Raw genomic sequence first — 137,234 nt, forward strand, 5'->3', positions numbered from 1 at the left:
TCATCACTGTTCAGGCAAAAGTCATGACCTTGTCCATCTCCTGTGCTGCATTCTTCTCTTGGGGGCAGTTGTGTGCTCTCCTGACCCCTAGTGGTTTTGAGGGGCACATCCATGGCAGCCCAGGGCCCAAGAAGAGCTGAAAAGAACAAGGCGGGGGGAAGGGGCACGGACGGGCCCTCCATGGTGTGCCGTGCCTCCTGCTGCTCAGGATCTACGGGCGTAGAAGCGTCCTCCTTCAGGACAGTCACTTCTGTGTCTTTGCGTCTTACCATACCTGATGAAAACGAATCCTGGGTACCCTTAAAACACCTGGGATGCCGCTCAGTGCAAATATGGTAACTAGTTGGCTCTTGCGGAGCCTTGGCTAGTAGGGTCCATTCAGTGCCTGTTTCAACATGCTCTCAGCTAGTTTGCCTTCATCTCCAAAGGGGCACAGCACACTCTGACCTTGTTACCCAAAGGGTACCTAAACAGCTCTGCTAGCACACACAGTCTTTGCAGACAGGATCTTAACCGCACCCACCTCTCTCCAGGAGTCCAGGTATGACATTACCTTTACAACACCCTCCCTTGCGGACATTTGTTTGACGCACTTGTTATGGATACATGAGTCCGCCGTCTTTTAGTCCTTTGGGGGTTCTGGACGCAACATACTCCTTATTTACAAATTTTACTTAAGCCCATTTGTGCCGTTACTTTGAAAGGAGCCCACCTTGAGTGGAGGCCCCTCCAACGACAGGCTCTAGAATCTGTCTAAGTTAAAAGCAACAGGCACTCCCCTTAGTGCCCTCCGAGACGCCTTCAGCGAAGAGGCTTTAGCAGCTTCTGCTCCTGCTTCCTGGAGTCTCTGGACTGCCCATGATGCCCATAAGTTGTCCTGGGGCTTCTGATGCAAGCACCTGCCCTCCTTGGCCCTGCATCACATCCATCCGAGCAGGAACTGCTGGCCACGCACTGGGCTCTTCTGGAAATAGAGTCTCTCCCAAACGGCAAGCTTCCATACCAAGCTGCCCATTATTCCTTGAGTCATGGAAGCAACACTCGCGCAAGCTCAGTATGGTTATCAAGGCCTCCTTGCTACAGGGTGGAGCCAAACCTGGGGCCTCTGGCACATCCTGCCTGTGGGTCAATGTGGCCTCCTGTCATCAGTCCCTTGCCAGATGCCATGGAGCTGGAAGGTGTCATCCCTCCCCCAGACCCTTTGGGATCAACTAAGTGACCATCAATGAGTTCATATACTTTATGTTGTTGAGGACCACCTCTCTCTGCTGCTCACGTGCCTACTTCACTGCCTAGGGAAGGACTTCACCTACTGCCTAAAAGTCTCAGTCATCACCAAGGTTGACATTGATGTCACGGGGACTCTTTAGAGTCAATTGTGGTATAAAAGCCCTGAAATCAAGGTTCACTATTAAGTGCTGCCGTGATATCTGGTAAAATTGGAGGGCTTCAAATAGCCCCACTTGAAACTCCCCTCTGCTTCAGCTCCCACAGGTGCGGTCCCCTAGCCAAACCACCCTCCTTATCACACGGACCAGGCAGAGTTTATCTCCAAGGAGCAGCCTCCACTTCCCTGCCAGCTGGTGAAGTTATGCAAACAGCCCTCCTGGGGGAACTAGAGAGCCCTCCACCCTCTCCTTGCTCCAGAGTCTTCCCCCCAGAGCCCGTTTGTTGACTCTGTTCCCAAGTGCAGCTTCCGTGTGGCCCTGCGAGGTGTCACCAGGTCCTCCTTCCCCGGGCTATGAGCACACGGGACGAAGAAACTGCTGTGGGGCCCACGTGCGCAGCGTTGGGCCCTCCCCATACCTTCCGGGTGGGAATGCCCTTCCCAACAATGGGGGAAGTGGAGGCAAATCAAACGCTTCTGATCTGCACATTTTGGAAGGCATTCTCCTGCTACCGTTAGGCTTATGGGCTTGAAATTATTCAGGTAATAGTCTGCTCAGGTTTGCAAGAAGTCACACGTGGCAGGAGGGTGGCCTCCGTGTGGGTGACAAGCAGGAAGTATGGCTTCAAAGGGAAGGCCTTGGTTCCTCTGTTAAAGTTTGGCTCCAGGCAGCGGGGACCCCTCAAGTAATTTAAAGCGGGAAAGTAACATCAGATCTTCATCTTAGAAAGGTCACCCTTCACAGCAATGGGCAAAATGGAGTCAAGGAAGCCCAAGAGTGGTACCAGCAAGACGAGTGTGGAGGCCACTGTAGTAGTCTGTGGAAGAGACAGGAAGGGAAGGAATTAGGGTCTATTTGGTGGTTGATTGGATATGGAGAGGGGGAGATACATCAGTCATGACTCTGAGGCCTCTCGCTTGGGTGGCAAGGTGGACAGAGGTTTTTAGGAGATGATAAAAGGAAAGAAGGAGAAGAAGGGTTCTGAGGGAAGATGCGGAGTTCCCTTTTGGACACGTGGATTTTGAGACGCCTATGGACATCCTGATAGAGATATCCGCAGACAATTAGATAAGTCAGTGGGGAGTCAGAAGGGGGAGGTCAGATATAGGTATTCAGAAGTCATCAGCATCCAGGGGAATGTCAAGTGGATGGGCTTTCCCTGAGACCACAGGGAGAGTGAGAAGATGCAGTCAGCTGACCATGGTACCTTAGAGAACATATCCATCCAGAAGTGGGCCAAAGAAGAAGTCACAGAGGATGCCGAGAAAGAAGAGTCTGATGTTAGGAAGGGAACCCAAGGAGAGTGGCATCCTCAAAAGAAAGAGGGTGGAGAGAATTTTAAAGAATGAAGATGGGGATAACATTGATCACTACAGAGAGTTTAAGTAGATGAAAAAGACCACTTTCTAAGGCATTCCAAACTGCCTGGGACATTAATGAGACAAGATTTTGTGCCGCTTTCAAAAAGAAGTCAGTGCGGACTTCCCAGGTGGAGCAGTGCTTAAGAATCTGCCTGCCAATGCAGGGGACATGGGTTCGATCCCTGGTCCGGGAAGATTCCACATGCCACGGAGCAACTAAGCCTGTGCGCTACAACTAATGAAGCCCACGCGCGCACCTAGAGCCTGTGCTCCGCAACAAGAGAAGCCATGGCACTGAGAAGACCGCACATGGCAAGGAAGAGTAGCCCCTGCTCGCCACAACTAGAGAAAGCCCTCGCTCAGCAACGAAGACCCACTGCAGCCAAAAATAAAAAATAAATTGATTTAAAAAAAAGAAGTCAGTGAGAAATGAGCTGGTGACAAGAAGTAAAGAATTTTTTTTTTCTCAGAAGTTTAGCTGTGAAAGGTAGAGAGAGAAGACGGTATCTGAAGGAGCAGAAAAGACAGGATTGTCAGAAAGGAGAGGATGGTTTGCTGGGAGAGACTTGGACAGGCTCTGAAGCCTAGGGCAAGAGACAGGCTGAAGATAAAGCGGGAAGGGAAAGTAATGCAAAGAGGTCTTGGAAAAAGTCTGAGTGAGCAGTTTCCGGGGTACCATGGAGCAATTAGCCTTCAGCTGCAAAGCTGGGTCCCTTTTCCTGTAAAACAAAAGGGAAAGGGAGAGAGTAGAGGTGGGTGGAGGGAAATGGGCAGACGGTTAAATCTAGCAAGGGGGTGTGGGAAATTGAGAGTTCTTGACGCTGGCCTCAGATATCTTTAGGAGGGCACAGGCGTGATCATGCTTCAGGAAAGCGGGGAAGATTTGGAGCAGCTCTTAAGGAAATGGACAAGAGAGTTGGCCAAGGCCATTAGATCGTTCTGGGGCTCGAAACGGCTTGAAGCCTGATTAATTGACGCTAGTTAAAAGAATTAGCGTACATCCACACAGCAAACTAACTGCTGCTTTTAAAAAGAGGAAGCTGGAACTCATTCCCATTTGGAAAGATCTCTAAGGTGCAGTGATTTTTTTCAGCAAGTCAGAGAATAATATATTCCGATATACACAAATATGCATATAGTTCTCAGGGGCCTCAAAGAATACAGATTACCAATAGCGTGGTTTCCCAGGCAATGAACAGAGGAGTGGGACTTAGCCAGGAAAAGTGAACTTTCACTCTTAAAAATTCTATGCATCTTGTACGTTTGGACTGTTCACCTTTCTTCTTACACAAGGAGTGTGCACTTGTGTATTCTATGATTTTGAACATTAACGCAAGTTAATGTTTTAATTCTCCAAGATCTGCATAAGTACCTGCTCCTTGTAAAACATGAAAGCATCACAAACAGTATCTGACGTGTGTGCCTTGACCACAGCCTCCAACCCCACCCATGCCCTTTCTCACAAGAAGCGCCACTGTTTGAAGTCGGGTGAATATCTCTGAAGCCCTTACAACACATTATTTGTAAAGAAAAATGTATTCATATGTTTCGTAAGCAACATCAAAATACATAGCTTTGTCAGTGACTTGGTTTCTTCAAAGAACATCTTGTCTCTGGCTGAAGAATCACCCCTGGCTGTGACAGGCCTTTCAGCATGACTCCCGCCCCCTTGCCAGGGGAGAGCAGCAAGGGTGTGTGTGGGGGCAAAGCATCAGTAACGGCGTCTAAAAGAAGATGCCGAGATCCATCTGGTTCAGGTCCAGGTGGGTTAATCAGAGAGATACCTGTGGGACATCGGTTCACATGTTTTTTTGAGTGTGGATCCGAGGTCGTTTTAAGACGTGGCACAGTTTCATCTAGTGTTTTCTTTCCTGGTGAACTGAGAGGTTTTGGATCCCGAGCAGTGGGTTTTGGTGGTGGGAGAGTGAGACGAGATTCTGTTTTGAGGAATTTAACAAAGCATTCTGAAAAAGAATTCTTCGGCGTTGACTGTTGATTTGGTCGCACAGGTGTGTTGGGGACACTTTTTGATCCAAGCCGGCCAGTCATCCACATGGCACCACCGCCTTGCTCTTGCTTAAAAACCAGATCCATCTCTTCCTCTCGGATTCCCAGAGTGTTGCCAATTGTGGAGAGCACTTCATGCCGAAGTTGTTTTGGTGTCTGAAAATACTCCACGAAGAGGTTCCTCATGAGGCTCTTGTCAATTTTTCCTTCTGCGTTACTCAGTACGTGCAGCAATTTCTTCTGTACATCATCCAGCATTTCCTGTTGGACCTCATTTTGTGTTTTCAAATCTTTAATTTTTTCTTCCTTCAGTTTCAAGGCAGCATTCGCTTCCTCCTGCTGTCCTTGTGCCGACATTAGTTTTCCCTTGAGATCATTTGCCTTTTCCATCCATCCTGCGACCACCGTCCTCAGGTTAACTAGTGCTTCTGCACACTGCTTTTCTTTGTCTTGGGAAATAGAAAGCTGTCGCGAAATGTCCTCTCTCTGCTTCTCCACGACATTCAGTTGTTCCTTCAACGCCTCTATCTGCAAACGGGCTTGCTGATGTTTCATTGCATTGGAAGATAGTAGGAGCTTCTCCTCCAAGGTGGTGACTTTGGTTCTTAGTTTAGCCTGTCTGTCTTGTGCAGCCAGAGCTTCTTGGCTATGAAACTCAGACGATTCTATCCCCCGCTGATGTGATATCTCCAGCTCCTGCTTTAAGGGTAGTTCTTTGTTGTGTAAATGTTGAACCTCACTCTGGAGGGCACGGTTTTCCATGTGTTTCCGTTTCAGTGCCAACATGGCTTCCTTTCTCTCCTGTTGACACATAACCTTTGCTTCTTGTATGGATGTGACTGCATTTAAAAGCTGATTTAATTCCCCTGTCTTGCCTAGTTCTGTTTGTTCCAAAAGATACACAAAAGTAAGTGCCTTCTCCTTCATTGCAACACATTCTAATTCTTTCTCGGTCTGCATCATAGAAATTCGTGTATTTGTCTCTTGTAGTGCTTGGTTTTCTCGTTCCTTTTCCCGATATGTTTCTACTATTTTTTCATTTTCCTCTTTTAGTGTACACATATCGAGTTCAAAGTTGACGACTCTCTCCTTCAGGTTTTTTACTGCCTGCCTCAAAAGTTCATTTTCACTCACTTCATTAGTCAAAGTTTCACTTAAAGAAAGTACTTCATCACTTTTTGCTTTGATTAAAAGCTCCTTTTCCTTAAGCAGGTTTTGCAAGTCATCTTGTTTCTCCCGTAGCTGCTTCATTTCTGGACCCATTTGCTCACATCGTTTTCTTTCTAGTTCCGAACTCTCTGCGATGGAATCAGATAATCTCTGATTATCTTCCTGGAGGGTTCTAATGGTTGCATCTTTTTCCTCCATGAGTTTTCTTAACTCTTCTATCTCTTCTCCGAGCAATGTAGACGATTCGCTCGGTACCTCAGGTTTCATTGCCTTCCGAGAGTCTGCTGACTCGGATGGAAGTGATTCATTGGAGGGGTGTGGTACACTAAGGTCAGACATCCCCAACAGGATATCTTTGGTATTGCAAAGCTGCTCTAGGCTCAACTGAACTTCCTCTCTTTGTGCCTTCAAGTTTCTGAGTTTGATTTCATTCCCTTCATAAATTTTGATCAGGTCAGTACAGGTCATCTGTCGTTTAGAACGATCATCATCAACTACAACCCGTGCCTGAAGTTGTTGAAGCACCTTCTGAAGATGGGTTGACCCACGCTGCATATTTTGTACTGTGGTCATCACCTGCACTTTCCACTCTTCCAGTATCTTCACTTGCTGTTCTAATCGATCACGTTGCTGTAGAAGCTCCTCAAACTGATCCATACAAACACCTCTCACCTCATCATCATTGCTGGACATTTGCAGTATTGTCAGTAAAGTCTGACACTTCTGAGTTAAAGCATCCATTTCCATGTATTTTTCTCGAGTGATGTGGGAGAAATTCTGAATTGTTTCTTTAAACATATCCGCACTGCTTTCAAATCTGGTGGAGAGTTCTGTATTTGCATCTTTGAGTTTCACGATGTCTGCTTCTTTGGCAACGATGGTATCCATCATTCTCAAGTTTTCCCAAGCCTTCGCATCTAAAGCAGCTAATATTTGTTCTCTTTCCAAAGCATACGCTGGCAATTGTTGTTGGCCCTGTCCATTATCTTGGTCACTGGAGGAAGCTGAAGATACTTTTATGTGAACAGACTGTATCTCCAAATCTTTTTGCTGGAGAAGCTGAGTTAGTTTACTAGTCTCACCCTTGGACAGCTGAGCAACCTGTTCAGTTAAACAGGTATTCTTCTCAGTTAGACGTTTAGTCTCCAATTTGTGTTCTTTTATTTCTTGTACGGATCTTTCAGTTTCGGCTTTAGATAAGTCATGCTTTTCACTTCCGTTGTCTGTATTAAGACTCTGAGCGTTTGTTACTTGGAATGTATCGGAATGCTCTGTTGGTGTGGGCTGGGATTTTCCGGGCAACTGGGTTTTGGGTTGCTCTATTGCATTTTGCAAAGTCTCGATTTCCTCCTCTTTGGCTGAATAGAGCGGATTGTGTTTAATAGTCGTCTGCTCGTGTTGGTACTTGGGATTTTTCTGTGTCTGCTCTTGTAAAGATCGAAGTAGCTGCATTTCACTCTGGTTTTGATCGTCACGTATCTTTGGATGAGGTTTAATCTCCAGATTACCTTCAGTTGTGCTCTGTTGAGATCCCTCAGATTCTAGTTCTACAATACTGTCTAGAGTTTTAGGGTCCATCATAGGTGGGGTTTGACTGTGTTCTTCCCTCAGTCGTTCCAATTCTTCTTTCAGGTGACTATTTTCTTCTTTCATGGATGCAAGACTTGTGTCTTTGTCCTCTATGGTTTGCTGCAAAATTTCCATTTTTCTTGAGGCTTGAGTATACGGCTCTAACTCCTCCTGAAGCTGTGAACTTCCTTGAAGGTTTTCAATAAAAATTTCTTTCTCTCTTATGAGTTGTTTCAGTTGCTGCTGCTCTTCTAAAGTAGATGACAAAATTTCCTTAGTTTCTTTGTGCTCAGCAATCATCTGCTCAATATTGTTTTTGAGTTCTGATATTTCATAGTCTTTCTCTTGACTGAGTTTAATTAAACACTCGCGCTCCAGCTGTAAGGCACAGCTGTCTGGGTTATCTGTATCTGACAGTTCTTTGAAAGCTTGCTCCTGCTTCCTTTTTTCCTCCAACAGGCTCTGTTCAGCCCAACACAATTCTGCCTCTAACTGTCCCTTTTCCATTTCTAAAGGAATTAAATTTTCTTTTTGCCCATGCAACTCTTCAGTAGTATTCATTGTATCATCTTCAAGTTGACGGACTCTCTTGTTTTCATATTCTAGATCTTGTTTTAGTTTCCTGATGATGCTGTCTCCTTCATTGGGTTGTTCTGCTTGCTCATCTTTCACCAAAACCACAGGCATTGTAGTTTTTTGTTTCTGCCTGTCTGACTCTTCTAACTCAGGGATGAGTATTTCCTTTTCAGTAGGACTCTCATCGAGTTTTCCTTCTTTGAGTTCCACATCACACCTTAAATGATGTACTTCTGAATCCGAATTCATGTCTCCTGTAGCTGTTCTTTTAAGGAGTTCATAGTCATTGCTCAATTTGACAAGTGATAGTTGAAGTTCTTCCTTTTCCTTATTTAACAATGAATTTTCTTTTTCTAAAACTTGGACTCGTTTTTGAAGTTTCAGGTTCTCTTCCATCAGATTTTTGTCCCGCTTTAAGCTATTCAAGCTCATTTCATTTTCAGCATCAGACAGTGGCTGTTGCTGTCCAGGCACTTCTTCCAGGGATGGACTCTGCAGAAGAACTTTTCCCTTTTCTGCCCCAGCATCACTCTGCCTCCTAATAGAAGGCTGCAACTCACCTTTTTCAGTGCTTGCATTCCTTTCCTTTACCTGGTCTTGTTCCCCAATTAAAGCATCCCTCTCCTTTTCTACAGAAGATAGTTTTCTTTCAAGGTCTTTTACTCTAATCTCAAGTCCTTGGAGTGTTTGGATTTTCTTGGCGGACTCTAGTTTTTCAGCTTCTAGGACTTGCATAGCTTCCTGCATGTCATGAATCCTTTCCTCGTAGTCCTTTGATTGCTTTTGATGCCTGTGACTTATTTCTGCCAGTTTCTGTTGGTGAATGTCCTGCAGTACCGTCACTTCAAGTTGATGGTCATCAATGTCCTTATTTCGATTCTCTTCAAGTTGCTTGATGGTATTTCTCAGTTTGTAGATTTCCTTTAGATCAACGCTATCTGCTCCTTGTGGTGTAAAATTCTGAGCAAAATGTCTCCAATAGCTGACATCAGCCTCAAGTTTTACGACGTGTTTTGACAATCTATTGATTTCTTGTTGTGACGAAATTAGGTCCGCCAAGTCCATATCATCATCCTGCAAGGCTAAAGCATGCTGACTGATATCATAACCTAGGGAAGAGCGTACACTCTTTGAGGGCACAAGGCCATCCTCAAGATTTACTTCCTGGATGACCGACTGCAGCTTTAGCAACTGATCCTGTAGCTCTATCTGTCTTGCTGTAAGAAGTTTGATTTCTCCATCTTTCTGCTGTAATTGATGCCTGTAACTAGTAGTTTGCTGCCTTAGTTGAAGTTCTGAGGCTTCACACTTCCCTTTCAGATCACTATAAAGAAATCTAAGTCTCTCAACCTCTGAGGTGAAGACCAGCTGAGAGTTTTCAACCTCCTCTGTTGTAGAGTCAGGTACTTCTTCTACCACTTCAGCTCCCTCCCTCGGCACATCTTCTGGGACACCAGAAATATGGTGTCTGAAAGATGCCACTGTACCACCCACATGCCCCAGGAAATGGCCTAAGCTGCCGTCCAGGCCACCCAACCAGGAGAACATTGTAGCGGGTCATAGAACTGACCTGGTCCTCTCACCGAAAAGCGCCCAGCCCAGTCGGACAATTCCGCCCACTGTCGCTGCGCTGCTGCCAGCGCGAGGTTAAGAATCAAAGCACAATAAGAGGTTTCTAGACAACAGGGGATTCCAAGGCTCCTGATTGGCCACACCCGCCTGGCAAGGCCCAGGCCTGGCCTGGCCCCTAACAAAGCACCTGCCTCCCCTCGGGCCTCTGCTGCTCCTCACGCCTTTGCAGCGCCGGGGTGGGCCTGTCTCCTCTGCTTCCGTGATTCTCCCAGTGCCCCCACCACCCCGGCCCCCCGGACGCGGCCGCCATCGCAGCCGCTCTGAAGGGTCCATCTCTGAGCGCCTCTTCGCAGAAAACACACCTTGCTTCTGACTTGTTTTTTGATATGGAATGATATTCAAGGTAGAGTTTCATTAATAAAAGCAAAGCGGTACTAGAGTAATACTATTCAAATAGAAGTAAAATATATTTAATTGCCTTTGACTTTTTTGACTCAGCGGCATCACACAGCACACACTGTCCTGCAGCTTGTGAGTTTCCGGCAACCATCTTTTTTTTTCTTAAAAAAAATCGAGGCAAGGGCTTCCCTGGCGGCGCAGTGGTTAAGACTCCACCTGCCAAGGCAGGGGACACGGGTTCAAGCCCTGTGCAGGGAAGATGCCACTTGCGCAGGAACAATGAAGCCCGGTGCCACAATGACTGAGCCTGCGCTCTAGAGCCCCCCGAGCCACAACTACTGAGCTCACAGTGCCACAGCTACTGAAGCCTGCCCGCCTGGAGCCCGTGCTCAGCAAGAAGAGAAGCCACCGCAATGAGAAACTCTTGCCCTGCAACAAAGAGTAGCCCCGCTCACCGCAACTAGGGAAAGCCTGTGCACAGCAGTGAAGACCCAACATAACGAAGCCAAAACAAAGAAATACATAAATACATAAATACATACATAAATATCTTCAGAAGAAAATGGAGGCAAAATGTACACATGTTGACACGCATCCCTCTTGATCCACGCATTTTGACAACTGTCTACACCTGCACATAAGCACAGCCCTGATAAAGGCTTGGACCATTTCCATTGTCCCACAGCTCCTTTCCCGGTCCACCCCGGCCCTCCGCCCCCAGCGAGCCCTGCCTGGCTGTCTAGTCCCGAGGATGAGTCCTGGCGGTTCGTGGACGGGGTGTCGCTCCGTCTACACTCTTTGTGTCTGCTTTGTCCACCGCGTGTGTGAGATCTAGTCTGGGAAGTGAGCTCACTATCCCTCGAGCGGGCGATCGCAGAGCGAAAGCACGCGGAGGTCCCAGTGGAGCGCGGGGCCCTCGGCGGCCGCACGTCGCCAGGCCCGGGGACCCCTGGGGGCGGAGGCGGAGGCCTGGCCGCGCGCTGCCCCGGGGCCTGGCTCTCCTCGCCCGCCCCGCCCCGGCCGGCCCGGCGGGCGGCGCCGCTGGAAGGGACGCGGCGAGGGCGGGGCCGCGGGCCTGAGCCGCCGCCGCCTCGGCCGGGAAGCGATGTAGGAGCCGCCAGGCCGTCCCCGTCCTGCCCTGCCCGAGCCCCGCGGCCGCCGCCGACGCCGCCACCATGAAGAAGCAGTTCAACCGCATGAAGCAGCTGGCCAACCAGACCGTGGGCAGGTGAGAGCGCGGGGCCGGGCAGCCCCGGGATGGGGGTGGGGGGCCGGGGGTTGCGGACTCCCGGGGGGGGGGGGGGGTGGTGGTTGCGGGGGGGACGCGCCGGCTCCTCCGCGGGGCCTGGCCGCTTCGGCTCCGGCCTCCGCCCCGCCCGATGCCGGCGGGGCCCTGGGCCGGGGGGCTGCGCCACGCTGCGGCCTGGCGGCCGGGGTCTGGGCCTCCGCCTGCCCCCCCGGAGACCGCCCGGGCGGGCCGCGCCTCCCTGCTCCCCTCCCCCCGCCCCCGGATGCTACGGGGGTGCTGCACTTGGCCCCCCGGTCCTCCCCTCCCTCCCGAGATTAAGCCGTTCCGGGCCGCCCCCCGCGACTGGAACTCCGATCGGTCCTGTGTCCCAGGTTGCGGGGCTTGGGGGGCGGCATTCTCAGCCTTTCCGGGGTGGCCCCCCTGCCGCAGAGCCTTCACGTTTGCACAAGTGCATGGGGGCCAGTAAAGCAGCAGAGGGTCTTGAAAGCCCAGCGGGTCTGCCTCCGGAGTCTCAGGACGCCCTTTGAGGGAACTTAGAGGGGATGCCGTCTCCAGACCAGGGGCGCATATGTGCTGGACAGCTTGACATTGAAAAAAGCTGGAATCAGGAGAAAGGGATTCTGGAAGCGCCTAGCGCCCATTAAAAAAGACATTACTATTTTTTTTTTTTTTTTTTTGAAACGTCTTCCTCACTTTGGATTTGGAAGCAGATCCTCCCCCATGGTGCTTTGGATTCCTTGACTGCTGGACAAGCATAGGTTCTGAAATGACAGAATAGCCCAGAGTTTGTAGATGATCAGGCAGTCGGAACAGGACTGGTTTGCGGGTTTGCGAGCTTCTGGAGGTGATTGTCATGTGCTGTGTTATCTGGGGTAGATATTTCAAGGTCTTCCAGGGCAGCTGAGCTGTATGGTAGCGATTTTGCTGTTTGTTCTGTGAAGAGATATGAAAGTGGGAATGTTTCGCAGCTTTTCTTCTTTTTTTCAGGAGCTGAGTCAGAGAGGGAGGTTGGTTGGGCCAAAGCACATGGGACACTTCTTTTTTCTGTGTGTGTGTGAAAATACTTTTACTTCCTCTTGAGTTTTCTAAATTTGCTCTTCGCTGTTTCGTTTCCCTCAACTTTTTGCTTGGTTTTGTTGTTTCATTCGTTTTGGTATCCCACCCTGTTAAATCGTTGTGTATTTATCCTATTGCCGGAGTTAATTTCTGTCCAGGCTGCAGGCTAGATGTGCCTCCTTTTCTGTTGTTTGTGGGAAGATGACAGCAGTAATGCTGAGAGGAAGGCAGACAGAGTATGAGGGAGAGCTCATGTTTCAACCAAGAATCTGTAGATGAATTACAAGGTCACTTCTGTGAGTTTTCTGTCCCTCTCAGTGTTCCTAGTAACATGCATCGTGGAGTCAATATTTAATGCGTGTCAAGATGCATTTATCAGAGAGTCATTTTGGCCCGTTTGTCCACTGTATCAGGCAAGTGATTTTTTTTGTTTAAACAAAGTTCTGAGGCTTTAAAAGCTACAAAGTTGTTCAGGGAAGCTGTTTAGGGTGTCTTTGGCCTCTGCTTCCTCCAGAGCAGCTTCTCTCTCTACACTTTTAAATTCCAGCCATCCTTGCCTACTTTCAGTTTTCAGAGGAGGCTATGCTTTCTTATGTAGTAGCCCCTACCTGGAACTCTCGGAAGCTTCTTTCATCACACCTGCCGTAGGCCACCTCCTACTCTTCCTTCAGGTCTCCTTGTAAAGGTCTCTGCCTCTAAAAGGCCTTCCCTGATGCTCCAACATAGATTGGATGTCCCTCCTTGGCCCTTTCATAATTCCATGGAGCACCTGTTTTTCCATAATGTAATTGCCTCTTTACTTGCCGGGTTCTCCATGAGACTAAACACTTTACGAGTTTGTGCTCTTTCTTCTTTGATTCCCAGGGTCTGCTGTGGTTCTGTCACATGGTAGATGCTCAATAAATATTGGTACGCGGATGTAAATCCAGTCCTCACTCGACTGCCCTGGTGATATTGGCCCAAGTCTGGGAAAATGAGAATTGGATAGAGTAAGTGATGTGACTCATCCTAGGACTATAATTCGGGCCCTGACCTTTGACTCTGTTTGAAAATCTTTATCGCTGGATGCGGTGGAAGCTGCAGCTATTACAGAGCTATTAAGGGTGTGGCAATTATGTACCTAAAGTCAGAAGTGTTTTAACCGGGGACCCTGTTGCTTTACTGCTGTCGATTTCCTAGATATACTTGTAGTTTTTTTTCCCACTTAAGTAATTGTAAAGGACTAAGGAGGAAAAATGGAGGCAGGAGTAAACCCAGAATCGTTATTGGGTAGAAGCAAATGGTTGGTGGGCACCAGAATCAGGCTTCTGAATGTATTTGGGTCAAAACAAAGACTAGAAAGCACACGTGAACTAATGAATGAAGTCACTTGTGTGAATGGCTTGCCCATAGCGTGTACTGTCAGTTTCTAGAGTTCTAAGTGCTGTCTTGGGATGCAGTATTCTCTTTGCAGAATGATGCCCTTGTGAGTGACCCCACAGTGAGGTTCCACCTGATGGACATGTGGGAGAATTAGGAATGGCTGGAAGGAGTGAGTTCTCATGATGCAGTTTGTTTACAGTGGGTGGATGAGTCTGTTTCAGAAGCTGGTTTGTGTACCACAGGGGCAAGGCTCATGAGGTGGTCTCCTGATTTGGGTGTCCCAAAGGAGAGAATGAGGATGGTTCCTTTTGTCCCCCTGCCTTTTGTTGATTCATCCATTCAACAGACACTTCTTTGGCCTAAACTGTGTCCCAGTGCATGGGGTATTAAAGAGTCAAAAGTGAATACGACTCAGTTTCTGCCCTGAAGGAGCTCAGTAGATTTGTGGAAGAGACAGGCAAGCAAAAAAATAATTCTATACCCTGAGATGAGTGCTTATACAGGGGTAGCTAATGCCAGTTCTTGTTGGATGGAGAGAAGTAAGCAAAACACAGGAGGAAGTCTGAGCAAAGCCTTTTGGCTTTGCTTCCATCTTCAAGCACTTCTTTCAAATTTCTCTTGTATTGATGTCTCTCTTGGTTGTAAGAAAACCCAATTCAAACTGCCATAAGCGAAGATGGGAATTAATTGGCTTATATGTGACCTCCAGAATCCAAAAGCAGGATGGCTGCAGCTTGGGCTGGATCCAGGGGTTCCACTCTTTAGACAAGCTATGTCCACAAGGAGAACCCCCACCCCCATCCCCCTCTTCCATCACCCTCAGTTCCAGTCCCAGAGGGACAGAGAATACTTTCCTCCCAGTCACTGTCGCCAAAGGCCCAAGACTGACTCTGAGTGCTTCTGACCGGGTCATGCTTTTCCCTGGTAATGGGTACAGCGTCAACCCCATCTAAACCACGGGGACTAAGAGTAGGGGAGTGCTGGCTCCCCAAGGGAAACTGGCATGCTAGTCAGGAAACAAGAGACACCACCTTGTGTCTTTTGTAGTCTTGCTAAGAAGAGAGATACTTCGTTGTTAGAAAATCCTCGATGCAGATGATCCAGTGGACGCAGATGGTGATTTTGGGGAGGTGATGCCCTGCGTGGAGGAAGGTGGACACAGGATGAGGAGCTTGAGGAACGTTTAGTTATGAGATTGAAGTGTCCAGGAGAAAAGGAATCTGAAGGACTAACCAGGAGAGTTATTGCCTGGGTGAGGCTCTGGCAGGGAGTGTCTGCTTGGGTGTGGGTTTCTGCCTTGACTGAAGTACTCCCTGGAGGTTCAAATGCTTTCCCAGATAGTTCACTGCAGATAAGCCAAGGTTATAGACTCAAATGCCTAGAGGGACCAGACTGGTAAAATAAATGAGTGACTGAGGCCAGGGAAGGGTTGGGGGCATGCCCAACCCCCCCCCCCCCAATGGTCTCACCAAAGGGCCATGTGGGAATATGGGCCCAGAGCGACTCAACCTTTGCAGCTTTCCAGAAAAGCCTGAAGTCTGGATTTTAATGAAAGTTAGATGGCATTCAATGTAAACGAAACAATCACTGTGGTACTGCGTGGGGCTCAACAAACTATATCGGTGGCCAGATTTGGCCTGTGGGTCACCAGTTGGCAGTTGCTTGTCAAGAAGGACCTGGGGATTCAGGATTCCTGTTATTATTTTTCTTTTGTTCCCTGTACGTTACCCTGATATTACTGCATTCTCAGTTCTTTGGATGTGTTGAAAGGCTCGTTCTTTCCTCTACAGAAACCTTTAAAAGATTTGATAGTACTAATCATCAACTTTTCTCTAGTTGGTTTAGTTTCCCCAGTGCTGTAGCAAAGCACCTGGCTTGGTTCTCACCTACTGGCAATGATCATTTCTCTTTCAGAAAGAGGGAGAATGACTTGCCAGGTTCGCACATCTGCCAAGTGGCGGAGGGATTCTGACTCTGGACCCCATGTGCTTCCGACTATAGCATCTGGGTTGCCTCATCACAAGGGAAGAATGAATGTTTATTAAACATTTTTGGTGCCTATTAAGCTGCTGGGCTCGGTGCTTTGCATAAATTCTCGCACCACATTGTTGCAGCAACTCTGAGAGGCAGTGTTATCTGTTCCTGATTTAATGATGAAGAAGCTGGAACTCAGAGAGGTCATCAAGCTCGTAAATGATGGAGCTGTGGATTCACACCCAAGTGTCTCATTCCAGAGCAGGTATAAGTCCTTACTTTGTGTGGGCAACTCTTACATGAGAAACCTGTTGTTTGAGTCGTGAGTGATGCTTTCTTAAACTCCTGGAGGCTCAGAGTTGGATGTTGCTCTAGTCCAATGGCTCTTACCAGGCACGGTTTTGCTCCCCCGGGGGACATTTGGCAATGTCCGCAGTCATTGTTTTGATTGTCGTGACTTGACTGGGGGAGGGGTAGACAGAGGCCCGGGAGGCTGCTGCTTGTGCTACAGTTGCACCCGACCTCCTCCTGGTCCAGACATAGCTGGTCCCACATGCCAAGACTGCTGAGGTTGACAAACCCTATTCTAGCCCTTCCAGGGTCTGGATGTTTGAATTATGCAAACCAGAGCTCCACACTGTTGCCTGCAGGCCAGAGATGTGTTCTCTTTGGCCTATGCTGTATTGATTGATTTTCTACACTCATTGGCTCATATTTAAAAATGAGACGTTTTCACATGAAAACCTGGACTTCCAGTTGCTTCCAAAATCTTGGAGGACCTGGCAGTGCCCGGCATCCCTTCCGAGTGCAGGTGGCAGGAGCTGAGCAGCCGTTGTCCCATCTGGGTGAGGCATGAGCCGTCCAGTTCGCCCCAGTCCCTACCCAGCCTGTCTTATTCCGTTCTGTTCTTTGCCGACCCTCCCTGAAGGTCACAGATATCTAATGACCTCCTCCCACTCCAGGCAGGCGGTGCTGATTCTCCAGATGAGCCAGACACCCCTCTCCCCGCACACCCCCGAGTCGTGCTCTGGAGCCACAGGGACTCCGTCTTGTCTCTCTTCCGTGAGACAGCCCTACCTATGTTTGACATCACAGACTGTATCCTTACTTTTGCCGGCATCACGTTCTGCATCCCTCACCTCCTCTGCTGCCTCATTTTACCACACTGATTTCCTCCGAACAGGAATTCTGAGAAAGGGGAGCTGGCTGTGCTCTGCTTCCATCTGAGCGGATTCCATCCAGCCTCTGCATGGAGTAGGGGTGGAAAGGAATTTGGTATCTTTGCAGCTTCTTCTGAATCTGATCTTCTGTGGCCTCGTTATGTGCTTTACAGATTGTGAAATCCTAGACTATCAAAGAGGGTCTTTATAGGTGAGTGAAAACTCATTGTTCACTGAAAAAAAAAACAAACCCAAAAAACCCCTAAAAGAACGTGGACGATAGCATCATGTTCAAATATCATATCGTGTATGTGAAGGCAGCATGTTATTCTACTATGGAATTACCTTCTTGCCAGTGATTCCCCGTGTGTACACTGCAGACCGGGCCCCCCCCAATATAGGGTCCTAGAGTCCGCATGTGCACTACACATTCTTGTCTGACTGCAGACGGTTTTGCATATATCATTCTGTTTCTCAAAGTCGGTAGATGCCATTATAATTAATCAAGCATAAATCCTTTTAAAAATATCATTACACTCCTATCTGCTTCATGTGTGTGTGTGTGTGTGTGTGTGTGTGTGTGTGGTTTCTTAAACATAGATCGTAAAAGTATAACAGGCCCACGGTCCTTTATCCAAAACCCCTGGCGTCAGATGAGTTTCAGAATTCAGAATTTTTCAGATTTTAAAGAAAAGTAATCACATATGCTGTTATAAAATATCTCCAGTAGGGTCTGGGGCAGCAGCCTGTAATCGTCATACATGTTATTATTTCTATAGCAAAATATATGAATGTATTTCACACTAAATGTAATCCTTAAAGATTATAAATAACTTCATGTTAGCTTAGGCCAAGTTATGTTGCCAAATGAGTTACAGAAAAATCTTTTTTTTTTTTTGGTTTCAAAGTGATAGATAAGGGATTATGGGCCTGTAATGTTCCTGGTTGAGGGAGTCTGAAATTTTACTTTACATAATGTCTCTCATATTCCAAAAAGTTGGAAACCACAGTTATACTCTGTAAGCAGGGGTAACAAAGTCGAGTGCCAGAGCAAGTAAAAGTAATAAGTGATGTGGGAGATAGGTGTAAGGAAATAGGGGATGGTGAGGACCGCAGGGAACCAGTGAGTACATGTTCATTTACAGGGCTTAGTTGCTCTCAGCTCCAGCCACTTGTTGCCATGGTGAAATGTGGGTACATTGTAGTCACATCTCCCCTTTTTTAATGATATTCCGGAAGCTGATTTCTTGATATTTAAATGTCGGCAACTAAAAAGAAAAAGAAAACCAAAACAAACCAAAACAAAACACTGTTTAGGCCAAAGAAAATATATCTTCAACTTTTATCCGGTCTTGGGCTGCCTCTTTTGACCTCTAGTTTAGAGACTAATTCTTATGGTATGAAAATTGGACCGCGGTGTTTTGGTAATGAACTTCTTCCCTTCTTCTTAAGGTGGAGACCAAATACTTGTTCTGTCATCATTCCTCATACTTTACACACATTACACATGTTTTGAGTGTATAATTATAATAAAACATAAAAAGTTGATAGGCATTTTATTTGATTATTTATTCATTTATTCATTTCTTTATTTATTTATTTGCTGCATTGGGTCTTTGTTGCTGTGCGCGGGCTTTCTCTAGTTGCAGCGGGTCAGGGCTACTCTCCGTTGCAGTGCGCGGGCTTCTCAGTGTGATGGCTTCTCGTTGCAGAGCATGGGCTCTAGGTGTGTGAGCTTCAGTAGTTGTGGCATGTGGGCTCCGTAGTTGTGGCTCACGGGCTCTAGAGTGCAGGTTCAGTCGTTGTGCCGCACGGGCTTAGTTGCTTCACGTCATGTGGGATCTTCCTGGACCATGGATCGAACCCGTGTCCCCTGCATTGGCAGGTGGATACTTAACCACTGTGTCACCAGGGAAGTCTGACATTTTATTTTAGAATTGCCTTTTTTTCCAGCCAGTAGGAAGTTTTCTTTTTCATCTATGAATTTGAAACCTTAAAAGTTATTAATCTTGGAAAAGGGGATGAAAGCCCCGAGTTAAAATAGGAGCCTCTTTTTAAGTTAGGGAGTTAAGGGAGATTAGGTCCCAATGCCTCTACCTTTCCAGGGCTGTAGTGACCTGAAGTGACATTGCCCATCTGCCCTTGTATTCGGACAAGGACGTGTTCTTTGTGTCCTCTCTTCTGAGACCATCCCTTCCCCCCAGTGATACCAGCCCCATAACTGCTACCACGTGGCTGACAGCTCTCCGTTTTATGCCTCTGGCCCTGGCATCTCTTCATCCCTAGACTGAACGTCTCCACTTAAATGTCCTGCTAACACTGAACTCATGAACTTCGTCCTCAAATTAGCCTGCTTTCCCTGGATTCCCTCGTCTACGAGGCGGCAAACTTTGGCCTGCAGGGCAAATCCTGCCTACCTCCCGCTTTGTAAAAAAGGTTTATAGGAACATAGCCATGCACCGCCGCAACAGAACTAAGTAGTTTTAACAGTGACGGTATGGTCCGCAGAGCCTGTGCTATTTACCGTCTGTTCCTTTTACAGAAGAGTTTGCTGGCACTTGCTCTAGTGCACGGAATGCCACCACACCTACTCAGTCACCTGTCAGTCCCCCATCTCTCTTCCACGTTTTTTTTTTTTTAATGTTTTTTAAGGACTTTTATTGAGATATAATTGACATACAATAAACTGCATATAAAGTATACAATTTGATTTTTTTTTCTTATTAGTAATGTATATATGGCAATCCCAATCTCCCAATTCATCCCACCCCAACTCCCCCCTCACCCCCCGCCGCTTTACCCCCTTGGTGTCCATATGTTTGTTCTCTACATCTGTGTCTCTATTTCTGCCTTGCAAACCGGTTGATCTGTACCATTTTTCTAGATTCCGCATATATGCGTTAATAGATGATATTTGTTTTTCTCTTTCTGACTTACTTCACTGTGTATGACAGTCTCTAGGTCCATACATGTCTCTACAAATGTCCCAGTTTCGGTCCTTTTTATGGCTCAGTCATGTTCCATTGTATAGATGTGCCACATCTTCTTTATCCATTCATCTGTTGATGGCTGTTTAGCTTGCTTCCATGTCCTGGCTATTGTAAATAGTGCTGCAGTGAACATTGGGGTGCATGTGTCTTTTTGAATTATGGCATTCTCTGGGTATAAGCCCAGTAGTGGGATTACTGGGTCATATGGTAATCCCATTTTTAGTTTTTTGAGGAACCTCCATACTGTTCTCCATAGTGGCTGTATCACTTTACATTCCCACTAACAGTGCAAGAGGTCTCTTCCACGTTCTTTATTTTCCAGGCTCTCACCACCCTCTGGCAATTCTGCCTCCTGAGTATCTTTTGACTTGGTCTCTGCCTCTCAGTGGCCATTTCCCCAATTAGCTTAGTTCAAGCTTTCATTTTTTTTTTTTTCACCTGGACTCACAGTTGTCTTCCAACTGGCTTTGCTGGCTTGAGCTGGTTGTTAACCCTTTTGAGGAACATCTAGTTCTCCCCTTACTTTTGACATAGCCAGTCACTGTTTTAATGATCAGAGCTGTTCCCCTCTAATTAATTTTTTTTCTGATGAATTCTCTGGAGTTTAGAGTCAGTACATTTGTAGGAAACTAGTATTTATGTAGTCAGTGTACTGCCACATTGCCTTCTAACATGACAGTGCTATCTTTTTTTAAAATTTATTATTTATTATTTTTTAAATTTATTGGCTGTGTTTGGTCTTCATTTCTGCGCGAGGGCTTTCTCTGATTGCGGCGAGCAGGGTCCACTCTCCGTTGTGGTGTGCAGGCTTCTCATTGCCGTGGCTTCTTTTGTTGTGGAGCATGGGCTCTAGGCTCACTAGCTTCAGTAGTTGCAGCACGTGGGCTCATTCGTTGTGGCTCACAGTCTCTAGAACACAGGCTCAGCAGTTGTGGCACACGGTCTTAGTTGCTCTGTGACAGGTGGGATCTTCCCGGACCGGGGATCGAACCCGTGTCCCCTGCATTGGCAGGCAGATTCTTAACCCCTGTGCTACCAGGGAAGCCCCAGCACTATCAGTTGTTTGCAGTACCTTTACAGCAAGTAGTGTTGCTTAGCAGCACACATCACTCTGCATGACATGATGAATACCACGTCTCACCATCACCCTAGTGTCGCTAGACGTTCTTTTCTACATTCGCTATTTATTTTAATTTTTTCCCCTAAGGTTGAAATGACCATTGACCCTATATTCAGATTTCCTTGTAGGTTCAAGTTTTCTGTATGTATCATTTGTTTATTTACTTGCTGTGGAATTAATGTTCAGTTGTCAATTTCATCATGCAGTTACCAATTCAGCTCAACCCATGTCAGATGCTAGGGGCTGGGGTTAAATATATAACCAATTCCTAGGAACCTGAGTGGGAAGAAGGGCATACAAGCAGATAACTCGAATATAGCCAGATGTACCTATTCCAGCAGATTTCAGGTGTTAATAATGAAATAGTAATGCCACATCTTGATTTATTCATGTATTTTAATATAAACAAGTCGATATTCTTGTTCTCAGATGCATTACTTAATGAAAGTAGTGCTGGAATCTCGAGAGAGCATGTCTATGACGAGGTGCATGTTTGATATGTTTCAGAAGATAAAGCAGACTCTGTTGAAGATCTGACCCTGTGAGTCAAAAATTATCCGCACCTCAGTGAGTCAAAAATTACCCGCACCCAGGCTGAGTGAGTGAGTCAAAAATTATCCGCACCCAGGCTGTGGAATTTATAGAAGTTTGTGAGTCAAAAATTATCTGCAGGTGAGTCAAAAATTATCCTCACCCAGGCTGTGGAATTTATAGAAGTTTGTGTATAACCAGAGTGCGGATAATTTTTGACTCACCCGCGTATGAGAAACCGCTTTTGAATTGGTCGAGCCTATTTGTAGCAACTGATGTAAGAGAGTAGCATAGACACATTTACACTACCAAGTGTAAAATAGGTAGCTAATGGGAAGTTGCTGTATAACACAGGGAGATCAACTCAATGATGGGTGATGCCTTAGAGGGCCAGGACAGGAAGGGTGGGGGGGAGTCACGGGAGGGAGGGGATATGGGGATATATGTATAAATACAGCTGATTCACTTTGGTGGACTTCAAAAGCTGGTACAAGAGTGTTTAGCAATTATATTCCAATAAAGAGCTTAAAAAAAAAAGCAAACAATATTCAGTTCACCTCAGCCCTCCATGTTGTAAGGCTTGTTTCCTGTGTCCAGATATTTCATGTTAATTACAGCTTATTGATGATTTGCAGAGGCCACTTCCTTTTCCTCAGTCCTAAGTTGTTTATCTTCCTCTCCTTTCCCTCGATTCTTTTTTAGGTGTCTTATCAGAGATACCTTTTGGTCTAGTGGTCAATATGATCTCTCCTTTAATGTTTCATTAGCATTTCTTCTGTAGTTTCTGTGTTCCTCCACATGAGTTAGCCAAGTTTACACCTCCTAAAGAGTTTAAGTGATAAATTGTAGACTAAGTAAACAGGTGCTCAAATGAACACAAATATTTAAATATGTAAATGTTCAGAACTGCACAGAAATTCTTGTATGCAACTACCAGCTACCTGTCACATGGCAGCGTGAACACTTACACATCTATCAGCTTGGAGTTCACGTGGTTATTGGATACTCTCAGATGCATGGGCTGGAGTGGCCACTTGAACCCATGCCCAGGTACACCTTGGGGAAATACACCGGAGTATTTCTACTTTACTAGCTACAGTGAGTGCTAGGATAGATGGAGCATGGGCTCAGGCATGGGGTCTCTGAGGTATGCTTGGGGCTCAGTGAAGGCTTCTCTGACATGTGACACTTCAGCAGTCTTGATAACAGGCAGGAAGGGATGACAGGTGATTAAGAATTCCAAGAGGGAAGAGAAGTTCTTAGGGGAGACTTAAAACCCTGAAAATGTATCCTTTAACTTAATATTTTTTTGTCTATAAATTGGAAAAAGACAACTATATTTGTGGAAAAACAGATCCAGCTTAACAGTGGAAAAACTCTACCCAGCTCTTATTTTCAAATTAGGTAGTGAAAGGTTGTGTGTAGATCCACATGTTCTCAAGTCCAGAATGACTGTGGTATTTAAATTCACAAGCCCCTGGATGCATTTCCATTCAATAGGAGGAGTAAGTTGGTTCCTTAAAGCTTTAAGAAGCCTTCAAACCAGTATACTCAATTTTCTTTGCCTCATGTAAATGGATGGCCGTCTTGCCCCGGAATAGACAATTTTGCTGTACATTGAAAGTCTATTGAGTCATCATATTTCACAGTGTAACTTTTAGTTTCTTTAATTTTTGTTATAATTGTTCATCCCCTCCTATAACCTTTTCAGTACTCTCACTGCTTTTGCATTTTTGGACATGCTAGGGTTAATAATAATCCCCAAACAGCTCCAAGATGGCAGGACTCAAATACATTGTCACCCAAGACCGTGAACACCAACTTTTTGAAGTTGGGCAGTATTTTTTTTTTCCTTTAAGAACTTTTATTCTCATACAATTGACATACAATAAACCGCATATATTTTAAGGGTTCAATTTGATATTTTTCTTATTTATAATGTATATATGGCAATCCCAATCTTCCAATTCATTCCTCCCCAACCCATCCGCCCCTGCTTTCCCCACTCGGTGTCCATATGTTTGTTCTCTACATCTGTGTCTCTGTTTCTGCCTTGCAAACAGGTTGATTTGTGCCATTTTTCTATATTCCGCACAATACGTGTTAATATACAATATTGGTTTTTCTGTGGAGTCGGGCAGTATTGATTGGCTTTTGTTCTCCTCTGTGGAAGACCATCATTAGAAAGGCTTCTGTTCCAGTTTTGGAGGGTGGGGCTCATGGTTTGAGGACCACTTTAGTGGAACTGGGGAGCTCTTACAGGCAGAAGGTTGAGAAAATTAATTGGGTGCTTTAGGAAGCCAACTCTGGCAGCAGGTGGAGTTAGGATTGTGGAGCAAGGGAAAGAGGAGAAGGTAAAAGAGACTAGCGAGGACGCTATGGCCACAGGCTGAGAGGTGATGGCAGCCAGAGCTAAGACGAGGGCATTGGAGGTTGACTGGAAAACATATTTAACACCACGATGTTTGAGGTGAAGAAAAGAGGTGTATGGTTAGATGTTATTTCCAGAAGTGGGTAACACCATGATTCTTCAGTTTTCCATTGTGTTATGATGCTTCTCTTTTTTTAAAAACACATAATTCTTATATCTACTTTTTTGGTTGGGCTTGCTCTTCCATTGATTTATGGCTTTGGTATGTGTATCAGGGTGTGCACACCAGTACTACACTGTTTTACTAACTGTTGATCTGTAACGTGTTTTATTTTTTTATCTTGTGCCAAAGTCCAAAATCTTTTTTTTTCCAGATCTTTATTGGAGTATAATTGCTTTACAATGTTGTGTTAGTTTCTGCTGTACAACAAAGTGAATCAGCTATATGTATACATATATCTCCATATCCCCTCCCTCCCCCACTCCTCTAGGTCATCACCAAGCATTGGGTTGATCTCCCTATGCTATGCAACAGCTTCCCACTAGCCATCCATTTTACATGTGGTAGAGTATATATGTCAATGCTACTCTTGTCACTTCATCCCAGCTTCGCCCCCACCCCCACCCCGCCCCATGTCCTCAAGTCCGTTCTCTGTGTCTCCATCTTTATTCTTACCCTGCCACTAGGTTCATCAGTACCGTCTGGGACTTCACTTTTAGAATCACCAGTACAGATGAAATGAGGCCGGCAATAAAGTCAGGCGATGGGTACATGGAGGTCCATCAATCTAGTCACATCATTTTGTGTAGGCCTGAAATTGTTTGCAATTTAAACTTTCTATTTTTAAAAGCAGATTATAATTAAAAAAAGAAATTAAATTGCCTGATTATTCACCCGAAGCATTGTTCACTCACATTCTTCAAGGGCACAAACCATGGAAGGAGCTGGGACACTCTCCAGCCATCCTGCATCAGTGCTAAGAATTCAGGTTCCCTCCTGAGAACCCACAGCAAAAAGTGTGGGAAAGGCGAAACAGCATGTAAGCAGGTTCTCCCTCATTTTCTTGAGAACCCCATTCAGCTGGTTCAAATACTCTTGGCCACACCCCGTAAGCTACTAAAAATACCTCCTAGGAATCTGCTAGATGCCAGGAAACCACCGAAGGGCTGGGACACCCAGTCAGCCCCAGGCACCGTAACAACCGGGTCCAGAAAAGAACAGGAAGGATGTGAAGGCACCTGCTTGCTCTATTGTGAAATGCAGGGGCCTGGGTTCAATCCCTGGTGGGGGAACTAGAGTCTGCACACATGCCGCAACTAAGAAGTTCGCGTGCTGCAACTAAAGACCCCAGCATGCCTCAACTAAGACCCGCTGCAGCCAAAATAATAAATATTTAAACATATATACATATGTTATTTGTAAGAAGGCACACAGGCATTTGGGAATCACTGCTTGTTTTCACAACAGGGCAAGCAACTATTCTGAGACCAGGTGAGAAAAGGACCTTGCTCATCAAAATGAGACCCACGATCCCTTCCTTTTGTTCTATATTCTACTTCTTAAGAGAAAAATGGGAGATATTAAAAGCATTTTTGTGTGATACTCATTTAAGAACAACTTTCCAAAGGAATAGCCCATACCCGCCCAAAGCCCATTAACACTGACTGAAAACCTCGGAATTGCTACGGGTACTTCTTTCTGTGATCAGTCTCGAGAGGATTGACTTCTAAGAGGATTTAAGAGAACCCCTGGACACATAACACCATGATATAGTTTTTAAAAAATTAAGAACCACATCTTCTCGGTCTGCTGGCTTTCTGAATAAAGTTGTATTCCTTGCCTCAAAAACAACGACAACAACAACAAATTAAGAACCAATTTATACATGGCCAGAATGAAGAGACAAGTATGAAAATCCAACTCTCGGGCTTAGTCATCATTTCATTCAAGTAGCAGTTCTCAACCTGGGCAACTTTGTCCCTAGGGAACATCTGGTGGTGCCTGGGGACATGTTTGGTTGTCACACCTTGGCCTCTAATAGGTAGAGAGGTCAGGGACACTGGCAAACATCATACACTGTGTGGGACAGCGCCCCCGCCCCCGCCCAACAGGGCATTATCCAGCCCCAGGTGTCAGGAGGGCTGACATCAGAAACCCTGCATTAAACGTTCACACAAAAATTCAAAGATCATCAGTCAATGTTAAATTTTAAAAACTCTTAAGTAGCCCTGATTATTCTCGGATAGAGAAAACTTAACATGCTTAACCAGGACATGGTTCCCAAGATGACAGCTCTCTTTGGAGTGCATCTGCAGAGGAACCAGCTTTGGTCTCAAACAGCCCTGAGAGCAAATGTCTGCTCTGCCAGTTCCTAGTCACGTGACAGATTACGCACTCCCACCTCTCTTTTAAATATAAAATGCGTACAATGGAACCTCATACGGTAATGCCTAAGATTAAGGGTGATGTCAAAGTGCTGAGCTCCATGGAGCCCAAACTGTGTACTGAGGTGCCCTGGGGCGGCACAACCAACTCACAAGGGCAGGGTAGGATGTTTTAAATTTTTGAGGGAAACAGAGAGATACTCAACATGCACCAGACACAAGCAAAGCACCAGCTCGAGGCAGTCAGTTTCCACATGAGACTTCTTCGCACTCCTTTTAATGACATCGTATCTCTGCAAAGCTGATTTCTCAAATGTGACTGTGATGAAACAGTCATTACTGCTCAAACGTCACTTGCAATACTGCAAGAGGAACAGGCGGTGGTGTCCAATGTGGCTCCCAGGTGAGGTCATGAAGTGCTTGACAGGAGCACATATCCCATTAGAAGTAACTGTCGTTATTTAAAAATGAAATAACAAGAGTATTTGTTCTTACGATGTATGTGGTTTTGTTTTTTCAAAAGACCAAAAAGTTGTTAGGACATAAATACTTACAATGCTTGAACCCGACTTATTAATAAACAGAACTGCTGCTATGTTTTTTAACCTAGAGTCATCATGAAAAATTTACGGAGGTACTTAGGGTGCTATAATCCAAGGAAAGGGGACACCTTGGCCTAGCTCGATGCTGGTGTGTCGTGGAGGTCTTCTGTGAAGACCAGAACACAGATGATTAAATACAGGCCGGTGTCGAGGAGCTCCACCCAGACGAATCCAACCCAAATTGCCAGGCTGCAGGACTGCAAGCTACACAGATGGCTATTATACTAAGCCACATGCTTTGCAGTGGTTTGTTACAGAGCAAAAGCTCATACAGGCTTTAATTATATGCCTCATTAAGCTCATGCCTATGAAAGGCATGAGAAAGTGGAAGATGTACACAATGTAACGGTAGTTACACACACACACACACACACACAATCCACAGTGCATACAAGCTGTGATCTCTTCCATCACCTCCAAGTCAGCATTTCAAGAGAGATGTGCTCTTATGTGCTACTGACCTACAGTGAGTCCCATCAATCCCATTCATTACACGTCTTCAAAGACACTTATTATTAGGATTGCAAGGAGTTCTTTTAGGCCCACAGATTTTCTTAGAACTTCAGTTTTTTAAAAAAAAAGGCAGGGGGGTTATAAAATGGAGACAGCCGCAGGTGGATTTCTGGACCAGGTAGAAGTTTTGCTTGTTTGTCTGTCCACCTGTCCCCCCAGGAATACTTACTGAGTTCTCATTACGTCCTGGAAAGAAACTGATGAACAAAAAGATATGCTCCTGCCCCCATGGGGCCTGCAATCCAGCAGGGAAGGTGAAGGGTGGACAAGTGTGGGGAACACTACAAAGAAGGGTGTGGTCTTGTGGGAGCGCATAACAGGGTCTCACTTCCCTTAGAACAGGGTCCAAACTACTTGGCCTGGCCTACAAGAGCCTGCGTGATGCAGCCGGATGCCTTCTTCAGCTTCATCTTGAACCACACACGCCTCCTCGCTGCCTGTTCCAGTCACACGGGCCTTTCGGCCTCCTCGCATGCTCCTTCCTTCCCTAAGCTTGCCTTGTCTGAGACAATCCTCTCCCTAGAGAGTTTCTCCTTCTTAGGGCTCAGCTGAAATGCCTGACACCACTCTGGAATGCTTTGATTTGTTGCTCTTTTTACTTTCTACTCAACCAATTCCACACAGGAGTTGAGAAGGATTACAAAGACACAGACATTCATTCATCCAAGCATTCAGGTACGTATTTATTCCATCAACGATCTCTGTGTGCCAGGCACTGGATTACAAAGACACAGACATTCATTCACCCAAGCATTCAGGTACATATTTATTCCATCGACGATCTCTGTGTGCCAGGCACTGTTTTAGGTGCTGGGATACAACGATGAACAACACAGGAGAGGTCCCTGCTGTTGAGGCTCACCCCCTCTGGGAGGGAGAGACGGAGAATCATTAAACAAACGAACAATCAAGGTAACGTCAGAGTATTAAGTGCTATGAAGAAACGAAGAGGATGATGAGAGCAGAGTATGCCTAAAACAGGAGGTGGCAGCAGAAGTGAGACATGGGTGATGAGATGGAGCCCTTCAAACAAAACGAGGGGAAAGAGTTCCAGGCCGAGGGAAGAGGAAGAGGAAGGGTCTGGAGGTGAGAGCAAGCTGGGCACACTCAGAGGACAGCAGGAGGGCAGTGTGGCGAGGTCATAGCTACTGTGATTGAAAATAAAATCAGGAGGCATCCAGACACCTGATGAATCATGTGGATTTCAGCACCAGGAAGATTTACGCAGGAAAGTAATAGAACCGGACCTCCTTTTAATGAACTCATCCTGACCTACATTTCATTGTGTGTCCATTTATATACTTTAAATTTCTTACGCTGTGAATCCTTCAGCTTAAGAAAACACCTATCATCCAATGAATTGGGAGACTGGGATTGCCATATATATATTCCTAATAAGAAACAAAGTATCAAATTTTACACTTTAAATATATGCAGTTTATTGTATGTCAATTGTATCTCAATAAAAGTTCTTAAAGAAAAAAAAAACAGATCAAACCAAAAAAAAAAAAAAAGAAAGAAAACACCTGTCATCAATTCTAACATGCATATTTTTCTCACATTTTAACATGTCTGAAATCAGGATGCATCTAATAGTCAATAATGTATCAGTTTAATTTGTCGGCACTTTTTCTTTCCTATTGATAAACAAATAGTGGTGCTTCTTACAATTACAGCCCCACAGGCTTGATGAAAAAGGGTAATTTTTAAATGAGAATTCTGACAGTTCTGTTATCACCTATCACTTTTCTCAAATTTTCATTCACATTTTTATTCTTATTTAATTTTATTCAAATTCTCCTTTCTCAGTATGATGGCAAGATCAAAAATTATAAAGGACAACACTGGAGAACTTGCCTACATAAGACACAAATACAGAGTTAAAAAAACAAGCAAAAGAATAAGAAAAAACCTTCAATTAAAAAAAAGTTAACAGGACTTTCCTGGTGGTGCAGTGGTTAAGAATCTGCCTGGCAATGCAGGGGACACAGGTTCGATCCCTAGTCTGGGAAGATCCGACACGCCGTGGAGCAATGAAGCCCATGTGCCGCAACTACTGAAGCCTGTGCACTTAGAGCCCGTGCTCCACATCAAAAGAAGCCACCGCAATAAGAAGCCCACACACCATAACAAAGAGTAGCGCCTGCTCACCACATCCAGAGAAAGCCCATGCAGCAACAAGACCCAACTGGGCAGTGACCCCCCCAAAAAAAAAGTTGACAGAGGCTTTTATCAAAGAACATATCTTTATGTTGTAAAGCGTTCCTATAAATTGAAGAAAAAAGTGGGGGGGAGGACAATGCAACTGAAAAAAAAAATGGACAAAGGAAATAAAAAAGGAAATTTACACAGAAATTCCCAAAGACCAATAAAACTAAAGACAGACACTCCATCTCACCAGCATTCAAAGTTATATAAAATTTTAAGACAATGGGACATCATTACCATCCACCAGATTGGTAGAAATTTTTAAAAATAATAATACCCAGTGTAAGTGAGGGTGTAAGGAAAGAGAACCCTCATCTACTCTTAGTGAAAATATAAATTAGTAAAAAGGGTCTTGAAGATCAGTTTGGCGGTAACTATTAATTCATAATGTACAATTCTTTGAGCTAGCAATTCCTACAAATACGCGCATATACGTATGTTTTCTCCAACAATGTTGAATACAGAAACATTAGAAAGCAGCAATGTAAATGACCATCAGTAAGGAACAGATTAAATAAAATGGAGTTTCCATGCAGAGGAGTACCATAGAGCCATTAGAAATAATGAGGTGGATCTATATATGCTGGCATGAAAAGACAGCCATGATTTACTAGGATGTGAAAAGAGCAAGTCATAAAACAGTATACAGCCACTATGGAAAACAGTTTGGAGGTTCCTTAAAAAACTACAAATAGAACTACCATATGATCCAGTAATCCCACTACTGGGCATATAACCAAAGAAAACCACAATCCGAAAAGAAACATGTACCATAACGTTCATTGCAGCACTATTTACAATAGCCAGGACATGGAAGCAACCTAAATGCCCATCAACAGATGAATGGATAAATTAGATGTGGCATATATATACAATGGAATATTACTCAGCTATAAAAAGGGATGAGATGGAGCTATATGTCACGAGGTGGATAGACCTAGAGTCTGTCATACAGAGTGAAGTAAGTCAGAAAGAGAATGACAAATATTGTATGCTAACTCACATATACGGAATCTAAAAATGGTAGTGATGAACTCAGTGACAAGACAAGAACAAGGACGCAGATGTAGAGAATGGACTGGAGCACTCGAGGTGTGGGGGGGCAGGGGGTGAAGGGGAAGCTGAGACGAAGTGAGAGAGTAGCATAGACATATATACTACCAAGTGTAAAATAGATAGCCAGTGGGAAGTTGCTGTATAACAAAGGGAGTTCAACTCGAGGACGGATGATGCCTTAGAGGACTGGGACAGGGAGGGTGGGGGGGAGTCGAGGGAGGGAGGGAATACGGGGATATGTGTATAAAAACAGATGATTGAACTTGGTGTACCCCCCAAAAATAATTAATAAATAAAATATTTAAAAAATAAAAATAAAACAGCATCAAATAATTGCTTCTAAAAAAAATAAAATTACACATAAACCTATATTTATATATAGAAGTATAGATTGATTCATTCATTCAACAAATATATGTGAAACTACAACATATATCTCTTCAATGTGTATGTATTATACATGCATTCAACAAAAATTTACTGAATCTTTTACGTGCCAGGCACCGGGTTATATTTGTGTATGTGCTTTACTATGTGTGGTATTTACCTTTCTCTGGGTAAACTGCTCTACTGTAGTAGAAAATGCTCTGAACACTGGTTATCTTGGATGGGGGAGGGATCATGGAAGGTCTTTACTTTCTCCTTCATATATTTCTACACTGACGATCAAAGTCTTAGGAAAGTACTAGTGTGTTCATTACAGATAGTCATTCTGACACAGATATTAACCAAATGCACAGAAAATTATGGTAGCAAAAGTGTGGAGCAATAAAAACAGATGATTGAAGCTGGTGTACCCCCCAAAAAATAAAAAAAATAAAAAAAATAAAGGTGTGGAGCAAGCAAATGGCAAAGCGTGAACAGCTTCTGCTTACAGTCTGTACAAGGGAAACAAAGGATGGGGGGGAGCCACTATTTTCTGCGGAAACTTTATTGGGAATCTGCTCACCAGGAGGAAGACTAAAGCACTGTGGCTGTGTAAAAGCGGAGGCACATCTAACTGGCGTGCTGTGCTATCTGCGTCGACCATCCCATAAAGCATCCTCTCTGAGCGTGTTTCCTGACCCGAATTATCAATAAGGCCCTTGAACACCTCTGTCAGACACAGACTGAACACGATGAAAGATTCTGGAAGAGTTCTACCATAATCTGAAATGAGGAAAGTGTTTCTGCAAACATTCATAATTAAAATTCATATTTTTGAGGGGAAAAATTAACTGCAGGGGCCAAGGAGGTGACATACGTGAGGAAGCATCAAGGTGCAAGACAAGAGGCCTGTTCCTGTTGCCAGACCCCTGGTTGGGGGGCTTGACATGGGGGCTCCAAACTCACTCCTGTGGGAGAACCTCTGTAATATAGTTATTTTCCAGTTTGTGGGTTGCCCACTGTGAGGTATGCGATTTGATTACATTGTGAGTCACCCCTCCTACCTGTCTCATTGTGTTTCTTTCTTTATGTCGTTAGTTGTAGGAGATCTTTTTTGGTAGGTTTCAGATTTTTTCAGCAATGACTGTTCTGCATATTGTTGTGATTTTGATGTGCTCATGAGAGGAGATGAGCGTAGAGTCCTTCTAGTCTACCGTCTTAACCACGTTAGGTTAACTCTGGGGCTGGAGCCCAGCAGCAGGGACCTCAGCAAGGACATCGAAGGCAGGACGCCATTACAGCATGACTGGCAGGAAGGTTAGCTCCCAGCTGCCCTCTCTGATGGTTCTATGTGAATCCCGACATCTGTGCCATCCGATCCTTAGGGTCTGTTGATTGTCTTCCTACGTGACTTGAGACTTTTATGATTCTTTGTGTGCCGGTTAGTTTTTGTTTTCATCCTGGATGTTTTCAACAATACCTCATGAGACTCTGCATCTTATTTATAATTTATCTGTGGGCTGTGGGCCCAATGTCAGATTCAAAGTCTTTGCAGTGCTATTCCAGTCTCTCCTATGTACGTTATCCATTGGCCAGCTCACGCCTGGTTAGGAGTTTACTCATTAGTGTAATTTTTAAAGTTTGGTATACTGATTAGATCCATATATGCAAATAATGAGGGAAACACATGAATTCATAAACAACTTTATGGTATCACTTTCCTGCTCCTCTGTGCTCTCCTCTCCCCAGCATTCTGATTCCTCCAGCCAGAAATCACCCACTTTCATGATTGTGCCACAACCAAGTGGCAGGAAGACAGAGAGAATGGTAAAAAGCAGTTGGGTTTCGGTATGTCTTTTCTGAGCCATGGCTCAACTGAACTGAGAAGAAAGCTCCCCGCCCTCAGAGGAAGCAATGGGATTGCCCCTTCCACACTTTCGCAAAGCTTTAGGAGTTTCCCCTTTTCCACTCTTCAAGCCAAAACTAGAAGGTTTCTCCTTCATCTCATCCTTTCTGAACTACAGCGCTCACTTCAAGACTTTGGATTGCTTTCAGTTCAGGCTAGGGGATACATAAGCCAAAACTGTAAACTCAACACTGGTTCAGTGGCAGTTCAAATTATGGTGTTCTTCCCTATCCAACTGCTGATGTTTACCTTTTATTAGTTCTCTAGGTTTAATCATTGAGTTCAGCAGGAGATAAATGGGTGTGTGTGTTTACTTCATCATACCTGGAAGCTAGAGATACGTTTCTTTTCTCCCTCTGTTCATAAGCTTCAGGTGTCTTTATAAATTCTGAAAAAAAATTAGGAACTCTCCTTTAGACATAAAGGGGGGCATAGGAAGAAGACGCTACATAGCTAATGTCAGAAAATAGCTAGTATAAAATGTTTTAGGGATATAGTTACAAGAAACTTCATTTATCTCTATACATAAGACAACTTATGATCTAAGAACTTTCTGAGGATAAAGTTGAATGCACCATGTAAATTCTGGCTCCTCTTTCAAGGTAAAAAGTATACATCAAACGATATCCCCTATGGAAACTGACCATATGCTGTCTGCTTTTAACCTGCTAGAAAAGCGTGACACATTTTCAAAGTCACTAAGTGGAGGAATGAAGCGCAAACTCTCCATCATTATATCACTTTTAGGGGGCTCCAAGGTATTAAGGAAGAGAGAATGGGGGGAGGGCAGAGTGAGGGGCACTAAAAATGGATTTCTGCCAACTGGTCTAGAAAACTCACTTGACAGAAACCTGAGAGTTGATATGAACCTTAAAGGAACATTGCCAATAATAATCAGAGGGAATTGGCATTATTGGCTCCACTGTTTAGTTTGGAGTTGTTTTTTCTCCTAGAATTTTTACCACTATTTTTAGTCTAGACTCTCTGTCTTCACCTAAATGTGTTCCCCTTAAATAGTAAATTATCCCACGTGTAGAATAGCATCAATTTTTCAGTGGTTGTGAAATTTTTCTTCTGGCTTTTAGGTAGTGATACTTGATGAACCATCATCTGGCATGGACCCAGTCTCAAGGAGAATCACCTGGGATGTCCTTCAGCAATTTAAACACAATCGTACCATCCTACTGACCACCCACTACATGGATGAAGCTGACCTCCTGGGTGACCGAATTGCCATCATGGTCAAGGGGACCCTACAGTGCTGTGGCTCTTCAATCTTCCTGAAAAAAACATATGGTCTCTCTCCCTTTGATCATTCTTAGGATATTGATGCCTTAACAATATTCTTCTAACAAGATTTCAGTGATATTTTGTCTATGCATCAAAACCCTCAATGACTTCCTCTGTCCTATTAATTAGGTGGCAACTATTCTGACTGGTTTTTAAGACCCTTTACAATCTAGGTATTCGTTCTGTATGCTCACTTTTTCTCCAATACATAGCTTTAGACTTAGGAAATGCTTTTATCAACCTGCAAAGGCCATGCTTATTTCTCCCATTTGGTTCTATTCGCAGTTTTCTTTGTCCCTGGAATGCAGTGGTGCCCTCAAATATGTTTACTTTATTGAGTAATTGATTTATTTAATTGATGAGGAGAGAAAGAAAAGAGATCAATTGTTTCTGAACCTAGTTTCTCATTTGCCAAACCAATATCAAATCCCCAGTGTGATGAGATAACTCTAAAATGTGGCAATTGATAGTAAGGATGTAATATAGAATGAAAGAATCATATAAGTGAAATAAAACAGTCCTGGACTTTAATAAAGCTTTTTAAGGAGATAAAATTGATACATCAAATAGTGAACTAATGAGGGCTAAAATTACAGTAATAGGAATCCAAAATCAGAGGATATAAATGTAAATGGAGATAATGAAGGACGAATTCCTTCTTCATTTACTCACTATTTTAGTTCATTAATTATTTCCTCTAAACTGGTTACTATCGTATGCACTTTATGTAGCATATTTAATATGCAAAACAACAACCCCATTTTATAGAATAAAAATCTGTGGCCCACATATATCAAAAATGTATCTAAGTCATATTTATATATCCATTTAGTTCAAAGTTTATGATCATCTTATAGGTTTGAGTTTTACATTGGGGTTCTATATCCAAAATTAGACTTATGCCGTTTGAATTGAGTGTGCCTGAGTTAAGAGGCACATCATTTAAACAGCTATGCTTTTGATAAATAATTTATAATAATTTCTAATAGCATCCACTAATTGTACTAATTATTATAAAATAATACATAATATATTTTAAAGGTATAATACTTTGGGATATGCAGGTCCCTTCTTATAGATGCTAAACTTTAAGTAAACTTAAACTGAATTTCTTAACATTTTACTTAAAAACCTAGAATCTATGTTCACTTCTTTGATAGAACAGGAAATTCCATGTTGGTGTCAGCATTCAGCACTCACTACCACCGTGCCTCTGTGCAGAAGAAGGCATTTTCTATTGATTTCAGTCCTAAGAGGACAAGACAAATGAGAAGTTTGTGTCATGATTCCTGAAAAGTGAAAAACAGTATTATTGACGTATTATTTTGTAATAGTCTTGGTTCCCATAGCTAGTAAATAATGGGTAAGTCACTTCATTCTCTGGATGTGAGCTGCCTCATTTGTAAAATGGAATAATAGTGTCTTCCCTACTATAAGCCAGGTAAATAAATCAGATTATCAGCTAAGAGATCTATGCTTAAACTTAGTATTCTTTTTTAAAATCTTAATAAGAAAAATAAATGCAAATACAATGACCATTTGGAATGCATATATTTAAAAGCAATGGTGTTTTCTTCCAACTCCAGAAAATAATTTCTCTACATAGGCAAAGCACTAATTAAGTATAATAGTTCTCTGATTTCTTTAAGGCCTTTAATTGAAAATCATATTCTCAGGTTTTCCATGGATCTCCATCTACAATTTAACAACATTCCTTCAACATTTCATATCTCCCTTCTCTGCTTTATTTTTTCTAAAACAAAATATGTTCTAACTTATTCCTCTTTATTATTAACTGCCTCCTTTGACTAGAAAGTAGCTCTTATGAAGGCAGGAATTTTTACCTGCTTTGTTAACTGCTCTATCCCCAGGTCCAAGATTAATCCTTAATACAGGGTGGACAGCCAGTGATAATAAATGAATATTTATCAAGATTACAGTTTCAAAAATAAGTAGCCATATAACAGGGGCCTTTCTTCATACATCTACCATATCTGGTTATATACACCAAATTGTTATTATTCACTAAGAAAGTGATTGAAATTATAGAGGAAGTTGCTATTTATTCAGCATCTTAGTTCTTAGAGTAACATTTGGCAGTTTTAGGTGTGAGGCTTCTCAGAGTCCTAGCAAAATGTCTGTGACATATCACGTCTTCTTCCTTGCGGACCTAAGTTTTCCTGAATCATGGAGGGCCAAATTTGCTCTACAAGGAGATGAAAAAATACAAAACTGCTTCATTTGCTCTTCTAAATGGTTTCTCTCAGGTGCTGGATATCACATAGTCATGGAGAGGGAACCACATTGTGATACTGAAAAGATTTCTGCAATTATTCAGTCTCATGTTCCAGATGCCATTTTGGAGAGCTATGTTGGAACTGAATTATCATTTATCCTACCCAAAGAGCATACACACAGGTACAGATTCGGAGAGCCCTAGATGAATGGTTTGGGTGACCAGAAATCATGTTAATTTTCCAGATTTAGTAAGCTTCAGTGAGTAGTATTTCCCTAACAAATATCCTGTTATGGCTGTCATTTGCCATCTACAGTTGAGAAGTTCACAGCTGAAGATTTCTCTCACTGAACAGAAGATTGCCACATAAATTCAAGTTCACTCAAGGCTTATTTAATATTTTTCTTTCTGTTTTTCTTTTGCCGGGGGCACAGTAGGAGGTGGGTTTGCAACCTAGTGCTTATAGCTTCTTGGTTTAATAAGGGATAACTAATGGTAAGGTGTTGATGGTGTACAAACTTTTTATGCAGTGAGTAAGATATAGGGAAATACTAAGATGATGGGGGGAAAATAGCTTAAATGGCGATTCTTGGAAAAAGGGTGACAAGGACACGGAGGAAACCAGGAGTTTGACCTCAGCAGTTAGCCAGATTAATTATAGAGGGGAGACACGCGGATGATAATCTTACATGGGACTCCCATCCCAGCTACGAGAAATGGAAACTAAGAAGACTCATGATTAACCTTCAGGGAGTGTGCCATTTTTATCTTCTTGAAGTTATTAGTACCCAGTTGTCCCATAGCTACAAGTTGGCTGCCATACACAAGAAGAGATGAAGGACTTCCGGGACATTGCTCTACACATCTATCTGATATAGACCTCCTGGGTAGAATGAAGGAAATAACACACAGGAGTCAGGCAACCACAATTCTAATAAATGAAGAGATATGAAAATAAACAATTGTATCCTAGGAGAGGAATAAAAGGAAGAGGAAATACTTGATGGATCTATATTCAGAGAGTAAATGTGAACCTTCTTGAGAAGCAGGAGCATGGAACAGTATTGAGACAATTGGGGTGACCTTCAACCCATGAGGAAGCGTAAGGGAAATAAAAGAAACTACAGCTGGATGTTCATTATATGAACATTCATTTAGCAGGTATTTTGTTGGGTATTTTTAGCATAGCATGGTAATCATAAATCTGGAACTGCAGAGTGTCTCTGAAAGAAACATGTTAGAGAAGCTACTTAAACTTATCACGACATCTGCCACCCATATAATATGTATACAAATTATATTATCAGAAGAAACTATGAATAATGAATATATCATTAATATTAAGTCTAAAATAGGAAATGTAAAAACTTAGAAACGGGTAATATCTTCATCAAGTCTTCCTACTAAATATGAGGGTGAGTTAGAAATTATCTGTACTCTGGCTGTAGAATTTATTTTAATTAACTTTTAGAAAAGACAAATACATCATTTTTTGACATAATCTTCTTGCTTTTCTTTTTTTTTTTTTTTAATTTTACTTATTTATTTATTTTATTGGCTATGTTGGGTCTTTTTTGCTGTGCACGGGCTTTCTTTTAGTTGCAGTGAGTGGGAGCTACTCCTCATTGTGGTGTGCGGGCTCCTCATTGCCGTGGCTTCTCTTGTTGCAGAGCACGGGCTCTAGGCGCGTGGGCTTCAGTAGTTGCAGCACATGGGCTCAATAGTTGTGGCACACGGGCTTAGTTGCTCTGCGGCCTGTGGGATCTTCCTGGAGCAGGGATCGAACCCGTGTTCCCTGTATCGGCAGGCAGATTCTTAACCACTGTGCCACCTAGGAAGCCCCTAATCTCCTTGCTTTTCAATACACTCTGTCCATCTGTCAACAACCTTTCATATTCCCTCATTAAAAAATATTTTAGGCTAAGCTGCAAGCCACGAATGCACACTATCTTCACTTCATCAGAAGTGAATCTTTATCCCCTTGGGACTGCTTTCAGGGGACCAAACAGGTAAAAGAAAGTCCAGTGGAGCAAGATCAGGACAATAGGGAGGATGCTTTAACACCTCAAAACGAAGATTTTGCAGAATGTCAACAGTGTGGGCAGAAGCATGCAGACGTGCACGCCTTCAGACCACAAAAAATGAATCATTGCAACTCTGCTCTTCTTTCATGCAGATCACAAGTGGGGCATCCATTTTTGCTCACACCGCAGCTACAAATGAACTCATATAACACGTTCACACCTGCACAGCAGTGACTGGGGAGACTGTAGCCTTGAACGGAAAGCGCTGATAAGACAGTGCAGCCAACAGAAGTTTTAATATAACCAGAGTGCAGATGATTTTTGACTCACCCTTGTATTTTGGACATGGAAGAGAGAGAGAGGAAGAATCTCTGAGAAATGTGCAACTAGTCACACAGATTAATATCTACACATTAGTTATGGGTTTGTAGGCCATGGACAGTGGATCTAACAGCATGAAATCTAAATCGTGAAGTTGAGGAAGAATTGCTCAGAAGAGCTCAGAATGAAGTTTTCTTTAATAGGGTAATTTTAAACCAACTATTGAAAGAGAAAAAACTACCAGAATAAAATGTCAATATCATATGTAATTCACAGAATATGTCAGTATAGTAGAAAAAGAATAAAATGACAAGGAGTCACGTGAAAAGTTGTCATAGGAAGCAGGGTCAGATTGAACTGAGAGGTGAGAGTCCGTTTTCTGTTGTTTAGTAACTTATACCTCCTGTAATTTGAGAACTCTTTTCCATTTGCTGTAGGACCCACATGTGAATAAATTAACTTTTATCAACTAGCTATAGTCCTTAACACTTACAGAAAATAAATTGATAATTTTTTAGAAGGACAAATGAATTTATATCAAAGATCAAGTTACAGTGGGGAGAAATTTGATAAGGTATATATTTCTTCGTTATTTCCATTTGTTTCACAATAAGCATTACAGAATAATGATCTAAAGATTTTTCCCATAGCTAACCAGAAATTATTATGGAACAAAATATTGAAAATTCATCTAATAAAAAAAAAAAACCCTAACATCCTAATTTAAAAATGGGCAAAGAACTTGAGTATACATTTATCCAAAGAAGATGTACAAATTGCTAATAAGCACATGAATAGATGCTCAACATAACTACTTATTAGGGAAAGGCAAATCAGAAACACAAAAAATAAATATTGGTAAGGATGTGGAGAAATTGGAAACTTGTTCATTGCTGTTGGGAGTATAAAGTGGTGCATCTGCTGTGGAAAACAGTATGCTAGTTCCTCAACAAGTTAAACATAGAATTACCATATGATCCAGCAATTCCACTTCTAGGTATATACCCAAAATAATTAAAAGCAGGAACTCAAACAGACATTTGTACACCAATGTTCACACCAACATTCACAAAATCTGAAAGGTGGAAACAACCCAGCTGCCCACTGATGAATGAATGGATAAGAATATTCATAGAACGAATATTATTCAACCTTAAAAAGAAATGAAATTCTGACACATGCTACAACATGGATGAACCTAGAAAAAATTACGCCAGACACAAAAGGACAAATAGTGTATGATTCCAACCTTCATAAGGCACATAGACTAGGCAAATTAATAGAGACAGAAAGTAAAATGAAGTTGAGGGGATGGAGGAATGGGTACAGAGTTACCATTTGGGATCGTAAAATAGTTCTGGAAATGGGTGGTGGTGATGATTGCACAACATTGTGAACGTGCTTAATGATGCTTGAATTTAAACTTAAATGACTTTAACACTTAAAATGATGAAATGTTAAATTTAATTGTTTCATACGTTTTACCACTTGAAAAAATTTTAAGAAAACAATAGGGAGTAATGCAACTGGCAATAAAATTAAATATTAATTGAGGGAAAAAAAGTAAGTGCTCATATATTTTTTCTTAATTCCCTTTAATAGAAAATACTGAAAAAATAAAGAAAAGAAAAAATATATCTAGACTTGTGCTAATATTTTCCTTTCCTCTTCCTTCTCTCTTTCCAGTTTTGAAGCTCTGATGATCTGGAAAAGAAACAAAAAGAGCTGGGCATTGCCAACTTTGGTGCTTCAATCACTACCATGGAAGAAGTCTTCCTTAAGTGAGTAGTAATGACCTTTAAAAAAAAGCAAACGTCCACTCCTACAGTCCTGTATCAGTTTGAGAGCAAACCACACCAATTGGCACTGGAATAAAGTAATTGCAGTTATGGATTTTCAAACCTATGTATTTTATTCTAATGTACTCTGTATATTCAACTGAGAACACGTAAAGATTTTGAGCTTGGGTGTTGTGTGTGTATTTTTGCGGTAAAAGATTTAGGAGTTAGTCAAGGGAAAAAAGAATATGTCATCATAGAAAAAGTTCTGGTTTTAACTTGGAGTATGTACTAGAAATGACTTTAAAATTTTGACCTAAGTGTGTTTCTGTTGGGGAGGAAGAAATTTTCCACTACCTTTGTAAGTTCTTCTGGCTGGTCTAAGAATTAAATTGATGTGTGAGAGATTAGCAGGAGAAAATCAAACAAAAGTTTAACAACGTGTATGCATGAGAGAGACCCAGGAGCACTAAGTAACTTACTAAAAAGGCTGAAACCCTCACCTTAAACCCCATCTTCAGCTAAAGACAAAAGAAGATGTTGGGGGTAGGATTTTGGAACTTCAAAGGGGTGGAAAGCAATTCCCCTGGAGCTGAGAAAACAAATGTTTGGTAAAAATATGTTTGCTGGGCCGTGTAGAAACTGTGGGACACAAAGCGGACTCTGATCTCTAGTCCTTACCTGAGTTTCCCCCACCACACCTAATCTGTATTCTTTGCAGATACCTCTCATAATAGCTCTGTTCCTAGAAGAGGCCCTTTATCAAAATCTTTTAGTCAGCTAAGGTGGAGATAAAAAGAAAGACTTCCTGAGTCTTTTGGGCCTTGATTGTTTTCAGCTGGCCCACACGCCAAAGAGACATTTTGGGGTGGCAAATTTTGCTCCCCTGTGTTTCCCTAATTTATTTAATTTGTACATGGTTTGTTTCTTGCACTGTGTAGAAGTTCAAAATGAAAATACCCAGAGAGTTCAGGCTGTCACCTAGCAAAGTCAGATGATTACCTATCAAAAGTTTTACAAAATGCCCTTTTTCTGATAGGGTGATGACAGAGCTGGGTCTAGATTTCATTCTCAGACTGAGGGATTTAATATTGTCAGTGCCTCAAAGTTAACTTAGGGTAATTAAATTCACAGAAGACATATATATATATATATATATATATATATATATATATATACACATACAGTAAAACCTTGGATTATGAATAACTTGTTCTGCGAGTGTTCTGCAAGACAAGCAAACATTTCTAATAAATTTTAACTTGATAAATGAGCAACGTCTTGCAATATGAGTATTGTACGTGACACTGAACATAACATGATCACAACTGAGCCAGTGGTGGTTCTCTCTCTCTCTCTCGCTGTGGGATTTCTCCAATTCTGCTTGGAGAAAACTGTGGCCTGATTGTGTTCTTGGACATGACTTATTAGAGGGGCTTGCTCATGAACAGGAGCTGCCAGTTGTAGATGAAATTGTGCCCTTGGGGAAGACCATGGGACTGGAGGTGAATGAGGACGACATTCACGAGCTGATGGAGGAACAGGGCCAGGAGCTGACCACCGAGGAACTGATGGATCTGCATCGCGAGCAACAGCAAGAGGTTATGGAGGAGATCTCGTCTGCAGAGGAGGAGGAGAAAAAGGAGCAGGAATCCCTCACTTCGAATGAGATTAGGGAGATGTGTAAAATGTGGAAACATGCAAAATTTTGTAGAAAAGCACCACCCAAATAAGGCTGTAGCAGTGCGAGCAATGACTCTGTATAACGACAGAGCAATGTCACATTTCTGCGAAATCCTCAAAAGGAGGCAAAAGCAAGTGTCATTGGATAGGTTCCTTGTTAAATCTGCATGAAAAGAAAAAGATGATTTCCATTGAGCCAATAGATAGCAGTGATTCCATTAGTGATAGTGAAAGTCGTCCTCCACAATAACCTTCCTCTCTCTTGTCTCCCTCACACCAGCCATGAAGGTTTTAAAAGGTAAGTGCAGGTTAATTTGTTTATTTTTCTTTATATTTTGTATTTTCTTTATTATTTTGTATGATATTACAATATTGTAATCATTTTTATATGAATATTTTTGGGTTGTGGAACGAATCATCTGAGTTTCCATTATTTCTTATGGGGAAATTCGCTTTGATATACAAGTGCTTTGGATTACAAGCATGTTTCTGGAACGAATTATGCTTGCAAACCAAGGTTTTACCACATATACGTATAATTAAAGGCTTCTTCATTAACTTATAATAACAAACTATAATAAGAATGATTTATAATAATTATGGCCTCTTTGCCACTCAATCAAATATCCTCTTGTCTGTCTCTAGGCAAGCTACATAGGGAGAAAAATGATGGTGAGAAAGTTATTTTGTGAGCCCAGGTTAGAACAAGCTTCATACAGGCAGAGACCATGGCTGTTTTGTTCACTGACTATACCTGGGGCCTCAAACTATACCAGCCGCACAAGTCAATTCCCCAAAACATTCTTGGATGAGTAAATGAATTCATTAATGTTAAAGCCATTATCTCCACAATAGATGCTCTACCTGCTACTGGGAATTACAGGTTAAAAACTTGGACCATGATACCTAGGTTGTCTCTTCTAGGGGTTATTGTCAATGTTTGTCACAGAGTCTCTTTTCCTACCTTCTTTATCTTCATTTTTTTATTGTGCTAAAATATACATAAATTTAACATCTTGAACATTTTAAAGTATACAGTTCAGTGGTATTAAATACTTTCATGTTGTTGTGCAACTATCACTAATATTCATCCCTATAACTCTTTTCATCTTGTACAGCTGAAAATCTGTACCCATTAAGCAATAACTCTCCATTCTCTCCTACCCCTATCCTGGCAACAACCATTATACTTTCTGCCTTTATGATTTTTACTACTGTAAGTGCCTCATATAAGTGGAATCATACAATATTTTTCTTTTTGTCACTGGTTTATTTCACTTAGCTTAATGTCCTCAAGGCTCATTTATGTTGTAACATAATGCAAAATTTCCTTCCTTTTTGAAATTGAGTAATATTCCATTGTATTATATACCACATATTGTTCATCCATTCTTTGGTCAGTGGATGCTTGGGTTGCCTCCACATTTTAGGTATTATGAATAATGCTGCTGTGAATGTCATATACAGATATCTCTTTGAGACACGGCTTCCAAATCTTTTTGGAATATACCCACAGTGGAACTGCTGGATCATATGGTAATTCTAATTTTTTTTCACAATGAGGAGAAAATTTATTTCTTTTGATACAATAAAACTCAGGCAAATAGGGGGATATTATAACTTGGATCATATTATGATATATTAGGAGTCAGTATTCACCAAAATTCTCCAGAAGGACTGAGGTGGTGCAAAAGCTGAGTGGGAGAAGAGATTTGAATTATATACATCTGGTAAAGTACATTAAGCTAAAATATGTAAATACAATCATACTCTCCAATGAAACAAAATACTGCATATCCACTAGAAAAATGGGTCAAACTCTAGAACAGGCACTCCATAAGAAAGGATAAATTAAAACTCTGTGAATCTTCTCTTACAACTGTAAAACTTATGAAATCTCAATTCAGATCAAGGATAATGGATCAAATTTAACTATTTAAGGGATGCCATACTGTTTTCTACAATGGCTCCGCCATTTTACATTCCCACCAACAGTGCACAGAAGTTCCAATTTCTTCACCTTCTCACCCACACTTCTTGTTTTCTGTTTATTTGCTAGTAGCCATGTAATGGGTATACAGTGGTATCTCATTATAGTTTTGATTTGCATTTCACTAATGATATTGAGCATCTTTTCATGTGCTTATTGGCCATTCATGCATATTCTTTGGGGAAATATCTATTTAAATCCTTTGCCCATTTTTGAATCAGTCTTTTTTGTTGCTGAGTTTTGGAATTTATATATATATTCTTGACATTAATTCCTTATTAGACATATGATAGGCAAATATTTTCTGCTTTTCTGTGGATTGTGGTTTTACTCTGTTGATATTGTATTTTGATGCATAAAGTTTTTAGTTTTTCTGAAGTACAGTTTGCCAGCTTTGCCTTTTGTTACCTGTGTCTTTGGTATCATATCCAAGAAATCAATGCCAAATCCAATGTCATGAAGCTTTTGTCCTATGTTTCCTTCTAAGTATTTTATAGTTTTAGGTCTTACATTTAGGTCTTTGATCCATTTTAAATCAATTTTTGTATATGGTATTTTGTAAGGGTTCAACTTAGTTATTTCACGTATGGATATCCAGTTTCCCAGCAGCATTTGTTGGAAAGACTCTCCCTTCCACCTTGAATGGTCTTGGTTCCATTGTCAAAATCATTTGACCATACATGTGAGGATTTATTTCTGAGCTATCTATTCTATTCCCTTGGTTTATTTGTCTGTATTTATGCTAATACCATATTATTAAAAAGAATGAAATAATCCCATTTGTAGCAACATAGATGGACACAGCGATTATAATACTAAGTGAAGTAAGTCAGAAAGAGAAAGACAAATACCATATGATATCACTTATATGTGGAATCTAAAATATGGCACAAACGAACCTATCTACAAAACAGAAACAGACTCACAGACATAGAGAACATATTTGTGCTTGCCAAGGGGGAGAAGGATTGGGGAGGGATGGTCTGGGAGTTTGGGGTTAGAAGATGCAAACTATTACATATAGAAAGGATAAACAACAAGGTCCTACAGTATAGCACAGGGAACTATATTCAATTTTCTGAGGTTAACCATAATGGAACATAATATAAAAAAGAATGTATATATATGTATAACTGAATCAATTTGCTGTATGGCAGAAATTAACACAACATTGTAAATCAGCTATACTTCAATAAAATCAATCAATCCATCAATCAACCCCAGTTTCAACATACATCACACACACACACACAAAATTCATGCTACCTAAAGCCATCTATAGATTCAATGCAATCCCTAGCAAATTCCCATGGCATTTTTCACAGAAATAGAAAAAATTATAAAACTCTGTGTAGAGCCATAAAAGACCTTGAATAGCCAAAGCAATGCTGAGAAAGAAAAACAAAGCCAGGGCATCACATTTCCTGATTCCAAACTATATTACAAAAGTACAGTAACCAAAACAGTAAGGCACTGCCATAATAACAGACACACAGACCAATGGAACAGAGTAGAGAGCCCAGAAATAAACCCACACATTTACAGCAAACTGATATTTAATAAGGGTGCCAAGGACACACAGTGAAGAAAGGATAGTCTCTTCTATAAATGGTGTTGGGAAAAGTGGATTTCCTCATTGCAAAAGAATGAAATTGCACCCCTATCTGAAGCCATACAGAAAAAAAATCAGTTCAAAATGTATTAAAGACTTAAACATAAGACCTGAAACTGTAAAATTCCTAGAAGAAAATATTAGAGAAAAACTCACTGACATTGATTTTGGCAATAATTCTTCCATATGACACCAAAAACACAAGCAACAGAAGCAAAACTAGATGAGTAGAATTGCAACCAACTAAAAAGCTTCTTTACAACAAAGGAAGCAATCAACTAAGTGAATCAGTTCAGCCATTATGGAGAATAGTATGGAGATTACTAAAAAAAAAATTAAGACTACCATGTGATCCAGCAGTTCCATTCTGGGTACGTATCCAAAGAACTGAAGTCAAGATACATAAGAGATATCTGCATTTCCATGTTTAATGAAACATTATTTATAATGGCAAAAACACAGAAATAACCTAAATGTCCATCAATAGAAAAATGAATAAAGTGGTCTATACATATAATGAAATATTATTCATCCTTAAAAAAGAAGTCCTTCCATTTGCTCCAATATGGATGAACTTGGAAATGAAATGAGCCAGACATAGAGAAGAACAAATACCATACAATCTCACTTATATCACAAACATAAAATATTCAAACTTACAGAAGCAGAGAGTAGAATAGTGGTTTCTGGGGACTAGGGGAAAAGGGAATTGGGGAGATGTTGAGAGTATATAACTTTACTTATACAAGATGAATAAGTCCTAGAGATCTACTCTACAGCATATTGCATATAGTTAACAATACTGTATTTCATACTTAAATTTTAAGAGTAGATCTTATATTGTTTCTATCAAAACAAAAGGGGGGGGGAAGAAACTTCTAGAGATCACAGTTAAGTTTAGGCCATTGTATACAGTGATGGTTTCATGGGTGTATACTTAAATTCAATCTCCTCTACATGTATACATAAAATACATATAGCTTTTTTTATGTCATTTATACCTCAATAAAAACAATTAAGTAAAAAAATAAATAGCGACTTCCCTAGTGGTGCAGTGGTTAAGAATCCTCCTGCCAATGCAGGGGACATGATCTGGGATGATTCCACGTGCCTCAGAGCAACTAAACCCATGTGCCACAACTACTGAGCCCGCATGCTGCAACTACTGAAGCCCATATGCCTAGAGCCTGTGCTCCACAAGAGAAACCACTACACCGAGAAGCCTGTGCACCACAACGAAGAGTAGCCCTTGCTCGCCAGAACTAGAGAAAGCCTGCACAAAGCAACAAAGACCCAACACAGCCAAATATATATATATTTAAAAGAATACTTCAGAAGAAGGTAAGATGATGGTGACCAGAAGATCATAGGTTTTTTTTTCCAGCTTTATTGACGTATAATTGGCAATTAAAAATTGTGTGTATTTAGGACATAAAATGCGATGATTTTATATATGTATACATTGTGAGTGATTACAGTAATCAAATTAACTAACACGTCTATCACCTCACATACTTAACCTGTTTTTGTGTGTGGTGGAATGCACACAAAAACTTCTTTAAAGCTTTCAAATGCAGTAAAACCTTGGTTTGTGAGCATAATTCCTTCTAGAAACATGCTTGTAATCCAAAGCACTTGTATATCAAAGCGAATTTCTCCATAAGAAATAATGGAAACTCAGATGATTCGTTCCACAACCCAAAAATATACATATAAAAATGATTACGATATTGTAATATCATACAAAATAATAAAGAAAATACAAAATATAAAGAAAAATAAACAAATTAACCTGCACTTACCTTTTAAAACCTTCATGGCTGGTGTGTAGAAGATGAGAGAGAGGAGGGTTATTGTGGAGGACGACTTTCACTATCACTAATGGAATCACTGCTATCTATTGGCTCAATGGAAATCATCTTTTTCTTTTCATGCAGATTTAACAAGGAACCTATCCAATGACACTTGCTTTTGCCTCCTTTTGAGGATTTTGCGGAAATGTGACATATTGTCATTGAACAGATTCATTGCTCGCACTGCTACAACCTTATTTGGGTGGTGCTTTTCTACAGAATTTTGCATGTTTCCACATTTTACACATCTTCCTAATCTCACTTGAAGTGAGGGATTCCTCCTCCTTTTTCTCCTCCTCCTTTGCAGACGAGATCTCCTCCATAACCTCTTGCTGTTGCTCGCGATGCAGATCCATCAGTTCCTCGGTGGTCAGCTCCTGGCCCTGTTCCTCCACCAGCTCTTGAATGTCGTCCTCATTCACATCCAGTCCCATGGTTGTGATCGTGTGACATTCGGTGTCACATACTACTCGTGTTGCAAGACATCACTCCTTTATCAAGTTAAAATTTATTAGAAATGTTTGCTCATCTTGTGGAACACTTGCAGAACAAGTTACTCACAATCAAAGGTTTTACTTGTATACAATACAGTATTATTAATTATAGTATATTATATTATTAATTATAGTATACTATATATATATAGTATAGTATATTAATTACACCATGCTGTACATTAGATTTCCAGAATTTATTAACCCTACAACTAAAAGTTTGTACCCTTTAACCAGCATCTCCCTGTTTCCCCCCATCCTCCAGCACCTGGCAACCACTATTCTACTCTGGTTCTATGAGTTGAATATTTTTAGATTCCACATACAAGATGATACAGAATTTGTCTTTCTGTTTCTGGCTTATTTCACTTAGTGAATGTTTCAAGATCTGCTGTCAGACTGAGGTCTGTAGGCCCACCTTAGGGCACAGGTGGACATGACTCCATGGTCTGTTCCTGGCCAGCAGCTGAATCCCAAAACTCCCACAAAGGCACTTTTGTCTCTGGATGGCTGCTAAATAATTGTCACTGACCAGGGATATCAGTGGGGAACCTCCTATCCCACCAGCTTGCTGTGTCACTCTGGAGCACCATAGTTTCTTGTCTTAACCTACCCAGTCTCACAAAAACAGCACAGCAACTAGAACAGGAAGAAAAAAAAAACATATCAACAAAATTAAGTGAAGAAGTAGTCCTACAAATCCATGAGTTAATGGATGTGTTCAAAACATAGCAGCAAGAGCTTCACAGAAATAGCAGCTATGCAAGAGCACTAGAAGGGAGACAAAAAGAGGAAATCCCCACTCAGAGTGGAAGACTCTTCTGGTAGATCTGAGAGCAACAGGTGAAACTGGGCATGGGCTCTCAGAAGCAATTTTTGGTGAGAACAATGGAGATGTGGGAAGGTCAAAAGCTTCTGGGAGAACCTCGGTCCTCAGACTGTTGAAAATACTCACTGAAATACAGACCCTCATTTTGAGGGAAAACTGCAGGAAATACAACACAAGGCAAGAACTCTGGAAATATAGGGATGAGATGGTTCCGATAGTGTGGAGGAGGGAGCCAAAGAAGGCAGATTTCCAAATGCATTGGAGAACTGCCTACACTCACAGGCCATTATTTTCAATAATTCATATTGAAATCCATTGATATAAATGCTTCAAGTTTTATAAAAGAAGATATATACACAATGGAATATGATTCAGCCTTAAAAAAAAAAAGAAGAAATCCTGCCATTTGTGATAACATGGATGAACCTGAAGGACATTATGCTCAGTGAAATAAGGCAGACATAGGACAAATACTGCATGATCTCACTTACATGTGGAATCTTAAAAAGTTGAGCTTATAATAATGGAGAGTGAAATGGTGGTTACCAGGGGCCAGAGGTGAGGGAAGTGAGAAATGTTGGCCAGAAGGTACAAACTTTCAGTTATAAGATGAATAAGTTCCACAGGTCTCCATAAGTACAGTAGGGTAACTATAGTTAATCATAGTGTATTGTAAATTTGAAATATACCAAAAGAGTAGATCTCAAGTGTTATCACCACAAGAGAAAATGGTAACTGTATGAGGTGATGGATATGTTAATTAGCTTCATTGTGGTGACTGTTTCACAATGGTACACATATCCAAACATCATGTCTGATACCTTAAATATTTATAATTTTTATTTGTGAATCATATTTAAGTAAAGCTGGAAAAATGAAAAGAAGATAAATAGAAAACAAATGGCAAGATGTTAGATATAAACCCAAATATATCAGTAATTACATTACATGTAAACAGGCTAAAAACAATTCATATGCCACTTGTAAGAGAGTATGTATATGGGATTTCCCTGGTGATGCAGTGGTTAAGAATACACCTGCCAATGCAGGGGACACAGGTTCAATCCCTGGGCCAAGAAGATCCCACATGCCTCGGAGCAACTAAGCCCGTGAGCCACAACTACTGAGCCTGCACTCTAAAGTTGTGAGACACAACTACTGAGCCCACAGGCCACAACTGTGGAAGCCCGTGCATCTAGAGCCCATGCTCCGCAACAAGAGAAGCCACCACACTGAGAAGCCTGTGCACCGCAATGAAGAGTAGCCCTCGCTCACCACAACTAGAGAAAGCCTGCATGCAGCAACAAAGACCCAATGAAGCCAATAAATAAATAAATAAATAAATAAATAAATAAATAGTATGTATATGTTTGTGCCTGTTTATACGTGTGTGGGAAAATATTCTCATCAGGGTTATCTCTAGGTATTAGAAATATTTTCCTTTCACTTATTTATATTTTCTAATGTTTTCCTCATAGAAATTTACTACCAATAAATAAAACATGAAGAATAAAAACTTAAGAAAGATGACAGAGAAAAATATTCAGTGATTATATTTTTAAAACAATAGTCTGCAAACATTTTAGTATCAAACAAAAAGCATGCTGCAGGGATATTTTAAATCAGATTTTTAAACAGTATTTGATATATGGTTTTTAAAGGGCACAGAAGTTGTTGATCTACTCATTACTTGTGAATGTCATAGTTCAGAATTTGTTAATGTTGTATTCCATAAAAGTGGTAACAGGAAGGTATTAAAAATATTTTGATAGTCCTGTGGCATAGGAAAAAAAATACATTTTTCAAATCATGTATTTTCTACCAAGTATTTTACCCCTTTGGTGTAATTCATCTTTCCTATCTCTTAATATACTGTGATATATTTTTTTCTTCTATTATTCTGCTTAGCACTTTTTCCCTTAGATTATAATTACATGTGTATATCTCTTCATTCTTCTTAAGTATCCATACCAAAAGACCCAGCCTCAGACACAGGCACTAGATGGGAAATGTAAGGACCTAATAAAAACCCTACTATCCAACGTCCCTGTCATTTCATAACATAAAAAACATCTTAACACCCAAAGGAGAGTTATTATCTTTGATTTAAGGTAAGTCCCTTAACTTGAATAAGTTCAGCTTAATGAAACATACAATATGTTATTACTTTTTTTCTCATGTTACTGCAGAATGGTAGAAACCTTGCCATGGGTTGGCAGCAGTCCTCTGACTCGTTTACTGACAGCCATTATTATCCTGCTGCCTCTATACAGTAACATTTGACAATCAGTGAAAAAGATAAAGGAGTCTTCCAAGTTTGGAAGTTTGTTTGACATTCCCTCAAGGAAAATCGGTTGAGGCTATAGTCAAAATAAAATGTTCTGTGCTTCTTGTGTGTACATGTGTGTGTGTAGGGTCAATAAGCTGGCAGATTCCCAAATGGACATTCAGCCTATCCGGTCCCCTCTTTTGAAGGGCCAAAGAAGACAAGACCAGAACAAGAGAGTGTCCAGAAATTACGAGAGACCAGTTTTTCCCAGACTGAATGAGATTGCTAACATTAAATTTAACACTGGGGTGAGCATATTCACTAAGAATGTAAACCTATTATGTTTGGCGTGGCTATAAGATGTACACTTTGTTTACTGCCTGAACTTGAAAGATGTTGGCAGTATGGCCACAGGAGAGCCAGGCAGACATGGACTGGGATCCAACCCCACTGTATCCCGATCAATGGGCTACAACCCCATTAATTTCCTGATGCAGGAGAAATGGGTTCTAGATAAAGATCACAGCTATGCTATTCTCACCTTTGTTATTTCTCAGAATTACTTTGAGATGTTCTCATTCATTTTCTAGTAAATTTTCCCTTTCTTTGGTTCTAAGCAAGACCAAAGAGTTATGACTTTTAGAAGATATTGGTTGATCCGATTAGGGGCATTTTCTCACTATGAACCCATAGTTAGTAATATTAAACCTAGCAAAAGATAATTGTTATATGCAAGTTTTATGGGGATATTTCCCTTAAATGGAGAAATGTAAAGATTATGGTTTAGTATTAAATAAAATAAGTGAATATAATTATGTTTTTCTGATCAGAAACACTATAAATATATTAATGAATAAAGTCATCTTGATAAGATTTTCAGTGTAGTTAGATGTTACATCTTTTCCCTTAATACTTACACAAATAAAATTTTTCATACCACTGTATTGGGTTCAATTCAAAGGTATATTTGTATAATGTGTGTATATCTTCTGCTATAAAAATTTGAAGCATCAGATTTGAATACGAATATCCTTGGATCACCAGTAATTCTGATGCTATGTTCCTCTCCTCTTTTTAGTTTCCACTTTATCGCCAGCAGTTTCATTCCATGTTTATAAAGAGAGCACTGTTCAATTGGCGTAATTGGAAGTTGACATTGCTACAGATATCAGTAATCTTGCTTGTCACTATTTATCTCTTAACAACTCTAACCTTACGTTATGATATGCCTGCCAGAGAAATGGACTTGAGTCAATATGGTCAAACAATTGTGCCTTACTCAATTTCTGGGAATTCTGACTTGGCTCTGAATCTCATAAAGAACCTTAAGATTTTTCTAAAGCTTAGGAATCAAGAACTTCGGAAAGTACAAGGTAAGACCCAGAGGAAAAAGAGACTGCTGCTATATGAAGACGTACATGTATCATTTGCAAAGAAGGAACTTAGCTATGCTATTTAGCTACCAATTTCTTTCTTTTCCTACTAATTACCAGTATCTTAGAAGCAGCTAAATCACAGGTCAAAAAATGTACACTTCATGACAACTGGCCACAAAAGTTAATAATTCATGGAAGCATTCTGGCTGTAGGTGGTCTTTCAGCTAATTGTATCACCTTTCAGAGGACAGGTAAAAGAGCCAAAATACTATATTGTTGTGAAATTTAGCATAGAATTTTTATTCTGATGAATAAAAAAATGTTTCTCTAAGCTCTCACAGGGTAGAATGTTGTTTCCAAGATCTGAAGGTTACCCTTCAGTCTACTATATTGGTCATTCTAAAACCAAGTGGGTGAAGACTTGATAGACTGACTCTTCAGAACTACTTTTTTGAAGGTAGTATAAATAGCTGTACTCATTTGTTCAGTGTTTACCTTTGGCTTAAAACACAAACTATACTGAACACTTTCTCCGCATTATCGTTCTTGTTATTTTTTACTTTATTATTTTTATTTTTTTATTGGGATAAAGTTGTTTTACGATGTTGTGTTAGTTTCTACTGTACAACGAAGTGGAGCTCCCTGTGCTCTACAGCAGGTTCTTATTAGTTATCTGTTTGATACATATTAGTGTATATATGTCAATCCCAATCCCCCGATTCATCTCACCTCCCCCACCCTGCTTCCCCCCCTTGGTGTCCATACATTTGTTCTCTACATCTGTGTCTCTATTTTGCCCTGTAAACTGGCTCATCTGTACCATTTTTCTAGATTCCACATATATGTGTTAATATATGATATTTGTTTTTCTCTTTCTGACTCACTTCACTCTGTATGACAGTCTCTGGGTCCATCCACACCTCTCCAAATGACCCAATTTTGTTCTTTTTTTTATGGCTGAGTAATATTCCACTGTATATATGCACCACATCGTCTTTAGCCATTCATCTGTCAGTGGACATTTAGGTGGCTTCCATGACCTGGCTATTGTAAATAGTGCTGCAATGAACATTGGGATGCATGTGTCTTTTTGAACTATGGTTTTCTCTGGATACATGCCCAGTAGTGGGTTGCTGGGTCATGTGGTATTTCTATTTTTAGTTTTCTAAGGAACCTCCATACTGGCTATATCAATTTACATTCCCACCAACAGTGCAAAAGGGATCCCCTTTCTCCACACCCTCTCCAGCATTTATTGTTTGTAGATTTTCTGATGATGCCCATTCTAACCCATGTGAGGTGATACCTTATTGTAGTTTTGATTTGCATTTCTCTAATGATTAATGATATTGAGCATCTTTTCATGGGCCTCTTAGACATCTGTATGTCTTCTTTGGAGAAATGTCTATTTAGGTCTTCTGCCCATTTTTGGATAGGGCTGTTTGTTTTCTTGATATTGAGCTGCATGAGCTGTTTATATATTTTGGAAATTAATCCTTTGTCTGCTGATTCGTTTGCAAATATTTTCTCCCATTCTGAGGGTTGTCTTTTCGTCTTGTTTCTAGTTTTCTTTGCTGTGCAGAAGCTATTGTTTCATTAGTTTCCATTTGTTTATTTTTGTTTTTATTTCCATTACTCTAGGAAGTGGGTCAAAAAAGATCTTGCTATGGTTTATGGCAAAGAGTGTTCTTCCTATGTTTTCCTCTGAGTTTTATAGTGTTCGGTCTTACATTTAGGTCTTTAATCCATTTTGAGTTTATTTTTGTGTGTGGTGTTAGGGAGTGTTCTAATTTCATTATTTTACATGTGTCCTAATTTCATTATTTTACATGTAGCTGTCCAGCACTGCTTATTGTAGAGACTGTCTTTTCCCCATTGTATATTCTTGCCTACTTTGTCATAGATTAGCTGACCATAGTTTATCTCTGGGCTTTCTATCCTGTTCCATTGATCTGTATTTCTGTTTTTGTACCAGCACCATGCTGTCTTGATCACTGTAGCCTTGTAGTATAGCCTGAAGTCAGGAAGCCTGATTCCACCAACTCTGTCTTTCCTTCCCAAGATTGCTTTGGCTATTCGGGGTCTTTTGCATTTCCATACAAATCGTAAAATTTTTTGTTCTTGTTCTGTGAAAGATGCCATTGGTTATTTGATCGGGATTGCATTGAATCTGTAAATTGCTTTCGGTAATATAGTCATTTTCACAATGTTGATTCTTCCAATCCAAGAACACGGTATGCCCCTCCATCTGCTTGTGTCATCTTTGATTTCTTTCATCAGTGTCTTACAGTTTTCTGAGTACAGATCTTTTGTCTCCTTTCGTAGTTTTATTCCTAGGCATTTTATTCTTTTTGTTGCAATGGTGAATGGGATTGTTTTCTTTCTGACCTTTTGTTGTTAGTGTATAGGCATACAAGAGATTCTGTGCATTAATTTTATATCCTGCCACTTTAGCAAATTCATTAATTAGCTCTAGTAGTTTTCTGGTGGCATCTTTAGGATTTTCTATGCATAGTGTCATGTCATTTGCAAACAGTGACAGTTTTACTTCTTTTTTTCCAATTTGGATTCCTTTTATTTCTTTTTCTTCTCTGATTGCCATGGCTAGGACCTCCAAAACTATGTTGAATAACAGTGGCAAGAGTGGACACCCTTGTCTTGTTCTTGATCTTAGAGGAAATGCTTTCAGTTTTTCACCATTGAGAATGATGTTTGCTGTGGGTTTGTCATATATGGCCTTTATTATGTTGAGGTAGGTTCCCTCTATGCCCACTTTCTGGAGAGCTTTTATCATGAAAGAGTGTTGAATTCTGTCAGAATCTTTTTCTGCATCTAATGAGATGGTCATTTGGTTTTTATTCTTTAATTTGTTAATATGGCATATCACATTGATTGACTTGCATATATTGAAGAATCCTTGCATCCAGGGAATAAATCCCACTTCATCATGATGTATGATCCTCTTAATGTGTTGTTGGATTCTGTTTGCTAATATTTTGTTGAGGATTTTTGCATCTTTATTCATCAGTGATATTGGTCTGTAATTTTCTTTTTTTGTAGTATCTTTGTCTGATTTTGGTGTCAGGGTGATGGTGGCCTCATTGAATGAGTTTAGGAGTGTTCCTTCCTCTGCAATTGTTTGGAAGAGTTTGAGAAGGATTGGTGTGAGCTCTTCTCTAAATGTTTGATAGAATTCACCTGTGAAGACATCTGGTACTGGACTTTTTGGTTGTTGGAAGATTTTTAATCACAGTTTCAATTTCATTGCTTGTGATTGGTCTGTTTATGTTTTCTGTTTCTTTCTGGTTCGGTCTTGGAAGGTAGTTTCCAAGAATTTGTCCATTTCTTCCAGGTTGTCCATTTTATTGGCATGTAGTTGCTTATAGTAGTCTCTTGCGATGCTTTGTATTTCTGCAGTGTCTGTTGTAACTTCTGCTTTTTCATTTCTAATTTTACTGATTTGAGTCCTCTCCCTCTTTTTCTTGTTGAGTTTGGCTAAAGGTTTATCAATTTTGTTTATCTTCTCAAAGAACGAGTTTTTACTTTTTTTTTTTAGCTCTTTATTGGAATATAATTGCTTTACACTGTTGTGCCAGTTTTTGAGGTATACCAAAGTGAATCAGCTGTATTTATACATATATCCCCTGATCCCCTCCCTCACACGATTCCATCCCACCCTCCCTATCCTGGCCCTCTAAGGCATCACCCATCATCAAGCTTATCTCCCTATGTTATGTAGCAGCATCCTACTGACTATCTATTTTACATTTGATAGTGTATGTATGTCAATGCTACTCTCTCACTTTGTCCCAGCTTCCCATTCACCCCCTCCCAACCCCATGTCCTCAAGTCCATTCTGTACATCTGCATCTTTTTTCTTGCCCTGTCTCTGGGTTCATCAGTACCATTTTTTTAGATTCCATATATATGAGTTACCAGCTTTTACTTTTATTGATCTTGTTTTCTTTGTTTCTATTTCATTTATTTCTGCTCTGATCTTTCTGATTTCTTTCCCTCTACTAACTTTGGGTTTTGTTCTTCTTTCTCTGCTTCCTTTAAGTGTAAGGTTAGCTTGTTTGAGATTTTTCTTGTTTCTTGAGGTAGGATTATATTGCTATAAACTTCCCGCTAATAATTGCTTTAGCTGCATCCCATAGGTTTTGGATCATTGTGTTTTCATTGTCATTTGTCTCTAGGTATTTTTTATTTCCCCTTTGATTTCTTCAGTGGTCTCTTGGTTATTTAGTAGCATGTTTTTTAGCCTCCATGTGTCTATGTTTTTTACAGGTTTTTTTCCTGTAACTTATTTCTAATCTCATAGCATTGTGGTCGAGAAAGATACTTGATACAATTTCAATTTTCTTAAATTTACCAAGGCTTAACTTGTGACCCAAGATATGATCTATCCTGGAGAATTTTCCACATGCATTTGAAAAGAAAGTGTAATCTGCTGTTTTCAGATGAAATGTCCTATAAATATCAATTGAATCTATCTGGTCTATTGTGTCATTTAAAGCTCATGTTTCTTTATTAATTTTCTGTCTGGATGATCCATCCATTGGTGTAAGTGAGGTGTTAAAGTCCCCAACTATTATTGTGTTACTGTCGATTTCCTCTTTTATAGCTGTTAACATTTGCCTTATGTATTAAGGTGCTCTTGTGTTGGGTGCACATATATTTATAATTGTTATATCTTCTCTTGGATTGATTCCTTGATCATTATATAGTGTCCTTCCTTATCTCTTGTATCATTCTTTATTTTAAAGTCTATTTTATCTGAGATGAGTATTGCTACTCCAGCTTTCTTTTAATTTCTATTTGCATGGAATGTCTTTTTCCATCCCTTCATTTTCAGTCTGTATGTGTCCCTAGGTCTGAAGTGGGTCTCTTGTACACAGCATGCGTATGGGTCTTGTTTTTGTATCCATTCAGCCAGCGTGTGTCTTTTGGTTGCAGCATTTAATCTATTCACATTTAAGGTAATTATCATTCTTATTACCATTTTCTTAATTGTTTTGGGTTTGTTTTTGTGGATCCTTTTCTTCTCTTGTGTTTCCCACTTACAGAAGTTCCTTTAGCTTTTGTTGTAGAGCTGGTTTGGTGGTGCTGAATTCTCTTAGGCTTTGCTTGTCTGTAAAGCTTTTGATTTCTCCATCAAATCTGAATGAGATCCTTGCTAGGTAGAGTATTCTTGGTTGTAGGTTCTTCCTTTTCATTACTTTAAATATATAGTGCCACTCCCTTTTGGCTTATCCAGTCTGTGGAACAGAAAGACGAAAGGGGTTGGGGGAGAGCTTCTGAGACATGTGGGACAACATCAAGCATACCAAATGTGCATAATGGGAGTAGCAGGAAACAAAGAGAGTGATAAAGGGGCAGAAAAATATTTGAAGAAATAATGGCAGAAAACTTCCCAAATATGATGGAAAATATTAATCTTCACCTCCAAGAAGCTCAGTGAATCCTAAGTATAGTAAACTCAAAAGTATTCACACCTAGACACACAACAACATAATGAACTGGTGAAAGTCAAAGAAAATAGAAAATCTTTTTTTTTAATTGTGATATAGTTGGTTTACAATGTTGTGTTGGTTTTCTGCTGTACAGCAAAGTTAATCAGCTATACATATACATATAATCCCCCTTTGTGGATTTCCTTCCCATTTCGGTCACCACAGAGCATTGAATAGAGTTCCCTGTGCTATATAGCAGGTCCTTATTAGTTATCTATTTTATACATATTAGTGTATATATGTCAAACCCAATCTCCCAATTCACCCCACCTTCCCCACCCCACTTCCCCCCCCCCCACCGTTGGTGTCCATACATTTGTTCTCTATGTCTGTGTCTCTATTTCTGCCTTGCAAACAGGTTCATCTGTACCATTTTTCTAGATTCCACATTTATGCATTAATATACGATATTTGTTTTTCTCTTTCTCACTTCATTCTGTATGACAGTCAAGAGAGAGAATCTTGAAAGCATAAGAGTAAAATGACTTATACCCAGGGATTATCAATAATATTAACTAAAAGAAAAGGTCATCAAGAAGAGAATAAAGAAATTGTGATAGAGTCACATAATGACATATCATACAGTAAAAAAAGTAATTAAATAAGATTTGCCCAAAACAGCACAGATGAATCTTAGAAATACAGTGTTGGATTGGGAAAAAAATAACAAAAAAGACTACTTAAATTATGATATCCTTTTCATAAGGCTCAAAACAAAACACTACTAAACAACATATTTTTAAGGAATGAATACACATATAATAAATGAAAAGAGAGCAAAAAAAATTAATTAACTGCTGACTTTTTGTTAGAGGGAGGCCAGAAGACACAAAATGCTAAAAGAAAAAATATTATATCCAACTAATTTCTCCTTCAAAAATGAAGAAATAAAGACATTCCCAGATAAAAACAGAAAATTTATCATCAGTAGACCTTCCCTATAAGAAATACTAAAAGTATTTCTTCAAGCTGAAATGAAATGACACTAGACAGTAACTGATCCATACAAAGAAATAAGAGCACTGGCAAAGGGGCTTCCTAGGTGGCACAGTGGTTAAGAATCCACCTGCCAATGCAGAGGTCATGGGTTCGATCCCAGCTCCAGGAAGATCCCACGTGCCGTGGAGCAGCAAAGCCCATGTGCCAAAAAAAAAAAAAAAGAGCACTGGCAAAGACAGGTATATAGGTAAATATAAAAGATAGTATAGACACACGTTTCAGCTTTTTTTTTATCCTTATAACTTATTTAAAAGAAAACTGCAAAAAATAATTAAAAAGCTGGGTTAATGAGTGTAAAATGTTTAAAGGTGTAACTTATGCTTTGATAATAGCACAGAGGAGAGAGGAGGAAAGGGGGCTATGCTGGAGTAACATTTCTAGACACTATTAGAAATAAATTGGTATTCATTTGAACTAGATTGTTTTAAGTTAGTATTCATATTGTAATCCCAAGAGCAGCCACTGAGAAAATAACTTTTAAATATAGTAAAGCAACAACAACAACAAAGGGATTCAACTGGTACACTATAAAATATATATTCAACACAAAAAGGCAGTAGTGGGGAAACAGACAAACAAAATGGAGATAAGACATATATAAAACAAAAAGCAAAATATCAGTTATAAATACTGGCATTTCAGTAATTACACTAAATAGAAATGGAGCAAACAAGCCAATCAAAAGGCAGAGACTGCAATATTTAAACTCTAACTTAGATGAAAGTTTTGGGGTGGCGGGGAGGACACAGATTACCAAAACTCACAACAGTGTCAAAAAGAATAACATATGTAGGAATAAATTTAAGAAAAGAGGTGCAAGACTGAAAATTATAAAATATTACTGAAGAAAATTAAAGTTCTATATACATGAAGAGATACTCCATGTCATGGATTGGAATACTGAATATCATTAGGATGGCAAATCTCCCCGAATTGATCTATAGCTTCAATGCAATCCCTATCAAAATTCCAGCAGACTTTTTTGCTGAAATGGACAAGACAATCCTAAAATGTATGTGGAAATGCAAATGACCTAGAAGAACCAAAACAATTTTGAAACAAAAAGAACAAACTGTGTTTGTTTTAGACAAGAATAGAGAAAGAAATTCTTAGTAATTTACTGTTTTTTCAAGTTGCAGACTTATTGTAGGGATTATTGATCGTGTAGAGTTCTTGAGGAGATTTGAACTAGCCATTATGGGAATTGGAAAGGTAAGAGATAACAGGAAAAAAGTGTTATGGTCTTTCCTCTCCAACATAAGTAATAGATGATTTATTACATGTCAACTCACTAACCAGTTTCTTTCTTTATTCTAGGTAATGTAATGAATTACATATTGGAAAGTAAAGAGTATCGTGACTTCTCCATTATTGCATTTTCCATTGAGGTTGAGAAAAACAAAACAGTATTTACCATTTTGTTCAATAATGAGGCATACCATTCAGCTGCAACATCCCTGGCAGTGTTAGACAACATTCTTTTCATGTCACTTTCTGGCCCCAATGCTTCCATTAAAATCTTCAACAAGCCTCAACCTCTCCCTTCATATGGTTCTAACATAGTGTATGTATTATTTTCCTTTTACCGGAATTGGGCCTTAATATATACCCTTGTTATCTGGCCATGTACATTGAAAAGTAGCTACTGAAATCAATATTTTCTACTTTTATTTCATTATTTATTCCATCTTTTATTTCATTTTCTGTAGGCCTACAAGTGGATTACAAATAGTATTATGTTTGGCTTTTGGCATGGCTGTTGTGGTCGGTAGCTTTTGCCTTCAGACAGTGACAGAGAGAACCACTAAGGCAAAGCACATCCAGTTTGTGAGTGGAGTTTATTTACTGACTTACTGGCTCTCTGCTTTGCTGTGGGATCTCATCTACTTCTCCATTGCCTGCTGCTTACTACTGGTGAGTGTTAGCTGAAATTGCATGAAGGCTCATTTTCCTATGTCACCCACAGGAAATTCCTATTGAATTAATTGTATCCTAAAATAAAACTTGTAAAGAGGTTTGAAACTACTTTTGTTTATAATGCCAGAGAATATATTGTGAAAACCTCATCATGGAAATGTATTCCCTCATGTTCTTTCAATTGGAAAAAATATTTTCCTTTGAAAAGTCTCTCTTGAATTGGCTTCCCATGTAATTGCTCAGCTTTATGCCCAGGCCCAAAAGTTACTCTGAAGGAATAAGGGCTATTACTTGTTACTTGTCCCTCACTAGTCATATAGATAGGCCACTGCCACTAATTCCCAATGCCGAGCTCTCTAGTAAAACTTGACCATAGCACCTGACTTAAGCGAGGCTTCCTGTTACTACTCACTGTCCCCCATTCACACCCCAAATCCGAAATGGCTACTCCTGCAAAGCAGAACTAACTTTGACTCAGACACCCAATTTTAGTTATTGAGGAAGTAGAATAAAGAACGAGAATGTAAGGATGGTAGAGCATCCTTTAATGTAATGATTTTGCTTATTAGTGAACTTGGCAACTTCTTTTATTTTGTTTGTGTATTTGAAGATGAGGAAGATGTGAAGCTATATAGTTACTAAAGGGATAAACACATGAGTAAAGGAGGTAAGGTTTCTTTATGTACAGGAGGTACGAGGGACTTAAATATGAATAGGACAATGTCTCAGCCCTCAAATAGTTCACCGTTTAGCAATGGACACAGAAATGAAAATAGATCATTACAAAATAGGTGTTAATTCTACTATAAAGGATGAGCCACTGATTCCCAATTCAAACTATACATGGAAAGGTAAAATTAGTTTCTGAAGGAGAAAGAAGAAATTTTTGATCAGTTTGGCTCCTATAACTATAAGAATACTGGTGATTATTGTACAGGAGCCCTAGGGTTGGTTATGCAGGAGAGCTGTATCCCACCAGCTGTAACAGCTGCTCAGCAGGTCCTAGAGGCAGGAACAGTTGGGGCATGGATGGTGGTGGTGAGCAAGTAGTATATACAGAGATGCCCCAAAGTCGAGAGAACAGAGCAGCACTTCCTTCATCTTGCCACAGTGCGAGACTCTGGCTGGTGTTCTCCATGCCAGTCTCTTCTGCTCACAGCTTTCTAACCAAGCAGCATAACAAGGGAAGACCACCATCCTTTGTGAGGGCCACAGTTCTCATCTTTTGCCTCAGGAATGGAGGAGCTGATCCAGGTACAATTTCTTTGCTATTTCCCCTCTATGTAATGCAGTATTGGAATCAATCAGAAAACCCCTGAATCTTTTCATCTCCATGCCAAGGATCCATTCTTTCTCTGGCTCTTTAAACTTGACTGTCATATCCAGCTGTCATTTCCTGGTTAATAGATCTATAAATAAGACCATCCATTATTAATACTTATACCAATATTGCCATTTATGGCTCATGAGAAAAGTTAGTTATCATATGTTTATGTGTTATGTCATTTAAAAACATTCAAGTCTGAAGTGACTTTAATTCATCATATTTACAGGCAAGGAAATTGACTCACAAATGTAAGTTAATTACCCAATTTCACCCAGTTAATTACCCAATTTCAGAACCCTGATTGGGGTTACTTATCATTTATACACTCAAAGTCATCCTGGATAATGTACTTATTTCTACTCTCATATTTGCATTTCCCTCTGTCTTAGCATCTTACTTCACTTTGACATCTTCTTCTCTATCCTTTTAGTCTGGTAGTGCTTTCTCTCTCTCTCTCTCTCTCTCTCTCTCTTCTCTTTCCCCCCACTTTCCTCATTCTGCTTTCTCACTCTCACTCTCACTCTCCCCTTACCCAATATTCCTCTTCGTGGTTCTCAGACTGGAGTTCTCCATGGGTTCTTAGCTTTGCTTATTTATCTGACTTGGCTATTCCCTTGTTGTCTTAAATGAGACACTCCCTCACCCTGCTCCGGTTCTGTAAAATGCCACCAGCTGGACTTGTTCTTGGACCCAACAAGAGGAGGCAAGATCCTATCATTTAACAATATTAAGTATATTTTGTGTTCTTTACTATATTCCACTGATGTGTCTGTAATGTGCCACTACCAATCTGTTTTAATTATGGAAGTTTCATAATATATTTAATTACTTTTTAAGGATTGACTTCCCTTACTTCCCCCATTAACCTTCTTCTGCAGAATTCCTGGGTATCTTGACATATTTTTTTGTTTACATGTAATCTGTAGAATCAACTTGTCTAACTAAAAAAAAGAAACTGTCGCTATTTTTATTTAAAGTAATTTGGGGAGAATTTACATTTTTACCATGTTGAGTCAGATTCTATCTAAAATTAGAATGTGTCTTCATGTATCCAAGTAGAAATTTAAATTTTCTTTGAAATAGATTCTAATTTAAAACATCCCTAAGCATTATAAGCCTTAGAACAAAGCTGCTCCTAGGTTACCTGCAATTTCTTTCTGACTGTATTTATTCTTCTTACTTCTCTTAGTTGGAGTAGGGGGAACCAGCTATAGTTATAGCTGGTTTTCACCTAAGGTTGCTGATTCTCTTCACATATTTTCTTTAAACATTATTGCTTAAATATAAACTACTTCCAAGAGCATCATGGTGTTGTAATGGGAGCTATTCTTAGTTAACTCTTCTTTCCATTTTTTAGTGGCCCTGCTAAATAATATTGTGATTTCTTAAAAGGTACAAACTTTCTATCTTTGGAGAAACTGTAGTTTCCAACTATTACCATATACATTACTGGAAAATCCTCTTCTTTAATAGTTGTAGAGTTTTCCTTCTTCCTAATCTAGCCCGCTCTAAATTCCTGCTTCCCTGTCTGATTCTCAAATGGAATGAGAAATAATTGAATAAGTAGGCCCTTGAGTTGCTGAGATAGATATAAATGGAGTGGGGGTAGAGCGTAGAGCCAGGAGGCAGTCTCAATGTGAGGTGTAATGCAAGGGAGATTACATATTACTACAGCAGCCACAGAGAAAATCTTTAGGGAAATAGTCTATTTTCTAGGTCACTTTTTTTCTGGGAAAATTCAGAGTTGGGCTTAATGTAGACATAATTACTTTGACTTTCATCATGGCAGGGGCGGGGTATAAAAAGTAATGCTGTTCCAAACAGGAAAAAAAAAACAGTTAAAGAAAATATAGTCATTCTGTTCAAGAAAATCCTCTATTGAGGAAGAGGTAGTTCACTTCTGGCTTATTTTTAATGGGTAAAATGATTTAAGTAATGAATATTTCTCATGCTCTAATGAAGGCAGTGCTTGCTGTTTTCTAAGTGTTCTGGCTTGACTTTTTGTTATACAGTGTCCTTCACCTTGCTCTTTACCTCTGCACTCTGTGTCTCAGGGAGCGTTCATATACTGCGGAGTGGATGCATTTGTTGCAGATTACCACTTTCTGGACACAATGATGATCTTTATGCTGTACATTTGGTCCGTTGTTCCTCTCATGTATCTTGGAAGCCTCCTGTTTTCTAGTAGTACTGCTGCCTACATCAAGCTCACCCTCTTTAACTACTTTTCAACTGTTTTCAGTATCATCATTCACATCATACTGAAATTCTATGGTAAGGATTTCACACAATTTTTCCTTTCTCCAGAAAATACACTGAATAAATGAAGATGAAAGAGCTTGAGGATAAAAATATTAATTGCTAAGCACTTACTTACCTGGAATCTAAAAACCTGTGTTCTTTGGAAATGAGCAAATATTTATTGAGTGGATATGTGAGAGATAGAAGTTGAGGGAGAGAGGGAGGGAAAGAGGACATGGGGAAGAGAAAGGAAGAAAAAGAGGGAGAAGCTAAGCCCTCTGAAGGAGTTGGACTCAGTATCATTCTAGCCTTAGGAAAGAAAAAGAAGAGTAAGAGATTACAATGCCTGTGTGCCAAACGTGATGTCCTGTGAAAGATCCACATTCTCCCCCACCCCCCACCTCATTCTTGAGACCTGCTCCTTCAGTTCTAATATCTGGTTTTTTTTTTTTTTTTTTTATTGGCTGTGTTGGGTCTTTTTTTGCTGTACGCGGGCTTTCTTTTTAGTTGCGTTGATTGGGGGCTACTCTTCGTTGTGGTGTGCAGGCTCCTCATTGCCATGGCTTCTCTTGTTGCAGAGCACAGGCTCTAGGTGTGTGGGCTTCAGTAGTTGCAGCACATGGGCTCAATAGTTGTGGCTCACGGGCTCTAAAGCGCAGGCTCAATAGTTGTGGCACACAAGCTTGTTGCTCCGTGGCATGTGGGATCTTCCTGGAGTAGGGATCAAACCCATGTCCTCTGCATTGGCAGGTGGATTCTCAACCACTGTGCCACCTAGGAAGCCCCCAGTTCTAACATCTTAACAGCACGTTAGAGCAAAATGGGGAGACTGGAGTGTGGAAAGTCCTATGGTACGACTCCTTCTGAATTTAATGAAGCACATAATCTTGAACCTCCTAATGCGTGTTTTTCAGAAGAAAACAATTAAATATTTAACAAATGTAGTCATCCTGAAACCAGTTTCTCTTCCTTTCAGGCCTGATTTCTGATTATGAAATTTAAAGAGAGATGGACTCTGCCGGTGATTATCACCAATAAGATTTGTTTTGTTTGTTTCTAGGACATACCTTTGTTGAATTTCTCTATAAACATGAATTTTGAACTGTATTAATCAACTCAGCCCTCCCTGATATTATGGGTTTTCTGAATTCCAGTTTCTAATAATGAAGACTCTTCTCCTGGAGTGTGGTGTCATGGATTGTCCCTGTTGCTTACTGTGGTCATGGTTCCTACCTTGTTTCTAATAGTTTTCTGCCACCTGGCTTCTACTTTGTAGGATCCCATTATTCCCATAGGTGTCAGGGAACCAAATTCTATTGCAACATGCTCTATTGTCATCTTCACCCAGCAGAAGACAGTAAACAGAGAGCTCTTCAAGAATGTACTTTTTATTTTTACTTTTTACTGAAGTATAGCTTGCATTAAGAAAAGTGCAGAGACCGTGAATGTACAGCTTGATAAATTTTCACAAAGTGAACATACTAGTGAAACTTTCCTCTCTCCAGCCAGGGCCTCCTATGGGCCTAGACCAACTAAGAGAGCAAAGTCCCTTTGATTTATTCTATATATATAATCCCCCCAGAGCAGGAAGTATAATAGAGAAGAGTAGAGTATTGGTTCAAAGGGACAAATAAAAGAAATATAACAAAGAGGCTATTGGACTTCACAATGAGAAATTCAGTGGAGACTTCCACGTCCAGAAGGATGGAGGACTGAATAAGGCAAATTGCCTTCCCACTTAAAACAACAATACATGTTGGATAAAAAAAATAAATAAACTTTTTAAATGCATCATTGATCTCTCAAGAAATTTCAGAATGCAGAGGCCAACAACAAAGTGAAATTCAGAATCCCATGATTTTCCATTTTGTAGGCTGCACAGGGAACAGAGGGAAAATCTAAGGTCAAGCCAAGGTAGGGATTTTAATAGCAGACCATAAAGCAGACCCCTAAAGAGGGCAGAAGACAGATCCTAAGGAAATACAGTTAGCAAAAGTCTTCTTTTGAAATCTGTAATTGACAAATCCATGCTACAAGCTATGAAGATGAATAAGCTTAATGACTTAATAACAGTGTTTTCTCAAAGATGATATGCTAAATTGGTAATTCTCTGAGAATGGTTTGATCATCTTAGGGAAGTTTGTTGTTATGGGAGGGTCACTACTTTCTTAACTGAAGCTAATCTATCATCTTTTTAATCATAGAGCAGGACATTCCTGAATCCACAAGAATCTTCATGGCTAATGCATTAATGGTGCTTCCTAGTTACAACTTTGCAATGAGTATCAGCAAATTCTTTGATGACTATGAGGTGAAAAAAATGTGTGCCAGGCAATTTAGGAACATTTATGTGGACTGCAGTGAAAGATGTGAGTATCTGTGGCTCCCCAGGTCCTTAAAAACAACCTATTCCTTTCTAGACTTCCACATTTAAGCTTAGACTATGGAAGATAAGAGAAACTTGTCATTCCTTCAGCAGAGACAGTAAGGCTTGCCATTTTGAGTGCTTTTCTGTACCAAAGTTATTTTCACAGGTTGGGGGGTGGAAATGAAGCCTCAAAATAAAATCCAAGATAAACATCATGAAAACATCACCAGATTTAGAATGTTGCTACTAGTTACTCAGCTACGATGTGCAAGTAGCTTTACATATATTATCTTGAATCTTCACAGCAGCCTACAAGTTAGCTACTATTATCACAATTTTATAAATGAAGAAAGTGAATGCTTTACTTAAACTGAAGATTAAATAATTTTCCTGGGACACTACATTTTAATTATCACACAGATAAAAGAAAGGCAAATTCAGAGCCAGACCAAAATCAGGAAAAACTAAAAGCATTCTATTAAATTTTCCATATTTTAGGCTGATTTCATATTTCAGATTGATTCTAAAAATTGAGAAATAATGAGCATATTTACTGTTTATGTGTGTGTGTGTGTGTGTGTGTGTGTGTGTGTACAGTTTGTTCTGGAACCAAATAATTTATATGCAGCCACTAAAAGGGAAATGTAATGGTATTTTACTAAATCAGTGCAGGATGAAAATATAATTATTAAGGGCAAATTGATTATATTTTCTTACAATTCCTGAATAACAAAAATTATGTTACATTTTAGTTTGCATCATATTTCACCATAAATTCCTCTCTCTGTTTTTTGAAAACAGTTCTAGTGAGTTATTATTTACATACCACAGACATCAGATTTAATTAATTTCATATTCATTATTTTTACTAAATTTATAAAGTTGTGCAATCATTACCACAGGCTAATGGACAGACAGACCATCCAGACAGTAAATCCAGACAGTAAATCAATAAGGGAAAAACTGGCCTTAAATGACACATTAGAGCAATTAAAATTAACAGATGTATACAGAACATTCCATCACCAAAAGCAGAATACACATTTTTCTCCAGTGCATGGCCACACACAATTCTCAATAAATTTAATAAAATTGAAATCATATCAAGAATCTTTTCCAACCACAAAGTACAAGACTAGAAATCAAATATTTTTTAAAACTGAAAAGAACAAACGTGTAAGGTAAACAATATGCTACTAACCAACCAGTGTGTCACTGAGGAAGTCAAAAATACCTGGAGAGAAATGACAATGGAAACAACACTCCAATATCCATGGGACACAGAAAAGGTAGTTCTGATGGGGAAGTTTAGAGTGATACAAGCCTACCTCAGGAAACAAGAAATATCTCAAATAAATTATCAAACCTTACATTTAAAGGAAATAGAAAAAGAAGTACAAAGTCCAAAGTTAGTAGAAAAATGAGATAATAATGATTAGAGTGGAAATAAATGAGATAGAGACAAAAATAGAAAAGGTCAAGGAAACTAAGAGCTGATTCTTTGAAAAGATAAACAAAATTGATAAACTGTTAGCTAGACTTATCAAGAAAAAGCCCAAATAAATTAACTCAGAAATGAAAAAGAAGTTACAACTGATGCCACAGAAATAAAGGATCCTAAGTGATCACTACAAAAATTATAAGCCAATAAATTGGATAACCTAGAAAAAAATGGATAAATTCCTATGAACACACAATCTCTCAAGACTGGAATCAGGAAGAAATAGAAAAATATTAATAAACTGATTACCAGTAATGAAACTGAGTTGTAATAAAAGAACTCCCAACAAACAGAAGTCCTGGGCCAGTGGCTTTCCAGGTGAATTCTACCAGACATTTAATGAAGAGTTAACACCTGTCCTCCTCAGACTATTCCAAAAAGTTGAAGAAGGTGGGATGCCTCTGAATCCATTCTACAGGGCCACTGTTACCCTGATACAGACACCACCAAAAAAAAAAGAAAATGACAGGACAATATCACTGATGGACATAGATGCAAAAGTGCTCAACAAAACATTAGCACACCAAATTCAACAATACATTAAAAGGAACATACACCATGATCAAGTGGAATATCTTCCATAAGGGTAAGAATGATTCAATATCTATAAATCAATCAATGTGATACACTACATTAACAAGTTAAAAAATGAAAATCATGATCATCTCAATAGATGCAAAAAAAAACTTTGACAAAATTCAGCATCCTTTTATGATAAAAATTCTTAATAAAGTGGGCATAGAGGGAACATAAGTCAACATCATAAAGGCCATATATGACAAACCTAAAGGCAACATCATACTCAGTAGTGAAAAACTGAAAGTATTTCCTCTAAGATCAGGAAAAGTACAAGGATGCCCACTCTTGGGCACTTTTATTCAACATAGTATTGGAAGTCCTAGCCCCAGGAATCAGACAAGAAAAAGAAATAAAAGAAATTCAAATTGGAAAGGCAGAAGTAAAACTCTTACTATTTGCAGATGACATGATACTATATATAGAAAATTCTAAAGATGCCACCAAAAAAACTATTAGAACTAATAAATTCAATAAAGTCTCAAAATACAAAATCAATATACAGAAATCCATTGTATTTCTCTACATTAATAATGAACTATCAGAAAGAGAAATTAAGAAAACAATCTCATTTACAATTACACCAAAAAGAACAAAATACCTAGGAATAAATCTAACCAAGGAGGTAAAAGATTTACACTTTGTAAACTATGACACTGATGAAAGAAATTGAAGATGACACAAATGAAATTATATACTTTGCTAATGGATTGGAAGAATTAATATTGTTTAAATGACCATACTACCCAATGCAATATACAGATTGAATGCAATCTTACCAAAATACCAATGGCACTTTCCATGGAACTAGAAAAAATAATCTTAAAATTAGTTTGGAAACACAAAATACTCTAAATAGCCAAAACAATTTTGAGAAAGAACAAAGCTGGAGGCATTACACACCCTGATTTCAAACTATACTACAAGGCTACAGTAATCAAAGCAGTATGATACTGGCACAAAAACAGACACAGACACACAGATCAAGGGAACAGAATAGATATTCCAGAAATAAATCCATGCTTACATGGTCAATTAATCTATGACAAAGGAGGCAAGACTACCAAATGGGGAAAAGACAGCATCTTCAATAAATAATGTTGGGGGAAATGGACAGCTACAAGCAAAAGAATCAGACTGGACTACTTTCTCACACCATATACAAAAATAGTCAAAATGGATTAAAGATTTAAATTAACTAACTAGTTAGTTTAACTTCTTAAACTAACTCCTTTTAAGAATTATATGGGGGACTTCCCTGGTGGTTCAGTGGTTAAGAATCCATCTGCAGGGGACATAGGTTCAATCCCTGGTCCAGGAAGATCCCACATGTCATGGAGCAACTAAGCCCATGCTCCACAACTACTGAGCCTGCGCTTTAGAGCCCGTGAGCCACAACTACTGAAGCCCGCATGCCTAGAGCCTTTGCTCTACAACAAGAGAAGCCACTGCAATGACAAGCCCAATGAAGATAAATTTCTATCAGTATTAAAAAGGACTATATTATCTATGAAATGTTTTATGTAACCTCATAGTAGCCACAAAGCAAAAATCTAGAGCAGAGATATAAAATATTAAAAATGGAGGAGACAGCAAATCACTGTGGAAAACCATCAGCTTACAAAGTTAGACAGAAACAAAAGGGGGAAAATGGAGATACAAAATAACCAGAAGGCAAAAGACTAAATGGCACCAGTAAATCCTTATATATCAATAACCACCCTAAATGTAAATGGATTGAAATCACCAATCAAAAGTTACAGAATGGCTGGATTAAAAAAAAAACAAGACCCACTATATGCTGCCTGCAGGAGACTCATTTCAGTTCTAAAGACATACACAGGCTTGAACTCAAAGTATGGAAGATGATATTCCAAACAAACAGCAACCAAAAGTAGATGGGCATAGTCATACTTCAAGCCAAAAAGGGACAAAGAACGTCATGAGACAAAGAAAGTCATTATATAATAATAAATAGGGGGCTCTCCTGGTGGTGCAGCTGTTAAGAATCCACCTGCCAATGCAGGGGACACGGGTTCGAGCCCTGGTCCAGGAAGATCCCACATGCCACAGAGCAACTAAGCCTGTGTACCACAACTACTGAGCCTACACTCTAGAGCCTGTGAGCCAAAACTATTGGGCCTGTGTGCCACAGCTACTGAAGCCTGGGAGCCTAGAGGTCATGCTCCGCAACAAGAGAAGCCACTGCAATGAGAAGCCCGTGCACCACAACAAAGAGCAGCCCCTGCTCGCTGCAACTAGAGAAAGCCGGTGTGCAGCAATGAAGACTCAATGCAGCTGATTTAATTAATTAATTAATTAATTAATTATTAATAATAAAGGGGTCAGTACATCAAGAAGTAACTATTGTAAATGTAAGTACTCCCAACACTCAAGGAAATATATTAAGCAAATACTAACAGACCTTTAGGGAGAAATAGACAATAATATAATAATAGTAGGGGACTTTAATATCCCATTAGCAGCAATGGATGGATCAGCAGACAGAACATCAACAAGAAAACATTGAAACACACCTTAGAGCAAATTGAAATGGTCGGCTCTAGAACATTCCATCCAACAGAAGCAGAATACACATTTTTCTCAAGTGTACATGGAACATTCTCCAAGATAAATCACATGATAGGCTGTAAAACAAATCTTAGCAGATTTTTAAAAGATTGAAATCATGCCAACTATATTCTGTTATAAAACTGGAAATCAAAAACAAAAGTAAAGTGATAAGATCTACAGTTACGTGGAAACTAAACAACAGATTCCTAAACAACCACTGGGTCAAAGAAGAAATCAAAAGAGAAATGAAAAATTATCTCAAAACAAATGAAAATGGAAATACAACATATCAAATATTTTGGGATGCAGCAAAGAGCTGGTTCATCAAAAACAAATTTGACAAACCTTTAGCTAGACTAAATAAAAAAAGAGAGAGACTCAAATAAAATAAGAAATAAAAGAGGAGACATTACAGCCGATAACACAGAAATACATAGAATCATAAGAGACTACTGTGAACAACTATATGCCAGCAAATTACATAACCTAGAAGAAACAGGTGCATTTCTAGAAACACACAACCTATAAAGACTGAATCAGATAGAAAAAGAAAATCTGAACAGACCAATAATGACTAAAGAGATTGAATCAGCAATCAAAAAACTCCCAACACAGAAAACTCCAGGACCAGATGGCTTCATGGAGAATTCTACCAAACTTTTTTTTAAAAAGAATTGACAACAATCCTCTTCAAAATCTTCTGGAGGTATAACACTTCCAGATTTTAAATTATACTATGAAGCCTTAGTAATAAAAACAGTATGGTACTGGCATAAAATTAGACACAATAACCAATGGAACACAATAGAGAGCCCCAAATTAAATCCCAGCATATACATGGTCAACTAATATTCAGCAATGGAACCAAGAATACCCAATGGGAAAAAAAAGACTCTTCAACAAATGGTGCTGAAAAAAATGGAGAAAAACCTGCAAAACAATGATATTGGACCCCTATCTCACACCACTCACAAAAATTAACTAGAAGTTGATTGGAGATTTAAACATAAGGCAAGGTGCCATAAAACTCCTAGAAGGAAATGTGAAGAAGAAGCACATTGATATTAGTCTTGGCAATGATTTTTCTGGACATGATGCCAAAAGTACAAACAAAAGCAAAAATCAATAAATGGGACTATATCAAACTCAAAAGCTTCTGCACACCAAAAGAAAAATTAAAATTAAAAGACAGCCTACAAAATGGGAGAAAATTTTTTCAAGTCATTAGTCAGATAAGGGGTTAAAATATGTAAAGAACTCAGACAACCTAACAACAACATAAAAATCATATGGGCAGAAGAACGAGATAGACATTTTTTCAAAGAGGACATCAAAATAGCCATCGGACACATGAAAAGATGCTCAACATCACTAATCATCAGTGAAATGCAAAGCAAAACTACAATGAGATATCCCCTCACACCTGTTAGAATGGCCATCACCAAAAAATCTACAAACTATAAATGCCGGAGAGGGTGTGGAGAAAAAGGGAACCCATATACATTGTTGATGGGAAAGTAAATTGGTACAACTACTGTGGAAAACAATATGGAGGTTTCTCAAAAAATTAAAAATAAGATCTACCATACAATCCAGCATTTCCACTTCTGGGTATGTACCCAAAGGAAATGAGATAAGATTTTGACGAGATATAAGCTCTCCCACATTTGTTACAGCATTACTCGTTTGTTACAACATTATTCACGATAGTGAAGATATGGAAACAACTGAAATGCCCATCAACAGATGAATGGATAAAAAAGAAGTGGTACATATACACAATGGAATATTATTCAGCCATGAGAAGGAGGATATCCTGCCATTTGCAACAATATAGATGGACCTTAAACACATTATGCTAAGCGAGATAAGTCAGACAGAGAAAGACAAATACTGGATGATACCACTTATTTGTGGAACATTAAAAAGTTAAACCTGTAAAAAACAGTAAGGAAAATGGTGATTACCATAGGATTGGGGGGCAAGCGCTTAAGAGTGATGTATTTAAGGGTACAAACTTGTAACAAGTAGTAAAAAAGTCATAGAACTCTAATGCACAGTCTAATTAATGGAGACAATAATACTATACTATAACCATGTAATGTGATCCATATTGCTACATCAGCAATTATATTACAATATATAAATGTATCAAAGAAACACACTGTTCACCTTAAACTTACACAAAGTTATGTCAAATTTATTCAATTAAAAAATCACAATGAGATATCTCTGCATGCTTACTTGGATGGCTATAAACAAAAATGGAAAGTAGCAAAGGTTTGGTAAAGAAGTGGAGAAATTGTTACCCTCAAATATTGTTGGCAGGAATGTAAAATGTTGCAGCTCCTGTGGAAAACAGTTTGGTTATTCCTCAAAAGATTAAACATATAATTACCATTTCACCCAGCAATTCCACTCCTGAGTATACACCCAAAAGAATTAAAAACAAGGATTTAAACAAGGACTTGGACACAAATGTTCATAGCATCATTAGTCATAACAGCTTTTTTCCATAAAAAATGGAAGCAATCCAGATGTCCATCCACTGATAAATGGATAACAAAATGTCCAGACAATGGAATATTATTCAACTATAAAGAGAAATGAATTACTGATTCATGCTACAACATGGATGTCTTGAAAGCATGCTAAGTGAAAGAAGCTAGACACAAAAGGCCACTTATTTTATGATTTCATTTATATAAAATGTCCAAAGTAGGACAATCCGTAGAGACAGAAAGTAGATTTGTGGTTGTCAGCGGTTAGAGGAGTAGGAGTAACTGTGACTGCTTAATAGATACTGGATATTCTTTGGGGTGATAAAAATATTATGGTCCTAGATAGTGGTGATGGTTGCACAACATTATGAATGTACTCAGTATGACTGAACTGTATACTTTAAAGAGGTAAATTTTATGTTATGTGTATTTTATTGTACAATAAAATAAATACATTGTCGAGGGGGGGGCGTCAAGGAAGGGAGGGAATATGGGGATATGTGTATAAAAACAGTTGATTGAACCTGGTGTACCCCCAAAAAGATAAAATAAAATAATAAAAAAAAAAATTCTATAAAAAAAAAAATAAAAATAAATAAATAAATACATTGTACTTCTGCATAGTAGCACAGAAAATACAATTCTTATAGAAAGAGAGTCATTTTATTATCTTCACATCTCAGAGATGCCTCTTATTTGCCTATCTAGAATTTAGCTGTTTGTGTTAGCTAATTTTCTATGTAGCGAAGTCAGGAAATATCAGCTATTACCCATTTACATTTACACTTTGTTCTTTTCTTCCTTACAAGTGTTGCCACTAATACTCTTTTCCTATTTAAAATTTCTCCTATTTTTAGAAGAAAATGTCTTCTCACTCTGAAGGACTTTAGGATAGCAGGCATGACCTATAATAATGGTTAAACATGCAGTAAATGTCTTCATTTTGTTTGCTTTGTTTAATTACCAAGAATTCTGTTCACAAAAGTTCAGCCTTTGAAACTCATTGAGTATGTAGTAAGGTTGTCACCTATCAAACTGGTAAAAAAAAAAAAAAAAAAACACTAGAGGAAACAATTATTGACAGGAGAACTGTTATTAGTAATCATAAACATCAAGGAAGATCAAATAAAGATACGAATAAAATATTAAGACAATTACTTATTTTTCATATTCTATACTTCTTTAAATCTAACTTAAAATTCATTTTATCCTATATTTCTTAATATTCAGTGTCATCTTAGACTTAGTTTTTAAAGCAAGGCTATCTCTTTTATCACCCTCAGTTATTAAGAACAATGTCTATAGCTTTGGAGAACATGGGATTGCAAAGTTTTTGATTTCATTGGCTGCCCTGGGCTTAATTTTTCTGCTCTTGCTTTTTTGTCTGGAAAGTATTCTGGAGCCTGAAAAACTTTGTCTTTCATAAAATTATATTTAATGTCTACAAGATATTCATGAATGACAAGAAGGTGAGTAACTAACATAGACTCTAGATACAACTCAAAGAAAGCTCAATGTTAGGTCAGAATGTATGAATTAACATATTCCTACCTCTATTAATAAAGAAAATATCATTCATTTATACCAAGGTCTAACAGGGACTAATTTGAATCATAGGTTTTTCATCTTAGTTTAGATTTTCAGGTTCTAAACTTGGACTCTCTGCCTACAAGGAAATAATCCATTGTAATGAATTGACTACGATAGAAAGCACTGCCTTGTGCGTGTATAGCCTTTGAGGTGTACTTGGTTGTAATTACGGAATTGACTTCTATAAAGCTGTGTAGTATTGTAGAGTTTCATGGCCTCTACCAGTCAGATTATTAACTATTGCTTTATATAGCTCTCATAATTTCACAGAATCTCAGAGTTTGGCCTAGGATTTTTTTTATGTTAATGGTTCATTCATTCAGTAATTGAATTCTCACTGATCTGTACTTGAATATCTCTTGAGGCAGAAAACCTACATCTGTCTCTTTGTAACTTCCCTTCAGTCATCCTAATTCTGTCTCTGGGTGCTATTCCAGGGTGGCTCTAGCTCTTGACTGTAAATTTCTCTGACTGCATAACTCTAGTATCTCAGAGACCATAATGGCCTTTGCTTCCACCTGGAATTCTGACTAGCATGAATAGCATTTACCAAGAGTTTTATTTGCCTGCTTTATGTTCCTAAGTAGTGCCTAGAACTACATAACAAGGCAAAAGTCCTATTCTATCTACTTTTACACCAAAACCCATAGAGATTTTACTACTCCAGTCAGAAAATGTCTGGTTTAAGATATGACCAACAAAAATGAATTTCAGTTCTTGAGCAATATAGAATAGAAAGGATTCTTTTCCTGTTGCCTAGGATTAAACATACAAATGTTACACTGAGATTTGCTCCTGCTGTAACTTTCTTAGGTTGAGGACAGTAGCCCCTGAACTGTGTCACACCTCAGGTATGAAAAAAGAAGTATAGTGAGTATGGAGGGAGATTTTATGATAATACCATGAGAATATTCAGCTTGTAAATTCTTCTATTTGTCACTGCCTCCTGAATGCTGAGAGCACAATACCAAGCAAAAGAATAATAATTGGATGAGGCCAAGGCCTCAACCTTTATATAGTAATCTAATGGACTAGTCTGGGTTAGCCTTGGTATCCTTAAACCAAAGGAAACTGAATTTCCTATGTTCTTCAAGCCAAAAATTCAATCTTAGTTTTCTAAGCACTCCAAAAATGAGAAAAGGTCACAATTATTAATAAGAAGTAAAAGGTAGTTCATGAAGCATAAAAAGCGAAAGATATTAGATACAGAATTCTTTGTTGACAGATTTTTCTTCTTGAACACTGAATATATCACACCACTACCTTTTAGACCCCATTGTTTTTATGGTATGGAGTACTGACTTTATGAGAAGTCAGCTATAAATGCTTTGTTGTGCCCTTGTATCTAACGAGTCATTTTTCTTAGCCACTTTCAAAATTTTTGTCATTTACTTTCAATAGTTTTTTACTATAATGTGGCTAAGTATGGATTTCTTTGTGTTTAAATTACTTAGGGTTTGTTTAAACTCTCAGATGTATAGATTCATATTTTTCATTAAATGTAAGAAATTTTTGGCCATTAATTCTTTAGATATTTCCATTACACAAATAAAATAATAGACTGTTTCATACATTATTAAGAACATTAAACGTATGTGAAGTGCACAGTGCTTCATACATAATAAATATCGGGTTTTAGTAGGAGCATTCTTGTTGCTTCTTAACATCTTCATTTTTCTCTTCTTCCATGGCTCAAAAACCTTCCAGTGTTCCCTAGCTCAATAAGTAACACCATCGTTTATACATCTGTTCAACAGAGAAATCTGCGACTTGTCCTTAACTCCTTTTTCCATGTTCCATTCCCACGCTAATCTATTTTTTAAATCCATGTACAGATCTTTCACTTTGTTTCAAAAGAACTTCTTCCTACTTTATGCTGGGAGCAAACGCTTTCACTGGTGGCTGCTATTTATGTCCCAGAAAATAAAAGGATTGAATGCCCCCCTGTGATGTATATTGTAATGCACTGTCTAGGTCCCCCCTCAATGAAGGAGTTGTTGCCCCCAGCTTCTGGGAGTGCTATCTTCAGGAAGTTTTCAGTTGTCATCATCTTCATGGGTTGCTTCAGCTGCAAAGAGCCTTCTCTCCCAAGGTGACACTCCTTCCCAGATGGCCTGTTTCTAGTCACTTACAGATGCAGGAGTAAAATATTTGGTCATCTCAATGCCACTCAGATAACTTCAGGGCTTCCCATGGGTTCTACAGAGGAAGTCATTTGGCCTGCATCACAGCTTGACTTCCCTCCCTACCTAATCCTGATTCCTTCCTCTCCCTTTCACAAGTGTTGGTCCCAAAGAAACTTCACCTGCAATAGTTAGTACCAGGAGAGGTCTGAGGAAGCATACAATAAGATGGGGTTTTAGAATTAGATGATTCACAGCTCAGCTGGCAATGAAGTCCACATCACTGGTAGTAAAGTAAGCACAGATAGTCTCTGGCACAAAGTAGTGGTCCAACAGTTAACATCTTCACCAGTGATGAGTTGGGATGATATTCCAGAGGAAGAGAATGCACTGACTGATGTGATATATCAAGTATGTAACAAATATGGGGAAAGTGGTAACCATAAGAACAATGGAATTGTGAGGCTATTGCTAAACTCCTTGCTTTGTAAAATAAAACACTGAGAGTTATTAGTAGGAAATTGAAAGCCAAATGTTAAAATAAAAGCACTTCTTTGGCAAGTATACAATGAGGCTCTCATTTCCTGCAGTGAAAGGGAAAAAAAAAAACTGAGTACTAGGATCAAGGTCTAGTTTTCAAATTAGATGGTCTCCAGGAAGGTCGAACTTTCAACCAAGGCAGATCTGCTATGCCAAGATCACAGTTCTTGTTAGAAAAGAATGAGACCTGTTATATCAGATGGGGACTTCTGTGTTAATGACCCCAAAATATTAAATCCCCAGACTCCTCCAAACACTCTGAGTCTACAGAAAGTGGCACACTCCTCTCTGTTAAGAATTCACACTCCCTCCTCAGATGGAGAAAATATAGAGGCCTCCCCTGCAAAACAGCACATGCCTATTCACAGCTGGTGGTGATCTACCAATGACTCCCTCAGCAACCAATAGAACACAGAGACAGAAAAAATAAAAGTAGCGCAAAACACCATCTACCAACTAGATCTATTTGACATTTATAGAACACTCCACCCAATAAGAACAGTGTACATGGAACATTCACCAAGATATACCATTCACAATTTTAAGAGAATTGAAATAATGATCATTATGAAATTACACTACAAGTCAATAACAGAAATAACAGAAAAATCCGTAAACATTGGGAAATTAAGCAACACACTTCTCTATAATACATCAGTCAAAGAGGAAGTGGCAAAGGAAAACAAAAAATATTTTGAACTGAATGAAAATGAAAACACAACATATCAGAATTTGTGGGATGCCCCTAAAGCAGTGTTTTAATGGAAATTTATAGCATTAAATGCTTATACTACGATGATGGGTGATGCCTTAGAGGGCCAGGACAGAGAGGGTAGGAGGGAGTCGCGGGAGGGAGGGGATGTGGGGACATATGTATAAATACAGCTGATTCACTTTGGTATACCTCAAAAACTGGTACAGGAGTGTAAAGCAATTATATTCCAATAAAGAGCTTTAAAAAAAAAGGAAAAAAAGAAAAAAAAATTGCTTATACTAGAAACGAAGAAAAGCCTTATCTCAATAATTGAAGCTTCCACCTCAGTAAATTAAGAAAAGAAGAGCAAAACACACTCAGAACAAGCTGAAGTAACTAAATAAAAACAAGAAAAGAAAATTATATATGTATATATACAAAAAAAAAAAAAAAAAAAAAAAAAAAAAACAAGAAAAGAAATAAATGAAACTTCAAACAGAAAAGCAATGGAGATAATTGATGATTGTAACCAAAAATGAATTCTTTGAAAACTAAACAGTCTTATTTCAATTAAATAAGTTTTCTGTGTAGTTAAAAACCTCCAAAACAGAAACTCCAAAGGTGAATAATTTCACTGGTGAATTCTATGAAAATTTAAGGAGGAAATAGCAATAGTTCTAAGCAATTTCTTCCAGGAAGTAGAAGAGGTGGGAGCACTTCTCAATTCACTTTTGAAGCCATCATTAATCTTAAACCAAAGCTGGAGAAAGTACAAGAAACCAATATCCCTCATGAACACAGACACACAAATCTCCAACAAAATATTCACAAATAGAGTATAGGAATAGATGGAGGAAATAATACACCATGAAGAAGTGGGGTTAATTCCATGTACATAAAACTAGTTTAAGATTTGAAAATAAATCAATGTTACAATATCAATAATCTCAAGAAGAAAAATCACATGTTCATATCAATCATTGCAGAAAAATCATTTGACAACCTATAACATCCATTTATGATTTTTTAAAAAAACTGTCTGCAAACTAAGGGAAGAAAGGAACTATCTTAACCTGATAAGTGGCAACTGTTTTTATGTAAATCCCACAGTAAACACAATGGTGAAGGACGAAATGTTTTCCCTCTAAGACTGAAAATGGAGCAAGGATGTTCACGCTTACCACTTCCATTCAACCAATTTTGAGACTGGAAAAGAAAAAAGCAGTTAAAGCCGCTCCCGTCTCACTCTTTTGATTAGCATGTTTACTGAGCTGAATATATTCTTGCGCTCCATTCCTCCTTCATCATTACCATTAACTGAGTACTTGAATTAAACATAAGCAGTTCGAAACAACAAAATTTTGCTCAAGCAGTAACACATTAGTATTCACAAAACACGCCCTGTTGTTTCATTCCCACACATCTTTCACTAAGCTTCCACTGCTGATGGCAGCCTTTCTTCCATCCCCATCCTACCTCCATTCTTTGATTCTATCTGTTTATTCTTCAGACTCAGCTCGCACTTCCCCAGTAAGGGATCTTCCTTCAAAAAAGAAGGAACTCATTCTTCTCCTCTCTTAGATCTCGTGGTCTGTTGAACGTATTTCAATTGTAACAAATCACACCAGATAATAATAATAGTTAATAGTATCAGGGTGGCTTTTGTTCTCCACGAAGTGTCCATGTTACCGGCAAAGACATTCTGCTTACTCATAGCTGTAGAAAAACTTGTTCATAACTACAGTTCCCAAAACTAAGCAAGTCAGGGGAGTTCCCTGATGGTCCAGTGGTTAAGACTCCGCCCAGTTTCAATCTCTGGTTGGGGAACTAAGATCCTGTACGATGCATGGCCAAAAAAAAAAAGTCAAGAATAAATTTGTGCATAAGAACTCAGAAAATTGGTAGGAAGCCTCTTAGAAATTACTCAAATATTCTTTGACAGCTTTAAGATTACTCCCTCAGGTCAGCTTTCTAAAAGCCACCCAGTTTAAACCAAGATATCTAACATGTATTCGCATCTATGATCCTTGTCTTGAAAATAGAGGCTACAGTGTCCACCCAAGTAATCAAGGAATATGAGGATAAAGATGTAATAAATGAAAGGAAGAGAGTCCTGGCACTGTTACCTAAGCTGAAGGTTGCCCCACTGCTTTTGAAGGAACTTACAAAGGTAAAGTCATTCAATGTCCAGCCTTGTGCTATGATTTAGCCCACCTTCCCTGCCAAGAATTTATTGGTAGTATTACTAATTTATTGGAGTTCTGTGGGAGCTATGTACATTCTGGTAAAATAGAGGGCTGAAAGGGGAAGAGCTCTTATGAAATTGTCCACAGGGGTCTGAGGTTGTGGTTGTGGTTGACCCATAATCAGTGCTTCAGTACATTGTGGTTCTCTTTTAATTTTCTCAGATTTATTATAAGTGTCCAGTTGTAAAGGCTGTAAGAAATATCTCCCTTTTAGTCCAAAAGTATGAGTGCTTTGGATTACTTGGATTAAATGGAGCTGGAAAAACCACTACATTCAAAATGTTGACTGGAGAGGAGACCACAACCTCTGGACTTGTGTTAATTGATGGCATTAGCATCACTGAAAATATCAGAAAGGTATTTCTGGACCTAATCACTGAGGTGGTGCTCTACGGGAGGAGGTAACCAGAGACATGGGTGCAGGGCATGGGAGGAAAGCATTGATATATATACATTCTTTTCTCCAAAGTAACAGACTGCAGGGACAGCAACAGTTATGATAACATCCTAAGTTTGGGAAAAGGCAAATATTCTTCCTGGCTGAAACAAAATTTGAGTACTTGTAAATAGAGCAAACTAGAAACAGGAAGAGCAGTTATTTCACATAACCTGCTGTGACATAATTGGAGTTTGATATAAAACAATTATTAGAAAAACTTGTTGTGAAATATATTGAGGAAGTAAAATTTGTCAGGGTTTAGGCTCCATTTGAATGTGGGTTATAAGGGGGAAAAGGGAACCAAACATAGTGCCCAGGAATCTATCTTGAGCCAGTGAGTGAGTGAAAGTTCCATTTATCCAGATAGTAAATAGAAGAGATGAGTGTATTTGGAGAAGGATATACTGAATGCTACATGTTTGTGACACATTTAAATGGAAAAATATCCAATAGACAGTTAGAACCTATGATAGTGAAGTGATATGGAGATATAAATCTCTTGAGATTCATCAAAGTACAAGTGAAATTTAAACTGTGGAAGTAAATGAGATAATCTATTAGGAGTGTATATAATAAGGAGAAGACAGATATGGGCTGAATGCTGAGGATTATCAGCATTTCTAAGATACGGAAAGAGAGAATAACTGGAAAAGTTGGGGAGGATTAATGAGGGAGTTAGGGAGAAAATCTGGATAAAGTTTTATCACAAAATCCACATGAAGAAAAATTTTCAGGAAGAAAATGAAACAGAGATGTTAGGCAAGATAGGCCTGAACAGAGTCCACTGGACATCACTGAAATAAGAGTGCACTGGAATGACAAATAGACAATGAAGATGGGGGAATAATGAATGTGGACTAAACCTAGAAGAAAGGTAGATGTCAAACAAAAGGCGGAAAAGAATGACACCCAGAGTTTAAGGAAGTGACAAGGATAGAATTGTAATTTTTAGCAACTAGAATATATTTACATAAGTAGGGGGAAGCAATAAAAAAGTTTTTTAAAGAGAAAATTTGAAATATATAGTGACAGGAGTTATCTGAGAAAATAAAGTATTCCTTCATATGGACCATAAATCAAAACAATATAAAATGGTATACAAGTAACAAGTCTTATTTTCTCTCACCTTTGCCTCATTCCATCCCAAGCCCACACAAAAAGGTAACCACTTTTATAATTCTGCAGTTTTTGTAGGCATACAAACAATTATAGAGATCTATTTTCCATTTTACTACACAAAACGTAGTATGGCATACATAATGTTTTGGACCTTGCCGAATTGCTTTCCATATGTGGATATATAAATTTGCACTACACCAACAATGTTTGAGAGTGGCTATTTCCCTACACTGATCACAGCAGAGCATATGATCAGTCTTTGGGCTTTAGCCAGTATGATAGTGTAACCGAACAAGCAGGCTCATTACCAGCGGGTAGAGAGAAAGATCCAACAGAAAGACCAAATACCTAAGCAGTGGTTTATTACAGAGAAAAGACTTTATTGCAGGGCAGCCAAGCAAGGAGACAGGAGGCAAAGCTGAAATCTGTCACCCCGATCAGTTTTTAAATGGGGATAGGAATAGGAAGGTGTTGGGGCTAAGAAATGGTTGGTAGAAAGGGAAGGGGGAAATTTCGAGAGTCCTCTGTGCAGGCGCAACTGTCTTTCCTCCTATCTTGTTATGGGTTGCATGTGCAAATTAGAGGCGGAGGGTGTTCCAAGTGTTGCATGTGGTGGATTTTCAGCCTGTGACATCCAAAGTTCACGGATCAGTCATTCCAGTCCTTTAATGCTCCTGTGAGATGTTCAGTCAAAGGAAAGCTATCAGGAAGTTGTTTCCTTGTTTTCGGTTTCCTTGGTATCCTGCAAAGCAAGCTCAGAAATCTCAGTTAATCATTCCTTGCTAATGGATGTGGAGCACGGTTTGAGGGCTGTCAGGAAGCTATGATTTTTCAAGATAGCTCAGAAATCCCAGCCAATTATCTCCTACTTCAACCCAGTGGAAGCAGGGCACCATTTCAGTAGGTCTTTTAAAATGGCATTTCAATATAGCTTTAAATTTTCTGTTATTATTATTAGTGAGGTTCCATAACTTTGAAAAATAAAAATTATATATATTTAAAGTGCACAACACAATGGTTTATATACATATATAGTGAAATTATTACTACAGTCAAGCTAATCAATGTATCCTCTCCTCATAGTTACCGTTAATGTGTGTGTGATGAAAATACCTGCAAATCTACTCCCCTAGCAAATTTCCAGTATTCAATAGAGTATTACTAACTATAGTCATCATACTGTTAGATCTCCAGACTTATTCACCCTACATAACCGCAACTTTGTACCCTTTGACCAGCATCTCTCTCTAGTCCCCTGCCTCCCAGATCCTGGTAATGACCATTCAACTCTCTGCTTCTATGTAATAAACCTTTCTAATTTCTACATAAAACTGGAGTTTTTAAAATTTCTGTGTCTAGCTTATTTCGTTTAGCATAAAGTCTCCAAAGTTCACTCATGTTGATTCAAATGGCAGGATATCCTTCTTTTTTAAGGCTGAACTATATATATAAATACTTGTCCATTCATCTGTTGACAAGTACTTAGGTTGTTTCTATGTCTTAGCCATTGTGAATAATACTGCAATGATCATGGGTGTGTAAATATCTCCGAGGTACTGATTTCATTTCCTTTGGGTATATAACCAGAAGAAGGATCATATGGTAGTTCTATTTTTATTTTTTGAGGAACCTCCATAATGTTTTCCATAATGGCTGTACCAATTTCCATTCCCACCAAGAGTGTACAAGGGTTCCCCGCCTCAACATCCTCACCAACACTTGTCATCTCTTCTCTTTTTTACAATAGCCATCCTAAAAGTTGTGGGGTGATATCTACTTGGTGTTTTGATTTGTATTTCCCTGATTAGTCATGATTTTGAACATCTTTTCAAATATCTGTTGGCCATTTGTCTGTCTTCTTAGGAAAAATATCTATTCAGGTCCTTTGCTCATTTTTAACCAGGTCATTTATTTTTTTATTTTGTTACTGTTGTTTACTATTGAGTTTATTAATTACTTATTTATTTTGGATATTAACCTCTTACCAGATAGACAGCTGGCAAATATTTTTTCCCATTCTAAAGGTTGCCTTTCATCTTTTTGACCACTTAATTTGCTCTCCAGAAGCTTTTTAGCTTGATGTATGCCCATTTGTTTATTTTTTATTTCGTTGCTTGTACTTTTGGTGTCATATTCAAAAAAATCGTTGCCATGGCCAATGTCAGGGAGCATTTTCTCTATGTATTCTTCCAGAGGATGTATGGTTTTAGGCCTTATTTTGGCTGGGGTGGGAGTCACATGTGGGATCTTAGTTCCCTGACCAGGGATTGAACCCATGCCCCTTGCAGTGGAAGTACAGAGTCTTAATTACTGGATTGCCAGGAAAGTCCCTGAGGCCTTATTTTTAAGTCTTTAATCCATTTTGAGTTGATCACTATGTATGGTTTAAGATAAGGGTCCAATTTAATTCTTTTGCATTGGATATCCAGTTTTCCCAACATTATTTATTGAAGAGACTATCCATTCCTCATTGTGTATCCTTGGACCCCTTGTTGAAAACTAGCTGATTATATATGCATGGTTTTATTCCTGTCTGTTCCATTGGTTTTTATGTAGTGCCATAGTGTTTTGATTACTACAGCTTTGTACTATAGTTTGAAATCAGAATGTGTGATAACTCCAGCATTGTTCCTTTCTCAGGACTAATTTGACTTTGGGAGGGCCTTTCATGGTTCCATATGAGTTTTAGAATTGTTTTCTCCATTGCTGTGAAAAAAATTGTCTTTTGAGTTTTGAAAGGGATTGCATTAAATCTGTATATCTCTTCATGTAGTATGGACATTTTAACAATAATAATTCTTCCAATCCATGAACATGAGATATCATTCCATTTATTTTTCTGTAATATCTTTTATCAATGTTTTTTGTTTTCATTGAACAAGTTCTTCACCTCCTTGGTTAAATATATTCCTAAGTATTTTATTTGTTTTGATGCTATTACCATTAGGACAGCTTTATTTCCTTTCCAGATCATGTTGGTATAAAGAAATGCAACTAATTTTTGTATGTTGGCTTTGTATTCTGTAACTTTGCTAAATTCATTTATGAGGTCTAACAATTTTTTTGTAGAGTCTTTAGGGTTTTCTACATGTAGATCATGTCATCTGCTGCAAACTATTGTATATAGAATAGATAAACAACAAGGCCCTACCATGTAGCACAGGGAGCTATATTTAATATCCTGTGATAAACCATAATGGAAAAGAAAATTTTTAAAAAGAATGTATATCTATGTATAACTGAATCACTTTGCTGTACAGCAGAAGTTAACACAACATTGTAAATCAACTATACTTCAATAAAATATTTTTTTTAAAAAAAGATTATGTTATCTGCAAACAGAGATAATATTACTGCTTCCTTTCCAATTTTGATGCCTTTTATTTCTTTTTCTCATCTGATTGCCCTGGCTAGTACTTCCAGTACTGTATTGAACAGGGTTAATAAGCATAAGCACCCTTCTGTTGTTCCAGGCCTTAGAAGAGAAGCTTTCCATTTTTCCCTATTGATAATATCATTAGCTGTTGGCTATTTCATAAATGGCCTGTATGTGATGAGGAAATTTCCTTTTATATCTCTCTTGTTGAGATTTTTGTCAGGAATGGATGTTGAACTTCATCAAATACTTTTTCTTCATTTATTGAGGTGATCATGTGGATTTTATCTTTCATTCTGTTGATGTGGCACATAACATTGACAGATATGTGTTAAACGAGCCTTGCATCTCAGGGGTAAATCCCATTTGCTCATGGTGCTTAATCTTTTTGATGTGATGTTTAATTGGATTTGCTAGTATTTTACTGAGGATTTGCATCTATGTTCATCAGAGATATTGGCCTATAGTTTTCTTTTCCTTTGGTGTCTTTGCTATCAGGTGATGCTGGCCACATAAAATAAGTTTGGCAGTGTGTATTCACCTGCAGTTTTTTTAGAAGACTTTAAGAAGTATTTGTATTAATTCTTCTTTGAAAGTTTGGTAGAATTCAGCCATGAAGCCATCTGATCCTGGGCTTTTCTTTGTAGGGAAGATTTTGATTACTACAATAGCACCCCCTTATCCACAGTTTTGCTTTCCATAGTTTCAGTTACCTACAATCAACCACAGTCTGAAAATATTAAATGGAAAATTCCAGAAATAAACAATTCATAAGTTTTAAATTTGTGCCATTCAGAGTAGCATGGTGAAATCTCTCACAATCCCACTCTATCCCACCCAGGAATAGAATCATCCCTTTGTCTAGCATATCCATACTCTATATGCCACCTACTCATTAGAATAGGAAAAAATAGAGTATATGTAGGCTTTGGTACCATGCACAGTCTCAGGCATCCACTGGGAATCCTAGAAGGTATCCCCTGCAGATAAGTGGAGACTATTATACTTCAATCTCCTTATGAATGAAAATGAAAAGTGATTTAAAAAAAAAAAGAAAAGTGATAAACATATGAGTAAATGTCAATGTACATTGATTTTTTAAATAATATTAACGAGAATTATAAAATAGAATTGAAATACATGTCAATGCCCAGATATAAGTTCCAAAGTTTGTAAATGAAGTTAAGGTGTTCTTATTTGTATCGTCTAGGGGTAAACTAGGGTGATTCATTTTTTATTTTGATGTGTTGACTTGACTACTTTACATTTGAGAGTAACTACTAAAAGATAGGTGCAGTGTATATAAATTTCAAAAGTAAAGCAAAAGATGTAATGATTAAAAATATGTTCAATCCAAAATAAGGCAAGAAAAACAGTGAGTAAAGACATCAGACAAATAGAATACATAAATCAAGTTGACAGAATTCACATATATAAGTGAAAATTTTCAGTATAAGTGAACTTAATATTACAGTTAAAGGACAAAGTTTGAAGTTTGGATAAAAATAAAGAAACAAACAAAAAAAACCCCAAAATTAAACTATGTCCTCTAGAAGGGACATAATTTAAAAACATAAGGAAATTTGAAAGTAAGTAATGAGAAAAAGGTATATTGTGAATATACTAATCAAAAGATCAGGGGTAGCTGTAATATTAGACAAAACTTTAAGGCAATAACTATTACTAGAGTTAGAAGAGTGTAACAGCATAATTTTCATCAGAAAGACATAGTTTAAAAATTTAGGTGTCTAAGAATACAGTCTCAAAATTTTTTAAGCATAAAAAGAGGGGGAATCAAGGAGAAACAGGCACTTATGTGATTGTAGTAGCTGATTTTAACATACTTCTTTCTCACCATGATAGAACAAAGACATTAAAAATCATTACTGTAGAATATTTTAAGAGAACAGTTAACAGGCTTAATCTAAAGAAATATATAAACATTATACCCAACAAATGAAAAATGATGCTATTTTTTCACTCAAGGAATATCTATTTAGAAGAACCAATCATATGTTGAATGAAAGCAAGGCTCGATAATTTACAAAGTTATAAAAAGATATATGAATGTATATTTATAAAAGACACTATTAGAATAATACAAGCCTTTGTAAATATCAGAAGAAAATAAAAAGGGAATCAGCCTTAATATAAAACAAGGTGGAATTCTAGCCAAAAAGCATCAAAGATGACAAAAGGGTCACTAATACTAACAGGTAACATTTATAATGGAGATGGAAAAGTTATGAGTATTTTATGCACCAAATGACACAGAAACAACCTCCCTAAGCCAGAAACTATAGGAGATCTGAGAAGAAAAACATGTAATACATGAAATGTTTAATTCTCTTCTTTCAGTCTAAGACAGACCATGTCAATAGAAAATAAATATGGACAAAGAATATGTAAGCAACATAGTCAGTAGTTAATATCATAAACACAACTGATATATATCAAATTCTGCATCTCTCAAAAATAATTCATTCATGAGTATGACCATTTTTATGCCATACATTTGAAAAACAATATTTCCAAATATAAAAAACAGATATATTCTCTGATTATAATTGAATAAAATAAAAAATAACAAAAGCAGAATATGAAAGGGCCCTCCTATTTTGAAGTTTAAAAATTAATCTTTAGATCATTCTTGCTTTTAATAAACTATTAAAAATTTTCTAGAAAATAATAAAGCATTACAAGTCAGAGATTATGAGATACAATAAACCACTACTCAGAGAATAATATATAATCTTATATATACTCGTTTCAATTTTAAAAAAGAATAAAAATAACTTATAAACACATGCCTCAGGGGGAAAAAATGAATGGAAAGAAAGCATATAAAAGTGTAAATATAGGCAACAAGTACACAAATTAATATGTAAAAATATAAAGTCAGCTAACCAACAAGTAAAAAAAATAACTAGAACTTTGTAAAAAATAAAGAAATTGATGAATCTATTAAAACAGGGAGGGAACACAAATACATTGAAAAGAAATCATAAGAAACACAAAGTACTTGATTCATGCAAATATATTTTAAATCTTTAATAAAACTGTTTTTCTAGATACATACAAATGATTAAAACTGCCCTCAGAAAAAGAAATAGAGAAAACTGAAACAATCAACAATTTCCATATAATACATAGAGAGAAAGTAGTCAAAAGATTTACTCTTCAATGAAGTGAAGTAAACTAAAATAAGATTCTTTCTTATGGCTGAGTAATATTTCATTGTATATATACCTTCTTTACCCATTCATCTATCAACAGACACTTAGGTTGTTTCCATATCTTGGCTATTGTAAATAATGCTGCAATGTAGGGGAGCAGATACATTTTTGAGTTAGTGTTTTCATTTCCTTTGGAAAAATACCCAGAAGCAGAATTGCTCAATCATATGATAGTTCTATTTTTAATCTTTTGAGGACTCTGCATACTGTTTTCCATAGTGGCTGCACCAATTTACATTTCCACCAACCCAACACAAGTGTTTCCTTTTATCCACATCCTCACCTGTGTTAGTTATCTCTTATCTTTTTGATAATAGCCATTCTAATGGGTGTGAGGTGAAAACTCATTGTGGTTTTGATTTGCATTTGCCTGAATGATTAGTGACATTAAGTACCTTTTTTAAAGCTCTTTATTGGAGTATAATTGCTTTACACTGTTGTGCCAGTTTCTGCTCTACAACAAAGTGAATCAGCTGTATCTATACATATATCCCCATACCCCCTCCCTCCCGAGACTGCTTCCTACCCTCCCTATCCCACCCCTCTAAGTCTTCACCCATCCTCGAGTTGACTTCCCTGTTTTACACAGCATCTTCCCACTAGCTATCTATTTTACATTTGGTAGTGTATATATGTCAGTGCTACTCTCTCACTTCCTCCCAGCTTCTCCTTCGCCCCCCCCCCCCACATCATGTCCTCAAGTCTGTTCTCTACATCTGCATCTTTATTCTTGCCTTGTCACTGGGTTCATCAGAACCATTTTTTTTAGATTCCATATATATGAGTTAGCATATGGTATTTGTTTTTCTCTTTCTGGCTTACTTCACTCTGTATGACAGACTTTAGGTCCATCCATCTCACTATAAATAACTCAATTTCATTCCTTTTTATGGCTGAGTAATATTCCACTGTATATATGTGCCACATCTTCTTTATCCATTCAACCGTTGATGGGCATTTAGGTTGCTTCCATGTCCTGGCTATTGTAAATAGTGCTGCAATGAATATTGTGGTACATGTTTCTTTTTGGATTATGGTTCATGTACCTGTTGGCCATTTGTATGTCTTCTTTGGAAAAATGGCTATTTGGGTCCTCTACCCATTTTTTAAAACAATTGTTTGTCTTTTTGATGTTGGGTTGTATGAGTTCTTTATATATGTTGGATGTTGACCCCTTGTCAGGTATATAATTTGCAATATTTTCTCTCATTTGGTAAGTTGCCCTTTTGTTTTATTGATGGTTTCCTTTGTTGTACAGAAGCTTTTTAGTTTAATATAGCCTAACCTTTTTATTTGTGTGTGTGTGTGTGTGTATACACACACAGATATATAATATATAATTTTTATCTATGGGATGGTTAGCCTGATAGAAGTTACTTGCCATTACCGGAAGTGAAATCCTATACATTATTTTAATTGACTTAATAGAATGGCTCTTTCCTCGTGATATTCAAATAGGCAAACTTCATCTAACAAAAAAATTATCTTGGGTACATGGTACCCAAGTACACAATAGATATGTATTGAAAATTCCAGTTAGGGATATTAGTATTCCATTTCACTATAGTGGCTTCCAGCTGTAAAGATTCTTTAGACAGAAAAAGAAATAATTCTTCTTGGGAGCTCTATGGGTATCATATCTTCTTGCTAGCTTGGGCTAGAAACTTCAGGTTTTCTCTATCATCCATGTTACCGTATGTTCAATGGAATAGATGACTTGGATCTGTTGCTTATGAATTACCCTCTTGATTCAGGTTAGGTCAAGAATTGGCTATTGTCCTCAATCTGACCCCATGATAAACCACATGACAGGACGAGAATTGCTGACCATGTACGCCAGGCTGCGGGGTGTCCCCAAGCCAGACATTTACATGTATGTGGAAACATTTTTGCATTCAATGCACATGGAAACTCATGCTGACATGCTGGTCAACACATACAGGTGAGACATTATGCTGTTGTATTTATTAAGCTGCCTACTGCCCACCTGTGTTTCTACTGTTTAGAATGAATGCCTGTAAAACTCACCCTGACAACTCTGTCACACAGAAGCAATGACTGTGAAATAGCCTTATGTCCCGTCAGGGTTCAGATGTCAGGAATAAGGCAGATCACATTTGTATGAAGTTAACCTTTTGCAGACATGAGCTATAGCCCTTGCATTTCAAAAAAGAACACCTTCATCCCAATGTCCCTATGGTTCTTTATCTCCTCAGAACAAAAATATTTCACCAGTAGTGATGCTAAGAATTATACCCCAAAAAAGTCACCTCAATGAAAATGAGTTGATATATATACCTAGACTTGAGCCTGCTGTTTTGTGAGTCATATCAAATCAGCACTGTGGATATATGAGCTAATTCTGTCCTATGAATTAATGATGTATATACCCTTATGTCTTCTTTCTCCTCCACCTTCTCTCTCCTTCTTTGACAATAAAGTGGAGGAAACAAACGTAAATTGAATATTGCTATTGCCCTAATGGGAAAGTCCTCAGTAATTTTCCTGGATGAGCCATCTACTGGCATGGACCCAGTAGCCAGGCGCCTGCTCTGGGACACAGTTACATGGATATGTAAAACTGGCGAAGCTATCATCATAACTTCCCACAGGTATGACCCATTAGGAGACTTGTTTGAGAGTTAGAAGAGTGTAAGAGGGAATTAGCTGGAGCCAGGAATTAGCTGGAGTATAAGAGGGAATTAGTTGAAGTATAAGAGGGAATTAGTTGGAGCCAGGAACTCAGTGAACTTCTAAGATTGTGAAGTACATAAGATGGACCATGAGCAGATGCTGATTCCTGGCTAAAACCAGGAATACTCAGTTGAGTTCTGAAATCCAGAACTTCTTACTTGATAGAAGGTAAGAAGTTAGGGAAGCGTTCCTATTGTGAGTTTTAGGAATCAACTGCTTTGAATTTTAAAATCTCCTCTTCCCAAATATGGTCTTAGTGACGATCATTTGCAATAACAAGCTTTCCTACTATAAGTGTTACCTGATAATCATAGCTCTGTTTTGAAATATAGAATATAGAATTTACCTCTGAAAGGGAGTCTCTTCAGCCATATATCCTTTGTGCCTCTAGCATGGAAGAATGCAAGGCCCTTTGTACCAGGCTGGCCATCATGGTAAAGGGGAAGTTCAAGTGCCTAGGCAGCCCACAGCACCTCAGGAACAAGTTTGGTGATATATACACTCTGACAGCAAAGTTTAAGATCAATAATAATGAAGATAAAACTAGAGGAGTTCAAAGAATTCATTGAAACAACTTTCCCAGGTAATGTACATAGGGCAAGCTTGTGAAAATTGTAAGTCACATATGTTGTTCTGCTGCATGTACTCAATAATTAACTTTTTCCCCATGAGTTATTGGCATTTATTTAGCTTTTATATTAGGCTCCTTTGGGAATAATCTTTCTGTGAATTTATCCCTGATTATGCTAAGAAGCTTCCTCAAAATAGCAGAGGCTCTCACCAGGCTCTTGTAGGAATCAACCAATAAGATAAACCTGTTCAGGTTTATTCATCTAGAGTTAAATTATTGAGGTTAAGTCTCTATTTTTTTCATTCTGAATACTTTTTAAGGTTTCCCCTCTTTTTGAGCATGTACCTTCTGCCTTTCCCTCATTCCTGAGACAGGCAATATCTATGAAATGCAAACCCCCTTTTCTTCTTCCAAGGAAATAATCTGGATGTGTGACATAAAAATTTACCCTGCCTTTGTGTGCTAACTTCAGTAAGTGCCCCTCTGTGCCCACGGTAAATTAATTTATAGCCAGCTTCTATTTATTTCTACTTTCACTACTTTATTCTAATCATCAAGCAGAGACATGGTGAGTCTTTTAATAATTCTGACTGGCTCAGTCTTTAACTTGAATGATTACTCTGTCAACAATGTGGTGGCCAGGTCGTCAGGATGCACATTTAAAAGCATCCTTCTCAAACTCTTCCAAAATATAGCAGAAGGAAGAACACTCCCAAACTCATTCTACGAGGCCACCATCACCCTGATACCAAAACCAGGCAAAGATGTCACAAAAAAAGAACATTACAGACCAATATCACTGATGAATATAGATGCAAAAATCCTCAACAAAATACTAGCTAACAGAATTCAACAGCATATTAAAAAAAATTATACACCATGATCAAGTGGAGTTTATCCCTGGAATGCAAGGATTCTTCAATATATGCAAATCAATCAATGTGATACATCATATCAACAAATTGAAGGGTAAAAACCATATGATCATCTCAATAGATGCAGAAAAAGCTTTTGACAAAATTCGACATCCATTTATGATAAAAACTCTCCAGAAAATGGGCATAGAAGGAAATTACCTCAACATAATAAAAGCCATATATGAGAAACCAAAAGCCAACATCATTCTAAATGGTGAAAAACTGAAAGCATTCCCTCTAAGAACAGGAACAAGACAAGGGTGCCCACTCTCACCATTGTTATTCAACATAGTTTTGGAAGTTTTAGCCACAGCAGTCAGAGAAGAAAATGAAATAAAAGGAATGCAAATTGGAAAAAGAAGAAGTAAAATTGTCACTCTTTGCAGATGACATGATATTATACATAGAAAACCCTAAACATTCTACCAGAAAACTGCTAGCACTAATTGATGAGTTTAGTAAAGTAGCAGGATACAAAATTAATGTGCAGAAATCTCTCGCATTCCTATACACAAACAATGAAAGAGCAGAAAGAGAAATTAAGGAAACTCTCCAATTTACCATTGCAACAAAAAGAATAAAATACCTAGGAATAAACCTGCCTAAGGAGGCAAAAGACCTGTATGCAGAAAACTATAAGACATTGATGAAAGAAATCAAAGACGGCACAAACAGATGGAGGGTCATACCATGTTCTTGGATTGGAAGAATCAACATTGTGAAAATGACTGCACTATCCAAAGCAATTTACAGATTCAATACAATCCCTATCAAATTACCAATGGCATTTTTCACAGAACTAGAGCAAGAAATCTTACGATTTGTATGGCAACGCAAAAGACCCCGAATAGCCAAAGCAATCTTGAGAAGGAAAGGTGGAGATGGTGGAATTAGGCTTCCTGACTTCAAACTATACTACAAGGCCACAGTGATCAAGACAGTATGGTACTGGCACAAAAGTAGAAAGGAAGATCAATGGAACAGAACAGAGAACTCAGAGGTAAGCCCAAGCACATATGGGCACCTTATCTTTGACAAAGGAGGCACGAATATACAATGGAAAAAAGATGGCCTCTTCAATAAGTGGTGCTGGCAAAATTGGACAGCAACATGTAAAAGAATGAAATTAGAACACTTCCTAACACCATACACAAAAATAAACTCAAAATGGGTTAAAGACCTAAATGTAAGTTCAGACACTATAAAACTCTTACAAGAAAACATAGGCAGAACACTCTATGACATCCATCAAAGCAAGATCCTTTTTGACCCACCTCCTAGAATCATTGAAATAAAATAAAAAATAAACAAATGGGACCTAATGAAACTGAAAAGCTTTTGCACAGCGAAAGAAACCATAAACAAGACAAGAAGACAACCCTCAGAATGGGAGAAAATACTTGCCAATGAAGCAATGAACAAAGGATTAATCTCCAAAATATACAAGCAGCTCATGCAGCTTAATATCAAAAAAGCAAATAACCCAATCTGCAAATGGGCAGAAGACCTAAATAGACATTTCTCCAAAGAAGACATACAGATGGCCAACAAACACATGAAAAGATGCTCAACATCACTCATCATCAGAGAAATGCAAGTCAAAGCCACAATGAGGTATCACCTCACACCAATCAGAATAGCCATTAACAAAAAATCTAGAAACAACAAATGTTGGAGAGGGTGTGGAGAAATGGGAACTCTCCTGCACTGTTGGTGGGAATGTAAGTTGGTACAGCCACTATGGAAAACAGTGTGGAGGTTCCTTAAAAAACTAAAAATAGAACTACCATATGACCCAGTAATCCCACTACTGGGCATATACCCAGAGAAAACCATAATCCAGAAAGAAACATGTACCGTAATGTTTATTGCAGCACTATTTACAATAGCCAGGACATGGAAGCAACCTAAATGCCCATCAACAAATAAATGGATAAAGAAGATGTGGCACATATATACAATGGAATATTACTCAGCTATAAGAAGGAATGAAATGGAGCTATATGTAATGAGGTGGATAGACCTAGAGTCTGTCATACAGAGTGTAGTAAGCCAGAAAGAGAAAAACAAATATTGTATGCTAACTCATATATATGGAATCTAAAAAAAAAAAAAAAATGGTACTGATGAACCCAGTGACAAGACAAGAATAAGGATGCAGATGCAGAGAATGGACTGGACGACATGGGGTTGAGGGGGCGGGGGGCAAAGGGGAAGCTGGAACGAAGTGAGAGAATAGCATTGACATATATACACTACCAACTGTAAAATAGATAGCTAGTGGAAAGTTGCTGTACAACAAAGGGAGATCAACTCGATGATGGGTGATGCCTTAGAGGGCTGGGATGGGGAGGGTGGAGGGGAGTTGCAGGAGGGAGGGTATATGGGGATATGTGTATAAATACAGCTGATTGCCTTTGGTGTACCTCATTAGTTGGTACAAGAGTGTAAAGCAATTATATTCCAATGAAGAGCTTAAAAAAAAAAAGTAAATAACATTTCCTATGCAGACTGATTATCATAACACCTAGCACATGAGCACAATATACTTATTATAATTATGAACTAAAATAAAAATATCACTAATTGTATGTAATATACTCTTTTGTTTACTAATAAATAGTAAATAAAAAAAAAACCAATGTGTAGGGATACCCACTAAAATCTAAACAGTAGTTGTATCAGAGAGATGGAATAGGGTGGGGAGAGAGAAATTATTATCATGATCTTTATGTCTTCTACACTGTTTCAATTATTATTATGAATATAAATTACTTCTGTAATAAAAACAAAAAGCATAGAGACTATAACAATGATAAAGCAACAAATGGTATTGGCCTGCACTAAAGAAGTGACAGTAAGAATGGAGAGGAAGAAAATGATTGGAAATAGATATATATAGATATATATATAGATATAGATATATGTATAAGAAATGGGCAATTCAAGAGGAAGAACCGTATGTGGAAAAGATAATTATTTCACTATGAAGATGAATCATTTGAAATTGTCCAGTCAAAGAAGCAGAGAGAGAGAGAGAGAAGGAGGGAAGGAAGGGAGGGAGAGAGGGAGGGAGGGAGGGAGGGGAAAGAAGAAATTCTACATGAACTATGGAATATCATGAAAAGAAACAATCTATGCATTATGCAAATTCCAGAAGAAGAAATGGAGAAAAAGATAGCTTGTTTAAAGAAATAATGGTTGAAAATTTTCCAAACATGGAGGGAGAGTTGGATATCTAAGTTCATAAAGCTCATAAATTCCCCCAAAAATGTCAAACAAAAAAGATCTTCTTCAAGAAAAAGTAAAATAAAACTGTCTAAAATCAAGGACAGAATTTTTAAAGCAGTAAGAGAAAAAAAATGCTCACATACAACATAAGGCTATCAGTGGATTTCTCAGCAGAAAACTTGCAGGCCAAGAGAGATTTGGATGTTGAAAGAATTAAAAACTGCCAACGCAGAATACTTTACTGGGCAAAGCTGTCTTTCAGAAATGAAGGAGAAATAAAGACTTTCCCAAACAAAATCTGAGGGAGTTCATCACCACTAGACCTGCCTTGAAGGAATGCTGAAAGGAATGCTTTCATTTCAAGCTGAAATGAAAGGACACTAATTACTATCATGAAAACATGAAAATATAAAACATATAAGTAAAGTTAAGTATATAATCAAATTCAGAATACTTTAATACTGTAATATGGTGGTGTGTTAATCACTTAACTGTATATAAAAGTTAAAGGACAAAAGTATTTTAAAATAACTATACTTATACTTTATTAATAGGTACACAACAGAAAAAGAGGTAATCTGTGACTTCTAAAACATAAAATGTAGTGAGTAAAAGGGTAGTGTTTTTGTTTATAATCAGAGTTAAATTGTTATCAGCTTAAAATACACTGTTATAAGATTTTTTAAGAATTTTTATTGAGGAAAAAATAATTGCCTATGAAACAACGGACAAAGGATTAACCTCCAAAATATACAAGCAGCTCATGCAGCTTCATACCAAAAAAGCAAATAACCCAATCCACAAATGGGCAGAAGACCTAAATAGACATTTCTCCAAAGAAGACATACAGATGGCCAACAAACACATGAAAAGATGCTCAACATCACTCATCATCAGAGAAATGCAAGTCAAAGCCACAATGAGGTATCACCTCACACCAATCAGAATGGCCATCATCACAAAGTCTGGAAACCACAAATGTTGGAGAGGGTGTGGAGAAAAGGGAACTCTCCTGCACTGTTGGTGGGACTGTAAGTTGGTACAGCCACTATGGAAAACAATTTGGAAGTTCCTTAAAAAACTACAAATAGAACTACCATATGATCCAGTAATCCCACTCCTGGGCATATACCCAAAGAAAACCATAATCCCAAAAGAAACTTGTACCATAATGTTTATTGCAGCACTCTTTACAATAGCCAGGACATGGAAGCAACCTAAATGCCCATCAACAAATGAATGGATACAGAAGATGTGGCATATATATACAATGGAATATTACTCAGCTATAAAAAGGGATGAGATGGAGCTATATGTAATGAGGTGGATAGAACTACAATCTGTCATACAGAGTGAAGTAAGTCAGAAAGAGAAAGACAAATATTGTATGCTAACTCACATATACGGAATCTAAAAATGGTACTGATGAACTCAGTGACAAGAACAGGGAAGCAGATACAGGGAATGGACTGGAGAACTCGAGGTATGGGAGGGGGCGGGGGGTGAAGGGGAAACTGAGAAGAAGCGGGAGAGTAGTACAGACATATATATACTACCAACTGTAAAATAGTCAGTGGGAAGTTGTTGTATAACAAAGGGAGTCCAACTCGAGGATGGAAGATGCCTTAGAGGACTGGGGCAGGGAGGGTGGGGGGGAATCGAGGGGGGGGCGTCAAGGAAGGGAGGGAATATGGGGATATGTGTATAAAAACAGTTGATTGAACCTGGTGTACCCCCCAAAAAAATAAAAAAATAAAAAAAAAAAAAACTATAAAAAAAATAAATAAAAAAATAAAAAATAAAAAAAATAAAAAAAAAGAATTTTTATTGAGATATAATTGACATACAATAAACTGCATATATTTAAAGTGTACAATTTGATTTTTTTTCTTATTAGTAATATATATATGGCAATCCCAATCTCCCAATTCATCCCACCCCAACCCCCACCTACTTTCCTCCCTTGGTGTCCATATGTTTGTTCTCTACATCTGTGTCTCTATTTCTGCCTTGCAAACTGGTTAATCTGTACCTTTTTTCTAGATTCCACATATATGCATTAATATACAGTATTTGTTTTTCTCTTTCTGACTTACTTCACTCTGTATGACAGGCTCTAGGTCCATCCATGTCTCTACAAATGTCCCAATTTCGTTCCTTTTTATGGCTGAGTAATATTCCATTGTATATATGTACCACATCTTTTTTACCCATTCATCTGTTGATGGACAGTTAGGTTGCTTCCATGACCTGGCTATTGTAAACAGTGCTGCAATGAACATTGGGGTGCATGTGTCTTTTTGAATTATGGTTTTCTTTGGGTATATGCCCAGTAGTGGGATTGCTCGGTCATATGATAATTCTATTTTTAGTTTTTAAGGAAGGATGTTTTATATAAGCCTCATGGTGACCACAAAGCAAAAACCTACAGTTGATATATAAAAGATTAAGAGAAAGGAATCAAAGTATACCACTACAGAAAATCATCAGTTCACAAAGGCAGATAGCCAAAGAGGAAGAAAGGAACAAGGGAACTACAAAACAGCCAGGAAACAATTAATTAGATGGCATTAATAAGTCCTTACATATCAATGATTATTTAAATGTAAATGGATTAAATTCTCCAATCAAAACTCATACAGTGACTGAATGGATTTAAAAAACAAGGCTCATAAAAAGGAGTGAAATTGATTTATTTGTAGTGAGGGGGATGGAACTAGAGTCTGTCATACAGAGCAAAGTAAGCCAGAAAGAGAAAAACAAATACCATATGCTAACTATATATGGAATCTAAAAAAATGGTACTGATGAACCCAGTGACAGGGCAAGAATAAAGATGCAGATGTAGAGAATGGACTTGAGGACATGGGGTGGGGGGTGAAGGGCAAGCTGGGACGAAGTGAGAGTAGCATTGACATATATACACTACCAAATGTAAAATAGATAGCTAGTGGGAAGCTGCTGCATAAAACAGGGAGATTAACTTGATGATGGGTGATGACTTAGAGGGGTAGGATAGGGAGGGTGGGAGGGAGTCGTGGGAGGAAAGGGATGTGGGGATATTTGTATAAATACAGCTGATTCACTTTGTTGTACAGCAAAAACTGGCAAAAAAATAAAAAATAAAAATAAAATAAACACACAGGATAAGCAGACACACACACACAAAATCATAAAACAAAATAATAGGAAAATTTGGCCTACTCAACGGAAAAAATAATCAAAAGAAACCATCCCTGAAGAACAGATGGAGGACTTACTAGACAAGGGCTCAAACAAGTGTCTTAAAGATGCTCAAAGAGCTAAAGAAAGACATAGACAAATTTAAGAAAACAATGTATGTGTTAAATTGGAAACAAAAAGATGGAAAACATTTAAAGGAGACAAAAGAAATTCTGAGCTGAAAAGGACAATTACTAAAATGAAAAATACACTACAGGGATTTGAAGGCATATCTGAACAGACAGAAAAATCAGCAAACTTGAAGATAGTACAATTGAAATTATCAAGTCTGAGGAATGGAAAGGAAAAAAGATTGAAGAAAATAGAACAGAGCCTAAGGGGCCTGTGGAACAGTACCAAGAAGATAAACATATGCAATGTGGGAGTCCCAGATGAGAAGAGAGAGAAATGGGGAAAAAGAACATCTAAAGATATAATGGCTGAAAACTTCTCAAATTTGATGTAAGATTTGAATCTACAAATGTAAGAAGCTCATTATTCCAACAAGGATGAACTCCAAGAGATCCACACCAAGATACATTAAATCAAACTGTCAACAGGCAAAAAGAGAATCTTTTTTTATACATCCATCAAAATGATTTAATAATCTTTGCTCTTTTTTCTATTAATGCAGTGAATTACATTGGTTGAATTTTTCATGTATGCCAACCTTGTATTCCTGGAATAAATCCCTCTTGGTTGTAATGTATTCTCTTTTTTTATATGTTGTTAGATTCAATTTGCTAATATCTGATAAGTGTATTTTTATCTATTCTTAGAAGATATGTTGCTCTGTAATTTTCTTTTCTTGTAATTTGTGGTGTCTATTTTAGGATCAAGGTTATACTATCTCATAAAATGAATTGTAAAGGATATGCTCTTTTTCTACTCCTGAGATACATAGTAGGAATGAGTTCATATGTTCACTAAAAAATATACATGACTGTTTATTAATGCACTATTCATAATGGCTAAAACCTACGGGAGTGGGAATCTCCAACAGAATGGATAAAGAAATTATGGCATATTCATAATAGAATGGAATATGATTCAGTCTACTTAAGTGGAATACTGGACATATACATTAGAATTGTATTCATCAATGAGAATGCACAAACTACAACTACATAGCATACAACCCAAACACAACACAGAAGGAAAAAAAAGCAAACACAGAAGAGTACTGTCTGATTGTATTTGTACAATGCACTCTGTGAAAATTCATTGAGCAGTATAATTATGATTTGTTTACTTTGTTGTATGTGTGATACTTCAGAATTTTCTTTAAAAATAAAGCAGATTCGAAAAAAGCAAACAAAACCTTCATATATAAAAATTATAATTACTAAAATTAAAACCAAATGACTGGTTTTGAATTTTCCCAAATTTCTTACTAAAATGGAGTAAATAGAATGATATAAGCAAAAACTCATGAAAACATCTGTAACAAAAACTAGATGACAGAGTATTCCCCTAAGAAGCCTAGAATACAAGCAGTTAGGCCAAAATCACTGACAGCAAGGCTCACACACAATCAACGCTTATGCTGCACATAGCCAAAGGAATAGAAAGAGTTTTCTATTTCTAACAGCTAGGGAGACCAGAAATCAGTAAGTTTCAGTGAGAGAAATTTTCTGTATTGAAAAAGCAGCCAAAATAAGCAGAAAACATATAAAACGGTGTTCAAAATCATTAGTCATCTGGGAAATACAAATCTAAATTGGCAATGAGATACCACTACACACACATCAAAATGGCTAAAATTTTTAAATTGACCATACCAAGAGTTGGTACAGATGTGAATAAAGGAGACCATACATGGCTGGGTGGAATATAAAAATTGGATATTTTTGGCAATATCTACTAATGTTAATGATACTCAAACCTCTGCCCCATCAATTACACTCCCAGGAAAACGATTTCATATACATACCAGGAGGTAGGTAGAGAATGTTCAAAACAAAGTGGTATGTAATAGCCCCAAGCTGTATTAGTTACCTCTTGCTGCAGATTACCAAAAAACTTAATGACATAAAACAACAGTAAACACAATACAGTTCTGTGGGTTAGAAATTTAGGAGAGGCTTAGGTAGGTTATTCTGGCTCAGGGTCTCTCATGAGGCTGGAATAAAGTTTCTGGCTGGGGCTTCAACCATCTGAAGGCTCACTGAGGCTGGAGGATCTGCTTCCAAGATGACTCACTCACATGGCTGTTGACAGTTCCTCACCACATAGACCTCTCCATTGGACTGCTTCAGTGTCCTCACAACATAGCTGCTTCAAATGATCCTAGAGAGAACTAGATAGAACCTTTAATGTCTTTTATAAACTAGCCTCAGAAGTCACACTATTTCTGCGATAACCTATTGATTGCACAAGTCAGCCCTATCCATTGTGGGAGGGGACTAAACAATTTTGTGATTACCAGGAGATAGGGATCACTGGGGGCCATCTAGGAGGCTGGAAAGCACACCGTATGTCCACCGACAGTAGCGGTATAATCATACACTGGAAACTTTATAGTAATGAAAATAAATGAGGTATAGCTATATACCACAACATGGATGAATCTTAAAAATATATTGAGTGAAAGAAGCCAGATAAAAATAATACATACTGTATGATTGCATTCATATGAAGTACGAAGAAGGCAAAACCAAACTATAATATTTAGGGTTCCATACTTAGATAATAAAATTATAAAGAATAGCAAAGAAATGTTTACCATAAAAATCAAGATAATAGTTGTCTTTAAGAGGGAGGAAGTAAGTCTTGGTAGTGGCACAGGTGACTTCTAGAGTGTTGGGTGCCAGTAGTTTGTTAACTTTATTATAATTCACTGTTATGCATTTATTTCCATATAATTTTTATATGTTTGATATGGTTTACAATTTTTAAAGTTTTTAAAAATTTTACTTACTCATGGAGGCTATGTAGAGATTCATTACAAAAGAAAATCACATACTGTAATTGACATATAGATTATTTCAAATATTTTAATCCCAATTAATTCCATTTGTAATAACCTCCAACTGTATAATAATAAATATAAATGTGTCCTATCAATTAGGAATGGCTACTATATTACTACCACAATTCCATTTCTGCAGTGAATGCCTTCACATTTATGTTATATAGACATAAATTTCCTCTTTCCTTTAGGATGAAGGTTGCCTAGTCATGAGAATAGTATAGAGATCCTACCCTACCCTACACATACACACACACACACACACACACACACACACACACACACACACACCCCGGAAGAAGAAACCATTCCCAAATTTTATAAGCATAGTTTCAGGACAATATTTACCAACAGAGTCCTATAGAACATTAGAATTCACGTAAGTCCAGTTTAGCAAAGTGAGCACGTGAGTTATTTTTTCCATGCCTAAAAGTGATTATCATACCTTCTGCAATTTTTACAAACTATGCGCAACAAGAGCACATTTCACGTGGAAGTAAATCTATTGAAATACTTAAAGTCATATATACTAAAAAAAAAAAAAGGAACTGTCATCTTTGTAATTAACTGCATATATTCTTTCTCTATTGGTGTGAATAATTGGAATGGGAATTATTGGGGAATTTTGTAAAACTCTGTCAAATACAGAGCCCGCTCTCTTACTCACCTGTCAAATCTTTCCTTTCTTAGGTAACATCCTAAACCAGGATCATCAAGGGATTATTGGCTACTACGTTCCCAGCAAGGGAATTTGCTGGGGAAAGGTGATTGTTGAAATCATACTTTTCTAATATTATGTGTTAATAGAGGACTGATAGGAAGCACAGAGATTCAAGCACGAGGAAGGAGAATGTGACACTGGCAGATGAGGAGAACCTTTAAGTTACTTTCCAAAGGCCCCTGTAGTTTGGTTGAGACTTCTGACCCTAAACTCTAATATTCCGTACCTATCAAGAGAACAGGAAGGAAGAACTGCCTCCCTTTCTGTCTGTTTTTCAACCATCTTTTCCTTCTACTTTCTAACTTCCCCTTTAAGTACCTTTTTGTTCCTAAACATAAACCTGGCAGGAATTGGGGAGTGGTTGAGTGGGGAAAAGCTTCATCTGCGGATATTGCAATGATAACATCATTTTTTTTTCTGTTAAAGGTGTTTCGTATAATGGAGGAAGCTAAAATACGGTTCAATCTAGTAGATTATTCCGTCAGATAACACTGGAACAAATCTTCCTGATTTTTGCTAATATCGATAAAATGGGAAATAATCAAGAAATAAAGCTGCTATGAGATTCATTTCCAACCCGTGACCATTATGTCTTTCTAGGCTGCTGCCCACAACTGGATACCTAGAGGCATCTCTCTCTCTCTCTCCCCTCTCACTCTCTCCCTCCCTTCTCTCTTCCCCCCTCCCCCCCATCCCCTCTCTTCTCTTCTCTTTTCTCCTTCTCCCCCCTCCTTCTCCTCCTCCTTCTCTCTCTTCTCCTTCTCTTCTTCTCCTCCTCTCTCTCTGTTCTGTCTTCTGTCTCTGTGTGTGTGTACGTGTCTCTCTCTGTCTCTTGCGCTCTCTCCCCACCCCCACCCCGCTTTTACTGTTTCTCTCTTTTTTTCCTCTTTCTCTCACTCTATGTGTATATACACAAACTGAACCCTCAAAGAAGAAAGTTTGTAATCTTTGGTGATTAAGGTAAGTGACCTGTTGTCAAGAACTGAACTGTGAAGGGTCTGAAATTTTACCCTACTTCTAAATTATCAAGTTAGCTTACCGCAGTTCCATGAATACCAGCATTGGAATGCTGGGTCAGAGACACAGGACTTTGTTACTCACAGAAATAGCAGTACTCAGAGATCATATTTGTGTCAGTTCTCCTATCCTGCCTGTTCATTCGGTGAGTTGTGTTACAGGAGAGGAACCCTGAGCTTCTGGAACTCAAATCTTTAATAACGGGCAGTAAGTAAACCTGCCCAACCTTTGCTCTAGAAGTAAACATTTTTATTACACTGAACGTTATGTAAACCTTTCCTCTGGTCCAGAGGAAGATGCTATCGCTTGTCAAAGGCCATTTTCTCTATAATCATCCTTGCAAAACTACTCTAAAACAAAAAGGTAGTTAATGTATCTTCTTGCAAATCATACAGAAATGCAAAAGACCCATGAAGAATTGTCTCCCAATAATATCTACCATCTTGGCCTCTGGCAAATTTCCCCAAGAGTATGCCACCCCATCAGCTATTCTGATTAATCTGATTGGGACCAAATCTATTTAATTTGCCTCATACCATTGTTAAAGCTACTATCAGTGGAACTCTGAGCACCATGATGAGGCTAACCTACAGTATTTGACCTTAACCATGCCCCCCAGGGTCTCAACTAGCTGAACATATCTCATAAACCCTCTGGGTTCACCTTAGAAAGTCAAGTGGCTTTCTCACATTTCTGTATTGACCATTCCACCTGCCCTGAGGCATTAATTCAGGTATAACACAATATAATAGCAATTACATTGACTCCACCCTGGCCTGCAAAGAGAAAATCTATGGAAATTCCATCATCCTAAACCACCTTGACCATGAGATTCTGAATGCCTTCTAGAGTTAAGACAATATCTCCTTAAATATGTGAAGACCTCTTATGACTATCTCAAAGGTGCAAGCCAATGTTGTTTGAAAGGAAGCAAGTTAACAGCTGGATTTCATATAATAATATAATTCTGTGGGTGTACCCAGTGCCCCTGGAAAGTGTTTTCAGTTTTTTGTGTCCCCCAAGTGGGACCCACATCAGAGGGCACAGGTTGACAGTGCCTCAAACATATCCTTCCGGCCAGTTTATAAACATTATGATTCTCAGTTTAATATAAATAATTGAATCTAGCCTTTGTTTTGGGAGGCACTGTGTAAGGAATATCAGTGCAACCCACCCTGTGTGTCTGTATCAACAGCAGATGGCATTCATCTGCCACCGTGGAAAGACAGAACAATGGCTACAAAAGTAGGGATGGGAAAGACATGCGTGTTGACAAGTGTACTGCATGGGAACTGGGGCCATCCCCTGACATTTCCAGTATGCTTATCAGTAATGTTAAGAAGAATGGCGGTTACATTATCAGAACCATCTGATAAAAGATGGAAGACAAATAGTTAAATTTAGGATGCATGGAACAGTTTGGGAGATTTGCATCATAACACTTTCCTTCATGAGGCAGACTCCAGCAGTGGTTCTGAATGACTAAAGATCATTAATGTCCTCCTTTCCCTCATTTTCTTCAGGGTCTCAGATGTTCCTTTCCCAGGTTTCTGTGTTGTTGCTCTCCCTCCACTATCACAAAGTTGGTGTGTGCCATTCCAGTAACTATAACTTCATCTTTATTTCAATCATCCCCAACTCACAGCAAGACCTCTCATTTGGAAGGGTCAAGTGCAAGGACAAGTTTTCAAATAAAACTTTAAAAAGAGCCTAAAGAACCACCCACCAGTGGTTCAACACAAGCTCAGGGACCCATGGACCCTGAAGCCAGAGACTCAGAACCCTGCTCGGCCCACCAGCAGGCAGGCACTAGCCCCAGGACCTAGTTTCACCCACCCTGGGCCCTGACCCTACCCACTAGCAGGCCAATACCAGCCCAAGGACCATGGCAGCCCCACAGCCTACCTTGTCAGTACCCAACTAACATACCAGCAGGCCAGCACCAACCCTGGATCCCCCAGGCCCCAACCCTGCCAACCAGCAGGCTGACACCAAATCTGGGACACATTGGGCCTCTCGGCCAGCAGGCCCAGGAAGCAGCCCCACCCATCAGCAGGCCAACGCTAGATCCAGGAACCCCGGCCCCACAACCACCCACCCCAGAACCCAGCTCTGCCCACCAATGAACCAGCACTAGCCCTGGGACCCCTTAGGGTTCTGCAGCCAGGTGCCTAATGACCCTACCCTGCCAACCAGTGGCAGGCAGCCTCTTCACAAGGCAGAGCCTGGCAACCAACTGGACCAGGAGCCAGCCAGAATGCCTACAGTAGTTAGCCTGCCACAACAGAAGTACCCACACAGTCCACATAGGGGACACCCCTAGAGCAGATACTTATTGACCAGAAGGGAGTAAACTGCTGAAATGCATAGGACATCTCCTACAAAAGGTCACTTCTCCAAGGTCAGGAACCATAACCAACCTACCAGATACATGGAAATAAAAACATCAAATTAGGCAAAATGAGGCAACAGAGGAACATGCTCCAAATGAAAGAACACAATAAAATCCCAGAAGAACTAAATGGAAACAGGCAATCTACCCAATAAAGAGTTCACAGTAATGACTGTAAAAATGATGAAAGAACGCAGGATAAAGATGGATAAACACAGAGAAAAGCTTAACAAAGCATTAGAAGATATAAAGAAGAACCAAACAGAGCTGAAGAGTACAAGAACTGAAATGAAAAATATACTAGAAGGAATCATAGTAGATTAAATGATACAGAGGAACAGATTAGCAAACTGAAAGACAGAGTAGTGGAAATCACTGAAGCTGAAAGGAAAAAGAATAAAAAGAAAATGAGGACAGTTTAAAAGACCTCTGATACAACATCAAGATTACTAACATTCACAGTATAGTGGTCCCAGAATGAGAAGAGAGAGAGGAAGGAGCAGTGAACATATCTGAAGACATAGCAGCTAAACACTTCCCTTACCTGGGAAAGGAAACAGATATCTGGATCCAGGAAGTACAGAGTGTCCCAAACAGGATCAACCCAAAGGGAACCACACCAAGACACACTGTAATTAAAATGGCAAAAATTAAAGATAAAGAGAGAATCCCACAGCTAACATCATACTCAACAATGAAAAGGTGAAAACGTGTCCTCCAACATCAGGAACAAGACAGGGATGCACACTCTTACTACTTTTATTCAACATGGTATTGGAAGTCCTAGCCACAGCAATCAGACAAGAAAAGAAATAAAAGGAATTCAAATTGGAAAGGAAGAAGTAAAACTGTCACTGTTTGCAGATTACAAGACACTATACATAGAAATCCTAAAGATGCCCTCTAAAAAACTACTAGAGCTCATCAATGAATTCAGTAAAGTTGTCATACAAAATTAATATACAGAAATATGTTGTATGTCTATACACAAACAACAAACTATCAGGAAGAGAAATTAAGGGGACTTCCCTGGTGGTCCAGTGGGCAGGACTCTGCACTCCCAATGCAGAAGACCTGGGTTTGATCCATGGTCAGGGAACTAGAGCCCATATGCATGCTGCAATTAAGAGTTCATATGCCACAACTAAAAGATCCCACATGCCACAAGAAAGATCCCAGATGCAAGAACAAAGATCCCGTGTGCTACAACTAAGACCCGGCACAGTCTAAATAAATAATAAATAAATAAATAAATAAATAAATGAAATATTTTTTAAAAAAAGAAATTAAAGGAACAATCCCATTTACCATCACAATTTTTAAAAAAAGAATAAAATACCTAAGAATAAACCTACCTAAGAAGGTAAAAGACCTGTGCTTGGAAAACTAAGACACTGATGAAAGACATTGAAGACAACAAAAACAGATGGAAAGATACACCATGATCATGAATTTGAAGAATTAATATTGCTAAAATGACCATACTACCCCAAGGAAAATCTACACATTCAATGAAATCCCTATCAAAGTAACAATGGCATTTTTCACAAAACAAGTAATTTTAACATTTGTATGGAAACACACAAAGACCCCAAACAACCAAAACAATCTTGAGAAAGAAGAATAGAGATGGAGGTATTGCACTGCTTGACTTCAGACTATACTACCTATGTACAATACTCAAAACAGCACAAAAACAGACACATAGATCAATGGAACAGGATAAAGAGCCCAGAAATAAACCTACACACATATGATCAATTAATATACAACAAAGGAAGCAAAAATATGCAATGGGGGAAAAGACAGTCTCTTCAATAAGCAGTGCTGGAAAACTGGACAGCTACACATAAAAGAATGAAATAAGAACCATATACAAAAATAAGCTCAAAAGGGATTAAAAACCTAAATGTAAGACCAGAAACCGTAAAACTCCTAGAAGAAAACATAGAACACTCTTTCACATAAATCACAGCAATATTTTTTTTATCTGTCTCCTAAAGCAAAGGAAACAAAAGGAAAAATAAACAAATTGGATCAAATTAGACTTAAAAGCTTTTGCACAGCAAAGGAAACCATGGACAAAATGAAAAAAACAACCTACTGAATGGGAGAAAATATTTGCAAATGATCTTACTGATAAGGGGTTAATGCTCAAAATATATAAACAACTCATACAACTCAATATGAAAAAAAACAAAGAACCCAATTTAAAAATGGGCAGAAGACTGGAATAGACATTTTTCCAAAGAAGACATACAGATGGCCAACAAGAACATGAAAAGATGCTCAACCTTGCTAATCTTCATAGAAATAAATGCAAATCAAAACCACAGTGAAATATCACCTCACACCTGTTCAGAATGGCTATAACCCAAAAGACCACCAACAACAAATGCTGGTGAGGATGTGGATAAAGGGAACCTTTGTACTCTGTTGGTGAGAATGTAAACTGGTGCAGCCACCGTGGAAAACAGTATGTCGTATTCTCAAAAAAGTAAAAATAAAACTACCATACAGTCCAGCAATTCCACTCCTGGGTATATATCTGAAGAAAACAAAAGCACTAATTTGAGAAGATACATGCACTCCAAAGTTCACAGCAGCATTATTTACAAAAGATATGGAAGCAACCTAAGTGCCCTCATTTGATGAATGGTAAAGAAGGTGGCAGTATATATATGTATATACACAATGGAATACTACTCATAAAAAAGGATGAAATTTTGCCATTTGCAACAACATGGATGGACCTGGTGGTATTATGCTTAGTGAAATAAGTCAGAAAGAGAACACAAGTACTGTATGCTATTATTTATATGTGGAAGCTAAAAAATAAAACAAATGGGTGAATATAACAAAAGAGAAACAGACTCACAGATATAGAGTTACCACTGGGGAGAGGAAATGGAGAGGAGAAAGATAGGAGTGGGAATTAAGAGGTACAAACTACTGTGTGTAAAATAAATAAGCTACAAGCATATATTGTACAGATCAGAGAACCAATATTTTATAATAACTTTAGAGTACAACCTATAAAATTTTTGAATCACTATCTTGTGCACTTCAAACTAATATAATATTGTAAATAAACTACACCTCGATAAAAATAAATCTTCCCTATATTTTTAATATCTCCAAATCTCATGCAATTCCAAACCCTAGGCTTCCCTAGGATTCCACCAAGAACATCCACACCCAGATCTAGTGCATCCCCTGTTGCATGCATGTTAGGCAATCAATTGGTCTTGTTTTCATTTGTCAACACACTTCCACACTTTCCAATCTGTCAACACACTTTGACAGTTCCCAATCTTTCAGAGCTCTCCTCTGTTAATGACCCTAGCCTTTTTTCTCTTTTCTTATTGGTTTATTCCATTCCATTCATTTTAGGTAAAACAGACACTGTGTCCTCCTGTATCCAAAGCCGAAGGATTTAAGCTAGAGAAGAAAAAAACAACAAATACTAACAATCTCCAAGTTATATGGAGGTTAAAAAAAAAAAACCTAAGAGCATAAATTAATCAAAGAGGAGTGGGTAGTGCCAACTGGTGTAAAGGGATAAAGAGGGCACAGCAGCTCGGCAGCTCAAGTAACCTGAAGCATCAAGCAACCTCTACAAGGGCCTGACCTGCCCAAGGAAATAGAGGAAGCAAGCAGAGGAGGCAGACAAACAGGGTGGGAGACTGAGGGTGTGGGGCGCAGGTGTGGGGATGTGGCTAGTTGGGGGAAAGTGAGAGGAGGCGGGGGCCTGGGGGAGAACAGCTGAGAGGTGGGGATGCACGCGCGGGGGGCTAAGGAGGAGCGGCGTACGCACCAGGGGCCTGGAGACGGGGTAGAGTGGGCCGGGGTCGCGAGGGGGTGGAGCGCAGGTGTGGAGATCTGGGGAGGGGGCAAACGCGCGGAAGGCTGAGGGGGTGGATGGAAAGCTGGGGTGGATGGAGAGCTGGCGCGGCGGGATTTGAGAGCCGCCAGCGCCTGGGAGCCTTGGGCGGGTGTGTTGCAGGTGGGCTGGGGCGCTGTGCGCCAGGAGTGTGGCGCGCTGTTCCGAGGTGGTGGCGACTTCACTGGGCGAGGCGGCCGTGGTGGTCGTGGGGGCGGCCGAGACTTGGAGCGGTCGGGTGAGTGCCCTCGGGTTCCTTCCTCCAGCTTCTTCCCACCCATCTATCCCGTCCTCTCCCGCTAAGTGCACACAGGGCCCCCAGCCCCACCTTGCTGAAGTTTCCCTGGCTTTGTAAAAGTTCTGGAAATCTAGGTTGATTTCTGAAATGCTGAGGGAAATGTGAAATGGCTTCCCCCCCCCTGCCCCTTTCCTTGCACAGAAGTCACTTTGTATGGTAGAACTTGATTTCTGCATGAAATTAGCCTGTGCGTATTTTGTTTCAGTGTTAAAATATAGTTTGTGTGTGCAGTAACTCCAAAATGTCATATTATTTTAAACAACTTATGTTTAAAATGGAATTTCAAAATGCCTTAAGACTTTAAGGAATCTGGCAGCCTGTGAGTTTTTTCCAGTGTTTTAGACACTTTTTGAAAACCAACATTTTTATTAAAGGAAATACGTTTTTAATAGTTTCTGAGCTCGTCATCTCCTTAAATGTCACACAGAGAATAAAACACCTGTTTGAGAGACCCTATTGTCCTTGTTTTTCCAGGATCTAGCATTGTGCCAGGCACATCGTGGACATTAACAAATGTCTTCAGAATGGGGGGGGGGGTGGGGAATGCTGCTTTTAAATGGACAAACCTGTTATGCGAATCCATCTAAACCCATTTAAACTACATCATCTTTTTTTTAAAATTTTATTTATTTATTTATTATTTTGGGGGGTACACCAAGTTCAATCATCTGTTTTTATACACATGTCCCCGTATTCCCTCTCTCCCTCAACTCCCCCCCCAACCCTCCCTCGAGTCCCCCCCACCCTCCCTGTCCCAGTCCTCTAAGACATCTTCCATCCTCGAGTTGAACTTCCTTTGTTATACAACAACTTCCCACCGGCTATTTTACAGTTGGTAGTATATATATGTCTGTGCTACTCTCTCGCTTCTTCTCAGCTTCCCCTTCACCCCCCCGCCCCCCCCAAACCTCGAGTTCTCCAGTCCATTCTCTGCATCTGCGTCCTTGTTCTTGTCTTGTCACTGAGTTCATCACTACCATTTTTAGATTCCGTATATGTGAGTTAGCATACAGTATTTGTCTTTCTCTTTCTGACTTACTTCACTCTGTATGATAGACGCTAGGTCTATCCACCTCATTACATATAGCTCCATCTCATCCCTTTTTATAGCTGAGTAATATTCCATTGTATATATATGCCACATCTTCTTTATCCATTCGTTTGTTGATGGGCATTTAGGTTGCTTCCATGTCCTGGCTGTTGTAAATAGTGCTGCAATAAACATCATGGTACATGTTTCTTTTGGGATTATGGTTTTCTTTGGGTATATGCCCAGTAGTGGGATTACTGGATCATATGGTAGTTCTATTTGTAGTTTTTTAAGGAACCTCCAAATTGTTTTCCATAGTGGCTGTACCAACTTACATTCCCACCAACAGTGCGGGAGAGTTCCCATTTCTCCACACCCTCTCCAACATTTGTTGTTTCCAGATTTTGTGATGATGGCCATTCTGATTGGTGTGAGGTAATACCTCATTATGGCTTTGACTTGCATTTCTCTGATGATTAGTGATGTTGAGCATCTTTTCATGTGTTTGTTGGCCATCTGTATGTCTTCTCTGGAGAAATGTCTGTTTAGGTCTTCTGCCCATTTGCGGATTGGGTTATTTGCTTTTTTGGTATTAAGCTGCATGAGCTGCTTGTATATAAACTACATCATCTTATCACATCTTTAGAACCTTAGTCAGGCTTGCCTAGAAAGTTATCTTTAAACACACCTGACTAAGTCCCATCCGAAGAGCTTCTCTTTCATGAGATCTGCAGTGGGACCCCAGAATCTGTATTTTAATCAACCAGGTGATTCTCACGCACAGTGAAAATCAGGATTTATGTCAAAGAAACTGGGATCTCAAGGATATACGACCAGAACTGAACCAAGTTTCAAAGTTGACCAACCAAGCTTTCTGTTAGTTTCTTAGATTATTTTTTGGTGTTTTTACTTTGCTAGCGGTTCGTTTAGATTACAAGCCCCATCCCCACCCCCCGCCCCGTTTTTTTCGGAAACACAAATTTGGAAGGGTTAAGATGTTTATAAGTTAGTTCAGTAGGGTTACTGTTATCCCAACACTTAACTGAGATTAACTCATTTGTCAGGGTAGAAGCTTGCTGGGGTTTTGCTGTTTGTTTTTGCAGACAGTTATTAGCGGAACATCAAAGAGTGGGGAGGGGATAAAACATGCCTGGTTGAAGAGCCAAGAAGGGGAATGAAAGAACAGGATTTTACACAGCCTGCAGTGTAAAATTAAGCCTTTCACTAAAAAATTAAGAGAAAGGTACAAAATGGCAGTGTGCAGTATCAGAAAAAACACATATTTGAAAAACTTTCCCAGGGAAAAAACATGAAATTGGCAAGAATAAAATATATTTCGGAAGAATATATCTGGCGTAGCCTATTATGTAACTGTTGCCATAATTGCAAGTATAGTATTTTCAGGATATTATTAGCATGTGTGAAGGTGAAGCAGCAGTAACAGAGAACGTAGCATGAATATAGGAAACCTTTTTAGAGAAAGAAGTATCAAAACTTAGTGGCAATCTGTGGGGAATGAATGATTAAAAAACAGCCACGTGGATCTGAAGTTGGGGAATCATTAACAGAATTGAAGTTGGGAAAGGGAATTTGGAAAGAAGATTTTGTCAGCATCTGTCTAAATTAGCTTCTGTTTTAACAGCTTTTTCTTGGCCCAGAATCTTGTTATTAAGCCTCTAAATGACACTCAGACTGATGTGGCTAAATGTCAGGACAAGAGCTACAGACCACGGCTATCCTGGGGAATCCAAGATACAATGGTGGCTGTATCTGTAAAAGGTTCTACCCTCTCACCATCACCACCACCAGTGCCAGGTTGAGAAGTAGGTATGTTAAAATCTTTACCTTAACCAACCTATCAAAATTGTATTGAGTATGCTTCCACTTCAGGCACTATGCTTGATGCTAGCGATATTAAGATTTAAAAAAAAAAATCTAGAGCTCCTTCATGTCTAGGAGTTCACAGTCTACTGCCTATAACAGAAAAAGCACATATAGATACAAAAGATACCAAAGTTGCATATCATATAGCAAAAAAGATGATGTGAGTGTGTGTGTCAGGGAGAGATTCATTCACTCAATGTTTCAAAAAATATCGAGAACATACTCTATGCCAGACACTGCTAAATACTGAATATAGAATGAAGAACTAGACAGAAGAGGTGTCGCCTCTCATGGTTTACATTTTAATAACAAAGATAATAAACAAGATACAGACTGATGAATGTTGTAAAGGAAATCAGGTGATAAGAGAGAGTAACTAAGGGTAGGCCAGCCTTGGAAATCTAAAGCAGACCTAAGTCCTACTATAGATACTGCAAATGTACCATCCCTCAAAGTATTTCCAGCTACTATTGTAGAGGTAAATAGTCCCTAGCAACTAGTTTATAGCATTAGCTAAGATCCTAACTCAAGCCCACAAAACATGTAATCACTGGAGATTTTCTAATTTCTCTTTAGTGTATACCCAGAGAATTTCCTATATTTGGGAAGATATTTCTTTTTTTGAGATTTTGGAAGTTTTTATTATAAAAATAGTGCGCAAAACATGAAAGCCTTCCTCTTAAGATTGAGCTTGCTATATTTTCTGTTTTGCCATATTATTTTACACTGAAAATATACTCACAGACTATGTTTCATGTGTCAAAAAATGTTTAAATAAATAATCATTGAAAACCACAAAAATGTATAGAGGACACAGAGTAAAAAGCACAACCACACCCCCAGTTCTACTCTCTAGAGGTTACCATACTATTTCTTGAGTCTCTCTTCAGATATTTAAATTTTGAAAAATTTTTTCCTATTATTTACAAACATGGCATTATACTATCCCACTGTGCTGTGAACATGCTCATTTAATAGTATATATTGACCACCTTTGCACATTAGCACATGAAAATCCACTGCATTGTTTTCAAGGGATGCAGTGCAGCCCATGGAATGGGTTCCCCAAAATTTACTAAGCCAGTCCCCTGGTTAGTAAATGGTGTAACCATTTTTAAAAAAATTTTATTGGAGTATAGTTGATTTACAATGTTGTGTTAGTTTCAGGTGTACAGCAATGTGAATCTGTTATACATATACATATATCCACTGTTTTTTAGGATATGATATAGGCCGTTACAGAGTATTGAGTAGAGTTCCCTGTGCTATACAGTAGGTCCTTATTAGTCATCTATTTTATATAGAGTAATGTATATACATCATTCCCAATCTTCCAATGTATCCCTACTTAACCCCTGATAATCCCCTTACCCCCGGTAACCATAAGTTTATTTTCTATATCTGTAATTCTATTTCTGTCTGGTAGATATGTTCATTTGTATCCTTTTTTTAGATTCCATACATAAGCAATATCATATGATATTTGTCTTTCTCTCTCTGACTGAACTTACTCAGTGTGACAATCTCTAGGTCCAGCCATGTTGCTGCAAATGGCATTATTTCATTCTTTTTTATGGCTGAGTAGTATTCCATTGTATAATGTATATGTGCCACATCATCTTTATCCATCCCTCTGTTGATGGACATTTAGGTTGCTTCCATGTCTTGGCTATTGTACATAGTGCTACAGTAAACATTGGGGTGCACGTTATCTTTTGGAATTATGGTTTTCTCCAGGTATATGCGCAGGATTGGGATTGCTGGGTCATATGGTAGTTCTATTTTTAGTTTTTAAGGAACCTCCATACTGTTCTCCATAGTGGCTGTGTCAACTTACATTCCCACCAACAGAGCAAGAGGGTTCCTTTTTATGCACACCCCCTGCAGCATTTATTGTTTGTAGATTTTTTGGTGGTGGCCATTCTGACCAGTGTGAGGTGATACCTCATTGTGGCTTTGACTTGCATTTCTCTAATGATTCTTGATGTTGAGCAGCTTTTCATGTGCCACTTGGCCATCTGTATGTATTCTTTGGAGAAATATCTATTTAGGTCTTCTGCCCATTTTTTGATTGGGTTGTTTGTTTTTTGATATTGAGCTGCATGAACTGTTTGTATATTTTGGAGATTAATCCCTTGCCAGTTACTTCATTTGCAAATATTTTCTCCCATTCTGAGGGTTGTCTTTTCATCTTGTTTATGGTTTCCTTTGCTGTGCAAAACCTTTTAAGTTTAATTAGGTCCCATTTGTTTATTTTTGTTTTATTTCCATTACTCTAGGAGGTGGGCCAAAAAAGATCTTGATGCAATTTATGTCAAAGAGTGTTCTGCCTATGTTTTCCTCTAAGAGTTTTATACTGTCTGGCCTTACATTTAGGGCTTTAATCCATTTTGAGTTTATTTTTGTGTATGATGTTAGGAAGTGTTCTAATTTCATTCTTGTACATATAGCTGTCCAATTTTCACACCACCACTTACTGAAGAGGCCATCTTTTCTCCGTTGTATATTCTTGCCTTTTTTGTCATAGATTAGGTGACCATAGGTGGGTGACCATCTCTGGGCTTTCTATCATGTTCCATTGATCTACATTTCTGTTTTTGTGCCAGTACTATACTGTCTTAATTATTGTAGCTTTGTAGTATAGTCTGAAGTTAGGAAGCATGATTCTTCCAGCTCTGTTTTTCTTTCTCAGGATTGCTTTGGCTATTCAGGATCTTTTGTGTTTCTATACAAATTGTAAAATTTTTTGTTCTAATTCTGTGAAAAATGCCATTAATAATTTGATAGGGATTGCACTGAATCTGTAGACTGCTTTGGGTGCTGTGGTCATTTTCATAATATTGATTCTTCCAATCCAAGAAAATGGTTTATCTCTCTGTCTATTTGTGTTGTCTTTGATTGCTTTCATCAGTATCTTATAGTTTTCTGAGTACAGGTCTTTTGCCTCCTTAGGTAGGTTTATTTCTAGGTATTTTATTCTTTTTGTTGCAATAGTAAATGGGATTGTTTCCTTAATTTCTCTTTCTCATCTTTCATTTTTAGTGTATAGGAATGCAAGAGATTTCTGTGCATTAACTTTGTATCTGCAACTTTACCAAATTCATTGATTTTTCCGGTGGCATCTTTAGGATTTTCTATGTATAGTATCATGTCATCTGCACACAGTGACAGTTTTACTTCTTTTCCAACTTTGATTCCTTTTAATTCCTTTTCTTCTATGATTGCCATGGCTAGGACTTCCAAAACTATGTTATATAATAGTAGCAAGAGTGCACATCCTTGTCTTGTTCCTGATCTTAGAGGAAATGCTTTCACTTTTTCACCCTTGAAAATGATGTTTGCTGTGGGTTTGTTGTTTATGGCCTTTATCATGTTGAGGTGGGTTCCCTCTATGCCCACTTTCTGGAGAGTTTTTAATCATAAATGGGTGTTGAATTTTGTCAAAAGCTTTTTCTGCTTCTATTGAGTGATCATATGGTTTTATTCTTCAATTTGTTAATGTGGTGTATCACATTGTCTGATTTGTGTATATTGAAGAATCCTTGCATCCCTGGGATAAATCTCACTTGATCATGGTGTATGATCCTTTTAATGTGTTGTTGGATTCTGTTTGCTAGTGTTTTGTTGAGGATCTTTGCATCTATGTTCATCAGTGATATTGATCTGTAATTTTATTTTGTGTGTGTATGATATCTTTGTCTGTATATCAGGCTGATGGTGGCTTTATAGAATGAGCTTGGGAGTATTCCTTCCTCTGCAATTTTTTGGAAGAGTTTGAGAAGAATGGGTGTTAGATCTTCTCTAAATGTTTGATAGAATCAAACCACAGATCTCATAGCATGGAATCTTATACCATAGAATCTCATACCACGAACTCTCAAACCACAGAAAAGACAGAAACATGATTGGAGGGAGTCTCCCCTTTCTTCCCCACCCCCACCTCAGCACTCTCCAGCCTCCCACATTCCCTGCCTGTGGGCCCCTCCCCAGCTTGTCACCCACTTATTCCCCAAACTTAAGGCTTACCAAATTCCCACTGGCAGTATTATCTCCACCTGCGGGAGGATAAAATCTCTCCCAACCCTGAAAGGTTTTCTTCCTGAAGGAATTAGGGGAGAGTCTTTTCCCAATTGGTGTCTGCAGAGCTTAGCACAAGCCCTGGGGCAAAGTGGGCCTCCCTAAGTGCTTCGAAAATGAATGATAGAGGGACAGCTGAATAAATGAGTGAACTAAATTCAGAGCCTGAAGCCAAAACTCAGTTCTGCCCTGGCAGCCTCAAGGCTTATTCGTCAAATCTCAGTTTCAAAACCAAAGCCCTCACACCCTATTCAACACTCACCTCTCCCCTTGCTCACTCCAGCTTGGCCTTTGCACTTCTATCGCCTCTGCCTGGAACACTCTTTAAAACCCAGTTATGATGTAGCTGCCTCCTTCTCCTCCCTCCCATCTTTACCCAGTGTCACCTTTTTCAGTGAGGCTTTTCCTAACTCCCTGATTTTAAATCTCACATCTTCCTTCCTCCCTTTATTTTTCTCCATAACATTTATCACCGGCTGACACCTGATATATTTTTACTTGTTGGTTTCTTGTTGGCCTCCTCCTACCAGAACATAAATTTTGTTCACTGCTTCTCTCCACCTTAGAACAAAGTTTGTGGCACACAGCAGGAGCTGAATAAGTAATGAAGGAACACACAGACTCACTCTGTCCTTCTCTTCTGGCCTCTCAACCTTTTCCTGGATTTGTTTATTTCTCCCTAGACCACTCTATGTCTCTGTTAGTCTGAGTTTCAACAAGAGCCGGGTCAATTGTCCCATGAGAGTAGCCAGACACCCTATGGGTGAGAAACAACAAAGAATTATTTTCCCCTCTTATAAAGGAGGAGGCAGCTGTTCCCCTCCCCTCCTTAAAGATCTTCTTACTTCAACTTTTTGGCAAGTAAATAAATTTCCCCAGAGGCCAAATAGCTCCTAGCACACCTTCACTTTTATGACTTGTCCCTCAGTTCTGGGGCTCATTCCTTCTTGAACACTTGAAGTTCTTGCATGTTGTGTGCTGGCCTGCTTAGGAAGCTGCTCTAGGCTTCCTGGCACCTTGGGGACTTAACCTAGGAACTTTGCTCAGGCTGTAATCATTTGGGCTTCTCAGGAAGCGATAAGTGAGGTTTTATTATTCTTTTGGATCAGAGCAATTAACTATATAAATGACTACAGGTTTAATTCTCCTGGTTATGTGAAGAGTCTCAGGAAGGTAGGGCTTTTTACCAGAACCCTGAGAAGTCCAGGGAAGTTCCAGTTTTCTAAACAAGAGGCAGGTGGGGATGGAGCTCATCTGGAGCTGGTATCTGAAACCACAAGCCACTTCACTTCGGTTCAAAAATCAACATCCTGAATGTAGATCTCACCTGCAGTTTCCACCCCTGCCAGGCTAGGGCTGAAAGTTTTGGTCATAGGAGTGGGTATCCAAGACAGGGCAGTGACAGTCAACTCAATCCCTTTCTGTAGATGGGCCAGATCTGACCTCTGACCCATGGAAGGGACACTGATTGTCTACTGCAGATTGGAGGACAAGAAGGAGCGCAAGGGACTTCTCTGGTGGTGCAGTGGTTATCTGCCTGCCATTGCAGGGGACACAGGTTCGATCCCTGGTCCAGGTAGATCCCACATGCCAAGGAGCAACTAAGCCCATGAGCCACAACTGCTGAGCCTGAGCTCTAGAGCCTGTGAGCCACAACTACTGAGCCCACGTGCTGCAACTACTGGAGCCCACAAGCCTAAAGCCCATACTCTGCAATAAGAGAAGCCACCGCAATGAGAAGCTTGCACACGGCAACAAAGAGCAGCCCCTGCTCGGCGCAACTAGAGAAAGCCCACGTGCAGCAGGGAAGACCCGAGGCAGCCAAAAATAAACTTAAAAAAAATTTTTAAGCAGAGGGGCCAAAACCATGTCCAGGGGAGGAGGAGGTAAGGACTAGTGTTGCTGAGGCCCAGAACTCAGAGGGGGCAAATTTCAGCTTGTCCTAAGGGAGAGCTTCCCAACAGCTGGAGTGATAAGTGCCGTGGCAGGTGAGAATTCCTTTTATTGGATAATAAATACAAAGAGAAGCCAGAAATCCCCCGATCTACTACAAAAGCAGGTCCTGAATACTGGTGTCACAAGTTCATGCTGGGGGCCCCCAGGAATATCACCTACCTTTCTGGACTGCAGCATCTTCAGCTGCAATATTAGGATAAGTAGGATAACACCATACCTGTAGGATTGTTATGAGGATGAAACTAGATAATATACTAATTAAACACCAAGGACAGTATGCTGGCACCCAAGGGTTTAGGAAGCAGTGACTGCCACCACTAGGTTCAAATCTTGATGCTTTTTCCTCGCTGTGTGACCTTGGGCAAGTCACTCAACTTGGTTTTCTCATCTGTAAAATGGGGATCATGTCAGGATTATTATCAAGACTATTGGATTGTTGTGAAGATTCAGCGAGCTAATTCATAGAAAGATTTGGAACAATGACAGGCCCATAGAAAATGTTCAATAAATGTTGATATTGATATTATTACAATTATTACTACTAATTGTTCCCACGAATCTTCCCTATAGCCCTGTAAGGTCAATAACATCATCCCCGTTTCACAGATTGGGAAACTGAGGCTGAGAAACTTCAACAATGGCAAAAGCATGTACTCTGTACCAGCCCTGTTCCAAGTGCTTCACAATTCCTAATCCATTTATAGCCTCATAACCTCATTTATACCCTCCTAATAACCCCATGGTTGTTCCTATCTTAACAGGAAGCCATGAGGCACAAAGAGATTAAATGACTTGCCCAATGACCCGGCAGTCTATGGTCCTGACCCCAGGAGGTGCAATCTGGCTCCAGCAATCGAAGAGTTACTTTTGTCAGGGGTGAGGGGGGGTCAGGTCACAACTAGGAAGCATCTTACCACCACCAACTGGTCTGGCCTAGTCCAGGAGGCAAGAAGGTGGGCCTGACGTGAGACCTGCAGATGCTTTCCTGCCAGGAGTCAAAGCTCAGAACTCTGAGTACTTCCCCCATAAAAGGGGGGTCGAGGGAGAAGGAATTACCACGGCTTCCCAGAGAGTTTGCCCAGGGATCCTGTTCCCCACCTCTGCAAGGGGAAATCACCCTGCAGTCTCCAAGAACGAGCTGGTTCTGAGTCTACCTCCCTGGGATACCCTAGAGAAGCCACTGTCTTTCTCAGAGCACTGATTCCCTATGGGCTGGTGAGTGCAGACCCCAGAGAAGGGCTGTGACCGCCCTGAGTCACACAGCTGAGAGGTAGAGGGTCTGGGAATCAAATCTGAGTGGGTCTGAATCCCCTCATCTCCTACTATTCCCACTATTCCACCGTCTTCTGAATGTGCTTTGTAAGTTTCTCGAGCATTCTGCAAAGAGGAGGAGGTTTAGTATTATCATTCCTAGCATCTGCCCTCCTAAGGGTGTATTCAGACAGTCTGGAGGAGGCATACATTTCCATATACATTATCTCTCCAAGCAATCTGTCAAGTTCTGAAGCCAGAGAGTGGGACTTTTAGGATGTAGGTTGGATTTGGGCCCAGGAGTCAGGTGGCTCCATCTGTATTTCCTCATGTACGACCAGTGCAGGCTTCCAGAGGAGTTTCTAACAACTTCAGTTTCCTCCTCTGTAAGGTGGAATAGACACACATACCTCACAGGGTTGTTGGGAGAATTAAATGAGATTATGCATGTTAAGTGCTTAGCACAGTGCCTGGAACAGAGCAAATTTGAAAAATGGAAGCTGTTGTTACTGTTATTAGTCTCCCACAGCACTTATCCTGAGGTTGGGTATCTAGTAGATCCTTAATACATCTTTTTTTTATTTTTTTATTTTTATTTTTTATTAAAGTATAGTTGATTTACAGTGTTTCAGATGTACAGCAAAGTGATTCAGTTATACATGTGTGTGTGTCTGTCTGTCTGTCTGTGTCTATGTGTATTCTCTCTCAGATTCTTTTCCATTATAGGTTATTACAAAATACTGAATATAGTTCCCTGTGCTATACAGTACGTCCTTGTTGTTTATCTATTTTATATATAGTTAATACATCTTTTAGAATAAAATAGATTGTCCAAAAACCTTGATCCTTCTGAGTTGAGAGTCTACAGTGGGCTCATAGAGCATGTCCACCTGCCAAAACGTGTCACTTGTCCTCTCTGCCCTCCAGCCTGAAACCACTGCAGGAGTGAGGCTTCCACTGCTATGAGAGGATGCTCCTGCACTTCCAGCCCCTTGTCCCTTGGCTCCCTGTGACATCACATCGAAGTGCTAGCATGAGATGAGGCATGTCAGGCGAAAAATCACAGCCCAGGTCTTCTGTGTCTCAGTCTGAATGTGTGTGTGAGCAGGAATGCGACTGGTCAGGTGCCAGGGGCAAGGGGGCCCAAGAGGAAGGGCCCTGGGTATGCCCTGAGGACACACGTACTCAGCTCCCTCACCTCCAGGAAGCCAGGTATGAGGAGAAGACCACTTTCTCCTCCTAGTCATGACGCACACTCCCCCAGGAACAATTTCCTGCAGCCCTAAAGGTTCCGTTGAGATGTGTTATGTTGGTTTTACATAAAGCCAAGGCCACCCCATCCAAACAAGAATTCAGGAGATGCAGTCAAATGACCGTATGTATGGCCAAGGGGATCCCTGTTCTTTGTGGGGTTGAATCAGGCAATTGTTTTTTTTAATTCCATGGATCAAACACTCAGAGCTTCTAAGATGCTAACAAATGTGAAAGGAGCAGGTTTCTATGATTCTAGATTCTAGGATTCTTTTGTCATTTCATGAAGGCTTATCAAGGCTGGATGTGTGCCAAACCCTGTGCTGGGTGCCGTGGACCTGAAAGGGTCCTCAAAGAGCCCTCAGTTTGGTGAGGAAAGCAGAATGACCAGACACACTATATGATAAACACTGTGAGAAAGACATCAAAGGGGCCATCCAGCCAGCATGGCCAAGGAATAATTCATTTTGCACAGAGAAAACAGAAAAGCCAACTGGGAAGAGTAGATGGCGGCCAGACTCAGAAGCTAGCCAGACAGCCTGTATGATCCCTCAGCTATAGGACCTTGGGCGAGTCCTTCAACCTCTCTGAGCCTCAGTCTACTCACTTGTGCAATAGGGCTACTATTCCCTATCCCAAAGGGGCTGTTGTAAGGCTTAGAAATAATGCATATGAAGGATCACAGCCTATATATGGGGCTCGGGTTTTTTTTTTTTTTTTCTTAGAAACAAGTGACTCCTGATGCGTGTTGGAGGACAGGCAGAAACTCATCAAGCAGACCAGAAGGGAAGAGAGACCAAGCAGAGAGCAGGTGCTGCACGTGCAGAGGTCCAGAGGCCGATGGGGTAGTAGGTGCTGCCGAGGAAGTTAGCAAGGATGTTAAAGGCCAAGCCAGGGAGTTGGACTTGATTCTGGGGCACTGAGGGGTCACAGGATCAATGTGTGCGCTAGGAAGATGTAGCCTTCTGGCCACAGTGCACAAAATGCTATGGAGCTTCTGAAAGGACGAAGACCAGTGAAGAGGCACAATGATAAAGAGCCATGAGCCAGGGGACACTGGCTGCTGGACCACAAGTGCCACCCATGGTGAGGATGTTGGCACATTGTACTACCCAGTCCGTGTGTGGCAGCACGCACACAGATGGGGAGCAGGGCCCTGCTACTCTGCTGGAAGCTCGTGAGTACAACATGCTGCAGGTAACCCAGTCTCAGTCACTGCTTCATTCAGCAAATCTTCACTGAGCACCTGCTATGTCCCAGGCACTCTCTTGATGCTGGAGATTCAGCGATGAACTAGACAAGGTCCCTGCCCTCATAGAGCTCAGGTTTTGGTGGGGAGATGGGTGCCCAATAAATGAATACATGTCTAATACATCAGGATCACAGCACTAGAAGGAATGGTGATTGTTACAACCCAGCTGAGAGGGAAAAAATATAGAATTCCCAATACCCGCCTAGGAAGGAGAGCCGGGATTCAAACTGGAGACTGTATGGCTTCAAGTCCACAGTCTTTCAGCTTCTGGAAGAAGCCTTTTTTCTTTTTTTTTTCTGGCCATGCTTCGCAGCTTGTGGGATCTTAGTACCCACAGCAGTGGAAGCGTTGTGTCCTAACAACTGGACCACCAGAGAATTCCAGAAGCTGCCTCTTTTTGAAGAGCTTATATGTAAGGCACATCTTCAGTTACTGGTATCCCCCTTGAGCCATAAGTCCCATTCATTCATTTTTGATCCCACAAAGATTCATTGAGCCCCTACTATAGGCCCAGTGCTATTCTGGATGCTGCAGATGTAGCAATGAGCTGGATAGGCATATTTACAGCCTGTCAGGGAAGACTGATGCTAAGCAAATACACAGAGTTAGTTACAATTTAGTCACAATTGCTATGAGAATAGCAGGTGTTTTGAACTGGAGGGATTCTAAACCTGGTCTCCCAAAGGAAGTAGCATTTAACTTAAGACCTAAAGTCTTGAGAGTTTGTCAGGCAAGGAGTGAGGGAAGAGAGCTCCAGGTTGAGGGAATAGCATGTGCAAAAGCTTGGAGAAGCAAAAGAGCCTGGCACATTTGGGGAACTGAGAGGCCAGTGTGATTGGAACACAGTGATGGAGTGGGGAGAGAGTGTGGTGCAAGACAAGGCTGGTGAGGTCCAAGACCAGCAGGGCCTTCCCAGCCACGTAAAGGGCAAATTAACCATTCTGGGCACAGCTTGGCCTCCAACACCAACGCATGCCACCTTTCATCTGCTCTTCTGGGTCAAGCTCAGACCCAGAAAAGCTCTCTACCTGTGACTTTCCCTCCAGTCAAGAATTTTCTCAACCATTGCAAGTGTCTCTTGTCATCACTTCCCAAGAAACTCAGTTCCTGGGGGACCAAATCCTGGCTCTCCCAGGAAGCATTTGGCAAGGTTTCAGTCGCCATCAGGTAGCCCATGTTATGCTGGAATACTTACTAAGTGGATGAGTGAGTGTTATTGTCCCCATTTTCTAGATAAGAAAACGGAGGTTCGAAGAGATAATGCACACAGTTATCTCCACTCTCTCTTTTATACCTCATTTCTCCCCATTATTCCAAGAATTGGGGAAGCTACATGGTTCTGGCTATTAGGATTCTATGATTCTGATTCTATGGCATGTGAGAGAGGATGCTGAGATTTAGGGAAACGGAGATTTCAGGGTCCTGAAATTCCACAATTCTAACCCTTAGCGCTCCAATAAACCAGGTTCCTGATCTGTACTACCTAGTCCAAGCCTGGAGAGGCAGGCACCACCCATGAGCCTTTTTCCACCCCGTCTCCTGGGTCCCACCTCGTAGACCAGCCAAAGGATGCGATCTGGACGTCCCCCGATGGCCAGGAGAGGATGGGAAGGAACAGGGTAGTCGGGAGCTTTAAACCCAAGGGCAAAGTTCTGGGGCAGAGGCAGGAGTTGAGAGAAGGCGGGGAGTTCCAGGTCCCGCCCGGAGCAGTCCTCCCGCTCCGCGGACACCCGGAGTGAGCGGAAGCGGCGGCTGCGGCGAGGAAATCCGGAGCCATGGGGTGCACGCGCGATGCCATCCTGGATGCGCTGGAGAACCTGAGCGCAGACGAGTTCAAGAAGTTCAAGATGAAGCTGCTTTCAGTGCCCCTGCGCGAAGGCTACGGACGCATCCCACGCGGGACGCTGTTGCCCATGGATGCCGTGGACCTCACCGACAAGCTCGTCAGCTACTATCTGGAGGCTTATGGCGCCCAGCTCACGGAGCTCGTGCTTCGCGACATGGGCATGCAGGAGGTGGCGAAGCAGCTGCAGGAGACGCTGCGCAAGGGTGAGTGTGCCCCCTCCACACTCTGCAGAGGTCAGACCAGTATCGCAGCATCTACACCCTCCTCCCAACCCCAGCGTCTCCCTCTCCCTGCTCTTTCCCTTCCTGTTCCTCCTGCCCTTTAATGAAAGCTTCTCCTGTGGGAGGCTTCCCGCACTTAGTACTGAGTTTGGCTTCCGGACCAAGAGAAACCCTGACCCCAGAGAGACTTGGAGACACCACTTAACATTTTCTTACAAGCCCTGGAACCGCGCCAACCACGATTTAGGCACCCCGCCCCAGACAGCAGCCTAGCCAGGTAAGGCCTTCAACACCCAACCTCACCTCGCTGGGCACCTTGCCAGCCCCGCCCCACCATAGCCCTGCACAGCCTATCTGTTGTTCCAAGGCCAAGAGCACCCAGAGAGTGCAAAGCTAGGCCAACCCTTCCCGCCCACCAATGCACACACCTGCTAGGGCCAAGCCTCGTTGGGAGGAGAAAGGGAAACAAAGTCAAATGCATCCCACTCCATGTGGAGTCCCAGTGGCCTGCCCGCCTTGAACCCCACCCCTTAGGGTTGCATTCAGGGCAATTTCTTTCTTTTTTTTAAATTTTTTTTAAAGCTCTTTCTTGGAATAAGTTTGCTTTACATTGTTGTGCCAGTTTTTGCTGTACAACAAAGTGAATCAGCTGTATTTATACATATATCCCCATATCCCCTCCCTCCTGCGACTCCCTCCCACCCTCCCTATCCCACTCCTCTAAGTCCTCACCCATCATCGAGTTGATCTCCCTGTTTTATGCAGCAGCTTCCCACTAGCTATTTTACATTTGGTAGTGTATATATGTCAATGCTACTCTCTCACTTCATCCCAGCTTCCACTTCACACCCCCCCAACCCTGTGTCCTCAAGTCCATTCTCTACATCTGCATCTTTATTCTTACCCTGTCACTGGGTTCATCAGTACCATTTTTTTAGATTCCATATATACGAGTTAGCATACGGTATTTGTTTTTCTCTTTCTGGCTTACTTTGCTCTGTATGACAGACTCTAGGTCCATCCACCTCACTACAAATATCTCAATTTCATTCCTTTTTATGGCTGAGTAATATTCCATTGTATATATGTGCCACATCCTCTTTATCCATTCATCTGTTGATGAGCATTTAGGTTGCTTCCATGGCCTGGCTATTGTAAGTAGTGCTGCAATAAACATTGTGGTACATGTTTCTTTTTGGATTGTGGTTTTCTCAGGGTATATGCCCAGTAGTGGGATGGCTGGGTCATATGGTAGTTCTATTTTTAGTTTTTTAAGGAACCTCCATACTGTTTTGCATTGTGGCTGTATCAATTTACATTCCCACAAACAGTGCAGGAGGGTTCCCTTTACTCCACACCATCTCCAGCATTTATTGTTTCTAGATTTTTTGATGGTGGCCATTCTGACTGGTGTAAGGTGATACCTCATTGTGGCTTTGACTTGCATTTCTCTAATGATTAGTGATGTTGAGCATCTTTTCATGTGTTTGTTAGCCATCTGCATGTCTTCTTTGGAGAATAGTCTCTTTAGGTCTTCTGCCCATTTTTGGATTGGGTTATTTGCTCTTTTAGTATTAAGCTGCATGAGCTTCTTGTATATTTTGGGGATTAATCCTTTGTCAGTTGCTTCATTGGCAAGTATTTTCTCCCATTCTGAGGGCTGTCTTCTTGTCTTGTTTATGGTTTCTTTTGCTGTGCAAAAGCTTTTAAGTTTCATTAGGTCCCATTTGTTTATTCTTTTTTTTTTTTAGGAACTTTTATTGAGATACAGTTAACATACAATAAACTGCATATATTTAGAGTGTACTATTTGGTATCCCAATCTCCCAATTCATTCCCCCCCATCCCTCCCCACTTTCCCCACTTGGTGTCTATGTGTTTGTTCTCTACAGGAACCTGACCTGCAAGAATCTGCTCCTCCAGGCCCTGAGGGACACCTAGCCCTACCTGGTGGCCAACATGGAGCAGAGCTGAGGCGTCTTCCCCAGCAGTGGCCCCACAGACAACCCCTGGCTGTTCCAGCCAACTTACCTGGAGTCTCTGATTTATTTTACACACAATATATGAAAAACCAGCTTGTACTTGGTGTGTTTTCCTACTTCCAGCCTGGAAGCACATGCGGAGCTGAGCTACATATTGAAACACTGCACAGGCTCAGGTGAAGCTCTAATCTCTGCGCGTTCCTAGGGCAGCAGGCTCCCCAAACACTTCATCCTTCCTGCCTCAGTCACCATGGAATAGTCCCTCACTCACCATTTGGTGTCTCCTTCAGTGCCACCCCAGAGGGCCTGCCCTTGAGACCTGTGAACACAAGTTAGCCTTGTGGCCAAGGTCTAAAAATTAAAATAGAGGTATATACAAAGGGCCTGGAACTGTGAGGGGCCAGATTTGACAGAGGCATTTAGAAACAGACTAGTCTACAAAGCTCTTCTTTCCCTTTTTCATAGGAAAAGAAAATTGCAAAATTAGAGCAATTTTCAGGGGAAGTGACAAGAGTATCATCTAAACAGGACAGAAGAGCACAAACCACCAAGTATTCCTAGGGTTCCTTCTGGCACTGGCACCAGCAGGCTTCCCTGCTCCCTTTGCTCCCTCACACCCCCTGCAAGAAGGGGTTATAAGTTACACTTTGCCCAGAAAATGTCCAACCACAAAAGCAAAAATTTAGGAAATGAGTTCTAGTAGCTGTTTCTTCTCTTGATGGAATTGTGCCAACAAAAGAAAATAGGTGTATTTATTTCCAGGAAACAGCATTTAAGGAGCCTTCCAGAGGCTGTTAGGGAACCAGGATCCTAGGACCACATCCTGAGTACACTTTGCACCCAGATTCTTTCTAACTTGGAAGGGGTGGATGCAAAGCAACAGGCATGCCCCACGGAGGCCAGATGTCCTATCCTTAGGAGTCAGATCATCGGACATCGGACTCAGGGACCCAGGCATGAGGGTACAAGGTGTGCCACGCACAGTGATACACCAGGAAAGAATGAACAATGCTGTCGAGTGAAGGCTTCACTTGCAATACCCTCCCTAGACACGAGAATTGACAAATGCAGTGTTTATCACCCCCCAACACACACACACACACACACACACACACACACACACACACACACACAGTCTGTGCCACACTTCCCTTTTCTGATGACCAGATCACCAGAGCAATAGGAGAAAACAAGTGGTTTGCTGCAGGAGGAAGCTACCAAGAAGCTAAGCTAATGGCCACTGTCAAGGCTCCAGTGTCACACAGGACTGCTCCTAATGCTATTTAGGACTCCAGGAGGAAAGCTGAGCTTCCCCCACAGCAGGAATCAGCCCCAACACTCAGGATCCCACAGGCTCATCTTCTTTAGCCAGCCAGCCCATAAAATAAATGCTGCTGCTCCCCATTTCACCCTCAGCCCTTTTCTACCAAGTCTTCTTAAATCTTATACACAAAGCCTTATTCAATCCCTGAGATGTGTTTGTTCACTTATGTTCTGCAAGGACCTTACCATTTCCCAAACCGAAGCCAGCTTCCTCTTGCTATCCCTGTATCTTGACATATGGCAACAGCAGCAGCCTAACCAGAAAAGAAGAAACCCTAGCATGTTCCACAGAGCCCAGATTTAGTCTGTCTTCCAACTTACATCCAAACAGCTTCCGTTTCAATTTCGCTACCCCCGTCTGGTTTATGCCTTCATATCTTACCCCCCATCAGGCCTCCTGATCTCCCTGCTTGTAGTCAGCCCCCAGCAAGGGCGTGAGTGATCAAAACTGATGATGGAAATGGACTCCCTTCTAACACTAGGACACCTAAGCCCCCTTCCAGCCTGACCCTGAATGACCCATCCAACCTCTTCTACCTTCCTCTTCACATGACCCCGGATCCCAACACTACTTACTCACACCCTATGCCCTAGAGCACACTGGTCCCCTGACCCTGGACGCCTTGAAACCCACCTGCCCTAGCACGCCCACAGGCAGCCTTCCTCTGGGCTCCAGTGGCTCTTTCACCTGTGTCCCTGTGGTAGAGCAAACCATATTGCCATGTCTGTTTTCACACAGGACCCTCCCATTAGAGTGAACACCATAAAAAGACATCTTTTCAACCATCTTTTCACAGTGCCTTGCACGTGAAAAATAATACACAGCAGTCCCTGTGTATGTCTATTGTCTAACAGAGGATTTTTTTTTAAACTTCATAGGAACCCAATGCTTCTCACGAGATGGAGCCAGAACTAACACTTCCTTGCACAGCAGATGTTCAAACAGAGCAGCTACAAAAACCAGTGCAGGCCTGAGGCAAAAGACACAGTTCTAAGAAACAGCTCCCCTAAGTTGAAAGACTTCTTCGGGGCTTTATTTCTCCTTTTTATTGGGGGGGGGGGGCAGCGGCAGCGGCGAGGGGGGGGAGGCACTGGCACACACAGGAGGGTGAGGCTCAGAGTTCTGCCAGCCACAGCTTACTGGTTAAGGACACAACTTATGCAGCCAAAGGATAGACTCAAATCTCTGGTCCAACTCACTCACCAGTTATGAGACTTAAGGCCAGTTTGTACCTCAGCATCCCCATCTATAAAGTAGGGATAATAGGACATAACTCATCACCTAACAGCAGCTGGCCCACAGAGAGCACACATTCATGTCAACAGGGATCTCCAAGACGTTTTTGTTCCTAGCTCATCAATGGCTTAGAATAGCATCTAAAACAACATTTCCTGCCCAAACCTCTAAGCATCACAAGACTTGAAAAAAAGAAAAAGCAGTTCAATTGCAAATGTTCACTGGGCCTGTGCTAATTAGAACAAAACCCATATTCAGGATCCAGCCTTCCGTGAGTGATCTTTTTCTTAGTTCCTGGCTCAAACTGTCTACATAGAAAGTTTTACACAAAATCAATTACCCCTTCACAGAGAAGATGGGGGGAATTAGCAGAAAAGGAGTCTCTGCAGAACTTTAGCACGTGGCTCTGAAAGTGTGCTGCTGAAAGAGCAACATCAACATTGCCGGAGAGCTTGCACACCATTGAGCCCTACACACTGAATTAGAACCCACATGCTAACCATGTTGCCAAGTGATTCAGGTACGTATTCAACTCAGACACACATTGTTATAGAGAGGATTTGGCCCTGCCACCTCAGTCAGACTGTGACAGGTTTGCAGAAGCCTTCCCACATATGGATCTACCTTGCTTTTCACTCAGGGAAGGAGTACACAGGATGGGCCCACTCCCCCTCAAATTCTGGAAAAAAATTTAAAAAATTTAAGAAAACAAACAAACAAAAAACAGCTGTCAAGCTAGATCTAACACACAAGTTCTTACCCTGAGCAGGCTGCAGTGAGGCCCTAAGGATCCTGCAAGAAACAGCTACAGGGAATCAGCCCAATTGTGCAGCACTGCCACCCTGAGGTGTGCGTGCAAGATGCTACCTGGAAAGCCTGGATCCTGCTCCCTTCAGTTTCTTCTTCCCCTACAGTGTTGTGTGCCAGATCTCTAAAATTATTCATCTCACATAACTGAAACTTTATACCTGTTGACCAGCAACATCCATTTCCCCCTTCCCCCATCTCCTGGCAACCATCATTCTACTTTCCATTTCTATGAGTTTGGCTATTTAATATGTAAGATACCTCATATAAGTGGAGTCATGCAGTATTTGTCCTTCTGTGAGTGCCTTATTTCAGTTAGCAAAATGCCCTCCAGATTGATCCATGTCATCACATATGGCAGAATTTCCTCCTTCTTAAAGGCTGAATGATATTCCATTGTATGTATATCCCACATGTTCTTTAGCCATTCATTCGTTGATGGACACAGATGGTTACAATTTTGTGGTTTTTATGAATAATGTACAATGAACATAGGAGTACAGATGCCTTTCCAAGGTCCTAATTTTATTTCTTTGGATGTGTGCCAGAAGTGGAATTGCAGGATCATACGGTAGGTGATTCTATTTTGAATTTTTTGAGTAATCTCCATTCTGTTTCCCATAGTGCCTGCAGCGTTTTTACATTCCCACGAGCAGTTCACAGGTTCTAATTTCCCCACATACTAGCCAACATTTGTTGTCCTTTTTTTTTATGATAGCCATCCTAACATGTTAGGTGATACCTTATTGTGGTTTCGATTTGCATTTCCCTGACAGTTATCGATGCTGAGCATCATTTCATATACCTGTTGGCCATTTGATTCTTATCTTTGGGGCAATATCTATTAAAATGCTTTGCCCATTTTTAAATTGGCCTATTTGGTGTTTTGCTGTTGAATTTATAGGAGTTCCTTACATATTTTGGATATTAACCCCTTATCTATTTATTTATCTATTTCTTCTAGGTTGTCCAATTTCTCGGCATATAATTGTTTATAGTAGTCTCTTATGCTCTTTTTTATTTCTGTGATATCAGTTGTAATGTCTCCTCTTTTATTTCTCATTCTATTTATTTGAGTCTTCTCTTTTTTTCTTAATCTGCCTAAGGATTTATCAATTTGTTAATCTTTCAAAAATCAACTTTGTATCATTGATTTTTTTCTATCGTTTTTTAATTCCCTATTTCATTTATATATACTTCAATCTTTATTATTCCCTTCCTTCTGCTAACTTCGGGCTTAGTTTTTTCCTGTTTTTCTAGTTCCTTAAGGTGAAAGTTAGGTTGTTCATTTGAGACCTTTCATCTTTTTTAAATGTAGGTAGTTATTGCTACAAACTTTGCTTTTAATACTGCTTTTACTGTATTCCCATGAGTTTTGGTATGTTGTATTTTTGGTTTTTGTGTCTTGGGCTATTTTCTAATTTCCATTTTGTTTTCTTTTGTGACCCATTGGTTGTGCAAGAGTAAGTTGTTTAATTTCTGCATATTTATGAATTTCCCAGTTTTCTCTGGATATTTCTTTTTGTATTTACCCTTTTGGGGGTTCATTCAGCATTCTGGATCTACAGGTTGATGTGTCACCAAATTTAGGAAATTTTCAACCATGACTTTTTCCTACTATTACTTATGTTCCAATTTTAATCTCTTCTGAAACTCTAAATTATATATATGTTAGATGCTTGATCTTGTTCTTCAAATCACTAATATGACTTTTTTTTTAAGATTTTTTTTTGATGTGGACCATTTTTTTTAAAGTCTTTATTGAATTTGTTACAATATTGCTTCTGTTTTATGTTTTTTGGTTTTTTGGCCATAAGGCATGTGGGATCTTAGCTCCCTGACCAGGGATCTGAACCTGCACCCCATGCACTGGAAGGTGACGTTTCAACCAGTGGACCACCAGCGAAGTCCCACCAATACAACTTTTTCACATTTTTTTTTCTGTTATTCAAATTGGGTAATTTCATTAGATTTATCTTTAAATTCACTATCATTTTCTTCTTCTGTTAAGCCTGTCCAGTGAATTTTCTGTTTTAGATGTTGTACTTTTTAGATCTTGAATTTTCATGCCATAGTATCATTTCTCTCCTGAGATTCTCCATCTCTTCACTATTGAAAGATTATGTACTTAAAATCATTGAATATATTAATAATAGCTGTTTTAAAATTAAACATCTGCTGATACTAACATTTGAGTCTGTTTCTACTAACTCAGTTGGTTTTTTGGGAGGGGAGGGTTACATTTTCTTGTTTCTTTGCATGTCTAGTACTTTTTTATATTGGACAGAGTAGGTGGTATGTTTTAGAGAACCTGGATAGTGTTGTTTTTCTTCCAAGAGTGTTTAGTTTGGTTCTGTAAAAATTAAGTTATTGACAACTTCTTTTGATATCCTGTCACACTTGGCTTTTTTCTTTGGTAGAACAATCTGTTTTGGTTTGTATTATAAATACCTGGGACCATTGTTTTGTGGGACATCAGCTCCTCAAAAGCTTGATTAAAAAAAATTTTGCTGTCACCTCAGAAACATCTGAAATAAGACACAAGACGATACCTATTAAATTTACTCCAAGGCTACATTGTGTTAAGAAATCACTACCTAATCTAATACCATTTCAAGTTATTTATTCTCAGCTCTGTTATCCAGGCAAGAGTCTATATATAGCAGCATTTTCCAAATCCTACTATACATCCAGCAATATGAAACAAGCTCTTCATATTATCAAGCTCTCATAAAGAGATTAAAGTTCAAAAAATTTTTCACCCCATTTTTGTATTCTTCTCTGTCCCTGACAGAGGACTTCTCCAGGGGTCTGGGCATCTGACACCTAGGGCTCTAAGTCATCTCACACTGAAAATTATTTCTATAATTTGGCTCCTCTAAATCTCTTTTCAACTCTCCTGTAGTGTCTCACTTTTTCAAAGTTCCAGAGGGTTAACAGGACCATTAACTCCACATTCACAAAATTTAGGAAACAAAATTCAATCTAGAACCAAATGCCTATCCTAGATGTTTATAATAATAATGATGAGCACATTTACAGTAATAATGATGTTACTACTTGGTCAAGAGACCCAGGAATACCTGTATCCTGCCCTAGTTCTTACAAGCTCAAAGTATCCAAATGAAATAGTTTCAGAGGGAGCAATGATCAGCAAAGAAAAGTAGTGCAGTACCTTATTATAACTTTGGCTACAAACTTTGAACGATTCTATGATAGGCTAGATCCTACATAATGCTTTCTTTAAATCGCATCACTCTGAATGGCCCAAAATTAATGTAAAGATCTGCCATGTCTATTACTACCCAAAGATGCAGAGTCCACATTTGAGATCTTAAGACTGAGTCTGGGAAAGGCAGGCATTAGAAGACAAATAACTTAAATTCCTAGAGCAGAGATTGCTGAAGTAATTGACTTCAAGCTGCATCCAGATCCATCTAACCCAGTTATGTGGGAGGAAATAGAAAGTAAAGTGACGGGAGCTTCTTCAATAGGGGTAGGTCTCAGTCCTCTCCTGACAACTATAACTCTTAAGAGGAAGGAGTTCCAAAGATGACAGAGAGAAGGAGTGGCCAGGTGCTAAACAAGGAGCCCAAAGTGTCAGCCTCATGAAAATAAGAAATAGGAAAAAATATGTTACAACGCATTGAGACAAGAAGGAGAAAAGAATCAAATATTTGTATGCTGTCCATTTGTTTTTGTTTTTTTTTTTAGTATTTGTTTTTGGCTGCACTGGGTCTTAGTTGTGGCACATGGGATCTTCATTGCATCATGTGGGATCTTTAGCTGCCACACGCGGGCTCCTTAGTGGACTTCTTAGTTGCGGCATGCATGCAGGATCTAGCTTCCCAACCAGGGATTGAACCCAAGCTCCCTGCATTGGGAGCCTGGAGTCTTACCCACTGCGCCACCAGGGAAGTCCTGTACACTGTCCCTTTGAACTGTCCTGTTGACTTTTTTCACTAGTATATGAGTGCTTCACATCTAACCAGTCCACACAAATAGTCCTCCTTGACAACGAAGCTTCTTATCCTTAATCCTGAATCATCCTCAGGAAGGGGGAAAGGTAGAGGGAAAAAAATTTGTGCTCCTCCTGGAGGTTATGGGAATTCTCTTGTCCTTAATCAAGTATGTTTATCTATGAAAAGATATAAATGGACAGATTGGTACAAATACAAGTATTATAGAACATCTGTTGTATAACCAGCCAGTTACATGAAATTATCTGCATTTTAAGAATAGAACTTTTGGGTCTCACGTGTTTAAAATTTACACTTGTAAGGGGCCAGGGCTTGACAGCTTTGTTTCCTGACACTAAAAACCCTCGATAACTTTTGATATTGAGTATCGATCTTTGTTTCATGATCGTGTAGCATTGCCCTCTACACGTTACACTTCTTTGGCTTAAGGTTTTCCTCTTCAATTTCAGTGTCTCACAGAAATTATTTTCTTCTGATTTTACCTGATAGGTTTGGTAACACCTGTGTTTCACTTATTATTTAAGAAACGCTCTTCAAATTGAAAGCCCTTTGGTGAGTCCCAAGGAGGATTATGGCTGGCACACGAGTCATCGCTTTCCAATCTACCCTTCATCAGGACCCAGGGACCCTCCGGGAGATGATGGGGCAGCTTCCGGTGAGTAAAGCCTGACTGTGTTGATTACTTACAACCACCCCTTCTGTCTCGTTCCTTTTTTTTCCGTCTGTAAGAACTAATTTTCTTCAATCTGTTAAACTAATTTTTAAAGTATTAACTAGCATTAATTAGACGGGTTATATGTAATTCAAAATTTGGGTCGGAATGTAAGAAAGAAATAATTTTCTTCTAGAGAGAGGCCATTTTGAGTTAAACAGTATGGATGAGTTCAAAACATTGTAGCTTTTATTCCTTTGATAGGTCCAAAATGAGGGCACTGGGCTAAAATGAAAGGTTCTGATTTCTAAGCTAGATTCTATTACTACTTCAATATAAAGCCTTCTATAAGTCGCATCACCCACTGCTGCTTCTTTTTTATTTTTAGACTTAAAGTGCTGTATCAGAAAACAAAAGCACAGCTTGCATTTTGAGGTAATTGAAATCTAGAGACCTAACACTAAAAAGAATGAAAAACACATATAACATTATTATCCTGTAATTGTTCTGTTTAGCTCTTTTTACTCTAAGCATGTGCTCTTATTCAGAGAATGACAGTTAGCTGGTCAGATTTATGTTTAAGACATTTGTCCATACTTAACCAGAGGTTTCAGAGATGATAACACCAGTCAGGTGTTCTGAATTCTTTTATGTTAAATAGGAACATTTTCTCAATAGTACTCAAGTCACATCTCATTTACCGTCCTCCTTAAAAACTGCATAGGCTTGTTTTAAGTAGCTTAAACACCTGTAATAAACTACAGTTTGCTAAGAGTGGAGGTGCTCTGGTTAATGCTCAAAATGATGTGGCCAGAGGAAAAGCAAGCATTATTAAATATGAATGCAATCCTTACTAACACAAATCAAAACTTTTTTTTCCCACAAAAAAGCTAGTCCCCAAAAAAGGTCTCATTCTGTAAAGATTTATCGTTTCCAAATCACAGTGAAAGGAACTTAAGTAATTTACCAATTTTGTTTTCTGCTATGTGCCTTAAAGATACCTCACTAAAAACTGGTATCTGATGCAACAGAATGGCATGTG

General features: G+C 39.5%; 3 protein-coding genes across 4 annotated transcripts; 2 read left to right on the forward strand and 1 right to left on the reverse strand.

Annotated features, from left to right (window-relative positions):
• Positions 1 to 4,327: 4,327 nt before the first annotated feature.
• Positions 4,328 to 9,619, reverse strand: LOC130861014 (thyroid receptor-interacting protein 11-like). Its single transcript, XM_057749520.1, has one exon. It carries the CDS (start codon positions 9,617 to 9,619, stop codon positions 4,328 to 4,330), a length of 5,292 nt encoding a protein of 1,763 aa, XP_057605503.1.
• Positions 9,620 to 33,523: 23,904 nt separating this feature from the next.
• LOC130861015 (phospholipid-transporting ATPase ABCA3-like) lies at positions 33,524 to 104,416 on the forward strand. The gene is given in 22 exon segments (XM_057749521.1): positions 33,524 to 33,649; positions 33,977 to 34,187; positions 36,449 to 36,599; positions 39,400 to 39,411; positions 40,457 to 40,543; positions 51,416 to 51,578; positions 52,349 to 52,643; positions 60,476 to 60,722; positions 60,868 to 61,072; positions 64,457 to 64,676; positions 66,848 to 67,012; positions 75,447 to 75,558; positions 75,560 to 75,632; positions 81,155 to 81,280; positions 81,519 to 81,713; positions 91,281 to 91,468; positions 91,968 to 92,138; positions 92,612 to 92,759; positions 92,761 to 92,803; positions 103,823 to 103,896; positions 104,280 to 104,334; positions 104,337 to 104,416. Coding segments are annotated over 22 exon segments (3,147 nt in total).
• A 21,237-nt stretch (positions 104,417 to 125,653) lies between these two features.
• Positions 125,654 to 136,104, forward strand: LOC130829281 (apoptosis-associated speck-like protein containing a CARD). Of its 2 annotated transcripts, XM_057695630.1 has the most exons (3): positions 125,654 to 126,193; positions 128,317 to 128,369; positions 136,065 to 136,104. In XM_057695630.1, exons 1-2 carry the CDS (start codon positions 125,920 to 125,922, stop codon positions 128,337 to 128,339), a joined length of 297 nt encoding a protein of 98 aa, XP_057551613.1. In that variant the 5' UTR covers positions 125,654 to 125,919; the 3' UTR covers positions 128,340 to 128,369; positions 136,065 to 136,104. The 2 variants fall into 2 exon arrangements, with proteins under 2 accessions (XP_057551613.1, XP_057551614.1); XM_057695631.1 differs by lacking the exons at positions 128,317 to 128,369; positions 136,065 to 136,104 and adding an exon at positions 128,104 to 128,171.
• Positions 136,105 to 137,234: the final 1,130 nt, after the last annotated feature.

This window comes from Hippopotamus amphibius, chromosome 9 (genome assembly GCF_030028045.1).
Source record: "Hippopotamus amphibius kiboko isolate mHipAmp2 chromosome 9, mHipAmp2.hap2, whole genome shotgun sequence".
Taxonomy (NCBI): Eukaryota; Metazoa; Chordata; class Mammalia; order Artiodactyla; family Hippopotamidae; genus Hippopotamus; species Hippopotamus amphibius.

Excerpts from the sequence above, each read along its gene's own strand:
- LOC130829281 (XM_057695630.1), top strand. The coding sequence starts at position 125,920 with ATGGGGTGCACGCGCGATGCCATCCTGGATGCGCTGGAGAACCTGAGC. Across the intron at positions 126,194-128,316 it reads GCAGGAGACGCTGCGCAAGG|CCTGGAAGCACATGCGGAGC; the intron begins GTGAGTGTGCCC and ends TCCTACTTCCAG.
- LOC130861014 (XM_057749520.1), bottom strand. The coding sequence starts at position 9,619 with ATGTTCTCCTGGTTGGGTGGCCTGGACGGCAGCTTAGGCCATTTCCTG.